The sequence below is a fragment of the Barbus barbus genome, assembly GCF_936440315.1.
Source record: "Barbus barbus genome assembly, chromosome: 44".
In the NCBI taxonomy this organism is placed as follows: domain Eukaryota; kingdom Metazoa; phylum Chordata; class Actinopteri; order Cypriniformes; family Cyprinidae; genus Barbus; species Barbus barbus.
The window spans coordinates 20544436-20688614 of NC_136722.1; the positions used below are offsets into that span (position 1 = coordinate 20544436).

The following is a 144179-nucleotide window of genomic DNA, read 5'->3' on the forward strand; positions in this document are numbered from 1 at the left end:
CTGTGTAATCTTATTCACTGCATCCTACAGGAATATCAAAAAAGGTAGCACTTTATTTTAAGGACCAATTCTCACTATTCTTGTTAGCATGCATACTACTAGCATATTGGCTGTTTATTAGTATGTATAAAGCAGATATCAATGCATTATTCTGCATGACCATATGTTAGATCCCTTAATCATATGATCATATGATATACCTAAACTTAATAATTACTTAACTAATAAGCAGCAAATTAGGAGTTTATTGAGGGAAAACTCCTAATTTATAGTAAATATGTGTTCCCTATTCTAAAGTGTTATCCAAAACAGTAATATATACAGTACACACACACAAACATTTGTTTCCTGGAGATAATGCATATACATATGTGTAATAATGCATATGTTTATGTATGTGTAATTTTTATTTATGTATAATACTGTACAAATATAAATTTTATTTATACACAAATTTACATGTGTCTTTCATTCCCACAGAAAGCAGCTGATCGAGCAGCCCGCCACACCAGCACAGGACACGGAGCACCCTGCACTCAGCCGGCCGGCAACCTTGATCACCGAGCACTGGGGATGAGCACTTCCACCCATTACTTTTGCCTCAATAAATACATCCTCCGGGGTCTTTATTGCACTGCAACCTGTCGTGTGATTCTTCAGCCCGTTACTATATATATATATATATATATATATATATATATACACACTCACCTAAAGGATTATTAGGAACACCTGTTCAATTTCTCATTAATGCAATTATCTAATCAACCAATCACATGGCAGTTGCTTCAATGCATTTAGGGGTGTGGTCCTGGTCAAGACAATCTCCTGAACTCCAAACTGAATGTCAGAATGGGAAAGAAAGGTGATTTAAGCAATTTTGAGCGTGGCATGGTTGTTGGTGCCAGACGGGCCGGTCTGAGTATTTCACAATCTGCTCAGTTACTGGGATTTTCACGCACAACCATTTCTAGGGTTTACAAAGAATGGTGTGAAAAGGGAAAAACATCCAGTATGCGGCAGTCCTGTGGGCGAAAATGCCTTGTTGATGCTAGAAGTCAGAGGAGAATGGGCCGACTGATTCAAGCTGATAGAAGAGCAACTTTGACTGAAATAACCACTCGTTACAACCGAGGTATGCAGCAAAGCATTTGTGAAGCCACAACACGCACAACCTTGAGGCGGATGGGCTACAACAGCAGAAGACCCCACCGGGTACCACTCATCTCCACTACAAATAGGAAAACGAGACTACAATTTGCACGAGCTCACCAAAATTGGACGCTTGAAGACTGGAAAAATGTTGCCTGGTCTGATGAGTCTCGATTTCTGTTGAGACATTCAGATGGTAGAGTCAGAATTTGGCATAAACAGAATGAGAATATGGATCCATCATGCCTTGTTACCACTGTGCAGGCTGGTGGTGGTGGTGTAATGGTGTGGGGATGTTTTCTTGGCACACTTTAGGCCCCTTAGAGCCAATTGGGCATCGTTTAAATGCCACGGCCTACCTGAGCATTGTTTCTGACCATGTCCATCCCTTTATGACCACCATGTACCCATCCTCTGATGGCTACTTCCAGCAGGATAATGCACCATGTCACAAAGCTCGAATCATTTCAAATTGGTTTCTTGAACATGACAATGAGTTCACTGTACTAAAATGGCCCCCACAGTCACCAGATCTCAACCCAATAGAGCATCTTTGGGATGTGGTGTAACGGGAGCTTCGTGCCCTGGATGTGCATCCCACAAATCTCCATCAACTGCAAGATGCTATCCTATCAATATGGGCCAACATTTCGAAAGAATGCTTTCAGCACCTTGTTGAATAAATGCCACGTAGAATTAAGGCAGTTCTGAAGGCGAAAGGGGGTCAAACACAGTATTAGTATGGTGTTCCTAATAATCCTTTAGGTGAGTGTATATATATATATATATATATATATATATATATACAAATTACATTGATTTATATAAATTACATTACTATCTTATTATACAAATTATATTTACTAATATATCTTCATCTAGCCAGAGAATGTAAGTATGTGAAAATCTGGTAACTTTAAGATGGCCATTTTGTAGGGCACTACTGAGTGATAGGAATGTAGCCTACCCTTGAATAGCATTTGGAATACCTTCATCTAGTGCAAAAGAATGTAAATCTACTGTTGACTTCTTATCTAACATCTGTTCACAGCCTCAAGATAAGAACACAAATCCAGAGCTGCTGTCCGCTGTTTGACTCTACGCCTGCAGCTCTGAAACGGTTGAGTAATGTCTGTCCACATGTGCACCGATCCCAATAATGAACATAATTGTAAGAAAATGCAACTCTTGTTTTGTGTCACCAGAGCTCCAGCCTCTATTTGAACTAACAGCATAAAGAGTTGACAGATGAGACCCAGAGTTTAACAGGAAGTTGCTTCCAGACCTGCTATAATGGTGTGAGTAATTATACAGGACATGCCATGTGAACCTTCAGCCGATGAGGAATTTCACAGTTTCTGGAAGTGCATACACTGTCAATATGGAATTATTGAGTTTTGGGTTATCGGGGGTTTTTGCTACTTGTTACAGTAATAACAGTCGATAATAAAGTTTCAGGAGGTGTGATTCAGGATGACACACTTAAATGAGGTGTAACAATGTCTTAGTGCAACTACTGTTTCTGTCAAAACAGAAGGGTTAAACTCACAGCAAAATGTGTTTGTTTTTACTTTTTCTGTCAAGAGAACATGAAACAGATTCCATGAAATGACCTCATCAGGCCACAGGAGTCGGTTTACCTGGATTACGAGCAAATAAATTAATCTAAGATGTGAAATAACTGATCTTTTCAGTGTGTTCTGAAGGAATCTGTTTGGTTTGGCTCCTAAAATGTGTAAAGCACTATATGTATATATTTAAGTTTGAATATGAACCTGGGAAAAGGTTGAAGAAACAAGCCAAGACAAAAGAAACGTTGTCCTCGAGTTCTGAAAGTAATAACATATCTTTCATCTGCCCAGGGGACTTTCCATTGAGGCACATTTTATTGATCCTTTAATTAGGATGTTGTTTCCAATTTGGAGAGCAAAGCATGCCATGGAAATACAGGAACGTTCTGAAACATGAACAATTTGGGTGTGCGGTAAAATAACCTGATTTCCTTTTATCGTGACTTTTGTAAAATAAATGATTTAGTCAAAAAATTAAAATATACAGTCATCATTTACTCATGTTGTTCTCTCATATGATGACGGTACATTGTGACCAAATCATTTCAAACAAAAACATCATAAATGTACGATATATTGGTATCATAACTATCAACTAATATTAAAAACATTATAATTTATTGATATCAATCGATATTGAATATTCAATTACAGTCATGGCCAGAATTATTGTAAACCTTGGTAATAAGAAGAAAATCTGCATTGTTAATCCTTTTGATCTTTCACAAAAACCTAAGCTTTCATTAAAATAAAACAAATGAAAATGGGTGGAAAGTCTCACAATGAAATAAATGTTTTGCTCAATTACACTTATTGACACTCCTAGAAATTATTATGAGTAAAATGGCTTCCTGTTATGAGGAATATTTCATGGTTTTTGTGAATGTTTTGAATAAAAGGCATATTATATTTATATTATTATATTATTAGATTTTTTTATATATTTTATTAATAAGGTTATTAATAGTTTAAATGCACATTAAATCATAAATAAATAATTGCTCTGTTTTATGTAGCAAAAAAAAGGAAACACGCTGTAATCTCTGGAAAGATCAAACAAAAGCAGTTATTCGGTGTTTTTATCTTTATGAATGTTTTCCTAAACCTATCATTTTTATCACAGTGCGTAATGTGTGGTTGTTTTTTTAAGCAGCATGTGGGTTTCACAGAGTGAGTTCAGCCAAACCTCAGACTCTGACCATTGTTTCTGACCTCACATCCTCTCACAGGTTTCTACAGAAGCACTTGAGATGATCTGGGTATTAAGAGAGGTCGGAAAAACCCCAGAGGCACATGATGGGGAGGAGACACCGCAGTTGATCAGTTCTATTGTAGAAAAATGGATTATGACTTCATACGCATTTGAGGAATGCAATACTCATATACTCTATATATTTACTCATGTACTATATTTAAAAAAAACACGGGGTGTCGTTTAATTTTTATGCCGATGACACCAATCTATTTACCTTTTAAGAAGAATGATCCATTGGCCATGACCAGGGGCATCGCTGGGAATTCTGGGCCCTGTGAGTTTGCTATGGGGCCCCCCGCGATAGCAAAATCACATTCTGTAGGGGGGGTTGCGATCACGATGGGCCCCCCCCCCCTCGCCAAGGGCCCCTGTTACTCTGTTCCACTATTAGCCCCTGTCTGAAGCCCCAGCCATGACTTCTCTCTCATCTTTCTTATCCATAAATGAAGAGAAAACTGAGGTGATCGGTATCGGCCAATCAGAAAATATGACGGCCTTTCATTTTGACCTAGGACCTTTATCGGCTTTTACACAGGTACGGAATCTGGGTGTTCTTTTAGATGGCTCGCTAAATTTCGATAAACAAATTTCCACTGTGATTGGATCTAGTTTTCATCAACTCCGTACACTTGCAAAAACACTTTCTCTCTGACAAGACTTTGGAGATAGCCGTTCTTGCTTTGATTACATTGCGTCTCGATTATTATAACTCTTTATATTTGTGGCATCTCCAAAGCTCAAATTGCCCGTCTTCAATTGGTCCAGAACGCCGCCTCTAGATTCCTTCTAAAAAAGAAAAAAAGGGATCGCTCTTGAAGGCCCTTCATTTGCTGCCTGTTCAATTTAGAATACATTTTAAAAGCTTATTATTTGTATTTAAATCTCTGCACAATCAAGCACCCATCTATTTATCTGAATTGCTGCATCAGTATATCCCCCCGAGAAGCCTAAGATCTTACAACCAGAACCTTCTTTTAATTCCGCATTCCAGACTCAAGCATAGAGGTGACCGTGCCTTCTCAGTAATTGGGCCTCGCCTTTGGAATGACTTGCCAGTTGAGATCTCTTTTAAAATATAATATAAACTATATTCCATTTTCCTTTAAATAAATAATCTAATGACCATAAAAATGTATTACTATTAATGACGTATGCTTTGAATAAACCCATAACCCTAAATATCAGCACTATTTGTGTTCTCAGCATGAATGGTATAATTCAAACTGTGTGTGTTTTTTCTAATCCATCAGATTTATCGTTTTAATCTTGCAGTCAATAAAAATGGTTGATAAAATCTCATATAATCATAGCAAAATTATGTTCTAAGAACATGTTTTTTTAACATTTCCATGAAAATGTTATTTCCAAATGTTCTCTGAAAGTTCATTTCTAGATCGAATGAACATTCAATTTTAGCATTTAGCAAACATTACGGGAATATTATTTTTGAATGTTCTCTAAAATGTTCCATAAATGACATCTAAATGTTTTGTGCTAACGTTTGAGAACATTATTAAAAGGATAGTTCAACCAAAAATTATTATATCATATGATTTTTTTATCAGCTGTTTGGACATTCTGACGGCACCCATTCACTGCAGAGGACCACTGGTGAGCAAGTGAAGTAATGCAACATTTCTCTAAATCTGTTTTGAAGAACTCATCTACATGTTGGATGACCTGAGATTGAGTGCATTTTGAGTTTTTTTGGTGAACTATTCCTTTAAAGACCAGATAACATTGAATGTATATTCTATAACGTTACCTGAAGAACGTTTGTTTATACAGTAACTTAACCTTCCCAGAACGTTAGATGAAGTTCAGAGAATGTTTGCTGTTAGCTGGGCTTATACTGAAGGAGAGGTTTTATTTGGGCCTGTAAGAAACCCTGTAACAAAAGGATATTTGATAAAGCATCTTTCAAACAGCTAAATTATGACAAAGCCTAAGTTTAGGCATTAAATATCCACATTTGGCACAGCCTAAAAGTTGCACAGCCAAATGCATAAAGAGATTCTCAAACACAATGATGAGACTCACAGGAAAACCGGCTTTTTCCAGTCTGATCTTGTCTCTTAGTGGTTTTGGTGAGTTTCACTGGAAGCGCTGAGTGCTGTAAGCATTTTAACATGCAAAGCCACAGGCGAGAGTGAGGTACCAGCGTCTCATTTGCATAAGGATCTGAATGGGCAAAGGACCCCTGCTGGCATTCAGCTCTCTAGAGGTGCCAGCGTTACATACCCCCTGAAACTGGGACAGAACTGGAGTCATACTTCCCGAAATACTAATCATGAGCATGTCATGAGTAATTTATTGTTGTCATGGTGGTCATCAGGAGTTTATTCCCATAAGCAGCCTTTTTATGTGACAATGCATGATTCGATCATACACCAGCATTGAGTTTGTGTCTCATCCCTTCAAATAATGCTTAAATCACATTTTTAATTCAAATGCAACCATCTCAAAGCTGTTTATTTGCTGAACTACTGTCATTTATTCCTGATTTCAGAGTTGTTTTTAATGAGATATTAAGCTTTCTGAATCTATTGTTGTCTTTCGTAACCTGGACATAATCAAAAGCTCATGCTGCAATCGAGATGCTGCTTTTATCTGCTAGGGAGATATAAGGAAGCTACATAAGTCGACTTTTTGCACATTTTGGATCTTTGAAACATTTACTTTCATAATAACATAATAAATGCGCAAGTGTTGGCGTAAAGAGTGACTAAAGACAGAGTGTACAGGTCAAGGTTTAATGAAACGTGGAAATATTCAATAGTATTTTATTTTATTATTTTATTTTATACAATAATTTAAAATATGTGTTTATATAGAAATGGACATTTTCCAATCCTGAAAAATAAAATAAAATAAAACAGCTTTAAAATATGACTATTAAAAATATGAATTAGGTATACTTTACTTACTTTACTTTTAGTCATTTAGCAGACGCTTTTATCCAAAGCGACTTACAAATAAGAAAAAGTAACTAAAATTAAAAGTTAACACTTTGTAAATACTCTATACACACCCATTTAAGAAAATACAGAAATTAAATAAAATTGACAAATGTATCCAACAACATTTCAATAGTAAACATATAAATGAAAAAAAAAAAAAAGAAAAGCTATACTTATATCTTATTATACTTATAATTATAGTTTAAATCAACAACATTTTAAATTATTTATTATATTTAATTAATTAATTTCATTTGCATTTTAAATATCAGCAAAATCAGAGAATAATTATTAAATGATTTTATTATTATTATTATTTATTATATATATATATTTATTTAAAAAAAATGTTAGGTCAGTTAGGAATATATATATATATATACACATTCATATACAAATACATTTATTCATTTAGCTGACGCTTTTAAATAATAATTAAAATAAATAAATACATATTATTTAATAATTATATAATAAAATATTCCTTGCATTCTTTAAACACTAAAGCTCTTTAGTCGTTTGTGTAATCAACTTTATGAGTGCGGAAATCCATAAATGGTAATATGCATAAGTAGACGGGTCTGTCTGCTTATGCATATTACCATTTATGGATTTCCGCTTGTCCTAGAGGGCGGGGCTTCATTAGTGTCGCTGGAATCTGGTTGGTTTTTCTGCGCTCACACACACAACAAGGAGGACTTCATAAACCACTTGGGACGAGGTTTCACATTTATTTTTATCCTACCTGATAAAAGGAGTTTTACTTGGTCTTCGTACTGTAATTGGATTAGTATTTTCGCCTTGGGACAATATGGAAAGTAACATGAAATTTCGCATGCTTGAATTGGCCCTGGTTTTATTTTTCATGAGGTCTTGCGCCGCAGGTGAGTCGCGTACCTGTGCCCTAATGATTGAATGCGTGTTATTCAGTTTGTTAAGCAGTTATTTGAAACCATTTCTATCGTTCTAATAATCTATTGATTCATTTGCTTTTCTATTTCATAGAAATCTTTCCAAAAGCACAGAACGTAGCCTGGTCCTCTATCAATTTTAAATCCATATTAACATGGAGCCCAAAACCAAGGAATTATTCCTACACTGTTGAATTTTCAGAGTAAGTCTTCATTTTTTGTTATTATAATACAGTTAGTAGTCAGGTTGTATATCATTACCTTCATTGTCTTGAAAGCAGTATCAGAGTTATGAAAAATGTGCTAGAATTAGTAAATACACTCATTCAGGTTCAATTTAAAAATCTAATTTATTACAACACTTTAAAAGATATTGTTTCAATAATAGTGAAAAGGGTCTAAATGTGTTGCAGTTTCTTCCTGCAGGTTTATATAAAGTATATGTACAGATGAGCTTCATATGTTGCATAGGATATGTTTTATTGTAATACAACAGTGAAAAGACTCAGTTTGACTTGGCCGTTATCTAATATTACTTTGATCATATTGATTCTGAACAATCAAGTCATAATTCACTGTTTATATCAAAAGGTTTCTCACTGTGTAATCTGAAAAGGGCCATAAACTGATATGGGCAATAAAAGTGTATTACGGATATTTTTTCTATTGTTTTTAACTTTTTTATTTTACTAATTCTACTCAGTTTTCTATCAAATTCCATCAGTAATTGAATTAAAAGTGCATTGCATTTACCTCTGCATGTTGTAACAGTCGATTGATCTTGATTTAAATTTTAGTGGGTTTAGATACTCTTTTATAAATATTTAAACCTTAAAAAACTTTTATGAACTAAAAGCTCTGTATTAATCTCTCGCATGAGGCAGATTTGGCAACCCTTGCATAGTTCCACACCCATGACTTGTTACAGCAGGCACCAACCTGTCACTTTTTTCTCATGCAATATCATTTATTATTTCCAAATGTTTTCTTTACAATCTAAATGTCTGTGTAAATGACTGTAGACTGGGCCAGGACAGAGAACGGACGCCGCACTGTATCAAGATGATGGAAACTGAATGTGACCTGACTGCAGAGCTAAAAAACCTGAAGGCCTATTACAGCGCTGACATCCTATCTGAACCCATGCGGGGCATCTCCTCTGATTTGATTGAGTTCCCTCATGTCAGATCGGAGAAATTCTCCCCTTACTATGACAGTCAGTATCTTTCACAACCAACTTTACACCTTAATTTAATGACAAAAAGATATTGATCCATTATAAACATCTTCTGTTTTGATTCTCTTTCAGCTGCCATTGGCAGGCCAGAGTTTAAAATAGAAGTAAGCAGTGACAAAAGGAAGATGACTCTGCATGTAACGGACATCCCCACAACTCTCTTTAATAATGATGCCAAGAGACTGAATATTCGGGATGTTTTCGGAGACAACCTGCAGTATAAGGTTACCTACAGGAAAGCCAAGAGCACAGGAAAGGTTAGTGTTGTCTGTAAAGTGTACTATCTTTCTTTTGTCATATCTTATTTAATAAACAGACTTTTCTGACCTTTTTAAAGTCTAAAGTACTATCCTAACTTACTGTAGCCTATAAAAAAACTTTTCAAAGTTGTAAATAGAACAAAGATTACTGGGGTATGCTATTTCAGTCTTTCTACTCCAAAATTATACATTTAATTCAGTTTGTTACTGTTTGTTTGTGAAATTTACTTGCAATTTCTGAGTGAAAATTGTTCCAAGTACTTCCTTCACCTTTTTTTTTCAACTAAATAATAAACGTGTAGTCAGTTTTTGTCATTTTTGCAGGTAGAAACACTTTTTCTTTCACAGATATTTTTGTTTAACTTAGAGGGTAATTATAGTTCTAATTAAAAATTTGGCAATTTAAAAAATATTAATTTTACTCACTATGATTTATTATGTAGGGCACAATAGATACGACCAAAAATGCCAAAAAGTCTATACAACCATTCAGAAGATTTTTAAAAGAAATTGATCATTTTATTCAGCAAGGATGCAATAAATTGATCAAAACTGACTGTAAAGACAGTTATAATGTTACAAAATATTTATATTTACATTATTAAAATGCTGGCTTAAATGCTGTTATTTTGAATTTCTGTTCATCAAAGAATTCTGAAAACAAAAGCACAGTTTCCACAAAAAGGCAGCACAACTTTCATCATTGATTTAAATACATAGGATATGATGGTTTGATAGTCTGGCGAAGGGTTTGGCCAAGAATTCACAGTTCCTTAAGCAACTTGACGGTGGATGTTGCTACAAAGCCCCTGCAGCCAATCTCCACAGGGCATACGGACACTTTCCAGCCACGCTGTTTAGCATCATCTGCCATTTCCGCATATCGTAGTCGCTTCCTCTCATTTGCCTCCACCGTAGCGTCTTCCCAGGGTACTGTCTGTTCAATGAAATAGACAGACTTCAGGGCATCAGACCAAAGTACTAGATCTGGTCTTGAGTGGTGGTCACAATCTCGGCTGGGACTGTGAGTCACTGGCCTACATCAGTCAGCATCTTCCAGTCCCTGGCTCCCTCCAACCGACCAATCTTCACCAGCGAAGTGGCCCTTCTCTGCCCCGTTCCCCTGCTTGGATGAACAACATATCTTTAGTTGACGTAATGTGAGGTGTGGAGTTGGTAGATATTCTTTTGAGCTCAATTGCTGTAGCCAGACATTTCAGCACTTGGTTGTGCCTCCATGTATATCTGCCTTGAGAAAGGCTCACTTTGCAGCCGGTGAGGATGCTATTTAGACATCATGGTACCCCTAGCCATTTCCTCACATAGGAGCAGATCTTCCTTTCTATCTTCTCAACTTTTGTGAGAGGCGTATCAGCCACAGTAAGAGGCCACATCAATCGGGGCAGCAGGCCAAACTGTAGGCAGATATTTTCTTGAAGTTTGTTAAGTAGGCATCTGGTACAAGGTGCCGTGGTGGTCAGTACTGTTAAGTCATCCATATAGGCCCTGACTGTTGTTAACTGGGTGCCAGATTTTAGCCGCTCACCCCCCACTACCCATTTTGAGGCTCTGATAATCACCTCCATTGTCATGATAAATGCAAGTGGAGAGATTGTGCAACCAGCCATAATACCTGTTTCCAGCCGCTGCCATGTGGTGGTGACGTCTGCTGTACTGAGGCAGAATTGTAGATCTGTGAAATAGGCTTTGACCAAGTTTATAATGGACTCTGGTATTCTGAAGAACTCAAAGGCAGCCCAAAGGACATTGTGAGGTACTTAAGCAAACACATTAGCCAAATCGAGGAAGATGACATGAACTGAACCTGATGCCAACATGCTGGTATGCTCGAGACATCCCGAGATCCCTGAAATCCCTGCTTTCTGGGTTGCTGTATCCACGAGCTTGTTTTTATTGAGATAGATGTTCAATCTCTGAGCTATCACACTGAAGAAATATTTCCCTTCAACGTTAAGGAGGCTAATAGGCCGGAACTAGCTGATGGTTGAAGATTCCTGCTCCTTTGGTATCAATACTCCCCCAGCTCTACACCAGACCTTGGGTATCACTTGTTTTTCCCAAACCACTCTCATTAATTTCCACAGAAAGCGGAGGACATTAGGGGCATTCTTATACACCTTGTATGGGACGCCATTAGGGCCTGGGGCTGATGAAGATCTTGCTTTCTTGACTATATTCTCCACTTCCTTCCATTTTGGAGGGTTTACATCCATCTGGTGCTCTGGCTGTTCGATGGCATCTCAGCTGGGAACAATATCTGTTCATGCCTCCTTGGGTCAGAGTATGTTTTTTCCAGATGTTCCTCTAGGGCTGGCTGTGACGTCTTCAGTGTCCCTCCCTTTTTCTCCACAAATAGGGATTTTATAAACTTAAATGCATCTTTAAAGAACCGAGTTCTTGTTTGTTCTTTCCTTTTCCTTACCATCCTTAAGTGCTCTGCATGCCTTAAGGAAGTCAGTCGAGTTTTGATGTTCTCCTGCAATATGTTAATTCCCTCCTTCTCCATCTCTGAGGATTTTCTCCATTACTTTTTTTAGCTGCCTCCTCTGCTTTATTAAGCGCTCTATCTCCAGTTGCCTTCTGGACTTGTCCTCTGTAGTTGGTACGTTCTGTTTTTTCTCTCTAACACCATATCTTTCAGTTCCATACCCATATATGATGTCACCCATCCTCCCAAGTTTCTGCTCAACAGTGCCCTTCAGACTTTCCAAGATACAGCTCACATCAGCACATGGGCACACCTGAAGCTTTTTCCCGGGTTCCTTTAACGTGGTGACTTCTTGTGCGGTTCTTGCCTTCTCCATATTCATTTAATTTCCAATGTCATTAACCGTGTGATCCGTCAGTGTGTCGTCTTCCGCCCCCACTCTCATCGACACCAGGGATATTCTTCCTTTAATTCTTTGCGTAGCTAATAGTGGGTGACTCCATATACTACTTTTGTACTGGAGCCTGCTGACAAGGGTAGCTAGCCCCTGCCAGCTCCACGTGGGGTCTATTCCCTCCGGTCAGCTGTCTTTCCCTTGTTGTCAGCTATCCTTTTCCAAGCAGTCATTGGATGCATCCAGATACATTAATTTAAATACATAGGACATGATGGTAAAAAGTCCCCCAAATTGTAGGCCTCTCGCACTAGTTGGATATATATAGTTGTCACCACCAGCAGATGTTCAGGGCCACCTATGCATAAGATAGGAACCCATCTTCAGTTGTGTACCTTTGCCTCCTCAGGTGTATCGGCCTTTTAAACACAATACACCCTCCGCTAAGGCAGGCCCACCACATATATAATAATATAATAATAACATAATAATAATAAATATTTCTTGAGCAGCAAATCAGCATATTAGAATGATTTCTGAAGTATCATGTGACACTGAAAACTGGAGTAATGATGCTGAAAATTCAGCTTTGCATCACAGGAATAAATTACATCTTAAAGGATATTAAAATAGAAAACATTTATTTTAAATTGTCATACTATTTCACAATATTACTCTTAATAAATGCATAAATAAATGCAGCCATGGTGAGAATAAGCGACATTAAAACATAAAAAAAAAAAAATCGTAATTATTGCAAACTTTATATATTAAACAAATTGTATGTGTTTGCCTCTTCAGAAAGAGAAGATCAGTAAAAGCAGCATCATTGAGCTGACGGATTTGGATCAAGGAGTGAGTTACTGTTTTTACGTTCAGGCCTTCCTACCCTTCCGCGCTCAAGACAAACAACACGGCGAGATCAGCAGCTACCACTGCTCACCTGAAGACAACACATCTATCTTTGAAGGTAACACTTTCACTTTTTACACTAAAACATGGTCTTTCAGGGATTTTCAGCACAACAATCCCAGGAAATAAAAACGTTGGGAATTTTGTCTGATAGAGAGTGAATCATTTTCCCAAAATAGACACTCTCCCCTGATCTGGACTCTGGCTGTAACGCATCCCAGTATGAAGTGTCGGATGGCTGATATAGTATCATATCAGAGATTTATAAGGACTCTATGAATGTGTGATTCACAGAGACATTTAATGCAACCGATAGCACTCATAATTGATAAGAAATGTGTCCGTTGGGTGGATTGAAAATGAATCATCTCAGTGTCTAGGGACCAATAGAGCTGCAGAATTCCTGCGGTGTCCATCAAACTCCTTGAATTAAGTGTTGTGACCTTAATGATGATGATGTAATGTTTTTGCAGAGTACGGCATGGGTGTCATCGCTGGAGCCATTCTTATTATCATTTTGGCAATAACAACAATCATTATTGTCATCGTGACTTGCTGCAGACGAAGAAAGAGAGCAAAAAACGCAGGAAAAGAGGGATTACCATTGAACGGTGTGTGAGGAGTGTGGATGATCTGGTAGATCTAAATTGGACTCTCCCTTAGGGAGGATGGCATCCCGTTCTACCAGAAAACAGTGGGAAAATTGTGTTTCTGTGAAACCTCAAAATGTAGATATGTTAGACATATTATTTAGCAAGACAAGACCTTTATATTGTCAGGTGGTGGGTTTTTTAGTCTGGCACTGAACTGTACTGTATAAATACTGCCTAATTTAATCTACTTTCTAACAAATGGAAATACTCTATGGTTTATGATGGGTTTTTATTGTACGCACTTGGGAGAATCAAAATCAGAGCACATTTGATGAAAGAATACTAATTTATTTTTTTAGCTATGGTAAACTGTATTTGTATTTGTGACAGCAAAATGTTTTGTTAAGTTTTAGCACATTGCAACTGTACATGGCTAACCAGCAACCATAAAATAATGTTAAATCTGGTTTATTGTTGCCATTTTGATCAACTTTATCATTATTCTACAAACCTGTGAATCCAGTAGGAGTGGTACTGATGTGGATTTATTTTTTGTTTTAATAAAACTGTTATATATACAAAACTGCACATGTGGACCAATTAGCATTTTTCTAACTTAAAAGGACATGTTTCATATTGAAACTTATTTTTCAAGTCAAACTCATTTAGATGTCTAACAATTAAGAAGCTCAATGTCGCCCCCAATTGTAAATGAGTAGAATTCCATTAAATGTGACTCGTCTATTGAATATTTTTAAGTGCAAGTCTCATTTTAAGTCTAATTTCGTGAAAGAATATATATTAGCTCATTGGTCTTTTGAATTACATCCCATCTGACTTCAAACTCACATTTGCAACTTTAATCTTTTATAAATAATTTGTTGTCTATACAAAGTCCAAGACCAGTGTACTGTATTATTCCAATAATCTCAGCAATAAAAACATTATATTTTGTACATAGCAAGCTGAACAGAAATTTTAAACTAAAAACTAAATTAAAATGTACATACAAATATACAATAAAGAATTGCTGGTGCAATTAGAAAGAACTTTTGGCACAGTGACTGTTATGTTCATTGAGAGCAGACTGGGGCAAATGTAATAATGATGTCAAAAGTTAGATGTTGCGTTTTGGGACGGATGTCTGGTACACACACTTCCCCTCTTCCTGGATGTCATTTATCAACATCTCACTTGTGTTGACTTCAAAGTACACAAACGCTCCTGTCGTCTGATTGACTGCATTGGAGAACAGCTGCCAAGATGACGGGAAGCTGTTTTTGTTGTCAGTGTAAATATCCGCATTAATTCCAGTTCCGCTGACAACGTATGAACTTCCATCGTCTTCTCTGATAAACTGATGAAAGAGAGAACATTTTTAAAAACTAAGGTTTATATTTCAATTGCATGATGCTGATGTTTTAGTACCCATAAAATACACTATTAAGGCTTTAATAAATTTGTAAAAAAATAATAAAATAAAATAAAAGTAATAACCCCCCCACAGAAAAAAACCACTACACTGTAAAAAAAAAAAAAAAATGTTGAGCCAACTTAAAATTTTAAGGCAACCAGCTTCAGCAGATTTTTGAGTTTTCAAAAAGTTGAGAATCTCCTACAAAAATAAATTGAGAGAACTCAAAAATCTACTGAAGCTGGTTGCCTTAAAATTTTAAGTTGGCTCAACATTTTTTTTTTTTTTTACAGTGTAATAGCTGAAAATGTATGCACCCTCAGGCCTTCCTATGTATAGATGATTATTTTTTTTTCATCAGAACAGATTTGGAGAAATTTTGCATTACTTGCTCACAAATGGATCAAAGCATCACAATAATCCACAAGTAATCCACACGCCTCCAGTACATCGATTAATGTCTTGTGAAATGAAAAGCTGCATGTTTGTAAGAAACAAATCCATAATTTATGCATTTTAACTTTAAACCATTGCTTCTGGCGAAATGATCTGTCCATAATCCATAATGACGCTTCCTCCAGTGAAAACGTCCATCCCCTGTTGTCCTCTCACATAAATCCAACAACATATTTGTTTAGAACTGTTTTGGTTTTGTCTTTTGTAAATGGTGCCTGATCTGTGCATATTTCTCTCCTGATTCAGATGAGTTGACTTTTTCACTGGAGAAAGCAATATTATGGTTAGAGAACTCGTATTTTAGCAGGAAGCAACAGTTTTGACAGAATCAGTTCTTACAAAAATGCAACTTTTCACTTCACAAGACCTAAAGGGATAGTTCACCCCAAAATGAAAATTCTGTCATCATTTACTCACTCTCAAGTAGTTCTAAACCTGTATGGAAGTCAATGGTGCCCCAGAACTGCTCTGTTTCCCACATTCTTCCGAATATCTTCCTTTGCGTTCAGCAGAACAAAGACATTCGTACAGGTTTGGAACTACTTGAAAGAAAGTTATTCTTACATTTACTTTCTAAGATGTTGCATCAAAAAGAAACCTGAACGTGGACACTTTTACAATTATTCTAAAAGGCCTTTTACTTGCTAAAAAAGTATAAGATATCAAACAGACGACATAAGGCAAGCTTTTTTAGCAAAGTTTTGAACATTTAGAGGCCTTAGAAATTCATGTATCAATCCATTTTAAACATTTCTTCTTCATGCTGCTCAGAAAACAGCAGCATTTACGACTGCAGTGACATAAGGGCAAGTAAAGAATGACAGATTTCATTTTTGAGTGAACTATCTCTTTAAGAGCTAGGCAGTTGCTGGAGTGTTTTCAAGCTCATATCTGGGATTTAGGAGGATGTGATTGTGGATCTGAGGCGGTGAAGAAGTGAGAGAGAATAAATGAAAGAATGTGACAGTGGAGGAGTGGAAGCAGTGTGGCAGGTCAGGGCCTTTAAAAACATGCCCTAAAATTCCTGATACAGGACTAATGTTTGCCCAGTAAAAGCATTCAAATATTATATATTATAAATAGTAATTATTTAAAAAAAGTCATATTTTTATTGACATACATTATGCAATCAAGTTATTTTACATACAACTGGCCATGGTTTTACTATGGTAACTGTGGCACAAATGTTACAGTTTCATACAAAAGAATTCAAAGAAAAGTACTATGGCATTTTTTGCATTAATTTGGAAATACCATGTAATATCTTGTAAATACCATTGTACTTGAATTTGAGTGCCATGGTATATACATATGAAAGTACTACGGTATTGTCAAATGATACCATCACAGTACTTTTTGTAAGGGATGTAAAGGCAAGATATTATCATGGTATAAAATATATCAAAGCACTCTGGACCCTCAATGTAGCATGGTACTTTTTGTTATTTTATTTTATTTTATATTTATTAATGTGTTTAGATTTAAAATTTCAGTTATCATAGTTAAAATATAACAATTTTCAAATATGGTGATGAGGATCCATCCTTGGTTTTACTTGTGTTTACTACAAATGCAGCAGGTAAACCATATAAAAAATACCATAAAAAACATTGTACCCTGGTCCCTTTTATTATTTTATTTTATATTTTTATTTCATTTATTTTTTTATATTTTATTTCATTTATTTTTTATTTATTTTTAAATTTTATTTTATGTTTGAATTGAATTTATAATTTAATTAAATTTTTTTATTTTATTTGTGATGACTGAAGAGGAGTAATTCACTTTTACTTATGAATAGGCCAAAAGCTGTACTGTACTCTGTTCTTCTGCCACTAGAGGGACCAATTCATCTGTCACACTGACTACATCAGGTGAGCAGAGAGTGTGAAGACAGTTCACTGAGCTGAGGTACCCTGCACACTATCACCGTCTGCTCTTTAACCTGTCTGATCCTGGTTACACCATCAAACTTTGAAGCTGTACTGCCAGTTATACACATTCACCTGAGAAAACCCTACATTTTGCATGACAGATCCCTCAAAACAGTGCAAATTTCACAAGCAGAAATTTAGGAGGAGATGAATCCCACAACTGAGTTAACCTTAAAGCGGGTGTCATCTACGTCTCTGACCCCGCCGAAGTAGAAATTATCTCCAAGACTGAGGACAAAGTCCAGCCCTGAGCTCTCAGCGATTCTGCCCAGTTCATTGGCCGTGTCAAACTCATGCGGTGTGTAGTAGGGGTATATAGGAAGTCCACCCCAGTCTCCAATCCCAACAAACTTCAGAGAAGCTGAAGAGAAACAAAACATGTAGATATAGAGTTTATATCAATGCATATTCAACAGACTCAAAGTGAACTCATTTCACACTCGATCACATGAAAAATCCTTACTGCTCTAGAAATCAAGTGGTATGTTTACACAAGATTATAATAAAGAAAATACATCAGAAATACTCAACCTCGTTCATTCGCCTGACATGTAGTGTAGAATGTCTGAAGGCAGGAGATAAGAAGGAAGGCCAACCACACCATATCATGCTTTCAGAGGGCTGATCTGATCCTGCAATAATAATAATTTTGATTTTTTTAAAATAACATGATCAGCTACCAAACAACATGTTCATAAAAATAATTATTGTAATTATTAAATAATAAAAAATATTTATTACACACATCTCTCGCTCGCTCGCTCTCTCTCTCTATACATAGGCTATTTTATTTTTTTAAATGGCATCAGCTGCTAGCAAAGTAAAAAAATGCAAGACAACAACAGCAAAAATAAAGTAGTTCTTGTTTAATAGTATAATGTTTTAAACAGTTTAATTATATTATAATTTTAACAATCCTACCAGTTACAAACCAAACATAAGACTGATTACTAATAATTGTTTTTTGTTCTGTATTATTTCAATAAGAATTTAAACTAAACTAGTAATAATATGCAATATTTTACACATACAATTTTTTTTTTTTAAATATTTCTCAAATATAATTCTCAATACAGTGTTTTTCAGTGTGTTACTACGACAGCCACTGCAAATCTTTAGTAACAGAATTATTTGCAAACCCACTGGTAATGTACCGATGCTTATCAAGCAGATATGTGCTTTATACGGAGAGTTTACAGTGGAAGCTCTCCAGCAGACCTCATAAATCATTAACTCACACTGAATAGCAAGTCATGCACTGCCTACAGTACAAAAAAAATGCAGTCTTCCATGTGGTGCCAGTGTGCAGTGATGGTATCAGATATTAATACTACGCTGATATATAGGCTGCCATTGTACTAAAGAATGCACTACCAGTTAAAAGAATGATTTCTGAAGGATCACGTGACACTGAAGACTGGAGTAATGATGCTGAAAATATAGCTTTGCCACAACATTAAAATATATTTAAATAGAAAACAGTCATTGTACTAAGATTTTACAATATTGCTGTTTTTACTGTATTTTTGTTCAAATAAACGTAGCCTTGGTGAGCATAAGAGACTATGAATTATTCCCCGCCTTTGACTGGTAGTCTACATGTGCAATGATGTTTGCATGGTAATGTCACAGAAGACTTTTAAACCAATAAAATGTGATTGAGGTTTGAAACACAGTACAATGAATCAGGTAAATCCAAAATATCAAATGGAATTTCTCAATCACTTTTGGCCAATAGGACATTTAAGTTTGTGTTTTACCACCTTTAGCCAAGACTAGAAAAGGGTGAAAGGTCAAAGGAGTGTCTAATCCTAACGACCTTTCACTTACATTTGAAGTGTGTTAAAAAAGTTCAATATTCATCTTTTCAAAGACTTCCTAAAGTAACTATAATGTGCAATAAACCAGTCCAACTGAACTCACACTCTCCTGAAATCATCAACACAATCTATAACCATCTCTTCAAGATAAAAAAAGACCACTAACAGACTTCATAGTATCAATATCTCCTTTTTTAATGAAAACATACAGCAAAGTGGTTCACTTGCTTAATGTGTGAAGTGCGACGACAATGTTTCTGACAGTTCTTACACACAACAACCGTTCCGGATTCCTTCCACATCAAGAAATGCCAACAGTGCTGGAGTAAACAAGTGCATAGGCAACTTCTCATCGATTACAGACATCTAACAGTTGAACAAGGCTTCCTGGTTTTCCAAATTACCATACCAGGTAAAGTGCACCAAAAAACAACTCGCACACATCCAAGACCACCCAACCATGCTGCAGTGAGCACGAAAGGCCACTTAGTAGCTTAAAGAAAGGCTTAGCTGATGAGAAAAAGGCAATATTTGATCATTATGTATCTAACGCTCGGTTCAGTCCGGTGGCATTGATTTGTGTGAGCCTATACAGACAAATTTCATTTATTAAAAACAAAATTAGTGCACAGACACAAGATGCATTTCCTTGGCATACGCTCTCATGCGTACTTAACGGATGTCCTATAAATTGGACTGCTTAAATTACAAAATTATATACAATCACTGAGGACAAAAGTAGTGCTAATAAATCTCTAAACACAATTTCATCCCAAAAAAGTTATGATGATTAAAAACAAACTCCTAGATTAGGTTGGCAGGTGACTCCTTAAAGAGACAGTTCACCCAAAAATTTTACTAATTTACTGGCCTTTTTTTCCAAACTTGTATGTGCTTCTTTCTTCTGTTGAACACAAAAGGAGATATTTTAAAGAATGTTGGCTATTGACTTCCATAGTATGAAAAAATACTATGGAAGCCAATGGCTGCCGTCAGCAGCTATCTTATTTTGGTTTCAAAAGAAGAAAGAGTAAATTTTGACAGAATTTTAATTTTTGGGTGAACTGTCCCTTTAAGAAGTGAACAGTTAGGGACCCTCACTAGGGCTGCTGATAGTATAGTGCTGTTGTTTTTCCTCTAAGAGCCGAACTCCACAGTTTCAGGGGTGATGGGTTTGAATTCATAGCTTCCTCTGCCATCCATATGGAGGTAGAACTGGAAAGAAAAAGGACATTTTGTGATTAAGTATATACGGTCAATGTTGGTAAAAATTGATGATGGGAAACCAGCGCTGATCTCACCTCATGATGCTTCCACAAGGACTTTCTGTGAGAGACTGTGAACAGGGTGATGCCAACCTGAGGATCAAGAAGAATAAAGCACACATGTAGGGATATTTCAGCAAAATACACTGAAATATGATGAGAAAGTCTCTTTGGGATAGAGAAATGCGCACCTTTCTGCAGTGAGTGTAGATGTAATCCTCCACATCTACGCTCACGGCACTGGTGCACTCATCCAGGATGGCAAACTGGGGCTTGTGGTAGAAAAGCCTGGCCATCTATGAAAAAAAAAACTCATTTATAAGTATACAAATGTCATTTGCATAATATTGACAATAAAATGCAGCAAAGTTTAGTGGAAATCCATGTGGAGTTTGAGGGATTTGTCCTATCTGAACTGGTCTGTGTTTGATGTTTATTATATACTACAGTTCAGGATGATATCAGGGTTTTATGAAACAATACCTGTATTTTTTATCAGGTTAGAAAGAGTTAACGTAATTTCAGCATTACTGGAACTATTTATTGTAGATCCAAAGAACTCTTTATACATATTAATTAGAAAAACTCTGACCTCTCCCGCTTGACTGCTGTAATGTAATTTAAAAACCACAAAACTATTGAAAACAAATGACTAATGAAAAAAATATTTTTTTTGAGCCCATGGATGGCAAATCTCTAATTTGTTTTCTTATAACTACAGTAATTCTGATGATTCCAACATGATGCGACTCAGTCTAAGTGCGGATGTGCAATGGCATTGTAAAAGATCTGGGTTTTAACATAAATTGTTGTGAAGTGGTTCAAAAACAGGATGTTAACGAGACATCAGTGCCATTGACTTCTGTTTGTCCCATGAGAACTGCCCTTGCAGTTACTGGAAGTCATTTTGCATTACTGTACATGTATGGGACTTTCTTTGCGGTTGTTAAAAATGTCTGTTTACCGCCATTCTCTGCTTCTCTCCTCCACTGAGCACATCCATCCAGTCCTGGACCATGTCCCACGACCTCTCTCTCTCCAAAATGTGTCCTAACTGGACATTGTCCAGGTATTCCTTCAGCACCTGCCGAAAAAAAACAAAAAACAGGAATGAAAATGGATTATTATGAAATATATATAAGTGGATCAGCACATGTTAAAGGGTTTCGGATAAAAAAAATAAAATAAAAAAAAACTAGTTTATAGTACCTGGTCAGAGATGCCTTTCTTCCTTTGGTCCTCATGGGTGTCTGGGTAGATCACCTGATCCCTCAATGAGCCGAGGGTCATGTAAGGCCTCTGAAAACAGACAAAAAAGCCAAGTTATTCAGATGTTCTGCCATGGGTAAAGTGGTTTATGTGCTGTAAAAATCTGGCTAAAGTTTCACCTGAGGGACGTAGAAGAGCTTCCCCCTCTCTGGTTTTGTCAAACTCCCACCAAACAGCGGCCATAACTAGAGAGAGCCCGAAAACCCATTATTTAGCAGATAATATGGAAGAATTTTCACAAAAGCGAGGGCAGAATTTCAGTCCGAGTATCCAAGAAGTTCTCACCTCTCCAAGAACCCGGAAAAGTGAACTCTTTCCGCACCCGTTGGGACCACACACCAAAACATTGGCTCCGGATTTCACCTTTAAAGAGCAATACACAATAGGATGAGCACACACACATTAACTGTACAAACATTACTCTAACAGGAACGGAAGCCTGTTTCCATCCCTGTCTAAAAAGTAAGGTTAAGGTTCTTGTGAAATAAAGTTTAAAAATAAAACGCTATAATTTGCAATTGCAAGATTTAAAGTCAATCATGAAATACACAGTACTATGCAAGCCCGTTTCCACCCCTGAATAAAAAAAAAGGTAATTGTGACTTTTCTCTCACAATTTCTTTTTTTTTTCATGCAATTGTGAGTTTACAACACACAATTTTGACTTGTTTTCTCAAGTTATAAAGTCAGGATTGCGAGATATGAAGTCGCAATTGTATGTTATAATTAGAATTGTGAAATAGAAACTCAAATTCAAAAACAAACAAACAAACAAAACAAAAAAGAAGCCAGAATTGCAAGATATTAACTTTTTTCCTCAGAATTGTGGGATATACATACTCGCAATTATGAGAAATACAGTCAGACAAAAAGTGAGATAAAAAGTCACAATAACCTTTTTTAATGTTTTATTCAGCGACAGAAATTGGACTCCATATTATACATTTGCAATTATGAGAAAGTTGCAATTGCGAAAGCAGTTGTAAATCTTATAAGCAAGTCCACAATTGTGAGAAACAAATATTAGTCGCAAATTTTAGATATAGAGATGCAATTACGAGAAAAAGTTGCAAATGAGAGATATTTAAAAAAATATCACAATATAAGAATTAGTTGCAATAATAAAAACTACGTCACAATTGTTAGATATAAAGTTGCAATTTTGAAAATGTTGAAAACATAAAAGTTGCAAATCAGAAAACTTTGAGATGCAAAGATGTGAAAGGTGCAAATACGTAAGGGTCAATATTGTTTTGTTTCATTAATTGCCACTATACTTGCATCTGATTTGTAGAAATAATGTGAAACACACCTCAAAACTCAGATCTCTGATCAGAATGTCTCCATTAGGTGTAGCCAGGGGCGTGTGATCGAACCTGATGAGAAATTACATATTAAAATTAGCATAGTCGTTTCTCCTAACAGTGAAGCTCTCAATCTGAGATAAAGAACTGAAGGAAGCTGCTCTTACTTGATGATGTTGTCTACATTGATGATTCTTCCACTTCCAGGAATCAGTGTGAGCTTTTCTGAAGCATCTGTTTATAAAAAAACATGAAAAAAAAAAATCTATTTAAATCAATTACATAGCTCTTTGAAGTTTGTTTTGGACTTCAAGAGTCTCTGAAGCTCACCCTTCTCTGACTGAGACACCATGGTGCGTTCGTATTTCCCAGAATTCAGCTCTTTCAGGACCCTCATGAGCTCAGTGATGCGAGCGGTGAAGCTGAAGGGAAAACAAAGTCATTTTATAGCATCAAATGTACCAAGTTTGAATTAAATGGCAAGTAACCATGGTGCAAGGCGATGAGGATGTGAACTTTTACCCTGACAGTCGCGTCATTTCTCTGCCTGCAAGAACGATTCTGCCCAACGCCTGTGACATACGCAGCAGCATACGGCCGCTCTGGTAGTAGTCCTGCAGGAGAACATGTCAAGATTTAAATGCAATGTGAAAACAAGTGATAGCCACTAACTAGGAATAATCGTAATATCAGGAGTCAAGTTTTACCTCCAGCAGTTCAGCATGTGAGCTCGTCAGATGTCGAGGATGAGATAAATCAAGGAAAGGACGACTGACGACTAAATACCCAACAACGGTAGCGAAATCTGGAACAAGACAGCACAATTTAGTCATCTTTTACTGCCCATGATCATGTATATTTTTTTTAGAGAAGACAATGAAACATCCTCTTACACTTGGCAATAATGCTATCCACCATTCCCATGGAGAAACGGAAGAAGATGAAATTGTGCAGATGATCGACCTGCAAACAAACTCAGATGAGCTAACAAACTCGGATGCAAGATGCAAACCTATATGTTATAGATTACTAGCCAATATTAGAGTATTGGATATTTAATTGTGTATGCGCAGGTATTTTTATTACCTTTAATACTTTAATTACTTTTAATTTAATCTACTATTATTAAGTTTTTAGATTACCTTTGCCACAAAATTAATTAAAAAAGACATACTAATAATTGAATAACACTGTTAAATGTAATCAAAATAAATATTAATTTGTCAATGTACATTATAATGTTGTAATGCCTAAATTCACTTGCAATTTAAAATGAATCATTTTAGTCCAGACAAGTCAAAATGTACAAAATGTTTATAATAAGCAAGTACACCATGAACCCATTTTCCAAACTGTGTTTTTGGCTTGTCCTGAATCACTACGGTGCACCTATTATAAGTGTTTATATTCAGACTATTTTAGACTGGTTCGGGTAGGTACGGCTGCGGAGTAGCCCAGTAACTGCATGATTCGTCAGACATAAACAGAGAGAAGTAGTTCCAGCTACAATGTTCTTCTGCAAAACGTACGCAGTTCTATTTATTAACCACTAGACTGGCAAAAGTTACAGACTGCAGCTTTAAAATCAGTCAAATAATTATTGGCTTATCGGTAATTTATCGGTAAATACTGATGCAACCCTTTTGATAATAAACACTCACTGATTTGTACAGTCATATACTCACCAGTTTCTTGAAGGTTGAATGAATTGTCTGTTTCTCCCTTACATTTCCATTGTAGAAGGCAATCTCTTCACTGGGAAGGAAATAAAAACATTTGAGTATACATCAAAATTTGAGAAAAAAAAATTATAGCACAAAAATAAATCACCTGTTTGTGATGAGACGAGAGTTGACGTATCGGTATTCTCCTTCGTACTTCTGTTCTGTCACTGTCATCTTCCCGATCGGCCTGCGCAGACGGGTCAGGAAGAGGCCAGAGATCAGCAGGTAGGCCATCATAGTTGCAGGACCCTGTGCAAAGACACCAAAAGGTCCTCAAAACGTCTAATGGCATTGATCTAGAATAGATTTTCCCAATGTCTTGCACTCTCACCTGAGCACCGATTGCTGTTGTCAATTTGAAAATGTATAAACCGATATCCAACAGGGGCTGGAGGGGGAAAAGCAAGAAGAACTTAGCAAATGCCGGGAAATATACTGGGAAAGTAAAATGGATATTTTGGACAAAGGGGTGTCGTACCTTGCTGAGATTGGAGTAAAGATCCACCACACTGTTACAGAACCTTTCCACATCCTGTGTCAGCAGCTGATCTGCATTAGCAATGCGGTTATCCAGGTTTCCCATTTTGTAGTATGTATATCCCCTGTGAACCCAAAGATAATGACATTAGTAACTAGACTTTTACATTTTCTCTTTAGAAAGAATCACATTTCACAACAAATTAACTTTTTTCTCACTTTGAAAGAAAACAAATGTCACCTCTGTTGAACAATCTGGTTCATACCATATCGGTTATTGGCCGATAGTATTTTTTTTTTTTTTACATTTTAATAATATTTTTTATATATGGCCTTTGTACAAAGTGCTTAGCTATTATTTTTTAAGATTAAAAATTTTAACGTAATCTTCATCAGATCTTAAAATTGAAGTATTTTACATACTTGCCATTCTAATTGTAGCGATGCCCAAATCTAAAATAATAAATTAACATTAATACGTTTTTTACACAAAATTATTTTGAATTTTAATATCAGCCATTAATCAGAATTTCAATGTCAATGCATCCATTTTAATAATTTGTATTTAAGATAATCCAGCTAATCCAGTATGAGCAAATATAATAGTAATGTTTGTTTTGCGAAAACAGCATTTCCGTGAAGAATATTTCAGTTGGAATAATGTAATGGCAGTGATGGGCCTTACTTCAGGTACTCATCGTAGAGATGTTTGGTAAGTCTCACACGAAAGCACAGCTTCAGTTCATTCAGGCCCAACTTCAGGAAGTTGTTCACCAGGGCGATCTGAAAGATTGAAATGCAACCATTTACCAATCTGAATGTTTTCATAGCAACAACTTCAAACAATTCTTGCATGCTGCTCTCTTACTGATATTAAACAAATGTATTCTAGCCTCAGAGATGTTTCTATGTAAACAGGAAGCATATATTAGTTTGGTTGTTTGCTTAAGGTGGTTATTTGGAAGCAGTTTTAATTTTATAGTTTAGACAGTTAACATTCTCAGAACTCCTCTGACTATTAACAATTACTACCAACTTTGATAAAAGCAGAGACTTACAACTGGCATGGCCGTGATAAAGTTGAATAAGTACTTCTTGAAACCTTTAGTGGACCGACCAATGATCGCACTGCAAACCACAACATGCACGCAAACACATACAAACATGGTCGGAGTTAATACAGAAGCGAATAAAACACTCATCCCGCTGGCCTGTCCTTCATGTGCATGAACAAAATTAATGCAAATGATTTTTGAGGAAGCACACATTAACAAAACACAAATGTGCATTTAAACTGCAGACCAGAGGAGATCTGAGAGGTGAGCATGTGAGGAAACACAATGGACTGGTTCAGTGATGTAAATCACATGACACATCTGTAACAATACATTAGTTTTCACAGCACATGAAGATACAGTAAATTACCCCAGGAATGACAGTCAGGTAGGAATAAAAGTGCCTCTTGAATAGTTTGATATCTCTGCTAATGATTCCACTGTTAAAATGTCAAAAATACAATCAAATCACATTAAATCAATATTTAGCTGGGTGCTTGACGTCTTTGCAAAATGTAATAGTTTGAGATCTTGATCCATACGGTACCTTTCAATCATAGTGCCGTTCTGAATCATCCAGACGTCGCAATAGGTTCGAGTCACAAGCATTAGTGCAATCAGGAGCAGGTACCATGTCTGTGCCATACAAACAAATAAATTAATAAATAAATAATGTGAAAAATAATAATTAGCTGAAATGCTTCACTTTTTTTAGCAGATAGATATGCACATTATCCTATAAGTTTGGAGTCAATACGTTTTTATGTTTTAGAAGGAGGTTTCTTATGCTCACCGTGTAATTATTTTATAAAACATATAGTATGAACATTAATATTGTGAAATATTATTACTATTTAAAACAGCTGTTTTCATTTTGAATATGTTCTCATTTAATTTAATTCTCTGATGGCATTTTCAGCATCATTACTCCAGTCTTCACTGTCACATGAAAATGTCACAGAAATCATTCCAATATGCTGATTTGCTGAACAAATATTATCATCAACGTTCAAAACGGTTGTGCTGCTTAATATTTTTGTGGAGATTTCTTTGATGAATAGAAATTTTAAAAGAATAGCATTTACTTGAAGTGCATTTTTTCAACAATGTAAAAGTCTTACTGTAACTTTTGATCAATTGCTGAATTATAATATATATATATATTTATATTTATATATATATTGTTTTTTTTTAAAGCAGTGACCCCAGGAATGTGAATGGTAGTGTATAAAATGCATAGTTTCTGAGTTCAGAAAAAAAATGCACAAGAAAATGTGCTCTAGCAACACCAAGTACAAAATCATGTTCTTGGCTATGACAAAGTAAAGGAAACCTTGAATTTCATGAAACCTTTCATGAAGCCAATTCTCACCTCTTTGCTGAGGAATCTCGGCACCATAATCCTGACGATCCGTGAGATGCGGATAAAAAAGAGCTTGTCCACAGCAGCTCTCTCTTTCTTGCCATCTTTCTGCTGGTTTTAAAGCACAAGAAGTGTTGAAAGTCAAAGGAAACTCATGAAATATAGTCCCAGTCAGATCTTTAACTAAATAGCGGGAAGTCGTGGCCTAATGGTTAGAGAGTCGGACTTGTAATCGAAAGGTTGCGGGCTCGAGTCCCCGGCCGGCAGGGATTGTAGGTGGGGGGAGTGAATGTACAGCGCTCTCTCCACCCTCAATACCACGACTGAGGTGCCCAAACCGAACCCCCAATTGCTCCCTGGGCGCCGCAGCATGGCTGCCCACTGCTCCGGGTGTGTGTGTGTGTGTGTGTGTGTGTGTGTGTGTGTGTGCATTTGTTCACTACTCACTGCTGTGTGTGTGCACTTGGATGGGTTAAACGCAGAGCACCAATTTCGAGTATGGGTCACCATACTTGACAATACGTCACGACTTTACTTTATAGTCAAGATTGCAGCTTGCATATTACATTATTCATCTGACATTACATTAAAGCAACTTACACTACATTCTGTGTATACAGTTTTTATCAGTTCATTCATGCAGAGATCAATCGATACAGTTTTCTTACCTCTCTGTTCAGATCATTTGAAGAACCCTTCTTCCTGTTGAGGATGATGAAAAAATCTATATTAATAATAAATATGAAGCAATACATAAATATTGCCGTTTTTCTGTCATAGGTATGCTTGATGCTGAATCACAAACCTAGAGTTCAAGGTGCAAGTATAAATCATTCTTGAGTATAAAAAGTTTGAATGCAAACTGTGGCAACATTTATCCAACAACACTGTCCTTTTATGAATGAGTCCATTGTTGGACAGTGAGACTGCAACAAGCATAATCATGTTCAATAAACTTCATATGGATGATACAGACTGTATTTCATGATATAGGATGTGTCTCAAAACCTACCTACTGTACACTAGATAGCTCATTAGGTTTTGACACATGGCCATAATGTTGGTCAGGACTCTTTTTGCTGTAGTTGAACCGGGGTCACTCTGACACTGACTGAATCTGATTTCATGATCTGATTTCATGCATTAGGTACTTTATGTGTGTTTTCACATACCTGTTCAGTCCAGCGGATCTTCGTCTCTGCTTTAGGAAGTATAAAACGAGTAGGATACCGCCAGCTACAGCAGAGTTCTTCGCTGTCAAGTACTTACTGACGGCCGCCATGTTTCCTACAGAGACAGCCGGAGAACAGCGACGCACTCAAACCCGGATGAGAGAGAGAGTGATAGAGACAGAGTGAGAGAGCGATAGAGAGAGTGTGAGAGAGAGAGAGAGAGAGAGAGAGAGCCAACCCTAACTGAATCAGAAATCAAATGTCTCCTCTTTGCAGATGATTTAGTCATTCTGTCAAAAACAAAAGAGGGACTACAACAGCTCCTCGACATCATAGAGACATTCAGTCAAACATGGGCTCTTAGAATAAATCTAACAAAAACAAAAATCATGATTTTTCAAAAGAGAACCAGGTGTAAGGAAAATAAATACACTTTCAGAGCAGGAAACCGGGTCCTCCAACACACCCATGAATACACCTATCTGGGACTAAAAATCAGCTCAACAGGAAACTTCAATCTGGCTGTGAATGCACTTAAAGCAAAGGTACTGAGAGTAAATCTATATATATATGAATGCACTGAAAGCAAGGGCACTGAGAGTAAATCTATATATATATGAATGCACTGAAAGCAAAGGCACTGAGAGTAAATCTATATATATATGAATGCACTGAAAGCAAAGGCACTGAGAGTAAATCTATATATATATGAATGCACTGAAAGCAAAGGCACTGACAGTAAATCTAAATATATAGGTTGTTTGCCTATATATATATATATGATCAAAAATACAATTCAGTATGAAATTCCAATTCAAACCTGGCTAAAAATCCTAAAAGCAATAATTGAACCAATTGCACTATATGGCAGTGAGATATGGGGACCTCTAAAAACCCAAGATTTCTCTAAATGGGATAAAGAAGAAATTGAAATGATGCACACCCAAATTTACTGGAAAGATTCTGTGTTCTCCTTTGTAATTTTAGAATCATTTTGCAGAATTCTGTGTGTAGGGCTTCTGTTGGATGCCTGTCCCATCTAGTGTAGCTCTGATCACTGAGTGGACCCCAAACCTCAATACAGCGCTATGGGCTGAATTACACTATCAAAGATTTTACACCAAATTGGAAGCGGTATTTCAATATTTTGGAATTTTTTCTTGATTGCGTATAGAGCTCTTCGAGCTTTATCTTTGAGAGCATTCACTGCCGTACTGAAACTCCCCGATGCAGTGATGATCAGGCCGAGGTAAGTGTACTGCATCATGTGTTCTAGAGCGGTGCTGCCTAGACTAAACTGGTATCTGTGTTCCTGACATCTGGGCTTTTTCTGAAAGACCATAATGTTGGTCTTTTTGAGGTTTCCTGCCAGGGCCCAGTTCTGGCAGTAGTTCTCCAGCAGGTCTAGGTGCTTCTGTAGTCCCTGTGGGGTGGATGACAGCAGCACTAGATCATCTGCGTACAGCAGAGTGAGTCCAGGGGCTGTAGACTGTTCCAGCTGCACCGCTAATTCATTAATGTGGATGTTGAACAGTGTTGGACTCAGGCTACAGCCCTGCCATACTCCTCTCTTCTGGGAGAAGAATTCTGTATGTTTGTTGCCAATTCGTATTGCACATTTGTTGTTTGAATACACTGATTTAATAATGTCATAAACTTTACCCCCTACACCACTTTGTAAAAGTTTGTAATATAATCAGTCGTGCCAAATAGAATCAAATGCTTTTTTTAAATCGACAAAGCATGCAAATATTTTTCCGTGTTTAGTCTGTTTTACGTGTTTATTGATTAGGGTGTAAATGTGGTCAGTAGTTCTATAATTAGGAAGAAAGCCAATCTGACTAGGACTCAGGACACTGTGTTCGTTAAGGAAGTTTACTATTCTATTGTTTAAAATACTGCTAAATAACTTTACTGCTCACACAAATACCTCTGAAATTATTAGGTTCTAATTTGTCTCCACTCTTGTGAATAGGGGTAATAAGTCCCTGGCTCGATGTCAGGAAAACAGCCTGAACTAAGTACAAGGTTGAATAATTTGAGCACAGCTGTCTGAAGCTCAGGTGTGCTGACTTTCAGCATTTCACCCAGAATGTTGTCAGGGCCACAAGATTTTTTACATTTTTGGCTTTTGAGTTTTTTCATCAATTCTTCATGTGTAATTGGGAAGTTGAGAGGGTTTTGATTATTTTTAATTATGTTTTCATAAGTTTGTAGACTTTGTTTGATCTGATCAGAATTGTTAATGAGTTGTTTTGGATGGATTTCTTTATATAAATTTTCAAAATGTTTTGTCCAAATGTTTCCATCTTGTATTGGCAAGTCTTGAGGTTTTGTTGTGCTCAGATTATTCCACATATCCCAGAACTGATTATGATTTATTGAATGTTCTATTTCTTGTAAACTTTTGGTCAGATGGTGTTTCTTTTTTGCTCCGATAGTGTCTTTGTCACAGGACGCCGTGAAAAGCACCGTGGAAAGATAAGGTCAGGGTCCAAGTGCAGGTAAGGTGCTTCTTTTAATGAAACAAAAAGCCCAACACGGCACAAAAAACAAAACAACTACCTTTCCCAAACATACACATGCAGTAACAATTAATGAACCCAGGCAGAGTGGTGAGAGAGGGGAGACGATATAGTCCGTGGCAATGGGGAACAGCTGCGGGTGTGATGAGTGTGACAGGTGTGTGTAATGGTGTGTGTGATGTGGCAGGTGTAAGTGACTACATGAGATGAGTCCGGGAGGAAGGGAGATGAGGACCTCTGGTGGCGACAGGGAGAAGCACAGGGCCCGGACTCATGACCTTTGTATTGTTTTAATATTGAACAGTATTCAGTTCTTATGTCAGCGTTGTTTGGTTCTTTATGTTTCATATTTGATCATTTTCTAAGTTGTTTTCTTAATGTTTTGCAGTCTGAGTCAAACCATTTTTCATCTTTTGATGTATTTTTACTACATTGTTTTCTTTTCTTTTTCAACTCAGTTTTGCAAGCTGCTTTTTTATATATGTAATTTATTTCATTATAGCCAAATTAACACCATCTTTAGTTGTTTCAAATTTTTTTTTAATAAATGTAGTGATTAGATTTTTCATTTCTTCAGAATTGAGGGCTTGAATAAATTTGTCTGTGCTGTCTGAAGCCCATCTGTATCCTGGTTGGATTTGATACATTTTACAGGTTTTGGGTATGTTTTGTGTTAGTGAGTGATGTGTTTTAATATAAATGTTAATTTGGTTATGGTCAGAAAGTGGAGTTTGTTATTTGACAGTGAATGCACTGAAGGAGGAGGGGTCCATGTCAGTGATGGTATAGTCAACTACACTAGCTCCAAGACCTGAACACCACGAGAACCTCCCTAAAGAGTCCCCTCTGATCCTGCCATTAAGTATGTACAGGTCTGAGGATAGAGAGTGATAGAGAGAGAGAGTGATAGAGAGTGATAGAGAGAGAGAGTGATAGAGAGAGAGAGAGAGAGAGAGAGATAGAGAGTGATTATTATTATATAATAATACCTTTATTTAGTTTCATTATTACTATTATTTTCTCTAAGCTTTAATAAATGTTCAGAAATTCTAAAACACTTTCTATGTTGTTATAATGCTTTGGCAATACAAAATGTATAGTTTTTGTCATGCCAATAAAGCTTTCTGATTTGAATTGAATTGAGCGAGAGAGAGAGAGAGAGAGACTGAGTGATAGAGAGTGATAGAGAGAGAGAGAGAGAGATAGAGAGTGATAGAGAGATAGAGAGAGAGAGTGATAGAGAGAGAGAGTGTGATAGAGAGTGATGGAGTGATTTAGAGAGTGATAGAGAGAGAGAGTGTGATAGAGAGTGATGGAGTGATGTAGAGAGAGAGTGATAGAGTGATATACAGAGAGGGTGATAGAGAGAGAGAGAGAGAGAGAAGATTCCGTCCCTCTACCGGCTGCCGCACTCGTGACTTCATCATCACACCATCATCATTAACCCTTTAGGAAACAACCACACAAATACACACTAAATAAATACACGTGAGGAAAAGCCTGTCATATCAACCATGTTGAAGTAAAACAATGAACACTTTTATTATTCATAAATGAAAGATTCTTATGTACTTTATCAGACTGCCTTACTAACATATTGTCCCTTTTACAACTTTCCTAGTTCAACCCAGTCTTTCCCCCTAGAGTTTAAAATACTACTACTAAAAATACAACAGCAATGCTATATATATATATGTGTGTGTGTGTGTGTGTGTGTGTGTAAATGAATTAATGAATAAATGAATGAAAAGAGAGCATAAACTAACAGTCTTCAGCTTTAGTATTAAACTGAATAATACATATAGCTTTCTATTTCTTTGAAAATTGGTATTTTGTTGGAAAATTTACATTGTGTGTAAAATTTAAGCAATATAATTAATAAGATTAAAATGCACCTCGTTTTTAATATTGTTACCATACTTTTACAAGATAACATTTTCAAAAACACTACTATAACAGTTGCCGTTCTTGCAAGGTCTTTTTGCCTTATATATAAAAGGTAAAAAAACAAAATTTAATTTTATATAAAAAAAATAAAATAAAATCTTAATTTTGGCATTGTCTTATTTTATTATCTGCCTGTTTAGCTTGAAGAAAAAATTGGAATTAAAAAAAAAAAAATCATCAAAATTTCTGTTTCAAATGAGTTTTTTTAAATGACAGTTGATTTGAAGTTGTTTTTAAGCGGAAATAATAAACAACTGCAAACGTAACAACCGTACAGCGTGGTACAAACTAATTTTACAATGTAGAATATCTTAAAAACGTAAAACCGGGTAAAACTGAAGTAAATAACGTTAATAGACATTTTTACATCATTTAATGTGGCTGATTTTATTGCGTGTAACTTTATTTATCAATAACAACTATTCAGAACAAATCCAAAAATAAAAAAATTACATTTTTTAATCAAAAGTCCTCGGCAGTCACTTCCGCCCGATTTAAATACGTTCTTCCGCTTCTTGCAAAGGAGGAAGTGACGCACGGTGCTGCCAGGGCTCGCTGTGCTGATCGTTTCGTTTGCAGCCGACGCAAGAGCGCGAGACAGACAACATAATCAGATACGAGCGAAATACTGGATTATTCGCCCGCTACAAAAACCCCAGCGACCGTATGTACCTACAGTCACTGTCCGGTTGAGATACATCGCTTTAGCTGCCCATCTGAGGGGGGTTTTGTCTGGGGGGTGGATGGAGGAGTGGGACATGTAGTGAATTGGGATAAAGTGGGATGCGAGATGCTGCTGTTGGCCTGTAACCCCGAGCCGCTGTGCTGCATCCCGCGTGCACAATGTCACGTTTATTATTATTATTATTATGATGTGTTTGAGCATCAAAGCACGATCGTCTTATGCAGTGGTGCAAAAAGCTCTTGTTTTATGCATGCATGTAAAATATTAATTGGCCGACCGGTAGAGTCAGTTTACACTCGGGACCTCTGGCTCATTGAAAGCCATACTTGTGTTTCAGAGGAGCCCGATGTATTGAATGCAGTGCGTTTATGCGCATTATTTGCTTTGTATCGGATTGTTTTTTTCCCCCAATTGCATTGGATTATATTTTGATGCATAAACTGCATGTTTTAAATCTCATAAATCGGATGCACTCAACCAGTACGAGCAGAAACACGTTGCATCTGACATCAGCATGCGCCTTAAAGGATTCTTATTGATAAACTCGACATTTTTCTTGATGAAATCATTGATTAACACAGGATTTGCCATTTTGCATGTTACTGAACTCATGCAATTTGAACTGAACTCGGCTTTGTGTTCCCGCACATCGATTTTGATTGACAGGTGATGTAGAGTGTGACTTGAGGTCATAGAGGGACTCGTTATAAAACACCTGTTACACATGACTGATAAAACTGCATAGCACCCCCCCCAATGCACTGTTCTTTATCCTGACCGATACTGATTATTTAAAATGTGCAATAGTAATTATTATATACTGCAATAATCATTAATTTATCATTAGGCTACTCTGATAAAAAAAAAAACAGCAACAAAAAATTATCAATCAAAAAGTCAATTGTTTAAGTGACATTTTAAATAAATTTTATCAGGTGCACTGTTTTTCCTTGAGAATCTTTAGCATATGGCATTTGTAAACTTTTTAAAAATATTTGAATAATAGAAATGTAAAAATATCAGTCAAACCAATTATTGGTCTGTTTGCACATTTAAAAAAAAAAATCCCTCTACATTTTTACTGAAGTAGAAACTTGCTGTGTTTGTTAATCTATTATTAGTATATATATATATTAAAAAAATATATATATTTCCATATTTTATAGCTAGTTTTTTTTTTTTTGCACCAAGTAGAAACTTACTCTGTTTGTTAAGGATCTATTATAAATTAATATACATATATACCTGTATTTTTCCCAAAGAAAAGTAATGCAAAATACAACTGTCTAGTAGGTCATTGTTTAGTTGAATGTAACGTCGTCTTCTGTTCTATTCTTCAAAGGTGCTGAAAGATAAACATCATGAATCCTGTTTATAGCCCTGCATCACCAGGGGTTCCTTATGCCAACCCTAAAGGAATAGGATACCCAGGTAACCAGAGATGATCTCTGACTCACTTGCATGCAATCGATAGGACGTGTCTGGAGTTTTCACACCATATGCAATTAAGTTCCAGCACAATGTCTTCTCTGTTATTGTTAATTGCTGTGATTTATTTTTTCCTCCTGCACAGCGGGATTTCCTGTGGGTTATGCAGCGGCAGCTCCAGCATACTCCCCCGGCATGTACCCTGGCGCTAATCCAGCCTTTCCCACAGGTAAGGGAAGCCCAAACTCTCTCTTTTTCCTGTGCTTTTCAGTTTCCAAGAAGCCAAAACAGAGATTTTGTTACATGGATCTTCTTCAGTCAGCCAAAAAATATATTTTAGCCCGGTCTGGATCAGCCTTCTCTTTTAGATAGAATAAATCCTTTTGTGAGAGACTTTGAGCTTTGTATCTCTGCAGATCTTATACACAGCTACAAACTAAAGAAAAGGAAAACAAGAAATCGCATCATAAGACCCCTTTAACATGTTTTAAGAAGCTAGAAAGTGCAGTTCTTAGGTTACAGCTCACATTGTTTTTAATTTTCAGTGTTATCCTTCAACATTTTTGTGCCTGAACTCATCAGTATGTCTTAAAGGCATAGTCCACCCAAAAATGACAATTCTGTCATCATTTACTCACCCTCCTCAAGTAGTACCAAAACTGTATGACGTTTTTTTTCTTCTGCAGAACATAATAGAAGATATTTTGAAGAATGTTGGTATCCAAACATTTACTTCCATTGTTTTATTCCATATTCTGGAAGTTAATTTGATTACCAACATTCTTCAAAATATCTTCTTTTGTGTTCCACAGAAGAAAGTATGTCATACAGAGGTTTTGAAGGACATGAAAGTGAGTAAATGATGATGGGATTTTCATTTTTGGGTGGACTATTCCTATAAAGCCAACTTGACATGACATTATCCATTTTGCCTTTGGAATCTTGCATATTTCCAGATAAAACTAGATGTCCTTGAAAATATAGGGTTGTACCTGATTTTATCCAGTCACTTTTTTTCCACAAGATCAATTTTGATGTGATGCTCACTTTTTAGGAGCATTGCTGTTGCTAGAAAATTCGATTATTGCTTGGTTTTCTTAATGTCATCTCTACAGGTTATGCTCCCGGGACCCCTTTCAAAATGGCCTGCTCCCCAACAACAGGTGCTGTACCCCCCTATTCCTCATCACCTAATCCTTACCCTGCTGCAGTCTACCCCATGAGAAGTCCCTACTCCCAACAGAACCCCTACGCACAGGTAAAGCAACATAAATCTGGAGGTTATGAAATGTATATAATGTCAAACCTGCATTTTGTTAAAATATTGACTTTTTTCCATTGCAGCAAGGCACTTACTACACACAGCCCCTTTACGCAGCGCCGCCGCATGTCATTCATCATACAACGGTGGTCCAGCCCAATGGCATGCCAGCGGCCATGTATGCCCCTCCCATTCCCCCGCCCCGCCCTAATGGAGTCGCCATGGGCATGGTAGGAGGCACCACCATGGCAATGTCAGCTGGTGAGTCTCGTCCAAATAATCCACTGAAATTCATACAGTTCAAGACGAAATAGTAAAAATGCATTTTTTATTTTTTCTCCTCAGGGACATTATTAACTACTCACTCTCCAACCCCAGTTGCGCCCCACCCTTCAATGGCCACGTATCGTCCGTCTGCCACTCCCACCTACAGTTACGTGCCCCCGCAGTGGTGAACATGACACTGTAAGTGCAAATTCCACATTTGCCAGCTCTTAAGGTGCAGTCACATTTACTGTTGTAAATTTTCCCAGGCGAAATCCAGTCAATAGGAGTCTACGAGATATTCCCATTGGAGAATTTGGGGAATTTCATGTGAGGATGAAAGATTTCCTCACGCAGATTTCGCATTAGGTTTAATTGGTCATGAAAATTTGCTGACAGAAAGATCCTTGGTTTGAAAGTGACTACAGGTACATCTAAAAAAAAATTCTTGTAATTTATTTCAAAAAATGAAACTTTCATATATTTTAGATTCATTACATGTAAAGTAAAACATTTCAAAAGTTTTTTTGCTTTAATTTTGATGATTAGAGCTTACAGCTCATGAAAGTCAAAAATCAGTATCTCAAAATATTAGAATATTTACATTTGAGTTTCAATAAATGACCATCTCTACAGTATAAATTCTGGGCTACCAAGCCACTTCTGAAACAGAAACAACGTCAGAAGCGTCTTACCTGGGCTGTGGAGAAAAAGAACTGGACTGTTGCTCAGTGGTCCAAAGTCCTCTTTTCAGATGAAAGTAAATTTTGCATTTCATTTGGAAATCAAGGTCCCAGAGTCTGTAGGAAGAGTGGAGAGGCACAGAATCCATGTTGATTGAAGTCCAGTGTGAAGTTTCCACAGTCAGTGATGATTTGGGCTGCCATGTCATCTGCTGTTGTTGGTCCACTGTGTTTTCTGAAGTCCACAGTCAACGCAGCCATCTACCAGGAAATTTTAGAGCACTTCATGCTTCCTTCTGCTGACAAGCTTTATGGAGATGCTGATTTCATTTTCCAGCAGAACTTGGCACCTGCCCACACTGCCAAAGGTACCAAAAGCTGGTTCAATGACCATGGTGTTACTGTGCTTGATTGACCAGCAAACTCACCTGACCTGAACCGCACAGAGAATCTATGGGGTATTGTCAAGAGGAAGATGAGAGACACCAGATCCAACAATGCAGATGACCTGAAGGCCGCTATCAGAGCAACTTGGGCTTCCAGTACACCTGAGCAGTGCCACAGGCTGATTGCCTACATGCCACGCCACATTGATGCAGTAATTCATGCAAAAGGAGGCCAAACCAAGTATTGAGTGCATAGAAATGAACATACTTTTCAGAAGCCTGACATTTCTGTTTAAAATATCCTTTTTTTTATTGATCTTATGTAATATTCAAATTTTCTGAGACTGAATTTTGGGTTTTCATTATCTGTAAGCCATAATCATCAATTTCAAGAAATAAAGGCTTGAAATATTTCACTCTGTGTAATGAATCTATATAATATGGGTTTCACTTTCTGAAACGAGTGACATAAAATATTGACCTTTTTCATGATATTCTAATTTTTTGAGATGTACCTGTATACATCCATATATATACACGTTATTACCCATGCAGATTTCGTATCAGATTTAGTTGGTCACGCAAATTTGCTGCATTGACTGACAGAAAGATGTTTGGTTCAAAAGTTACTTCATATGTCGTTAAACTTTTGACAATAGAAAATTTGCACAAAAGATTTCCCCTTGTAGATTTCGATTTGGGATAATTTTATGAATTTGAAAAAAAATTCATTTCAATTGGAGACTACACCTTTTTTAGACCTTTTAAACTTTCAGTTGGTCAAATGAATTTGCTGTGTTGTCTTACAGAAAATGCTTGGTATAAAAGTGTTTATACATTGCTACGCTTACGCTATTGACAGTAGAAAAATTTAGTTTGTGAAATTTGGGCACATTTTCATGGGCGAAATCATTTTAATAGGAATCTACGCAACTGATGAAAGATTTTCCCATGCTGATTTCACATCCGGTTCTGTTGGTCAAGCAAATATGCTGCATTGATCATCAGAAAGATGCTTGGTTTGAAAGTGACTTCATGCATCACTACACTATGTGACTGCATCTTTACTGTATTTATACTCCCAAAATAATCTGATTTTGTTGGTCCCTGTGTGAAATAATTGTCTTTTTGTTGTCTTCAGGTCAAAAGATGGTAGATGTGCATTCTCACTGTCCAGTATTTTTACAATTGGAGCTTGACACTACAAGTGTTATCAGCCAGTTGCTCATGTGAATCCGACTCCAGTTGGCAGACGAAAGGAAAGTGCATCTTCCCAGTCCGACTCCGTTACTACTTCCCATCCTTCACTCATTCTGCAACATATCTCACGGCCGAAGACCAGACAAGCTCTTCATGCTGAATTGTGTTGTGTGGACTGTCTTGCAGTTTTTAGCTAACTCTTTAATTGGTGAAACCGGAAGGGAGTTGGAATTAGTTTTATTGGAATACCTATTGAACCTATTGAATGCATGCATATATTTAAAAGAGGAAAAAAGAAACAAAAAAGCAACCGCGCTAGCTCATTCTACCAGCTATGACAGATGCTAAACCATCAGCAGTTATATCAAGCAAAAATCCAAAGGGATGGGGAAAAACAACTGTATATTATTTCATACAAAATAATAACGTTAGCATTTAAAAAGCAACATTTTTTGTTATTTTTCCTGGTTTTAATTTGGGTATTTGTAGCTCCAGGCATGGTTTGTCTTCTCTGGGTGACGGTGTGTTTGTTGCTGCCGTGCCCTGATGGGAAGACGGACCCTTAGGGTTTGTGCCTCCGCTTCATATGCCTGTTTTTAGTTGATAAGTTTTTATCACTCTACATGCTCTCGCTGCAGTTAATTGTTGCACTAATTGCCTGTGTGTGTACATAAATTGGTTGATTGAGCTGTATTGGTGCTGAGAGCATGCTAACTCATTTGTGTACCTCTGGTTTGGTTTTCTTAACTTTTAAAAGTCTGATTGAAAAATTAACATTGGAATCCAAATTACACCGTGACTGAATTTACTGTCTTTTTACTTTATACATTGCCTATGTCACTTCGGTTAAAGAATGTTTTGTAATGTTTCATGTGTTTTTGTTTTGTATTTTCAAGAAAGACCAAAAAATAAATACAATAATAAATAGGAGTTTTCTAGTTTCATTTTTGATGTACACCGATTAAGGACACTGTTCCAACAGTCATGGAAAACATGGCTTTTTTCTATGTTTACTAACAAATCAGTCTGAAATTATTTTTAAAATTCTTAATCTAGTAATTTGAATTTGAGATGTAAGTTATTAACAAATTAATAATTTACCATCAATGAAACCACAAGTAATTTTAAGTGTTATTGCCATTTAATATTATTTTCTGAAATATAAAGTACATATGTGACGAAGTTGTTTTTGCAACGTTTACACGGTCCGAATCCGTTCATTTCGTTCACTCCTGATCTAGTACACTCAACTGCCATACACTATATAGTGAACGAGTGAGCGATTTCGGATACTGCACGCGTGTCAGTTTGCATAAAGCCTCGCGCTCGTTAGTAAATTGACCGTTAACTTACTCGCCTCATCGTGTAGCCGACTCGACTACAGTACTCGGTCAAATTACCTATTAAACACCTCTCTCTTAAAAAAACAAGGTAAGACATGGTTAAAACGACAATATTAGTGTCTACGTTCAACGAATACGTTAACTGTTTTTTTAAGGCATTTAGATCACATTTCGTATTTGTTGTTGTGAGAGAGCTAATAATATCATTGAAAAACAATATTCCAGCACACAATTTGTTTTGAAACCTAGCCATTAATCATATACTCCTCACACCTTAAAATATACGAATTATTTAAACATTTACGTATATTTAGCTCAACTGATGGACAGTTTAATGTGGACTAAATCTTTGTTTTTATAAACGATAATAATACATTATATGCACAATAAGACACAATATACGTTATTATTATTATTAAAAAGAGTGTGTAGCAGGGATTTTTTAAAAGAAATCTGTTTAGTTTAAAGCAGTATGGATGCAGGTCAACCAATCACTCAGTCTGCAGAATAGGAACAGGTAAAATTGACTAGCTAACGTTACTGGCTTACATGTCACTGTCTTTACTACTAATGGGTCAGAAACACACTGCCTCTGGTCACAAGGGTTCCCATTAAAACTCAATTGATCATTTATAGTAGTGCACAGTCTCCTCTGAACAGCTTGGCAGTGATTTGTACAATTATGTAGTGCCTCAGGGTGACTAAGACGGTGTGGGTTCAGATGTGTGTGATCTGGTCGCACATGTGGGTGGCAGGTGGGAAACGGCGTAGGAATTACCTTGTGTGTGTGATCTAGACCTCACGGATTACTGTTTGAATTCATCACAAGGCCTATGTAGGCTAATCCTATATATCAGGGCCCAGCTCATAACTCGCCGATTTAGGAGAAAATCGTAAAAAACAATGGGCGTGTCAATCCTAAATTTAGGACTCCTCAATTTTTGCTCTAAGAGTATTTCACAAAGCGTTAAAACTAGCTCCTAAATCTGTGAAAGGTTAGGAGTAACGTTAGTGAAGAGGACTCCTAAGTCACAAACTATTCCTAAAATGGCTGTTGCCTTCAATCTGCCTCTGAACGTAAAAATTTTAGAAACATTTGATGATAATAACCTTTTAAAAAAGCATCACCTTTTGTTTTGGAGGTCCCCTTACCAAAAAGTAGTATACCTCAAATTTATGCTTTATGTAGTAAGTATACAAATATCTGTGTACTAGTAGTATACTTGTAAGTGTAATATTTCAATACTCATTGGGACTAAATTGTCCCACTTTCTGGTATAGAAAAGTGTACTTTTAAGTATAATAGAAGTAAACTGAGTACACAACTAGTTTACATCAATGTTTTTAGCTTGTTTTTAATATACATTTATAGGATAGTTTACTTATTAAATACTTGTAGTAGCATTTTTAGTACACTAGTATATAAGTATAGTCTCAGTAAACTACTAGTTTAGTAGTTTTATACTGCAAGTATACTCGTAAGTTTTCTTTAAGTGAACTTTACATCATACTTTAAGTATACTACTATGTCCCTAATTGGGTATTAATTTGTATTATATTTTGTTTATATGTTTTGTTTATAAAATCATCACAATAATCTACAACACAACTCAAGTCAGTGGATTTGTTTCTTACAAACACACAGCTTTAAATTCAAAAGATGTCAATTGATGGACTGGAGTCGTGTGGATTTCTTGTGGATTATTGTGATGTTTTTATCAGCTGTTTGAACGCTCATTCTGACAGCACCCATTCACTGCAGAGGATCCATTGGTGAGCAGGTAATGCAAAATTTCTCCAAACTCATCTACATCTTGGATGGCCTGAGGGTAAATTAATTTCCGGCAAAACTTCTTTTTTGGTGAGCTATTCTCGTAATAATCAAAACATGTCTTTTGATTTTTCCTCAGGCACCATTAGTAATTTGCAAAGAGAACACAAAAGGGGATCTACCTGACTCTTCAACCAGTACTCATCTTGGTGACTCTCCAAACGATGAAGATGCAAAACAGAAGTTGGATGTTGAGACATCCGCAAGAAATATTTTCAACAATAGCAATGCAGGCCCTTTCAGTAAGATGTTTCAAATACATATTTCACATGTACTGTGGCCTCAAAAACTATTTAGATGCTTTTGCATGCTCAAGGCATTCTTAAAAATGTATAAATGCCATTGCATTCTATAATAATATATCAAACCAAATGGCATCCCCACATAAATGATACTAAACTAACATTACTTTTCTGAGACATTTTTTACTTTTTAATCAGCTGGTTAGAGCCCTGCATTTTGGCCCGGGCCCGACAGGCCCCGACTTTTTTACGCCTCTAGGGTTGGGCTTCGGGCCAATTTTCACGTCACAGTTCAGACGCGGGCCGGCCCTCGGCCCTGTTTTGGGTTTCTCCTTAATTTTATATTGTAGACATCCATCGAATAGTGATGAAAAAAATTGCCATGCTGGTGGAGACAAGACGAGACCGTGCTCAGACAGCAAGCAGTGTCGGCCCAGATCCGGCCCACATCTGGCCCACATGGATTTCACACGGGCCAGATGTGGGCCGGATCTGGGCCAACACTATGTTGCTGTCTGGGTGCTGCCTCGACTGAGAGCAGCTCGATGGTGTTTAGTGTCCCGCAGCAGGTGCGCAAGTGACTTCAGCGCAGGTGCGCAAGTGACTTCAGCACAGCTGAAGAGTACGGTGGCCGAGAAGTGCAAAACAAATCACGATTCTGAAAACAAAATAACAAATTACAAACGCAAATGCAAATCTAAAAAACAAAATAACAATTCAGAAAACACAACAACAATTCCAAAAACATAACAATTAGAAAACACAATGACAAATCCGAAAACAAATTAACAAATCAGAAAACAAATGAACAAGTCAGAAAACACAACGACAAATCCGAAAACAAATAAACAAGTCAGAAAACACAACGACAAATCAGACAAACCGAAGAGGTAGGTATAGTTTGAGACAGCGCCATTGGTTTGGCAATAGATTACTCATCGCTGATTGGATGAGACATCTGTCAATCAAGGTGTACAGGAAGAACGAGAAGAAGAACAGCAGAGTCAACTATTGACTGTCAGCTCTAGTGGCGCAGATGGTAGAACATGAGTCATTGTGTTTTTGGACGCCATCGACCTGGGTTCGAGTCTGCCTTTTGCTGAACTTTTTTTCTTTCTTCCTTTTCAAATCTCGTATCACATCGGAAAGTATTAGAAACACCCTCGCATTAGCGTTTTTTTTTGTATTCTGATTCAATGGTAATATAATACAGAGTACAGTGTTGTAAATGTACATGCATGTGTGTTTTTATGCAGCAGCTATTTGCACTGTGTAAATAGCGATAGAGCCTATTTAACTAAGTGCAAATACGTATTTACACTGTTAAAATAGCAGGATTTTGTGCTATGTATACTACTTGTTTCAAATAGTGGCAATTATCTGCACCTCAGTATTGTAGTAAAAAAAACAGTATGCAATAATAACGTATTGAGTGTAAATTATAATTTTAATTCAAATGGATGCCACATTATTGGTGCAATAAAGCTGACGCTGTCAATAGTTGATTCTTCTGCTATTCTTCTCGTTCTTCCTGTACACCTTGATTGACAGATGTCTCGTCCAATCAGCGATGAGTAATCTTTTCCCAAACCAATGGCGCTATTAGGTTTAGGGGGCAAGCACTTTTTCACACATGGCTGTGTGGGTTTGGATTTTGTTTTCCCTTAATAAAAAAAAACATCATTTAAAAACTGCATGTTCTGTTTACTTGTGTTAACTTTGATTTAATATTTACATTTGTTTGATGATCTGAAACATTAAAGTGTGACAAACATGCAAAAAATTAAAATAAATCAGGAATGGGGCCAACAATTTTTCACACCACTGTATATGTATACAGTGCCCTCCAAAAGAATGAGCTTTAGTATCGAGTACAGTATTGGAAGTATTGGCCAATTCCTTTATTTTTGCTGTAGACTGAAAACATTTGGGTTTGACATCAAAAGATGAATACGAGATGAGAGATTAACATTTCAGCTTTTATTTACAGGTATTTTCCTCTGGATCTGATACACAACTTAGAAGATAGCACCTTTTGTTTGAACCCACCCTTTCTTCATGTTACCAAAAGTACTGGAACAGATAGAATTAACATAGATTAAAGTGAAAAAGACTTAATATTTAGTTGCAAATCCTTTGCTTTAACTGCATCAAGCCTGTGACCCATTGACATCACCAAATTTTTGCATTCTTCTTTTGTGATGCTTTTCCAGGCTTTCACCGCCGCCTCTTTCAGTTTTGGGGGGTTACTCCCTTCAGTCTCTTCTTTAGCAGGTAAAATGCATACCCTACAGGGTTTAAGTGTGGAGATTGACTTGGCCAGTCTAAAACCTTCCACTTCTTGCCCCTGATGAACTCCTTTGTTGTTTTGGCACTATGTTTTGGGTCATTATCTTGCTGCATGATGAAGGATCTCCCAATCAGTTTGGTTGCATCTTTCTGTAAATTGTCAGACAAAATATTTCTGTAGACTTCTGAGTTAATTTTGCTGCTGCCATCATGTTACATCATTAATGAAGATTAATGAGCCTGTCCCAGAAGAAGCGATGAAAGCCCAAGCCATTACATTACTTGTGTAATATGTACTATAATGTACACCTGTGTACACTGTGTTTCAGATGAGCTTGTATGTTTGGGATCACGAGCAGATCCTTTCTTTCTCCAAACTTTAGCCTTTCCATCACTTTGGTCCATAAAACCTTGTCCCAGAATTTTTGAGGCTCGTCTCCTATTCTTCTTGCTAATGAGTGGTTTGCATCTTCTGGTGTAGCCTCTGTACTTTTGTTCATGAAGTCTTCTGCGAACAGTAGATTGTGATACCTTCACTCCTGCCCTCTGGAGGTTGTTGCTGATGTCACACAGTTGTTTTAGGGTCTTTCTTTACAGCTGTCACAATGTTTCTGTCATCAACTGCAGATGTTTTCCTTGATCTACCCGTTTGAGGTGTGTTACTTAGTACACCAGTGGTTTCTTTCTTCCTCAGGAGATTCCAAATGGTTGTACTTGCTATTGCCAATGTTTGTGCAATGGTTTGATTGATTTTTCATCTTCTCTCAGCTTCACAATTGTTTTTCACCCATAGACACCTCTATGGTTTTCATGTTGGTTACACGTCTAACTAACTATAAATGCAGTCTGCACGGATCTGAAACTGAGCGCAGACATTCAGTGCTATTTATTGTTTGAATAATCAATTAATAGGACACACCAGGGCAACAAAACACACCTGTCAGTCACATGTTCCAATACTTTTGGTAACATGAAAAATGGGTGGGCAAATAAAAGCTGAAATGTTAATCTCTCATCTCATATTCATCTTTTGATGTCAAACCCAAATGGCCTTATACTGTTTTATATATATATATATATATATATATACACTTCCGTTCAAACATTTAGAGTCAAAAATGTTTTGAATGTTTCAGAAAGAAGTTTATGCACACCAAGGCTGCATTTATTTAATGTAAAATACCATAAAAACAGTAATTGTTTAATATTAATAATTAGATTTAAATAATTAATAATTAATTTTTTTTTAAAAACTGTTTTCTATATGAATATATTCTAAAATGTAATTTATTTCTGTAATGCAAAACTCAATTTTCAGCATCATTACTCCAGTCTTCAGTGTCACATGATCCTTCAGAAGTCATTCTATTATGATGATTTGCTGCTCAAGAAACATTTCTTCTTATTATGAATGTTGGAAACAGTTGTGCCAATTAATATTTTTGTGAAAACTGATACGTTTTTTTCAGGATTTTTTGATGAAAATATTAATTGGTGTATATATATATATATATATATATATATAGATATATATATAAACATTTTGAATGTATAGTGTAATTTGTTTCTTTTTATTTTAGAGTTAAAAGTGATCCATATATGTTCCTGACAGTTTTCATGCAATTCACAGCCTACCAGGAAGCTCATTTGTTTTTCAATTTAAAGACTCCAAAAACAATATCACATGACATTATACATAATGCATCTTCTTTTTGTTGAAATCAAAATTGAAAAGAAAATCTAAGGACAGTCCTACACATAGGCAGCTTTTAAGCATAAAAAACTGCCTTCTGTAGCTTGCTTCGGTCCGGCACTCTGTCGGATGTGTGAATGACGGCAGAGGGGGGTGGGGAGAGGGAGGGTTGGCTCCGCTAGCCACTGCGTTACTGACATCAGGAGGCTAATGATGTCATAGTGATGTCAATGGTTGTGGTTTGGGCAGCATTGCATTCTGACAGCAGAGAGAGAAAGACAAGTTTTCAGCTTACAGTACATGGCTGTGACTGGAGATGAGACAGAATCAGGTACGTCTGCTGTTTTCTGACATTCTTATGCGGTTTTTAAAATCTCAGTTTAGTTTGGCTGTTTTTGAAATTGATTGGGTCATTTTAAATTTCAACCGACTGTTCAGAGAAACAGCATTTCAAATGCTCAAACAAAACTTTGAAGTTTTGGTAGAGACACAAAGAGATTGTACTGAGAAAACGATATATGATTTGTATCGAATCTGTTCTCTCCTTATATTCTTGCGATGAATCATCTCTGCAGCATGCAACAGGCTGAAAGAATGAAATGTTCAAATTTTTGGCTTCCTGTTGAGTTCCTCTGTAGCTCTCACTCGTTTCTTTCAGCACCTCTCTCTCTCTCTCTCTCTCTCTCTCTCTCTCTCTCTCTGAACCGTGTGAATGCGCTGCCCACTCACAGTGCAGCTGACGTCATGTTGTTTCCTGGAATTGGACACCAGCAGGGAAATGTAATGCTGAATGGCAAATAAGATGTACATTGACGTCAGTTCAGAGTCATGCTGTAATTACAGGCAGCTCCTTTTGCGAGAGCAAGACTACCAGATTAATCATCTCTTATAATACGCTGCAGTCTCCAGGGAGACAAAGAGAAAGAGAATCAGGCACATTTAAAGAAATGTTGCTGTGCTTTTTTTTTTCCATTGTTCATGGAGCTTTGTGAAATGTTTTAACTTGTTTCAATGAAGAGAGATAAAAAAGTAATAACTTTAGTAACACAGTTTTGTAACTGTGACCACATAGTTTGTTGCTACTTAGGGAAATTGAATCACTTTGTTTTCATAAGAGCATTTCACCCTGCACAAATACTGTATGTTGGAGCTCTTATTGGTGTGAAATCAAGTTAACAACCACACCACGAGTAGATCTGTGTATAGTCTACCACTGTGACATACTCAGAGGTCACACAATGTGTTTGCTGATCTCCAGTGGGTATTAATTCACCGCCTTTGGTCCTTGCAGACGTTTGATTTAGTTGATTTTTAGGCCTGTTTAGTAACATGGTGATATTCATGGGCTCATGACATCAGAATGAACTCTGTGACAGTATAATCTTTTGCAATATGTTTCACTTTATTTCTATTATATTTAAGCATATGCATTTGGATACATTCTTATTTGAGACAAATATCAATGTCATTTTAGATTAACCTCTCTGATTATATGTTTTCTGACTCTCAACCACAATGACGTCTAAATGTCACCACTAAAGGGTCACCACTACTTTGCTTGTGAAGTGTGTAATTGTGTTATGTGGTGGATTTGAACAAATTGGCCAACTCATTTCAAGAGTATAATTTTCCATAAATTTTGTTTACTAGCAGTGTTGGTATGTTTCAGAAAGCAGTAAACATAAAATTACTTTTATATTATGTTGATATTGGGGCTCAGTCCAAAACACCTGGGCCTGGAAATTAATCAAAAAATTCCAGGCTGATCCCTCAATATAGAGAAAGAAAACATTGTAAGATAAATACTAGTTTCAGGAACAGTTAGATGTCAAAGGTATTAAGTCATTCATCTCTGCCTCATGACATGTTTATTGGAAACTGCCAGGGTTTTCACTTATTCTCGAAAATCTGGAGTTTTGTAGTGCATGTTATGGGAAATGGGAGAAATGCTTTCAGTAAATGTCCTGAAATTAGTTGTTCTTCTTAAAGTATAATGTTAACTCTACTCTTTCTTCATTTTCTTCCTTTTTTTTCTTTCTGTCTTTCTTTCTTTCCTTACTTGCTTACATACTTACTCAATCTGTTGGCACCAAAGAGCTTTTAGACACTTCACAATACACATGTATTGTTTGAAAACTGTTGTTCTATCATAGCATGGCTAGAACACCCAAAACAGTTATAACAATAACCACAATATCACACTTCCTTTCACTGATTAAATATTGCAGGTGTGGGGCTTACAAAAATGATATGGAATCATTGTGAGAGAGTTTTGTGCTAGTTGGTTAAACAGTTTTATTATTTTGTAAAGAACAGTTACAATTTATTGAAAATTTATAAATATTATTAAAATATTTTTGTGGAAAGGCCAGTGAAAATATTCTGAACATTAACAAATCTGAACTACTGGCCTGACTGGGCCAGCTGAAAAATGTTACCGGAGATGGAAACTGGTTAACTAATGTGTTGGTGTGTTTTTGCAGCCACCACTGGAGGTATGTCTGCATATCAGATTTCCTCTCCTGCATCTGGCCTTTCCCAAGCAATGGACGACTCACCCGGCTCTCTGCCAAGCCCTCAGCAGCTGACTGAGGAAGCATCACGTAAGAGGGAACTCCGACTGATGAAAAACAGGTAATGCCCAGCCGCCCTTCCCCATTCCAGAATTACCACTACATTCTGTAGCCTAAGAGCATGAAATCATTATAGCAGCTCATTGCAGTCCAAAATGGTGTGTTGCTTGGTCTATCCCTCAGTTCTTTCTGCACCTGAGGCCTTACATGTTCTTCAGTTGCATCCATTTGTCTGCTTTCAACTTCTGATTAGGTCAAAAGCTGGCATTCTTTGCTTGTAGCCTATCACTGCATCATGCTTGAGTATGAAAATGGTGTCTCAGTGTGTGGAGCATGTGCTAAAAGCTTTCTTTGTTTCATGACGATGCTTAGAATGGAAAAACCAAGCTTGTGGAATCATTTGCGTTATACATGCAACTAAAAAAACACTCATCCACAACTCAAGTTTTCCCGGTTTGGACTTGCTTTTACAAGCTTGCCACGATGATGCTCTGCAGTTCTGACTTGCATGAAGTGGAACCTGTAAACACAATGTAAGATTTACAGTATTCACGCTCACAGAGCTTCTCTGTTGTTGCTTCCAGGGAAGCTGCCCGGGAATGTCGGCGGAAGAAGAAAGAATATGTCAGATGTCTCGAGAACCGAGTCGCCGTGCTTGAAAAACAAAACAAGATGCTTATTGAAGAACTCAAGGCTCTTAAAGATCTATACTGTCACAAAACCGAGTAACAACAGTCCATTGCAAACCAAAACACGAAAGACTATACCGTTTACAGAGCACACGCGCTTTTCACATAATAGCCAACGCTCGTAATAAGGTTAAGGTGACAGCTGCATGGTTGTGTCGTCTCGTGTGCGAAAGATGGTGACGTGTGCATGTGTGTACGCTGGAGGCCCGAGTGCTCCAGAGCCAGTCAATGTGGTGTGTTGCCCGTGTTGCTTGTGCTTTTGCAGGACGGCGGCCAAAGAGTACAGATGCAGGAAGAAGGACTATGTGCGGAGCTTAGAGATGCGCATTGCCGTCATTGAAAACCAGAAGCAGAAAATGACAGAAGAGCTGGACGGTCTAAGGCAAATGTGCCCTGGAAAGTCCAGTTCAGTTTAGTGGCACACTAGACTGCTGCTATCAGTTTTGATTCTGTTTTACTGTAAAATATTGTTGTCATATGTGTGTTTTATATCTTCTGAGAAAATTGAACCGTAGACCAGCACTGCCTGTTCTCATTAGGCTTTTTTGAAGATTTTATATTGACAATTGGATTATATATTTCAAATATCTACTTTAAGAGAAATATTTAATTTAATATCAAAGGACTGCTTATACGAGTCATTCACAAACACACCAGCTCCAAAACTGATATGAATATAGCTACTGTATATACTTAGTGTAATAAATATAGGATAAACAGATATGTGTTGTATAGATGAAGTGTTTTTGTGATTATGGCATATTAATTCAAAGTTCAGTTCAAAAATGTAACTAAATACACCAAATATTATAACAAATATATATTCTTGAATCCTTCCTGGTGGGTTTTCAAGTGGCACAGTCCTTCAGAGTTTACATTGAGACTATCAGCACAGTTTTATGTTTATCTTTAGCTTTTGTTGAAATAAATTTATCTAGATCTCCATTTAATGGCGTTTTGTTGTTGCTTTTTATGTTGCGAGATCTGTGTTTGGAAATGTTTCACAGTGCAGTTATTAATCACTGTAACTTAATTATTATTATTATTTTTGTAATATAATTACTTTTAAATGTTCTCTGTGTATTTAATGCTAATTTGTAAGACATATGGACTAATATAATAATAACGTCTTAGCATTTTAGCACATGAAGTAGTGTATTTTGATTTCTTACGATTACTCAAGGCATAAAGCAAGTCCGGTTATTAAAACTTTACAAATAATTTCGAAATGTTCAAGATATATTTTACAGATCCAGTTTAACAGCCAAAAACAAATCTTTTGTATCTGTGTGTAGAGACACTCCCAATAACGTAGCTGTGGCAGTTGTAGGTTTCTAATCGACTGCGCATGCGCAGTATACTGTCCGAGGGGCGACGCAACGGCCTGACACTCTCAAAAACGGATCAAAACAGACGCTTTACCTTAGATTTTAGGGACTCGGTTGTTGTTTCTAACAGCAAGCTTCACAACATCGAGGAGACTGAAACACCAGGAAAAATAAACCAGACTAAGTTAAACCGAAACTAGTTACGCAGTCAGACACCAACTACTAACGACTCAAGGTAAGATATTCATACTTTTAATGGCATAAAATCGAAATCCTTACCTTACAGTGTTGCTGTAGTTGATGCAATTATTTCCATAGCTATGGAAGTAAAGCGTAACGTTAACGTCATTGCAGATGATGACGTCGCGGTAAATAAAGATGCATTCCACATGTGACCCTGGACCAGCAGTCATAAGGGTCATTTTTTTTTATTGAGACGTATGCATCATCTGAAAGCTGAATAAATAAGCTTTAGGATAGGACAATATTTTTGTTTTGTTTTGTTATGATAGGACAATAATTGGCTGAGATACAACTATTTGAAAATCTGGAATCTGAGGGTGCAGAAAAATCTAAATATTGAGAAAATCGCCTGTAAAGTTGCCCAAACGAAGTTCTTAGCAATGCATATTACTAATCAAAAATGAAGTTTTTATATATTTATGGTTGGAAATTGACAAAATATCTTCATGGAACATGATCTTTATTTAATATCCCAATGATTTTTGGCATAAAAGAAAAATCGGTCATTTTGACCCATACAATGTAATGTTGGCTTTTGCTACAAATATACCTGTGCTACTTTTTTTTACTGGTTTTGTGGTCCAGGGTCACGTGTTTCATAAATGCTAAAGAAAACAGGTTTTTATAGGATGTAGGCTAGATTTATTATTGAAGACAATGTTGATAAATGAGAGAAGCAGAACCTTTTACTATTTTTGTTTGATTATACATATTTTCTGATTTATTTATTTTTTATTTGCGTAATTCAAGTGAATATGTTTCTGCATAGCTTAATGCTAATAATAATACCATGTTTCTTTTGGATATGTACCAGTTATTCTAGGAAGTACCTTGGTGTTTAGGTACATACCATAGTACACAAATATGCTGATCATGTAGTAGGCCCTACTTAGTTTATAGGAAAACATTGATACTACCCTACTTTCAATATGGGTAAATAACTTCAATAAATGCCATTTCACTTAATAACCACCTATTAAACGTCTTAGAAATCTATGATCAGTGGTGAGTTGTGACATGTAATGACAGCACTGATATTAAGTCAAGTTTTCCATGCAAGAGCCTCCATTGTTCCTCCCACACAGAATCGCACAGTGGCTCCTCATTCACCTTCTCTCATGCTCAAAGTTTGTTTAAATTACTGTGCCCTACAGCTCATTCTGCTCATTCTGCTCAAGCACGCACACCCTTCTGCACGAAAACACCACCTATCAATCACACCACTATATAATTCACTCTTAAAGTAAGATTATACACTAAAATATTACTTTATTATGATTATATGCATAGTACAAATGGTACTGGTTAACCATTTAAACAAACTAAATGGTTAAGGGTCCATTTGTTCACAGTAGTTACTAACAATCAAAAATACTTCTGAAAAATGTATCAAGCTCAGTTAATTTCAACATTTACTAATACATTATTCAAATCAAAAGTTGTATCTGCTAAAATAATTTAAAGAACCTGCGATAAAATTAATGAGATTAATAAGTACTGTATCAAATGTATTGCTCATTTTAGTTAATGCATTAACTAATTACCAGTTACCATTATTATTACAAAGTTGCAGCAAGAAATATCGTTAAAATTGTATTGTATAAAAATATATAATGTAGAAAAAATACAAAAACAGACTACATATTGTCTAAATAAAACAACTGCTATTAAATAAATCTTACAGTGCAACCTTAATATGTTGAATATATTTTTCATGTATGTTTCCTACTCAGTATACTTTCATACACAACATAATTTAAATACATGATTTGCCTTAGAGAGACTTGAGTAATCTGTGTGAACAGTTATGTTGTAACTAGTTGCAAGTTGACTTAAGATTTGCAAAATAGTGTTGTTTCCAATTGTTAATTTAAATAAAATGGGCTTTGAAAAAAACAAACAAGCAACATTATAGAGTACAAATGAGATATTACCTAAATTAGAGTCTGCTATGAATTTATTTGAGCAGTGTGAATGCTAGTCAGCATTATTAGATCTTAATAAACAACCATTTAAAATGAAACCACATCAGATTCAGCGACACTAAATAAATCCATTATTGATTCTAAACTAAACACATTGTCATTCTTTAGATACAGAACCGGTCTGATTCAATCAGAATGTGTTCTGACAAGTTAGGCTAATTAAACAAATAAGTAGCGTGGGAAACTAAAACTTACTCTGGCACAGTGTTTTCAACCAGTACATGTCTAGGTGCTAACAACTAACCCTTAGAAATTGTCAATTATATATACATTGCAGTTTGGCCCACTGAAATAGTGGTTGCAGAGGCCACATCATGCAATGTTATCAAGCACAAAGGGAAATACTGAAACCATTGGTCTCTCTACCAGTTTGTGGCATAGAAAATGCTGTTATTTCAAAAGCTTTCAGTTCTCATGGCACATTCACCAAGTTTCCATATAATGTTTCCATGTAAACAGATCAGTCCAATGGCAACGCCGTGTGTAACCAAGGTGGAGCTGACAGTCTCCTGTGAAAACCTGCTGGACATGGATGTGGGGTCCAAATCTGACCCGCTGTGTGTCCTGCTCATGAACACATCAGGAAACCAGTGGTTTGAGGTCAGGTCACTTGTTGTTTGTTGTGCAAGTAGTTCAAATATTTATGTGAATGCCTATGCATATTTGGGAATCTGAATGTTTTGGTTCATAGGTCGATCGCACTGAGAGGGTTAAGAACTGCTTAAGCCCAAAATTTGCCAAGAAGTTTGTTGTCGATTACTACTTTGAGGTTGTTCAGAAACTCAGATTCAGCCTTTACGATATTGACAATAAAACCGTTGATTTGAGCGATGACGACTTCCTGGGCGACTTCGAGTGCTCGCTGGGTCAGGTAAGACAACCAAAGATCCTAAACATCCATGTTTTGGAGTTAATTTTCCTCCGTGACATTGTCTGATGTGTTTTTTTTTTCTACAAAGATTGTTTCCAGTAGTAAGCTGACGAGACCTTTGGTGCTGAAGAACAAGAAACCTGCAGGAAAGGGAACGATTACGGTGAATGTCCATGATATTTCATTATATTTACTCTAGATGTGGTTGCTAGAGAATAACATTTTTCCATAAAGTTGTTGTGACATAAAGAACATCATCTTATTGTGGATATAATTGATGGTGGACTGTTTTAATATATAACACAGATTTTGACATTTATTTAAAGTCTCTTTTTCTCACCAAGGCTGCATTTATTTGGTCAAAAATACAGTAAAATCAGTAATATTGTGAAATATTATTACAATTTAAAATAACTGCTGTATTTATTTTAAAATGTAATTTATTCCTGTAATGCAAAGCTGAATTTGCAGCATCATTACTCCAGTCCTTAGTGACACATGATCTTTCAGAAATCATTCTAATATGCTGATTTGCTGCTCAAGAAACATTTGTTGTTATTATCAAAGTTCAACATTTTTTGTGCTAGTTAATATTATTGTTGAAACAGTGATGCATTTTTTTCAGGATTCTTTGATGATTAGATTAAAAAACAACATTTATTTGAAATATAAATATTTAAAAACCCCTACTGTCCCTTTTGGTCAATTTAATACAGTGCCCTCCATAAGTATTGGAACAGTAAAGACAAAGTTGCTCTGTTGGCTGTGGAGTCAAGACATTTGCAAATATGATTAAAAGATGAATATGAGACAAAACTACAGAATGTCACATTTTATTATTAGCTGTTTCAACACATACATGTTTTACCAAATAAAAAGAACAGTACCTTTAGAGTTCATCCCCCTATCTGATGTGAGTATAAGTATTGGGACAGTTGAACATAAGGCAGATATAAAAGATTAAAAGCTATTATTTAGTTGCAGATCCCTTGCGCACAATCACAGCAGTGAGTCTGTGACCCATAGACATCACCAGACTCTTGGTCTCATCCTTTCAAATACTTTCCCAGCCTTTAAATGCAGCCAATCCCAACTGTTGCTTGTTTTGGGGAGTTTCTGCCTTTACTCTCCTCTTCAGCTGCTGAAATTCATGTTCAATCAGATTTAAATCTGGAGATTGACTTGGGAAATCTAAGACTTTTCATTTCTTTGCCCTTATAAATTTCTTAACTGAACTGCCAGGGGGTTTTGGGTCATTGTCCTGATGCAATATGAAGCACTTCCCAATGAATCCGGTGGCATTTTCTTGAATATTGGTAGGCAATATGGTTTTGTACCCTTCCAAATTCATTTTGCTACTGTCATCATACATTAAGTCATCAGTAAAGTTGAGAGAGCCTGTTCCAGAGGCAGCCATGCATGCCCATGCCATGACACCACCTCCACCATGCTTTACAGATGAGGATGTATGCTTGGGATCATTTGCAGTTCCCTTTTTTTCTCCACATGTTTGCTTCCCCATCACTTAGATAAAGGTTCATCTTTGTCTCATCGGTCCATAAATACAGTTTCAAAACTCTTCTGGCTCACCTTTGTGCTTTTTTGCAAACTCTAATCTTACCTTTCTATTTTTGGTGCTGGTCAGAGGTTTGCATCTTGCTGTGTGTAGCATCTGTAATTCTGTGTCAAAGTCTCCTGAGGACAGTAGATTGTCAGAGCATCACCCCAGCTTTCTGGAAGTTGTTGCTGATTTTACAGACATGTCTTTTAGGATTCATTTTCACAGCTTTTATGATTTGTCTGTCATCAACTACTGTTGTTTTCTCAGCCGATCAGGTGGTTGTTGGTTGCTGGTGTCGCTGGTGGTTTCCAAACTCTTGATTTCTCCATACCCTTTGTTTTGCTAGAGCTCTAACTGACTTCCTCTTTTCTTTTAGCATCCACATTGCTTGCTTTTCTCTCAAAGTCAGCTCCCTCGTCTTCATCCTGGTTTGTGTGTGTCATCATCGAATGCAAGATTCAGAATACAGAAGTAATGGATATAACTGATACGACACATTCCCTGCTTTTAATATCTGAAGAATTAATGCAACAGGACACAGCTGATCACTTAGAAAGACCTGTGAGGCAACTGTCCCAATACTTATGCTCACATCAGATAGAGGGATGAAACTCTAAAAGTGCTGAACTTCTTAGCTGGTAAAACATCTATGTGTTGGATCACCCAATAATAAAATGTGACATTCTGTAGTTTTGTCTCATATTCACATTTTAATCATATTTGTAAATGTCTTGACTCCACAGCCAACAGAGCAATTTTGTCTTTACTGTTCCAATACTTTTAGAGGGCACTGTACATCCTTACTCAATAAAACAGTTACAACATATACAAACAGCAAATATTTGTATATTTATATTCACTTCAGATCAGTGCAGAGGAAATCAAGGACAACAGAGTTGTGAATTTTGAGATGGAGGCCAGAAAACTGGACAATAAGGTAAGACATGAGATGTAAGTTTTTGAATTTGCTTTAATTTTAAACTGTAAAATGCATTCAGTATCTAAATGTGGGTTTACTTGCAGGATTTCTTTGGAAAATCAGACCCCTACCTGGAATTTTACAGGCAGACGGAAGCAGGCTGGCAGCTTGCTCACAGGACTGAGGTGCGTTGTTGTGTTGTGTGTTTGTATGTAGATGTGGAGTATTAACTCTCTGAGTGGTTGTTGTTAATGTTTATTGTGAATGTTAATGGTTATCTTTCATACCAGGTGGTGAAGAATAACTTGAATCCTTGCTGGAGGCCTTTTAAAGTCCCTCTACGTTCTCTCTGTGCAGGAGACATGGAGAAACCAATCAAGGTAGAGTCTCTGTTCACTGGTTGTTATAAAAGTTATTTTATAACATTAAAAAGCACTCTGTTGCTAACACAAGTGTCATGTAAAAGGCTGGCCTCCTGGATTAACAATCCTGTATTACTGTAAAGCCTGTAAAACTCTGGCTTTACTTTGGCTTGTCAGTCAGAGGCTGTTTGGTGGCTTACAATCAGTGTTCATGACTTTGTGATTTTTCTTGCTAAAGCATCTTAAAGGGAAACTGACTGTCGGGAAAAGAGCAGGTATTTTTCATCAGAACGGCTGTTTCATTTATAAATGTGTGTGTCACTGAATAGCTGCTGGTTTGCCCTTCATAGATCAGTATAGAGCTATTCTGTCCAACAGTTGTTTCCTGAATGAGGTCATTTCAACCCTTTTCATGTGTTGATGTCTTTAGCTAGTTGGGTCGTTCTCAGGAAACAGTGGCGTTTGTATCTGTGAATTTTAAAACCTTACAATTTCATTTGAAAGGTTAAATCTGAACTTTAAAGGAACCATTACCAAATAGTTTCAAATTGTTATGAAAACAAAGAATGAAAGGTGAATTAATAAGGCTAAAGGGGAAATAATGGTGTTGAACACAAATTGGGGGGACTTTCTGTCCAACCCCATTATTTAGCATAAAGCATTGTGGGAAAAAAAGCATGTATAAGCAATAAAAGCATGATGTAGGTAGAATTCAAATATTCTCAAATAAACTCATTGAAATGTAATAATGATGAAAGTGGCATGCAAATTTGCCAGTTAATTTAATAGAATATATAATAAATATATAACATAAACATATATATTATGCTATTAAAATAGTAATTAAAAATAAATACATTTAAATTTTTGAATTGAATATAATTCATTGTAATTAAATATTTTTTTACCTATTAAATTATATATTTTAATTTATTTTGTGTTTACATATTAATTAATTAATTATTATTAATTAATTAATTATTACTGTAAATCATATAAATAACTTAAGTTCAGAATACTGCTAATTACTGTATTTCAGTAATATGTCATGGAGCACAAATGTATTTTTCCATAGATTTATATGTAATTATTTAGAGTTTTGAATACTGTTAGTTACTGTATTTCAAATAATGCTGTTTTCTCAGAAAGACTCGCTGTCCTAGTGAAGGATTCAGAGAACACACTGCTGCTACAATATTCTTTGACAGGATTCTTCATACATCTAATCTTATGAAATGTGGGCAGGGTGGCAGGGTGTCCAACATTTCATCTATTCATTCATTTAGAGAGATCCTGTTTGGTGTGCTGTTCTGGTGGTGTCTTAACTAATTTTTGAATGAAGAGACCAGTAGACCTGTGCTATGGTTCTTCATTTGATGGACTTTTTGCATGACCTCTCTAAATTCCCCTCTGTTTCACCCTCCAATCTCATTCACTCCAGATCAGATCAGATCAGATCATTTCATGCTGTATTTTCAATCCTCTTTAGGTTGAATGTTACGATTATGACAACGATGGATCTCATGATTTGATAGGAATTTTTGAGACCAATATGAAGCGTCTACAAGAGGCGTCCCGCAGCGCTCCGGTGAGATGACCCTCAAAGCACTTTTGATTTCATTACCTGATGAATGTGTGAATGTTTCTGAACTAAAGAAGCTGATTTGTGTCCTGCAGGCTGAGTTTGAGTGCATAAACAGTAAAAAGAAACAGAAGAAGAAACATTATAAGAACTCTGGAGTCGTGAGTGTGAAAGTTTGTCAGGTACTGTCACAGAAACACACTTTATTCTCGACATTCAGTATTAAAACCAATGCAAACATTTCTAGACATGATTGTGTTTGCTGTCTCAGATTACCAGGGAATACACCTTTCTGGACTACATCATGGGAGGCTGCCAGATAAATTTCACTGTAAGTCATTAACTATTTTTATTTATTTTTTCACACACACACACAAAAAAAATAAAAAAATAAATAAAAAATAAAATATATATATATATATATATATATATATACACACATACATACAGTGCCTTGCAAAAGTATTCATACCCCTTCATTTTTGTTTTCCACATTTTGTTATGTTGCTGCTACCTAGGGCTGTGACGGTCGCTGTGACAACCGCATCACTGCGGTGGTCGGTTGTCAGTGCATGTGACGTCACACACTCTATAACAAGCATAATACAAAGTTTTGTATAAAAGTGTAATAATAGTAACAGTTGCAAATTTTTTTATTTAGACTATAAGTCTATGCTAATTCACAAATTACCTTTAGATTGGCAGGTTTGAGCGCAGGAAAATACAGTTTATTCTGCATTCAGCAAATTTATTTAGTGTTGAGGGATGGACCTTGTTGGGAAACCAAATACTACATACTACTGTCTGATTTGAAAATATGAATTTGGGGCATCATAATGGGCGTTCTGTGAGATGCTATCATGAAGGATGGAACTTTCTTCCACATAAACCCACACACAGTGTGCTGAATTTAGCGTTATTCGCTATCCTTACCAAAGACATCCATCTCCAGAGATATCCCCATCTTTTTGTCTGATGGTTTAGTTCACATTTAAAAGATTTATAACATAAAAACCACACATAACACAGTTGACAGGTATGAACTTATCCATAAAGCATTTTAAACACACACACATTATAATAATAACATACATTATAACGTTAATGACTATATTATATTATTATAAAGTTAAATTAAGTTTTATAATGCATCATGACACTTCAAGTTGTAAGGACTTGTTAAATAACATCATACCACTTTATCAGACATGACTAAGCGGAAATTAGGGTGACCATACATGCCATTCTTCCCGGACATGTCCTGGCCAGGATTTCTATATTGCTTTGATTCAAAGTACCTCGAGAGCATTTCGAAAACTTAAGGAACCGATGATATACCACACGCAAACAAAGCCGAAACCTAGATATTTTAGGCAATGTAGAAATCCTGGCCAGTACGTGTCCGGGAAAAATGGCACGTATGGTCACCCTACAGAAACAGATATATGCCAAATCTATAACATTATTTAGGTTTAAGTCAATCATGAGGAATTCTGAATTCATGCTTTATAACCCTTGACAAATGTGAATATAATGTGTATATAATATTATGGATAGGCGTACTGATATATAGAAAGTGTGGCCGTGGTTAGATCAGTTAAGTTTATCTATTGTAATGCAAATCATGGTATTTAAACATTTCCTATGTAATTTCCGTCTAAGTTCCGACAATAGTTTGTGAATATTTATTTATTTTTTAATCAACAGCACTCAGTGGGGGCATAAATTGACCCACAAAAGTTGTTTGCTCCAAGCTCTTTCGTCGCTTGATCTTTCATTTAGGTGCTTGAACTTTTCTTTTCGTTTTATTTATTTTTTTGTATTATGTATCTGTAAAATAAATAAATTCCTTCATGTTGGAGCAATATTTTAAATTAAATATAAAAAAACTATTCAAAATTTTATAATATAAATAAAAAACTACTCTTTTTTTATAAAAATAAATCATTCTAAATAATAAATACAATATATAAGTAATAATTGTTTTATTTATTTATTATCTTTTTATTATTTATTATTTGTTTAATTTAGTATAGATAAAAATACATACATATTTGTGTAGAATTATATTTCCTGATAAAGAATATTATGTCTACATCAATTCCATATATTGTAGTAATATATTATATTATATATTTCAAAAGCTATATCAGTGTATTATTATAAAAACAACAATAATAGCCAATAATAAATACATTTTAATATTTTAATATAAATAATTTTTATATTATTATTTAGGATTATGTTTGCATATATTATGTCTCTATGAATTAAATTAATTTATGTTGGAACAATATTTTATAATATATATTTTAAAAATAATATGAATGTATTATTTATAAAAACAACAATAATAATGCTAAATACATGTTTAGATTTTAATGTAAATGATATATTGATTATTTTAGTTATGATATATAAAAAGACAGACATACTTGCATAGAATTATACTGCTTACATTATGTCTCTATGAATTATATTTGTTCATGTTGAAGCATGGTTACTCATGTACTTCACATCTTTCTTCTCTTCCAGGTGGGCATAGACTTTACAGGGTCAAATGGTGACCCCAGATCACCTGATTCTTTACATTACATCAGTCCTCAAGGTGTGAATGAATATCTCTCAGCAATTTGGTCAGTTGGCCTCGTGGTCCAGGACTATGACAGGTACAAGGACACCAGCAATATATATTTATTCATCATAATATCAAATAATAATAAAAAACCCATAGATCTAATTTTTTCTTTAATATCCTCCAGTGACAAAATGTTTCCTGCGTTTGGATTTGGTGCCCAGATTCCACCTTCATGGCAGGTAAATGAAATGACATCTGCTGTTGTTACTGTGACAAACTCCCAAAAGCCTCAGTTTACTATTGTTGTATTTTCCAGGTGTCTCATGAGTTTCCTCTCAACTTCAATCCTGCAAATCCATTCTGTGCAGGTATATTACAATATCAGTCTTTCAACCCCTGCACGGAAATTATGTGTATAAACAGGAAGTTGTATTTCTCTTCGCATAGGTGTGGAGGGTGTGGTGGAGGCCTACAGGATGTGCCTTCCTCAGGTCAAACTTTACGGGCCTACGAACTTCGCTCCCATTATTAACCACATGGCTCGTTTCGCACAGCAGGCTTTACAGCAGAACACAGCGTCGGTGAGATTCAACCCAAACCTAAATATTTTTTGACGCTGTATGTCTTTCTGACTCCGCCCCCTATCTGTTTCAGCAATACTTTGTCCTGCTGATCATCACAGACGGAGTGATCACGGACATGGACCAGACACGTGGAGCAATAGTCGCCGCCTCCCGCTTGCCCATGTCAATCATCATTGTGGGCGTAGGCAAAGCCGACTTCACAGATATGGAGATTCTGGACGGAGATGACGGACGCCTGAAGTCTATCACGGGAGAACCGGCCATACGTGACATTGTGCAGTTTGTGCCCTTCAGAAAGTTCCAGAACGTGAGTGAAAAACCAGTCCGAGGAGTTTGGTACACAGCTAATTTGGGCTTGCTCATGCTTTGGCTTTTTCTTTTTGGGGCCTATCTCTCGCAGCTCTAGGTGCTTTCTAAAATCTTAATTTGGTGCATATTATTTTGTTTTTCTGCATACTGTAGTAGTTTTATAGCCATTTTGAAGAAAAAAAAGCCTAAGAACTAATTGGAGTATCATGGAGTATCATTCATGTTTGTTTATGTGTTTATTTTCATTGATATAAACATATATGAGGGCTATATGTTTATTTCAAACATTTTATTTGCATGTTCATGGAGGTCAAAAAAATTGGGCATGGGGATTGCAATTATCGATTTAGTTTAGTTCAAATCCTCTTAACAATTAGGTTCCTTAACAGTTAATTTAACGATTCCTTTAGTTCTTTTGAGGAAGGAATGTTTATATTTGTCTTTATGTATATATAATAACTATAACTTTAGGAAAGTTTCTGGGAGTTTACCAGAAATCTTCCACCCCATAGCAACCATTCTTGCAGAAAGTATCACGGCCTGAATGAATGAAGTTGTGTTTTAAGGGTAGCATAGATATAATTGTGTGTTACATAACAAACACATTCAAACAAAAGATGAGGGAACAAATTTCATTAAGATGTGAAAAATTTCATTCATTCATTAGATGTGAATAAGCAATCAGTAACCACTAATTTCCGTCACGCTGTATGTTTTTGATTCACCAAAAATGACCAGTTTCTAAGAGTCATTTTGTTTGGGAAACGGAGTCCACCTGTTGCTCTGATGATTGGTGCTATTGGTTGCGGCGTTAACGGTGTTCAACATGCATCTGCAAGTAAAGGGCGTACGTTTATGTGAACTCTAACATAGTTATCGCACTCGGTGTGAATGAGCCTTAATGAACATGCAAAAACTCTTAACAAACCAAGTCATTTTATTCTGTTATTTTTATGGGACAAGTTCCCAACCCTTTTCAGAATTGTTTATGCCTGTAGACACTGAGCAGAGCCTAAAACAACTCAAACTTTTATTTATAATGTTTTAGTCCCATATATCTACCACGTTATGGCTTGCAGCGTCTCACCTGTGCCATTGTGTCCATTTCATTTCAGACGCCCAGGGAAATGCTTGCCCAATGTGTACTGGCAGAATTACCACAACAAGTCACATCCTACTTCAGATATATAAACCTGGCACCTCCGCACGAGCCAAAACAATCATAGACATGAACATGTAGGGCTCTCTTCTTTATCTGCACCTGACCCTCTGTCATGCGCCTGTCTGAATGATTACCGCTTCACAAAGCATTCAGCTGTCACAGCAGTCATATTCATCTGTTTTATTAGAGGTAGCCATCATTTTTGCAGGAGTCATGGACGCCATATTTGCCATAAAATAGCATCACAAACTGAGGGAAAGGAAGATGTTGAATGGTGTTGAAACTCAAAACAGGAGGTTTTCCTAAAGCATGATGAATTTATGCTGCATTCATGTCATATCTGAATTATGAAACTGAAGTCCTTGAACTCTAAAAGTATTTGTTTCTGTGGCAACGCTCATAATAGGAAAAATGAATCCATTTCTGTTTAGTCAGTGTCTAGCTAGCTTTTATTTATACAATATTAAACCATATTTTGGTTTATTGGTTTAAGTAAAACTATTAAAAATATTAATTGAAATACGAAATATAAATTTTAGATAAAAAAAAACATTTTGCAATGGCAACTAACTAAAATAAATGCTAGTTACTAAAACATTTAAATATTTTTTTTTTTAAATACATTTTTTATTTACTTTTTTTTAAATAAAAAATACTAAAAACGAGTGCATAAAGAAATACTAAAATTAAAAATAAAAGCTAATTCAAAATATTAATATGTAAATATAAATATAATAAACACAGTATGATATAAATATAATACTATATAGATAATAAAAATACTACTGTCCCAAACCATAACTTTGTCTAAACTTATTATGCATAATTTTTGCTATGGTACATTTTATTATTAAATGAGTATAATGTATAGTTATATAATGTATATGATTTAAATGATATGATCTATATTATTATTATTATACATTTTATATTATCTAAAAATTATAGTTAGGCTAACATAACTGCTAAAAACGGTCATTTGTCACAATGATCAAGTGGAAGACGTCCAAATGTTCAAAACATTATATTATATTACATTATATTGCGTATATTACATTGTCAAAACTGGTCAAAATTTACAGCAGGGCATAAAAATGATAAAAAGTGCATAACAGAAATAATAAAACTAAAATTAACCTGAAAACTCAAAATATTAATAAATATGATATAAATATAATACTATATAAATAATAAAATTGCTAATGTCCCAAACCATAACAGTCTAAAAACGTATTATACGTATATATATAAATGATAGGTAATATAACTGCTAAAACTGTCATTTTTCACAGTGATCAAGTGTTCTAGTCCCAAATGTTCATAATATTCTAATAGTATAATATTAACTAATCGATAGCTGACATGATAGGACATGATCGCAGCATACGGTTTATGTTGTCTGCACTGTCTTGTAACTAACACTATGATGCTTAACTCATCTCCAACCTTCTGCTCAAAGTCAGAAATATGTTGACTAACCTTTTCTCTCTCTCTGTAGTCTCATAAAGACGAGCTGGCTAAGTGTGTTCTGGCGGAGGTTCCTGGTCAGGTCGGCACCTTCTTTAACATGATGAAGCTCCCGCCTCTGAAATCAGACACTCCAGTGGACGTTCCAAATGGACCGACGCAGAACTGAAGGACCTGTTAACTTCACACCCCATACAACATCAACCTACTTATCTAAGTTTAGTCCTTCTTAAAGCAATATACCACTAGATACATGTGGTTTGTGCTGGTTTAAATTTAAGTTATTCATTTGTTTACTTTTTAAAAATCATTTTATGTTTTTTTCTGCCAAATTATCTTGCAATGGTCTATTATAGAGCTTGTTTGGACTCAAGTATCCTACTCTAAATGATCAATTATTGAAAAAAAATTTAAGTTTAAGCTTTAAATCAACCTTGTTTGTGTTGTAGGTGAGATGAACGAATGGTATGAAGGCATTTTTTTTTTTATCTCCTGTGTCATTCCCACTAACTACTTCGAAAATTGTTTACAGTCAGCGTTATCTCATTAACTTTTCATGTCATTATCATTTTTTATATCTATCTATATATATATATATATATATATATATATATATGTTTTTTTAATCAGTGCCTCACAAAGCCATTTCTTCATATATCTAATGCATTATTTCTAATTGATCACATTGATGTGTCTGGTCGTTAGCATTTCCTAAAAATAACTGGACACGGATGGCACCGGAAGCCAGTCCCATAAAAATGACAAATTGCGCTCGCTTTTACAACAAGAATTGTAAAATTCCAAAATTGTGCATTTATTTAATTCTATGGAAATCATGTGGCAGCTTTTTACATTGCCAAGTTTTATTTTTGATCATAATGCACATAAAGCTGAAGGCACTGAGGAATAGTGCTCAGATCTCAGTCTGTACAGTTGAAAGCCATTGATACTGACGTCTGGATGGGTCAGTCATCCTGTTATGTGCCTGAATGCACTATGCATATTATTATTACTACTGTATTTATGCAAAGGTAATCAGCTTTTTGGATCAGTATTAACTGTTTAAGATGCAAATTAAGCTTAGTTTGTTTTACATTTAATCAAAATGTCTAACAGCTTGTTGAGAGGCATATATTGAATCATCTTAAATGTATATTAAATAAAACAATTTTTGTTTCATCAGATACAGTATCATAATAATGTAATGTGCAGTTGCTGATATGTCTTGCATCTGAGAGCCTGTAGCATGCCTTGTTTCACATCTAATAAATAAAACACCAAAAAGTGGATTGTTTTTTGTTTTTTTGTTTTTTCCAATGTTAAGATGCAATAAATGAAGCTGACAATGAAACTACTTATTAAATATTTTATTTTTATTTTATGAAAAACATTGACCTATTTACGATATGCAAAGGCCAGGAAACCCATCCACCATGACACTGCCTAAAGTGCTGAACAGATTGGGTAATAAGTTCAAAATTATAGTCAACATACAGTCAGTATTTACAGTTTTAATCATATTTCTGTAGCTCTGAATGAATGGATGGATGGTAAAATAGATGGAATGAGGATGTTAAAGATGGATGATGCAATGGATGCATGGATGATGAAATGTGATCTATCTATCTATCCACCCATTTTATCATTCATAGATGGATGATGTTATGGATGGATGGATGGATGTAACTGATAAATGGATATAACCAACAAATAAATGGTTAGATGATGAAATGGGTGGATGGATTAATAGATGTTTTAGATAGTCGTAAATGGTGGATGGATGGATGGAATTTTCAATCCTTTTTTTCTGCTGCTTGAGCTTGCAGGAAAGAGAAATGTTATTGTTATTTCAGCTCTCTCAACTATTTGTATGCTAATGTTTAATCTATGTGTGTTTGCCCCATTATTCCACTCATCAGATCATCACACACACCTTGAGTTTTTCCAGTAATCCTCCTTTCCCAAAGCCTCCAAAAACACGTAACATTTTCGGAGTGGGTGGTTTTTGTCCGAACATTGCCAATCCCTTCTTCTTTTCTCCTTCATCTTTGACAGGAGCAGCTTTGCCTTTGGCCTTCATCAGTTTCCTGTGCAGAGAATGAATCATCCTTTATTGTAGCTACTGCATTTATCTATTAAATTTGTTCTTGAAGAAACAGTGCATGTTGCATGACCGTGACCCTTTGACTCACCGTCCCTTCCTGGCCAGCACTTTCTGAGACTCGGGGTAATGGACCAGGATGTCATTGAGATCTTTCTTATCCAGTACAAAAAGGTTGGCGAATCCGTGAGCAGCAACGTTTGCTGTTCTTCTGTTGCCTCCATCTTTTGCTGACTGTAATAGACTGAAAATAAATGCATTTTTTGTTTTGCATTTTTACTTTTTTTTTTAGACATTCTTGTTTTATCATTGTACTAAAATTTAGTCAGTATTTTTTTTTTTTAAGTAATACTTTTATTCAGTAAGGATGCATTAAATCGATCAGAAGTGACAGTAAAGACATCTATACAAAATATTCAGCTTTGTCATCACAGGAGTAAATAAATTAAATTTAAAAATATAAATTAAATTGTAATAATATTTGACAATATTACTGTTTTTACTGTATTTTTGATCAAATAAATGCAGCCTCTGTTAGATTCTTCTTTTAAAAACAATGTTGGGAAGTTTTTTTCTATTTGAATAAAATGAAAACTAAAAGAATTTCAAATCACATGAGCCAGTATTTTATTCACAATAGAACATAGATAACATAACAAATGTTTAAACTGAGAAATTTTAAAATTTTATGCACAAAATGAGCTCATTTCAAATTTGATGCCTGCTACAGGTCTCAAAATAGTTGGGACGGGTCACGGGGGCATGTTTACCATGGTTCTTCTCAAAACAGTTTGAAGATGTCTGGGCATCGAGGTTATGAGTTTCTGGAGTTTCTGGAGTGTTGGTGTTGGAATTTGGTCCCATTCTTGCCTGATATAGGTTTGCAGCTGCTGAAGAGTGGTCGTCTTTGACGTATTTTTAATTTAATGATTCGCCAAATGTTCTCTGATCTGGACGGCAGGCAGGCCAATTCAGCATCCAGACTCTTCTACTACGAAGCCATGCTTTTGTAATAGCTGCAGTATGTGGTTTTGCATTGTCCTGCTGAAATACACAAGGCCTTCCCTGAAATAGACATTGTCTGGAGGGGAGCATATGTTGCTTTAAAACCTTTAAATACCTTTCAGCATTCATAGTGCCTTCCAAAACATGCAAACTACCCATACTGTATGCACTTATGCACCCCCCATATCATCAGAGATGCTGGCTTTTGAACTGAACGCTGATGACACACTGGAAGGTCTCCCTCCTCTTTAGCCCACAGGACACAATGGCACTTCTGGACCATGTTCACATATGGCTTCCTTTTTGCATGATAGAGCTTTAGTTAGCATCTGCAGATGGCACGGCGGATTGTGTTTACCGACAGTGGTTTCTGGAAGTATTCCTGGGCCCATTTAGTAATGTCAGTGACAGAATCATGCCGATGAGTGATGCAGTGTCGCCTGAGAGCCCGAAGACCATGGGCATCCAACAAAGGTCTTCGGCCTTGTCCCTCACGCACAGAGATTTCTGCAGTTTCTCTGAATCTTTCGATTATGTTATGCACTGTAGATGATGAGATTTGCAAAGCCTTTGCAATTTGACGTTGAGGAATGTTGTTTTTAAAGTATTCCACAATCTTTTAACGCACTCTTTCACAGATTGGAGAGTCTCTGCCCATCTTTACTTCTGAGGGACTCTGTCTCTATAAGACATCCCTTTTATAGCTAATCATGTTACAGACCAGATGTCAATTAACTTAATTAGTTGCTAGATGTTCTCCCAGCTGAATCTTTTCAAAATGCCTTGCTTTTTCAGCCCTTTGTTGCCCCTGTGCCAACTTTTTTGAGACCTGTAGCAGGCATCAAATTTGAGGAATAGAAAGTTCAAAATAGCAGCATTTTAGTTTCAAATAAAAATGTTTTGTAAAATTATAAATTAATTTACTGTAACTTTTGATCAATTTAATACATCCTTACTGAATAAAATAAATGTCTTAAAAAAAATAAATTACTGAGCCCAAACATTAGAACAGTTGTGTATATTAAAATCATATGTGAAGGTGCTTTCAGTAGGCCTCTGCCTCAAAATTCATTTGTAATATTACTGTTATTTTTTACCTCTCGGGAAACAAACAAAAAACTGTATTGTACTGTTACTTTGATAATAAGAGTGTGCTGGAGCAGTTTTAGCCTTTATGTCAAACCTGCGTCAATATTCTAAAAATAACCTTTGTGCCTTTTTGGAATGTTGCATCTTGTCGAGCGAAAGTCACAAACAGGAAGTGTTTTATAAAAGACATGTGGGCTGCGCCCCTGCAGAGGCATGATGCAGAAACTGAGGACCTGTCAGTCATTTCAATCCCACTGTAGTCTCACTTAGAAATGTTCTGAGTAATGTTTACAGTCCTCTCAACAGCCTGCTGGAGCAGCAAAAATGAATGTTCTTGTGGGTAGTGACATATGAGTCATGGCTCTAATTGGCTGGAATATAGATCTGCTCCCAGTAGGAATCGGGCGTCTTGAATAGCGCTCACAAAGAAGGGTTATTTAAGGATTGTTTAAAATGAAGAATGGTGAGTGATTATCTTGTAAATCAACTTTAGGACTGTGGTTAAGGTAATTCTGATTGAATGCACTGCTTAATGTGGCTGTGCTTTTCAGTTACACTATCAATCAAAAGTTCGGACACACCTACTCATTCTTTATTGTTACTTTTCCCACATTTTATAATAATAAGGCCATTAAAACTATGAATTCACACTAGTTGAAGTATGGAAATTGTCTTATATTTGAGAATACAGTATATACCTATAGTGCATTTATTGGGACACTTTATATTCGTCTACAAAACACATTTTAAACATTTAGGCAGAAGATTTTATATAAAGTTTTTATTATCACAAGATGTTTAAATAAATTTGTTTCTTAATGGAATAGTTCACCCAAAAATGAAATTTGTTGAAATTTACACACCCTCAGGCCATCCAAGATGTAAATAAGTTTTTCTTCTTAGGAACCGATTTAGATAAATTTAGCATTACATCACTTGCTCACCAATGGATCTTCTGCAGTGAATGGGTGCCGTCAGACTCAGAATGAGAGGTTAAACGGCTGATAAAAACATCACAATAATCCACAAGTTATCAACTTGTGAAAAAAACCTGTGTGTTTGTAAGAAACAAATCCATCAAGTCGTTTTTTACTTCAAACTGTAAAATATGAGTCCTCTAACTATAATATTGCTTTCTCCAGTGAAAAAGTTAATCTGAATAAGGAAAGAAATATGCATAGATCAAGCATTTTTACAAACAAAAACAATTCAAATCAGTTCTTATCAAATATGTTAATGAAGATGTGAGAGCACAACAGGGGATCGACTTTTTCCACATGACAAAGTGTTATTATGAATTATGGACTGGTGTTTTGATTTGAGCCTAAAAACATCTTAATGATAAATGTGTTTATTACAAACACAGCTTTTCACTTCACAAGACATGTTAATTGATGTACTGGAGTTGTGTGTATTACTTGCCGATTATTGTGATGTGTTTATCAGCTGTTTGGATTCTGACGGCACCCATTCACTGCAGAGGATCCATTGGTAAGCAAGTGATCTAATGCTAAATTTCCCTAAATCCGTTTTGGTGAAGAAACAAACTCATCTATATAGTGAATGGCCAGAGGACAAGTAAATTTCAGCAAATGTTCATTTTTGAGTGAACTATTCCTTTAAGATATTTTCTTCTGGTCATGCAATCACTTACAGTATGATGCAACATCTTTTTTTATTTCTTGCGGTCCAAAAGTGATAAACTACATTTCATTATGAATATTCTCATTTATTACATTCTGATTCAGCAACACAAACTTTGGAATTGTCAAATGATGGATATAAACTTTATGAGAATCATCTGATCTTTTCTATTCCTCTTGGCAGCCAACCTCCAGTGAAGCTGAGAGTATATGAGTCCGTCCAAGAGGCCAGCAGACATCAGCCACATGGAAAACTGGCTCAGGAATCACTCATGAATCATGTGATCAAAGCCCTTAAGAAATTGATAGTATGACTAAGTGTTCTATGTGGGTAGTTTAAAGGCCCTCTGGACATATTGATGATACAAAATGACTGATATAAACCACACATATATACGGTTTGTCAGGTCTGATTTGAATCTGTTGGGTGAATCTCATTAAATCTGTCTCCCCAAAATCAAAAGTTCATTTAAATGAGCACATTTCCTCCTGCACTTCTCATTACTTTCACACAAAAAAAATCTCACTTTTATAATGTGAAACAAAATATGAATTTTAAATGGTACCGTTAATGATATGTTTAATGCTTTTAATTTATGCTGATTTTAATAGAAAAATGTGTCCAGACAGAACAGTTCTCATTACTGTTTTACAGATGAGAATTTAAAACATCCATATGCATTATGACGCTAATGAAAATTGTGGAATGTGTCAAGTCTGTTGACTAGTTTATTATTATCAGACCGACACTGTTTTATCAATTTCTAATTTATAACATCATAAAATTGGCATCTGACTGTTCAACATCTAGTGTTTCCTTCTACCAACAGAGGGCAGTGTAGCACCTTTTCAGCATGTCAAACGATCATGACTTATTTCTGCTCAGGGCTACATGCATCTCAGAATTTCTTTGGTTAATATTTAAAGTGACACAGTTTTAATTAGTTTTAGCCGTATGAAAACTGTGGCAAATTAAAATCATAGCTTTCATAAAAATGAGGAGGACGTTCTGAGAATTCACTGTTGAATGACATCTGGTTACACTTCATTAAGAGCATAATAGAGAATGGGACTAATCTCCTGCCCTGTCAGTCGCTATCTCAGTGTTATCTTAATTCATATCGATAGGCCCTGTTTTACTTTCCTGCTGTCACAGTTCATTAATGTGAGAATCGTTGAGTGGGAGAGAGAGAGAGAGAGAGAGAGAGAGAGAGAACAATATAGCTTTCTTTAGCTCCCGTGTTGAGCGGCACGGGACTGTGGGATTGAAATCTCCAAATATTATTTCCTCCTTTTATATGTTGCTTGTAGGTGTTTGGATATCGTTCCTTGTGATATAATCTCCCTCGTTCATCCACTGAACTTCCCAGGGATAATGCATCTGTTTTTAATTGGTTGTTCTTGAGCTTTGTAGGACAGATAGACACCAGAGACGCAATTCTCACCAAGGCTGCATTTAAAAAATTAAAAAATAAAATAAAAAACAGTAATATTGTGAAATATTATTATGAATTAAAATAACTGTTTTCCATTTTATTACATTTTTTTAATTTAATTTATTCCTGTGATGCAAAGCTGAATTTTCTGCATCATATCACACAACCCTTCAGAAATCATTCTAATGTGCTGATTTGCGGCTCAAGAAAATGTCTCATAATTGTTGAAAACACTTCTGCTGCTTAATATTTTTGTGGAAAACGTAATGCGTTTTTGTTTTCAGGATTTTTTGATTAATAGAATGTTGAAAATACAGCATTTGTTAGAAATGCAAATATTTAGCAACAACGTAAAAGTATTTTCTGTCACTTTATCATCAGTGTAATGCGCCAAAGTACATACGATTTTTGAAATCTTTAAGAATTAGCAAGCACCACCATCCCGTAGGAGAAGCTTGCACCAGTGCACCATGGTAGAACATAATCAGAGTGAATACCGAGCACTCATTGTGTGTGATAGATGGACTGTGCCTTAGGCGGAGTTAATTTCTCCTGGATTGCTTCACTACTTTGATGTGCTTTGCATGCTTAGTTATAACAAGGGAACATTTGTGCTTTAATGTGCCATATTACAGCTGAGTAACATGGATCACGTACAGAAAGCTTCATGCATGGGCAGCTCGAAGGAGAACTTCCTGTGATACCCATTCTGCATTTGTAGTGACATTACCTACGGGGCTTTGCGATGCCCTTGTTGATGGTTCTTAATGCTTTTTCATGTCTTCACGTGTTTTTTCCCTCCCAGCTCAGTCTCTAGATATCTGGGTCGTGGATGCCAATTGCCACCGGGGGAATTTGTTTGAAAGATGTGAGCTGGATAAGAGAAATAGGTCACGATTTTATTCGATTTGGGAGACGGAATCGTCTCGTCCCTGCGAGGTTCCGCCTTGTGACATTCAGCGAACTGTATTGTGAAAGAATCTCAGCCATGTGGAAATGAGATTAGAAAGGGTAAAAAATTGCAAGCCCACAGCGATAGACACTCTGCAGTTTCACAGGAATCACCATCAAATGATGAATGAGGGCCCAAGGGTTTGTTTTAAAGGTAAACAAAACGCTGATATGGTTTAAAGTCAACATGAAATCAAAATTTGCCCTGTTACTTTTTTTCTTTTAAAGCGCATCGCTGGTCACATTGTATGTTATGGCTCTTTAGTGCATGTCATTCTAAAAAGAAAAAAAAACTCGTCTTTCAATGAAAAGGCAATAACATGCTTTGATTTTGAATGATATGCCCTTACATTTTTCAACACTCTCATTTCATGGCCACAATCTAATTCATCCCAGATGGATAAAATGAAAGGCCAGGCTGTGGCATTCTCATCCTGTTTCAAAGTCAGCCCCTGCTGGTAGATATCATAACTACATCATTTGGACCCAGTAGCCTTATTTTTTCAAGCAAGCAAACTAGCAAGCACTTTGTTAATAGTAAGTTGTACCGATGGCTGCATTTTATTTTTTGAGGAAAAAAAGGAGTGCTGTAATTTTTTTTTATTTCAACAGTTGTGCTGCTTTTTTTTAATATTTTTTTTTATTTTTTGTGGAAACCATGATACACTACTTTCTAAAAGTTAGGAATAAGATAAGATACTTTTATTCAAAAATGGAAATATTAAATTGATCAAAAGTGACAGTAAAGACATTTATAATCTCCTTTTTATTTCTTGTTTTTTTTTTAAATAGTAATTATTTCTATTTCACATAAATGCTGAACTTTCTATTAATCAAAGATTCTTGAAAAAACAATTAATTCATTTATAACTACTGAACTGGATGCTTCAACTTTTTTCAGAATTGATAATAATAAATGCTTCTTGAACAGCATATTAGAATGATTTCTGAAGGATCGTGTGACATTAAAGACTGGAGTAATGATGCTGAAAATTCAAATATATAAAATTATTTGTCAAATTTCAAATTAAGTGCCATGTTTGTGATTTTTTTTTTGTAAGTTATAGCTTCTGACCTTTAAATCAAAACATACTCATTATTTTATGACATCAATTACTGCTTTATTTAATCAGAAACACAGTCTAAATGTTATTTGTGTTGGCTATTTTACTTTTCATTTAGTTAGAAGTCCTTCAGGCAAAACATTGCTTCAAGAATGAGCTACACTGCTGACATGATCTAATTGTACTGATCTAATTACTAGCACACCCTGAGCACATGTGAGTTAAAGTATTCCTCTTATCGGCAAGACATATCGGCATATTTTTTCATATAGGGCCGATGCCGATATTTACATTTAAAGCCATTATCGTCCAATTCCGATTGTGCATACCTAATATACAGTATATATATATATGTATGTGTGGCTGTACAGTATGTATGTGTGTATATATATATATATATATATATTAAAACATTTAATAGCTTGACTACTTTGTATTTTTTTTATCTGCCTCTTTTGACATCACAGCTAGGGATAGTCACTAGTGAAGGGTTTGGAAATGTATTAATTCGTTATGGTGCCATCAACCATTAAAGTGTTGTCATGATGTAATCTTCTGGTGGTTCCAAAGTGATTAGTCACTTGACAATTGCTCTTCAGTTGATTAGTCTCATAACTTAGATGTGGAACTGAGTGCCCGTGAGCAAAAATGGCAGATTTCAAATTGCTTAATTTCAGGGTGTGAATGTGAGTAGCTTTCTTAATTATACATCTCCTTGAATGTTGAATATCCTCTTTGATATGTCAGATTTCAGACTGTGTTTTGTGTTGACTGTAATGCAGACTTTAATTTATAGTTATCATTTGAACCTCAGTGTCATTGCTCACCTCTTCTAAGTACATTTTAAACCCATCTGAAGGTCATCCGGTGACCTGGTGTGTGTACATACTCTAATCTATATGGGTTTGTTGTCTTGTGTGTCTTTACATCTGCTCTTGTCATAAAGCCAGTTTTCCCCATCCAGGTCTCATGGGGAGCTGGACCAACTGTGCTGGCAATACACACACACACACACACACACACACACACACACACACACACACACACACAAACACACATTTCCTGCTCTTGCACACTTTTCCCGTGAGAGCTTGTCTCTCTGCCAGCTCTGGAGTCAGGAAGTGCTTGGCTTCCTCCCGCGCTGGCTTAGCCCATGTAGCTCCACGTCCAGGAGGCCATTGTAACAGTCAGAGCAGGGCAGTGATGGGGGGAGAACCAGCGGAAGACGTTCAGCTTATTTAATGAAGGAAGCCGGCCAGCACAACCTGCTTTGTGTGCACTTTCTGACTGTATTTTTTTTATAGTTCATGTATTTATTTTGCTCTGTGTTTCAGGGCTCTGACCCCTCCTCAAGACTTCACCCTTTCCCACAATCCTCCTGTGTTTCCTGGGGATGTGTGCTGGACAGAGAAACACATTTTGACCCAGAAAAGTTTTATATACTATAATCAGGGCAAATATGAGGCACACACATACATATATACAGTATGTATACAGACTTGCGCATATATATATATATATATATATATATATATAGCCTATTTATATATATATACACTAATATACTACTATAACAGTAATGTATTACGAATTAAAATTAAGAATTAAAAAACAATTAAATTAAAGGACACCTATTTTGCCCCTTTTTACAAGATGTAATATTGGTCTTGGGTGTCCCCAGAATGTATCTGTGAAGTTTCAGCCCAAAATACCCAACAGATGATTTATTATAACAGCTGGAAAATGTCATTTTTGGGGTGTGTCTAAGCTGTTTTGAAGTTTGTATCCCTTTAAATGCAAATGAGCTGCATATTCCTGTCTCCAGAAGAGGGCATCGCGTATAATTCTATGCATTGCATATCTACAGCAATAAACAGCCAGTAGAAACAACATAACTGAGAGCGAGAGAACCGGTGTTTAGCCGTACATATGGGAAGCCAAATGCACTGAAAGTGGGACAAAACAGCGCAATGTTACAGAACTCGCGCGGCGCAGATCAATTGCCCGAGCCGCGCTACCGAATGAATCTCGCTCTACGAATGGCGTGAACTAATCTCACAAGGGAATACACTCTCAAGGCTCAGAAAAGTATGAAATACATCTTCAAAATAGTCCGCTCACTGATGCTCCAGAAGGAAAAACCATGCATTAAGAGAACTTTTGATAATATCATATAAAAATATAATATTTTTTCTTTTAGTACTGCCCTTCAGAAGGTACAGAAGATACTTACATGTTTTCCAGAAGACAAATTAAGTTATATTGACCTTGATCTTCAAATTCAAAAAGTTTTCACGCCCTGTCTCTTAATGCATGGTTTTTCCTTCTGGAGCATCAGTGAGCGTTTGAACTTTCTGTAATAGTTGCAAATGAGTCCCTCAGTTGTCCTCAGTGTGGAAATATGAATCTCAAAACTATACAGTCAATGTTGGGAAGGGTTCAAATACACAAAAATGCTGTAAAACCAAAGAATTTGTGGCACCTGAAGGATTTTTCTGAAGAACAGCAGGCAGTTTAACTGTCAACATCTTTTATGTGAAATATCTTATTCAGGTCAGTACTAAATAAACAATAAAATCATTTCAAAACCATAATTTAACATCTGTCACCATCTATATATTCAGCCAATGGGTGTGATTATCATCCAGTACAGTTCAGATGTGTATATCACGTGAAATGTTTAGTTTTATGGTGTTTTCTTAAAGTTTAGATCATTTGGAAAGCTCTGGGGCTTATGATTGGCCGGGTTCCCTATCAGCCTATAGCTCTAAACCACTGATGTATTTGCTGTTTAAGATGTTGTCATGGTAACAGCTGATGAGGGCTGTTGAGAGTGCGAGGAGGCCAAATGAAGATGGAAAAAAATCCTAAATTTTGTACCTTTTGTATATTTACTACTTCTCACTCAGTGGTGATACTTGAATTCACTTTTTTCTTAATAAATTCTTTTAAAATAAGGATTACTTTCTCATTTGTGGTGTATATAATACATGTCCATTTAAAGGTCAGTGCCTTAGTGCTCAGTGGACTTTCACAGATATTTTGTTGTATTAAATCAACAGGCATTATTTCAGTCCAATGGTTTCTGGTGTGTCGTCTTGGAAAAAGCATGTTTTTTGAGCATAGAGGTGCTATATGAATTCTTTTTGGACTGTACTAAAACATAAAAATGCCATATGTTTGCAAAAATTTAGGAAACACGCTAAGTTCACATATTTGTCACATACTCCGAAAAACAATGCCAGTTATTCCAGTGTGTTCCATGTCGGAATGTCTGTTTTTGTTTTCGTCTGTGTGATTCCTCCCACTGTCAGTCTTCCCAATAGTTTTTCGACACTCTGGGTTGCCGGATGGTGGAAAACGCAGCGTATTGCAACCATCGACGCAAGCAAATGAAATGGGTGAGAGATCGCAGATTTTACCTGACCTAAAAAGTCTCGGCATCCATCTAAAAAGCTCTGTGACTCATAGGCATATTAAAACGTGGATAAATCAGCTCATTAACTTACAGTGTGTAAGGCTCGTGACCGCTCGTTCCAGTTACATTTCCTCAATCTGGCAACCCACGTGAGCATCGAGTCTGAAAAAAGGAGCCAGGAGAAACAACTCTCTCCAATATTTTGAATTTAGACCACAGTAACCACTTCACCTGCTACCCGTCAATATTACATACTGCACCTTTAAACTGATTTTTGCAACATGGTAGATGCTTTGTTAAAAGTCCAGACCCTGTAGTCTGTTAGTGAATTGTTTTTCTACCTGTGCCAGAAAATAATTTCTTCTCACTTTGGGAGTTTGAAGATCACGATCCATTGCTGTGGATCAGTTAGTTCTTTCAGAAGACATTTATGATCAGATATTTAATATTTTGGGACATTAACCCCCGGTTTCACAGACAAGGCTTAAACCTAATCCCAGACAAACATCTAAGTCTGAGCTGTTTCAACTGAAAGAAATTTGCTCTGACTGATCTTAAAATATATCAATGCCTTTACCTTTGCCACATTTATACAAATTACGTAAATGTCCTAATTGAACTATGGCCTAATCCTGGTCATTTAGTCTAAGCCCTGTCTGTGAAACCAGGCCTAAGAAACTAGAAACACCCAGGATTTCATTACTCTTCACTGTGGGAAAGGAGAGCCAGAGAGAAATGAACCAGACTGGATTTTTTTCCTGGAAATATGACAAAAATCAGGTGCTGTTCACAAATGGTATCGCTGACGGTTCTGAGTGATGGAGTCAGGGGATAAGTGCACTGGTAAATCTCTTTACTGGAGGAGTGAGGTTTCTTACCAGAGCAACTCTGAATATAACAACAGCTGCAGTGGAAACTTCATCATCATCATTGGAGAGGTTGAATGGGATTGGGAAGAAGGGAAAGTCCACTTCTGGGCAGGTCAATCAAGGCTTGGTGTTTTGGACCAGACTCTCTTGTTGTCAGGCTTGAGAACAGAAAACACAAACACCTAAATGATTTATTTGTCCCAAAGCTGAATAAATGAGCTCATTGACTTAACTAGGTTTAATCTAAACCAGGTATTCTGAGTGTTTGTTTCTTGGTTATTACTGGCTTGACTGTTGTTTTCATGTCAACAGTGCAGCTTGTTGAAAAGAAAAAATACAAAAAAAGCTCTATTTAATCTATTGTTTCTTTGAAACATCAGTCAGATTAAATGGAGAGCAAATGGAGACTTTTACTCAAGTCTTTTGTTTCTAAGATTTTTCTACTGAGAAATCGCTCTTGTTTTCTCAATGGTTTCATAAAAGATGTCAACGACATATTCCAACTGTTTTCATATTTGAGCCTGATACACCAAAGTCTGCAATTAAAGGTCAGATGTTTTATATTTGATCTAAAATATGTTATCAGATTTACTAAAATGACTAAAACGGTATTAAATATGAATGTTGTATAGAAATAAAAGAAAATAAAACTAATAAAAACAACAATAAGCACCTAACGAAATGATTAAAACTTAGTCTAAAATGAAAAAATGAATAAACTGAAAATAGAAAATTCAAAGACTTCAAAATATTAATAAATGCAATAATAGTGTGTGTATATATATATATATATATATATAAACACTAAAATTATGCAGGACTTGAATCAAACCAATTAATATAGATGCTACCCGTGACTAATGTTTTTGTTTACCTGACAAACAATTATTGCTATTCTTATTTATATATTTTATTCAATTTTTTTAGCAGCAAGTGAAAGTTTACGAGCTATGAAAGAGCAACCTTTAAATAATAAAATTTTACTTGTGAAATTTTTGGTGAGCGATTGGCCTAAACAAAAGCAAAGCAGAAATCTACACACTTATATCAGTGTCTTTGCTTTATAATACGGTTTTATAGCAGAAATTTAGAAGAATGATTGATCCCTACAGGGTTGAGTTGCTGTATCAAGTCAGAAAATGTTTTGTTTTGTTTTTCTTACACAAAGATTTAAGTTTTTCCATTTAGCAGAATCTCCCGCTAGGCGTGTGAAAGGGTTTTGTTTTCACAGAGTGGTGTTTTGGTCCAAAAAAACGTTCCCAGTTTTGATGACATACACACGTGTTGGCTGAGGAGTCTTATTTAACAGTTCTGACAGTTATAATTTGTGCTTGAGCTCTGTTTTGTCAGGAATCGGGACTCTTTGGCTGTTAGCAGGAGAACCTCAGACCCAGCTGCAAAACTGAGACTTCTGACAGCTGCTACACGTGAGGAAACAGATCTCTTCTTTCTCTCTCACACATCCATGGCAGCCAAGCTATGGTTGGTGGATTTCAATTAAGCAAAATCGCAGCGATCCAGCTAAATTGTATAAACAACTGTGCTTGTTTAATTCTCTCAAACTTAATGGTCCTCCTATTTTGTTCACTAGCAGTATCCCCAACAGGCTATTTAAAGGGATAGTTCACTCAAAAATAAAAATTCTGTCATTAATTACTCACCTTCATGTCGTTCCAAACCCGTAAGACCTTCGTTCATCTTCGGAACACAATTTAAGATATTTTTGATGTAATCCACAAGCTTTCTGACCCTGCATAGACAGCAACACAACTACCACATTCAAGTCCCAGAGAGATAGTAAGGACATTGTTAAAATAGTCCATGTGACATTTCATCAAAAATATCTTTATTTGTGTTCTGAAGATGAACGAAGGTCTTACGGGTTTGGAACGACATGAGGGTGAGTAATTGATGACAGAATTTTTATTTTTGGTTGAACTACAATATGACAACCAGTAAGGGTATATCTGCTAGTGAATCAGTTCTAGGTTAAAGTGATAGTTCGACCAAACAAATAATTATTTAATTATTTACAGTGTCTTTTTTGTTGTTGTTGTTGATGTTGATATTTTGAAAAAAAATCTATAATCTATAAAAAATATCTTCTCTCTTCAAGGAATAGTTCATCCAAAAAAGAATGTTTGCTGCAAATTTACTCACCCTGAGATCTTCCAAGATGTAGATGAGTTCTTCATCAAAGCAGATTTTTGTAGAAATGTAGCATTACATCACTTGCTCACCAATGGATCCTCTGCAGTGAATGGGTGCCGTCAGAATGAGCGTTCAAACAGTTGATAAAAACATCACAATAATCCACAAGTAACCTACATGACTCCATTCCATCAATTAATGTCTTGTGAAGCAAAAATATGCGCATTTAAAAGAAGCAAATCCCTCATTTTTATTGAAAACTTCTGCTTTGCTTCTGGTCAAAATACCTGTCCATAATCTATAATAACGCTTCGTCCAGTGAAAAAGTATATCCCCTGTTGTCCTCTGACATCAAAATCTGCTGATATTTGTTTAGAACTGCTTTTGCTTTTAAACAGTGTTTGATCTGGGCATATTTCTCTCCTGATTCAGATGAGATTAGCTTGTTTGAAGTTAAAACGTCTTTATGGATTTACAGTATTACAAATGCAGCTTTCATTTCAAAAGACAGTAATTGATGGACTGGAGTCATCTGGATTACTTCTGGATTATTATGATGTTTTTATCAGCCGTTTGGACTCTCATTCTGACGGCACCCATTCACTGCAGAGGATCCAGTGGTGAGCAAGTGATGCAAAATTCTCCAAGTCTGCTTTGATGAAGAAACAAACTCATCTACATCTGGGATGGCCTGAGGTTGGGTGGAAATCTTTCTGGTCTTTATCAGTGGAGAAGATATTAGACTGTAAGACTGCAGTGCATGATGGATGCGGCATTGGACGTTTCTGATAAAGCAGCTATGGTAACGGTCGTATCATTGTTGGATTTTACAGACCTTGTCTATTCCGACTTTCTTGGTGGGATAAAAGGGATGAAAAGAACAGCGAAATCATTTTGTTTCTAAATGCTAACTTGACTTTTTCCCCTCCTATTTTGCCTGAGCTCAAGAAAAGTGCTGCAGATAATTTAAGGAAAGACAGTGGAGGTTATCAGCAATGAGATTTGTGCGTTCAGATTGAATTGATTACCCGGAGAAGGTTTCCCTTTTATCTTCAAAGGAAAGTGGCACTTAGAATTTGAATTAAGTTTGCTGGCCATTCTGACCCCAAAACAGCTTTGTAGCTTTAACTTTGAGATAGCCCTTATCGATGTACCTCTTTCTCTGTGATTTATGTCAGTGGCTTCTCTCGGTTTAGTGGCAATTTTCCTGGCGCATTCTCTGGAGATAGTTCACAGGAAAGTATTTGGTGGCTGATAAGATAGTGTTGTAAAGGCGGCCTGCTCCGCAGATATGGACCATTACAGTTATTTGTTGAAAGACACAGCCTCTCGCTGTCCGACAGGCCTGTGAAAGCTGCTCAGAGAAAGCGGCTGGCCGCTGAAACCTCTCTGACTCTCTGTAATTGTCTCACAAACTGAGCAGCACAAACATGGAGAACGGTCCTTAACCCTCCTCATGGGAGGTGAACTGAGAGCGTCTTTGCTCTGGGATTGTTACTTGTGACACTGGTTTTCTCTTTGTTTTGTTGAGGTTGTTGTTGCAGAGGGCAAAAATGCATTAGCATTATTAAAGAAAATTACTGTAATTGTGATGTAATTGACTTTATTAATGTTGTAAAAGCATCAACTATTGGTTGTTTAGATCTCCTTTTTTACGCGTGCAAATGGCACTTATTTTGTAGAATGGGACTTTTTTCTAGAAATTCAATAGTTTTCTTCACTTTCTTAACTCTTTCCTGCTTTTTTCTGTCCCTCTCTCTCCTCCACTTCTTCTGTTTTTATTCTGCACCACAGGCTCTGTGTGTACCGCAATCAGCAGATATTTTCACAAAAAAAGTTATAATTCAGTTTTGTTTCCCCCATTCAGCTGGCGATAAGTTCCTTCCAGTTAATTAGAATCTTATGGGGGGATGAAAGCTTGCAATTATTATTATCTACAGAGAATTCATAATTTATGGAAGTATATGGAAATGTCAGCGAGAATCCTAGAATTAAGCCAGAGATCATTTCCTAGTCATCTTCTGTTTCGAAGTCACCAAAAGTTCGACACAAAAATGGTTTTCGGGTTCAGTTTGGCCTTTAATTTGAAATGGTGTTGTTTAGTAATAATGCACTTTTGTTGAACTAATATAAAGAAGATATGAAAGAAAAACTGGCAAGGTTCATATCTGATTGGTTGGGCTTCAGTTTTCTCAGACTCACAATCAAAGAGAGATCTGATTTGACTTACAAGGCTTATGGCTTTGGTTTGATGCCTAAAGTGAATTATTCTGTATATTTGAACTGGAAAAATAAAAATGGCATAAAAAAATCTCAGTTGCTAGTGGTCAAAAAAAAATTCCCACCCCTGTCACATGGCTTTTAATTATATGATATGTCATTTTATTATCAGCTGTATTTTAATGGATTATTATGGATGCTGTATGTAAATCCGAAAAATGTCAGATTTTTTAGCTTATTTTTATTTCTAATTTAAGATAAGGAAACTATCTTACAATTTCGGACTTTTTTTTCAGAATTCTGAGTTTATATCTCACAATTCCGTTTCTTGTTTCCGCCACAGAATGAAAAATAAAGTTAATTGCGACTTTTCTTCTCAGAATTACGAGTTTATATCTCTAATTCTGAGTTCTCTTTTGACTTAAAAAGACAAATTTATAAAAAAATTGATATCAAACCAGTTTTGTCAGTTTTTTGAAGCTCTAATTGGTGCTCTCTAATTTGGCTTGTTTTCTTTTAAAAAAGAATACTTTTCTAAGTAAAGTACTATTGAACATTAAAGCAGTCTGCTCATTTTTTGGAGGAGTTCATAGACATGTCTTTGTAATTCTTGTTAAATAAAAACTAATTAGGTGACATCTTTTGAATATGAATATTCTGTAGAAACCATGAGAATCTGAAGTTCCCATCATGACTCATAATGACCTTAAATGTTCAACCTTGCCTCATTCCCATCCATAGATAGATGATGTTACTGCTAATTGTATCTTTTAAAAGGCAGTTGCTCTCACCCCAGAAATGACCCACCGTGTAAAAGATGGTGTCCCATTATCTTAACGGCATAATGTGTTTCTTTTTATCCACGTAGCGCTTTGGCAGGAGGACGGGGAATTACAAACTTGGTGCACAGAGGATGTTTTGTGAACCCTGAAATTAAGACTGCCAAACTGTGTGCGAGACGTTCCTGTAAATTGTAAACTCATGCTTGTACATCTCTGCTAACGCTATTAGGACTAAGCTCTGCCATCTGTGTAGTGTTTTGAATGCATTTGAGTTTATTGATTTGTAGTCTGGAGTGTATCAAAGATGGAAAATGTAGGTGTATAAAGCATCTGAAATGTTTGGAGACTCTTTGGTGAGTCATTTCTGTTGTTCAGCACCGTTTGAACTCTAATGAATATGTTTGTATAGTAATTTCAGCAAGTATTTCTATATAAAGGTAAACAGACTTTCAGAAATATGACAATATAACTTTAGTAATTCTAATAGGATGGATATAAGAGCTACACTTAGCCATTGCTTATTTACCGCTGGCCACAAAAGTGAGTACACCCCTAAGTGAGAATGTTCAAATTGGGCTCAAAGTGTCAATATTTTGTGTGGCCACCATTATATTCCAGCACTGCCTTAACCCTCTTGGGCATGGAGTTCACCAGAGCTTCACAGGTTGCCACTGGAGTCCTCTTCCACTCCTCCATGACAACATCACGGAGCTGGTGGATGTTAGAGACCTTGCGCTCCTCCACCTTCCGTTTGAAGATGCCCCACAGATGCTCAATAGGGTTTAGGTCTGGAGACATGCTTGGCCAGTCCATCACCTTTACCTCAGCTTCTTTAGCAAGGCAGTGGTCGTCTTGGAGGTGTGTTTGGGGTCGTTATCATGTTGGAATACGGCCCTGCGTATCATGCTCTGCTTCAGTATATCACAGTACATGTTGGCATTCATGGTTCCCTCAATGAACTGTAGCTTCCCAGTGCCGCCAGCACTCATGCAGCCCCAGACCATGACACTCCCACCACCATGCTTGACTGTAGGCAAGACACAATCCTCACCTGGTTGCCGCCACACACGATTGATACCATCTGAACCAAATAAGTTTATCTTGGTCTCATCAGACCACAGGACATGGTTCTAGTAATCCATGTCCTTAGTCTGCTTGTCTTCAGCAAACTGTTTGCGGGCTTTCTTGTGCATAATCTTTAGAAGAGGCTTAGGGGAAGTCGTGGCCTAATGTCGAGAATTAGGGGAGAATTAGGGGAAGTCGTGGCCTAATGGTTAGAGAGTCGGACTTGTAATCCGAAGGTTGTGGGTTCGAGTCTCCGGCCGGCAGGAATTGTAGGTGGGGGGAGTGAATGTCCTGCGCTCTCTCAACCCTCAATACCACGACTGAGGTGCCCTTGAGCAAGGCACCGAACCCCCAACTGCTCCCCGGGCGCTGCAGCATAAAATGGCTGCCCACTGCTCCGGGTGTATGTTCACGGTGTGTGTGTGTTCACTGCTGTGTGTGTGCACGTTGGATGGGTTAAATGCAGAGCACGAATTCCGAGTATGAGTCACCATACTTGGCTGAATGTCACTTCACTTCTGGGACGACAGCCATGCAGACCAATTTAATGCAGTGTGCGGCGTATGGTCTGAGCACTGACAGGCTGAACCCCCCACCCCTTCAACCTATGTAGCAATGCAGGAAGCACTCATACGTCTATTTCCCAAACACAACCTCTGGATATGACGCTGAGCACGTGCACTCAACTTCTTTGGTCAACCATGGCAAGGCCTGTTCTGAGTGGAACCTGTCCTGTTAAACTGCTGTATGGTCTTGGCCACCGTGCTGCAGTTCAGTTTCAGGGTCTTGGCAATCTTCTTATAGCCTACGCCATCTTTATGTAGAGCAACAATTATTTTTTTCAGATCTTCAGAGAGTTCTTTGCCATGAGGTGCCATGTTGAACTTCCAGTGACCAGTATGAGAGAGAGAGAGCAATAACACCAAATTTAACACACCTGCTCCCCATTCACACCTGAGACCTTGTAACACTAACGAGTCACATGACACCGGGGAGAGAAAATGGCTAATTGGGCCCAATTTGGACATTTTCACTTAGGGGTGTACTCACTTTTGTGGCCAGCCGTTTAGACATTAATGGCTGTGTGTTGAGTTATTTTGAGGGGACAGCAAATGTACACTGTTATACAAGCTGTACACTCACTACTTTACATTGTAGCAAAGTGTGATTTCTTCAGTGTTGTCACATGAAAAGATATAATAAAATATTTACAAAAATGTGAGGGGTGTACTCACTGTGAGATACTGTACATGCATGTGTGTGTGCATAATAAATATACACAGTACACACACATATATTATGTAAACAAAAACCTTTATTTTGGATGCGATTAATCGCGATTGATCATTTGGCAGCACTAAAATTTTGATAATATTAACATGATAGCATATTACAGAATTACTCAAATCCATTACTAATATTCACTGATGTTATTGCTGTCATTGGCCCAACAAAAATGTTTCCACCTTCTGGATAATGTTATTTTTGTTAGCTAAAAGAATTTTACAAAAGTGATACTGCAAACAGAAAAAAACACCTAAATTTTTACAAAACAAAATTATATTCCCAACAAAACTTTTGTTTGAAAAAATTCACTAGAAAAAATATGAAATACCTGGAATTAGGGCTGGGTACAAATATCGATTTCCCAATTTTAATTGATTCTCATTTTTACAGAATTATATCAATTCATAAATTGCTATTTTCAGTTAATGCATGGAACACTGTTGCGCATCTCCCATCCAATAAATTGCAATAAGCTTTGTGCTTTGTAACTTTTTTACTTTTTGTTATTTTATATATGTTACTGGTGGTGGTTGAGGAGAGACCCCCCCCCACATGATTGTAAAGCGCTTTGGGTGTACAGCAATACACAATAAAGCGCTATATAAAATGCATCATTCATTCATTCATTATATGAAACAAAGTCTCAGATTTCCAACTGTGTCCATTTTATTACAGTATTCAAACAATAAATACTGTTTTGCCGCTGTGAACTGGTTGTCTTCTCTGCTTTAATACCATTTTCAGCATGAAAAAACATGAATAAACATCCGAAGGTAACTTAAAAGGAAGAGTACAACTTGTTAGTCAGCTAAGAGAAATTAACTCTAGAGATTAAAATCGTTATTATAATAAAATCTTCATTGAGTGTAATTTAAGCGTTTGTATACAAATCAGTCCATTTTAACCTTCAAAATTATAGTAACGTAGTACCAGCCGACTCTTTTGTTGGCTATATTTTACAGCATTAGTTGAGAGATTTCTTTTACCTTGAGAAAATTTGACATGTATTGCAATTGATGTGAAATTTTTTATTTTTGGATGTGCTGTTATGAACAAAATCACATAAATGTTATATTAGGATAAGAAATCTAACAAAAACAAGAATTGTTCAAGAGCTTTTATTCTTTTTTGCCTGCATAAAGCTGGCTGTGTTGAGACTGACACTGATTTACCGAACCCACAAGCACAAGCAAACACCCACAAAGGATTGATTGATGGATATGACCTTCATCCAGCATAAGCAAACTCATGTGCACACAGTCTATCGGCATTGTGATTACTCACTCACGCTGGCAGCAGTGTGCTCTTGATGGCTAAACTCCTCCCCGGCTTTTGCTCTTGAGATTTTATCTCTAAGATGCCCATGGAACTCGACACCACACTAATACCATCATCATCACATTTTAAGACACTCGTTTTCCCTTAAGAATTAGCTTTAAACATAACACGCTGCAGAGGGGTTTCTTAATAGCAAGTGTTCAGGTTTCATTATCTGAGATGGTGCCTGTAGGACAGTGAGGGTGCAAAAACATTAAGAGTTTTTTGTTTGGGTTGCAGGGGGTTTGTCTAGGACACACACTTACTTTAATGCAGATGAGACTAGATTTCGAGCCAGTTTATCCTAGAGTCTTTTAAAGAATGTCTTTAATGGACTCTGAAGTTGTGATTAAATAGCTGCAGGTCGCCAGATTCCTGTATGGTCACTAGTAGCTGCTGCTAGTTAACTACTCCCCAACCCTATCAGGAGACAAATCAAGCATCAGTGTCATTATGGTCTACTAACTAGTGAACTAATTAATCTGGACTATTGTATTTATATATAAGTTTATTTTTTTTTAATTGTAATTTAATTTTCTATTTTTCTATTTTACTTTTAGACCATTTATCTCAATAGTTCTAATACATTGAACAACGTTGTGTATAGATGTATATTTAAATGTTTTATTTATTTATTTGTTAAATTTTTTACTTTTTTACGTATGTTAAAGAATGTATTCTATTTTAATTTATTATTTTATATAAAATAAAAGTACATTATTTCTGGACACATAAGTACTGCTCTAGTTGCCAAAATAAGTTTAAAATGCATTATATAGGTATACAGTTCAACAAAAAATGAAAATGCTCTCATAATTTTTTAAAGATATTTTAAAGAATGTGGCTAACCAAACAGTTGATGGTAGCCATTGACTTCCATAGTATTTTTTTCAATACTATTGAAGTCAATGGCTACCGTCAACTGTTTGGTTACCAACATTCTTCAGAATATCTTCTTTTGTGCTCAACATGTTTGAAACGACACAAGGGTGAGTAAATGATGACAGACTTTTCACTTTTGGCTGAACTATTCCTGTAGCTTGAAAGCAGTTAGATACTTTATCAAAGGGTAGTTAATGCTATAAATAACGAGTAGCTTCCCCAACATAGGTGTGGGCACCCACTGAATAGAGTTTGCTGTTTAGACTCTGTTTGCTGTTTTGCTCCTGAAAAATGAATTTGTGATTCTTTGTGTATTTTGCAGCCCTATAGAGAGATCCCAGTCAGAGCACCAGGTCATTTATAAACTATTGAAGGGAGTCCACAGTCTGACCTCGCAGCTGGGCTTGCAGGAGCTGAAACAGATTAGTACCGTCACCACCGTTGAGACCTGGGAACGAGGACAGATCAGTGAGATATATAGGCGCACACACACACACACACAGTCACACTCATAGGCCCGGTTTCACAGACAGGTTTTAGACTAAACCAGGATTAGCCATAGTTCAATTACGACATTAAAGTAATTATTATAAAAATTACTTACTGGGGTGCATCTTGAGACAAAACAAAGGCACTGATATATTTTAAGATCAGTTAGTGCAAGTTTATTTCAGTTGAAACAGCTCAGACTTACATTTTAGTCTAGGACTAGGCTTAAACCGGGGTTTAAAGGAATAGAGCATATACGCTCTTAAATGAATAGTTCACCCAAAAATGCACATTTGCTGAAAATTTATGCCATCAAAGATGTAGATGAATTTGTTTCTTCATCAGAACAGATTTGGAGAAATCTAGCATTATACCACTTGCTCACCAATGGATTCTGCAGTGAATGGGTGCCTCTATTCATAATATTGCAGAAACTATAACATTTTAATTAATTTTGACGTATTGTCAAGTATGGTGACCCATACTCGAAATTGGTGCTCTGCGTTTAACCCATCCAAGTGCACACACACAGCAGTGAGTAGTGAACAAATGCGCACGCACACACACACACACACACACACACACACACACACACACACACACACACACACACACACACACACACACACACACCCGGAGCAGTGGGCAGCCATGCTGCGGCGCCCGGGGAGCAATTGGGGGTTCGGTGCCTTGCTCAAGGGCACCTCAGTCGTGGTATTGAGGGTGGAGAGAGCGCTGGACATTCACTCACCCCACCTACAATCCCTGCCGGCCGGGGACTCGAACCCGCAACCTTTCGATTACGAGTCCGACTCTCTAACCATTAGGCCACGACTTCCCCCAAATGCATTTTAAAGTTAAAATGCCTTTATGATGGATTTATTTTTTTTACAAACTCGGAAGACAGTAATTGATGGACTACTTGTGGATTTGGACTCTGACGGCACCCATTCACTGCAGAGGATCCATTGGTGAGCAAATGCTACATTTCTTCAAATCTGTTTGATGAAGCAACACATCTCGGATAATCAGAGGTGAGTACATTTTCTAAAAGTTTTCATTTTGGGTTTTTTTTATTTTTTCAAAATGATAGTTCACTTTAAAATGAAAATTCAAAACCCATATGACTGCATTTGTTATGTACTGTAGAAGTGCATGAAGTATTTTTTTAAAATAACATTCTAGCCATTATTTTCAGTTTGATGGAGTTGAAGGACAAAGCAGCATCATTAATTTATAATAAAAGTAGTTCATATGACTCATGCACTATATTCAGAGTTTTCACAAGCAATACAAGAGCTTTGTGTAGTAGTTATTGCTTATGATATATTGTAAAGTGTTCCCCATAAGTATTGGTATATAACATAAGAGTAGCTGAACTAATGCTTTAAGAGTGTGTTCTGTAATGTTATGTGTCAGGGATTTGAAAGATAATTTCATCTATCATTTTTCATCCACCATTTGTGTTTTCGCACGATGGAAGATGGAAATCATCCATAAAAACACTCCACAACTGAATCATGCTTCTTTAAAAGCTTACTATTTCTAGTTCAGCAGGTTTATCAGCTTCAGAACAGTTCATCCACAAATGAGAACATAATAGTGCTTATATACAGTGTAGTCTTCATAAACAGTATTACTTCATTGTCTTTTTCTGATCCAGAGCCTTGCAAACATTTGGCTCAATGCAACGCAATCTATCAAGACAAATCGAACACGTCTTTCATTGGCATCATCTTTCAGTCTCGCCTGTGAATATTGTCAAGTGTTTGGATGCATTTCTAAAAGGTTGAGAGCCCAACCTGGCATGCGTGATTTTCTATCGACGTGTTCATTCGTCTGCTAATCTGTGCTCAATAACAGCCACGTATTCTTTCAGGGCCACTAAGCAAAAACATAAAGGAAAGACAATTTGATGAAAGTATGAATCCGTGTCTCCACACCAATGGTTACTGTTTTGCAAACGTCTGGTGTGTTGGAGATGAAGATTTCTTTATTGATTCATCTAGAAGGGCAGTAATGGCTGTGGTGTGTTGTATGTCACAGATGGATGGGGAAGGGCTTTGTTATTGACGCAAGTTTTAGCTGCAGATGATTACAGAGCATAAACACTGTGATTTGCTGTTGATAGGCATCTGCGCCAGACTCAAAGAGAGTTTGCATGTGAGGAGTGAGAGATGTTGTGGAGTGTTTTTACTAGTGTAAAGAGGGTTTGCTTTCAGAGAGCATTTTTCATCTCATTCAGATGTTTGTGTCAAGGTGCTTTATTTGTCTGAAGATATAGATATCGTGACACGGCCACAAAACAGAGAAACTGTGTTTATTTCAAACATTGCTAATAATGCGGTGATAATTGTTTGTTTATATTTTTGTTATGGTAATTGTAAATGTTATGTTTTGAGTTGGAATATGAGGACTCATTGAAAAAGGCCACTATTTAAGGAAGTAGGAGCTGGTGGACATTTTGTTTTAGGTAATGGCACATGGTTGGACTAGGGCATGCTTTGAGAGGCTGGCAAATAAAGGTGCTGGGAAATGCCTTGCTCTCATTAGTGCCAGTGCCATGGATTTATCATATATCGGGCCATTGACCAGAGGAGTACTTGAATTGGGGGGTTGAGGCCTATTTTTCAGTGAATAAGAACGCTTTCTCGGTCTTGGATCGTTCATGGATTTTTCCCTTTTTCCTGGAGCATCGCAGGTGGGATCCAGTAATCCCTGAGAAGATAACGTGGGTGAGACTGATCAAGTTTTTTTTTTGTCCCTTTTACCACTTCTTTTTTGCTGGGCTTATTGCTTTTTTTTGGACTGCTTCTTTGTTGTGGACTCTGATGGATGGTATTTGGATATCCGTGCCTTTATAGGACTCATGGATTCATAACAGAGTTTGCCTTTTGGACTCAATTTACTTATTTACCTTCCAATATGCTGTTCTTTGTGCTGTAGGATTGAACAATGTTTGTTTGAAGATTATATGTTTATTAATACATGCATTGAATCCCTGAGAGACTTATGTTTGGCACATGCTTTATTGAATTAATGGTTTGTAAACTGTTTAAAACAAGATTACCCCCCAAAAAAGAATCCTTTGGTAACAATAGGACTTAAAGTAAGATAAGTTTAAATTGTTACAATATGACTGAAAGATATACAGCTCATTTCATAATGTGTGTGAAAATTCCTTAAAAGAATTATGTATATAAATTTGTCATTATTAACTTTTCACTTTTTTCCTTCTTAAAATCTGTATTTTTGCTGACTGTCTTGATCTCACTTTTGAATACTGCCAAGCTCCAAAAAGTTATATATACAGTATAAAGTCACAAGTACATAAAAAAAGCATAAAATTGGTCCCGTATTTCAGTTTTTTCAGCATTATTTACAGTATATACTATTAAAGTGTCTATAGTAATATTTAAAATTACTTTTTCAAAAATTATATTTTCAGTTTTTTTTTTTTTTTAAAGTTTCAGTAATTTAGGTGGTTTTGTCGTTTTTATTAGTTTTGAGTTTTGCTCAATATTTCTATTTATTTTTATTTCAGTTTTATTTAAAGTAATAGTACTTTATATTAAACATAATTTTTCTGTTGCCTGCCAATGCAGCCTTTCTAATTTTTTTTATATATGTGTTTTTTTTTTATTATTATCTAGCAATTTTTATTATTATCACTGCTAGCAACTCTAGGCAATTTAATTATCTCAGTCTTTTAGAACCCATCAGCATGCATTCATTTATACATATGCTCTTACTTACGATGTGATGGGTTCCAGTGAGTTTATCCCTAGTATTGCTTTACTTTTTAAATCTTTGTAATGTGTAGAATCTTATTCTGCATGTGCATTTTTTCTCTACATAACAGAAACAGCTATAAGATTTAAAAGTCAGTCTCTTGCCCACCTGCATAATGGGGTCAAGCATTTTGACCTGAAACAGCTGAACCGTAACTGTTGAGTGGAGGGTTTTCTAAAGTCACGTTGGTGACCGACGAATTGGGATCCCTACCAAAGGGCCATGGATACAGCCCCTTCCAGTGTCCTGTGGAAGCCTCATGTGCCCCTATTTTTTGGCGCAGGTCAGGGCTTACCACAGAAGACCAGTTAGTGTTGCTATGGCAATACCCACCGAGTAAGACTGGATAACACTGGTAAACGTACCCGTTCCACTTGAAGCCCACCCTTCCCGAAAGAGGTTTAGAAGCACTTACGCATATGAACAACCGTTTAGGTGCATATGGAAGATTAGAGGTGATTGTAGCCTCTTGGACAATGACAGAACATCTTCCGGGGAAACACGGGCTCTAAGGCTATACTGTGGACTTCACACATATGGGATCCAATTAGGTCTCACATATGGAACCCAGCTCTCTACCGGTTCTCACGGATTCATCGAGTGAGGGCCTGGCATCAAACGCTCCGCCACGTCTGACAGCTTGTGAAGGGCCCGGTTCAAGACGCGCAGATCCAAGATTGGTCTCAACCCACCGTCTTTCTTGGGTACAATGAAGCAGGGGCTGTAGAACCCCGTCCTCATATCGGCTGGAGGGACCGGCTCTATCACATCCTTCGCCAGGAGGACTGCGATTTCTTCACGCAAGACAGGAGCATCTACCGCCTTCACTGGAGTGAAGTGGACACCCCTGAGCTTGGGAGGACGCGGGGCAAACTGAATCGCATAGCCGAGTCTGATGGTCTGACGCAGCCAACGAGACGGACTGGGAAGCTCTAGCCAGGCTCCCAGAAACCGTACAAGTGGCACCAGCGGAACCACCGACGTACCCGCGGTGGGGCAGTGAGGGGTAATGCAGGGACCCTGCTCGGGCGTCTCCTTGCTGGTCCGAAGCAGGGTCAGCGTGTGTGCAACACCAACCTGCGTTCTGGCAAAGGGTGCGTGAGTAGTACGATTGACCGCACTCTTGAACCGCCCACAGCTGCTCACTGGCGAGAGAGGAGGGTGAGTGTGAATCAAGACTGGCTCGTCCACAACTCCCCATTCCCTCCGGGGACTCAGAGATAGAGGAAACTGCTCTTTTGTCGAGATTTTGGGTACTGACCGTGAGGCCAGTGGCGGGGAAAAAAGAAACAAAAGATTCTCCACATGGCCCTCCTCCGGGGGAGGGAGTGGTTCGTTCACCATCTCCCAAAGAGCATCCTCCTCCATCTCCGGGTCGCCCGTCTCAGGGCCTCTTGCTCTTTCGCTTGCCACCAGGTTTGGCGGGGGCCTGGATGGGCGGGACGGCTGCCTTTGCTGGAGGCTGCTGCGTTTGCTGCACGGGAGCGGGGGCGGCGGCGGCGGCAGGGGGCCACCCTCTGAGGCGCTGCTGTCGGCGGCTGGGTGGAAGCAGCAGCTGCGTCGCCGAAAAGGCCGGTCTGGGACACAGGGGCATTCAAGAACCGCATCTTGTCAGACTCCCTCATGTCGGCCGGACACAGCCAGAGATAGCGTTCCTGGACCACAATAGTGGACATCGGACGGCCCAGAGACCGCACAGTGACCTTCGTCGCTCATAACGCGAGGTCAGTAGTGGTACAAATCTCTTCTGGGTTGTGCCCACCCTCGTGCAGGTCCTTCAATGCCTTGGCCTGATGAACCTGCAACAACGCCATAGCGTGCAGGGCGGAAGCAGCTTAACCACAGGCCACAAAAGCACTGCCGGTCAGGGCCGACGAGTACCTACAGGCCCGGGAGGGGAGCGACGGATTTCCACGCCAGGTGGCAGCGGTATTTGGACACAATTGCATTGCAACCGACCGCTCCACCGGCGGGATCTCCGTATACCCCAGCGCTGCCCCACCGTCGAGGGTGGTGAGGGAGGATGAGCCACCGGATGGGTTTCGGGCAGTGAAAGGTGCCGTTCATGATCCCATGAGCTCATCATGCACCTCCGGGAAGAAAGGGGACCACTTTTTTAGCTACGAGAAGCTAAAAAAGGTGCAACAACGCGATGCTTCATGTAACACAAAAGTGAAATTTACTCTGCAGACTAGAGACACACTGATATTTTATATTCTGGCCTGTAATTATTTTCATGTTATAGCTGATAAATGATAAATGACCAGTAATAAAATTCTGTAATATTTTGTCCAAATAAATGGAAAATAAAACACTAAAATTAGTTATTTTAAGTGCTACAAGTGAATTGAGGCATCACAACATTACACTGCACAGTATAAAAAATATTACATTTTACAGGGATGATTTGTTTAATGTTAATATATCATATTACTATAATAATCTAATCTTAATATTAGTAATTTACTAATGATCAATATTAAGATTAACTTTGAGCATTGGATGACAATGTAAATTAATAATATTAATATGTACCATTTATTAACAATATAGTTTATTAGTATTTAATATGATAATAATTTAATCTTAATATTAATAATTAGTTATCAGTACATTATTGTTGTTATTAGGACTATTTAATATACTATTTAATATTTATATATATATTATTTTATTAACATATTCAATATTATAATTATCTAATCATAATATTAATAAATTATTAACACACTATTTATATTAGGATTAAATCTGAGAATTAGATGACAACATAATAATAATAATATTTAATATTAATATATATTAATATATTTATTGAGAATATAATGTATTAATATTTAACATTATATATCTTAATATTAATACTTTATTATCAATAAATTATTATTGGGTTTAACTATGAGCATTAGATGATAACAAAGATAATCTAAATTATTAATATTGAATATAAATGTTTTTTTTTATTAACAATACCCCCCCCCCCCCGCACATGATTGTAAAGCGCTTTGGGTGTACAGCAATGTACAGCAATACACAAAGCGTTATATAAATGCATCATTCATTCATTCATTCATTCATTCATTCAAAGTTGTTAATATTAGGATTCACTCTGAGTATTAGTTGCTACAACGATCATCTAAAAAATCATCTAAAAAAAGCAGAGGAAACGAGTATGCACAATTCAATTCTGAATTACTGGTTATTATCCCAAACTAAAAAAATTAATTAAAAAAAACTTTGCTACCGGCCAAAACCAATATGGTTCAGATATATTGTGCATCCTTTCCTTGGTGTCCTAAAATGGTTCCATCTATAAGACAATATCCTCTATTGTTATTTGTAGGACATCCTGGCACAGGACCATGAAGTTAAAGTGTCTTTGATCCAGGGTTGCCAGCTGTACCTTCACTGGCCAAAGCTTTCCATCAACCAACTGGTCGACGGCATGCAGCTAAAAACATTCCCTGCTAATCAAGGTAAGTGGATGTCTTGATTGAATATGTGTTGTCATAATGAATCACGGTGGCGGCTCACATACTTTAGTTTAGTTTTGTTCCGTTGACTGATGCTTAGCACCTGGACAGCATAATGGTTTTCCTCACTTAGTGTGACACTCAACACGTTTGCCCCTAAATAAATGTGTTTATGGGTGGAGAGCACTCGAATATGATTAGAGAAAAATACAAGCTGCTCCATTACCCACACAGCTGACATTAATTACCAGGACGGCTGCTTTTACACCTCATTTGGGAAATATTGAAGCCTAGATATTCATTTAGGTGCATATGTTTATGTGTGTGTCATTGCAGGAGTGTCCAACAACTATTGCTCAAATTGAGTTTGCAGCTCTGATTTCACTAATGTTGAGCTTTAGTGTGCAGGGAAAGACAGGTGTTCTCTTTTTTTTTTTATGTACATGAATGGAACTGAATTGAACACAAAGTCTGGTGCGACTACACTTTTAGCCTGTTCAATCTCACTTCCTGTCCTGGAGCTGACAGGCGGGCATATGGTGTGCTGTGGTTGCGCTGAGATATTGGGCGGAGATCAGCAATCATGGCTGAAATCTTTATTTAGTTGCTGGAATCTCTGCTCTTCCGTGGCTGTATCCCATTATCTCCATCCTCCCTCCAATTATACGTCTTCATTCGTATCTTTCTCTTTAATGAAAGGCTTCGGCTTTTAAGTCAATCTGTTTTCTTTAAAGACACTTTTAAGTGAGATCAATCCATGCTAGACCAGATTTTCGAACATGCGCGAATAATTAAATACAAAAATGGTTCATAGATTAGTTCACAAAAATGTCAATCTGAAACCACACATTTGAAATTCTGACTCTTTAAATTATTTATTGCCTGACTCATATATTTCAAATGAACATATAATATACTGTATATATATAATTTTTTATATTTTAATTTAAGAAATACTGTTGTGTATTTACATTTGTCTGGTAAATATTCCTTGTAAAATAATGTTTTACTTATAATTTTATTAATAGTAGTATCATTACATTAAGTTATATATTTCTGTCACAGTTTCTTCAAGTTAAGCCAACATTTTATTTTGACAGGTTGCTGTGAAAATCTTTAAGTTTCTGTTTGAATATGATATGACGATAGGTTTTCTCAAAAGAAGCGGTAAATGCTCATGAAGTAACTCTCTGAGCAGTTCTAGAGATTATGTTTGGGTGTTAATGAGACCACAGAGGATGAAAACTCAGTGAATGTCACGTGCGCTTCAGTATGTGTGTAGTAAACAAAACTGCCATTCATGCACACAGAGACACACAGAACATGCAGGATTTATATTTAAATGGTATTTTTGTAGCTTAATTTTCACAGATACTAGTCTATATTGCATTTTGATTACTTGCACAGCTATTAGTAAACGAGACCCAATGTGACGGCGCTGGGGTTTTGTTCTTTGCAGAATGAAACCTGGGTGTATGTATGAGTGCTGACAGTTTATCCGGCTCGGCTGAGGGTTAGGCTCTCATATCATAGCTGCTCTTTATCAGAGAGACGGAGAGAGAGACCTATGGAACGAGATGTGATTAGAGAGACAGACAGGTGTGTGGGAGAGGAGATTGATTGGCTCTTATCTGAGTGTTCAGCCGACAGGTGATGGATGGGGCGAGAGCCCTGATCATTTCAGATGGCAGAGGGGTGGCTATTCTTGAACCAACTTCATCAGGAAACGCTATATTTCTTCCAACAGCCATCATCATAGACAGTTGGCATAAAACATGTCTTTTGGGAAAAAATACACTAGGGCTGTCAATTGATTACAGATTAATCTTAAATAAATACATGCTTATTTATTAAATAAAATAACTGAGTGTAATGGCATAGCATATCAATATTCGCTGAGAAAAGCCTAAAATTAATATAATTCAAAGACATTGTTGTAGCAGATAAGTAATTAATTGACAGACTTTAAAAAGTGGTTCTAGAATTCAATAAATTGACATTTTTGGGTGTTGCCTTATGCCTCATTATTCTTCATTGTCTTGTCTTAATTAAGTTTTAAAACTTTTTTAAAGTTAAAAATTTTAAACAGAAAACTTTAATTTTGTTGCAATCTGTTACATTTTTATATTAATATTAATAATTTTGTATTTGTTTTACATTTTGTAGAATAGTATTTTTAATGTAATTTTTGATATTACATTATTTTTCTATATTTATTTGTAATCAAACATACTAAATTCTATTAAACTGATAGCCCTAAAATTTATAATATTTGTCATCATACTACAATGCACTTGAGTGGTATGAGCCCTTCTTTAGTAATATTTTATATTTTATTTTTTTGTTAACAACTGTTTATTGAGTTTTATTTTGTGGTGGAACAGTAGCACAAAAAAAGCAGCTGTACAAATTTAAAACCTACCCCACCCCTTGGTAGACTTAAAAAATAACTAAATAAATAAAATAAATAATAATAATAACCACATTCATTAATAATAATAATTTTTACAAAGATTTTAGAAAAGAAGACATAACATTAAAAGCTGAATGCCATGAATGAACAGTTTTCCCGTTAGATCCATGTATACGAGAAGTAGAGAGTGGACACTGAGATAATGTCCAACAAATACACAGTCCAGGTTCATCTGTCCATTGTGTGAGGAGGATTCCAACGGCTGACCAGCAATTTCTTTGCTGCTGTGAGAGAAGCTAACAGTAAAGATCTTTGTTGGATGGACAAGGTGAAATCCCAAAAGTCATTCAACTGTTTTATCAATTCATGAAAAAATGGCGCGGAGTCAAACATATCTCAGTACCCAACAAATATGATAGGTCCTGTGAGAGCGGAGTCCAAAAAGGTGAGAGAGAGGGGCACTCCCAAAAAAAAAAAAAGCAAAAACGTGCCTAAAACTCCTTGGGAACAGAGATTACACTTAGGAGAAGACAACAGATTCATATTAAAATGTTTCATTGGAGTCAAGTAAACCCTAGTAATATTTTATATTTTAGTCGTTTTTAGTTTATCTCACAAATCAAGGTATATTTAAAGCTTAATGGAGGCACAGTTTGTAGAGTCTTGTGTGATTTTGTGTGTGTGGTCCTGGTATTTCCTACATTATGGGGACCAAATGTCCTCACAATATCGTAATACCAGTAAAATGTTGACCTTGTGAGGACATTTTTGGTCTCCATGAGGAAACAAGCTTATAAATCACACAGAATAATCTTTTTTGAAAATCTAAAATAACAATGTTTTGTGTGATGGGTAGGTTTAGGGTTAGTGTAAGTGGATAGAAAATACAGTGTTTGTACAGTATAAAAACCTTTACACTCATGGAATTTCCCCATAATACATGGAAACCCAGCATGTGTGTGTGTGTGTGTTTGGAGGTGATGGCGTATTGTGTAGTCATGCCTACTATGCTTACATTGCACACTGTTCAGCACCTTGGATAGCAGCACAATATGTGAACACGACTAACAGGTGTGAGAATGACGATAACTCATGTGAATATGATTGCGTTCCTTAAGTGCTAGCCCCAGTCCCAGTTCGGAGATTAGTAAGAGGAGGAAAACCCTGATGGCTTTTCCCTTTGTATGACTCCTTACAGACTAAACTTGACCACCTAACAACCAGTGACCGCCCTGCCTCACCAAAGCCACTGTCCTCATTTGAACTTCCTCCTGACCGTGATGCATAACCCAGCAGCCTTGATCCAGAGACCACTGTACTTCCCTTCAGCTGTCCTTAGCTGTAAACTTCAAACCATTAACACTCTCCTTTCCACTAAACACCAAGGCATTTTTTATTAATATTATAAAATATTATTACAACTTAAAATAGCTGCTTATATTTGAATATATTATAAAATGTAATTTATTCCTGTGATGCAAAGCTGAATTTTCAGCATCATTACTCCATTCTTCAGTGTCACATGATCCTTTTGCTGCTTAATATATTTCTGGAAACCACAATACATTTTTCAGGATTCTTTGAGGAAAAATAGAAACAGCATTTATTTGAAAGAGGAATCTTTTGTAACATTATAATTGCCTTTATTGTCACTTTTGACCAATTTAATGCATCTTTGCTGAATAAAAGTATTACATTTTTTTATGATAAAATTAATACATATACATGCATTGCTGCGTAATACTTTTATGTAAAAACAATATAAAATGTTATTATATTGTTCAGAATAATTTGTCGTTGTACATCTTTTTTTTTTTGTATAGGAAATATATCTCGTTTTAAAGATATTTTTGTTTTCATTTCGAGTCATATTAGGGCCACTACAGTATGTATTTTTGGTTGTAGAGAGGTCATTACAGAAGATCCAGAGAGGAACATTTACTGGGCATGATGGGCACAGTGTGAACAGAGGTTTATTGATGCATCTCTACACTAATTACAGTTGCATCATCTGATTTTGGCTCACTGTAAGAAAGGTCTCAGTTGTCATTCTCCCTCCTTCTCCAGTCTTTTTCTGTTTCTCCAAACATGTCACTGAAGATCAGAAGTGAAGTCCCTGCTCCATTAGTTCACCAGTCTGTGGGCTACTCAAGACGTCTCAGTTTGCCCCTCCAGAGACACGAGCTGTAAACTCAAATATCTTCTGTTCTCCAGCAGGATTATGCCAAACAAAAGCCTGTTGTCTCCAGCGCTGGCCTGCGTCACCCCGCGTCCACAGCTGTCCTGTTCTCATTTACTCTGGCCACCCCTAGGCTATGAATCCAGTCTGGTCCAGGTTTTTCTAGCCATCTTAATTTTTATCATGTTCCATGGCTGGACTTAGAGTCCAAATATCCAGTCCAGCATGACTGTTTTTGATTATCTGAGCAGAAGTTTACTGATCTGTTACTGTTTGGCCCACCCAGCCAGACAGAATATGGCGTCAATGTTTATGGTAACATTTACCCACCCAGAACACAAATTAATTTCTTTCTTTAATTGAGATATTTTGCCATTGGCTTCTGCTTTAATCATAGGGTGTAAAAACACAATAAAAACTATTTAAAATATATGTTTTCTATTTGAATATATTTTAAAATGTAGTTTATCCGTGTGATGCAAAACTGAATTTTCAGCAGTCATTACTCAAGTCTTCAGTGCCTTAATGAATTTTGAATGGTAGTTTGCATATATGTTTTCCATATACTTTAAGGGCTAGTTCACACACAATTTTTTTTTTTTCATTCCACTTTGCTACTTTTCCATTTTTCTTTTCTATGTAAATTTGCTAGGTGGACATCTTTAACCATTGCGCTTCCCTCTCCAGTCCTTTGCAGCATCTCAAACAATGACTTCTAAGTTAAAAGAAGTTAATCTTTTAAAGAACATATCTCAAGACCTTGCACTCGTTCATGTGCATTACCATTCTGATACACGGATTAGTACTCAACCCTGTATTATTCGTTCTTCCTCTTCTTCTTTAGATTCTAAAGTTCTTCTAGTTCTAACATATGGCTGAAGTAATCCGATATTGGCACTTGCCATTGTGAAGTGTTTCCTACTTCAGTTAAGCGTGTGAAAGTGGAGCAGGTCCAAACTGGTGTGATTGATGGTAGGCGGGACTAGATTGCATATTAATGGTTCCGCATATACTAAATGAGATGAGGTAAGAAGAAATTTTCACAGGAAATAAACATTTAAATACATCATTCTGATTATCCAGGGGTCCTGTAGGTCTTAAAAAGCGTAAATCGTCCTTCCACAAATTAAGGCCTAAAAAGGTCTTATAAGAACGGAAAGTCTTAAATTCATAAGGTCATGGCATTAAATGATGACTGCACTGCGAAAATATGTATCTTCCTCTGTATTTTTGTGTTTTCCAATACAAATATGTAAACATCCTTAAATCAAGATACAGTTACTTGAGATGCAAACTGAACATATGAAATTGTACAAAATTAAGTGAGTTTGTTTAAAACAAGAACAAATAATGGGGGAATGAAAACTTGTTTTCTCTTTGGATTCAGTTGATTTTCTTAGCTCATTGGTAGATTTTTTCTTGTTTTAATCATAAACTCACATCAGTTTCTTATAAAACAACACTTATTTTATGTCACCTTTTCATCTTGTAATTGCATCTTTATTTAAGAGTCTTTAAACATGTTGCACTGGAAAACAGGATAAATTACTGAACAAGAACAGCAGTTTTTTGCTATTTCCATTTGTGTTTGGGAACAGAACAATTTAAGCCGTATTCTTCATTAAATTAATTTTTTTGTAAAATAAATGAAAAATTAATGAATATCTTTTGGAAGTTGTAATTTCAAACTTTGAAGCTTTTGCTTATACAAGACATTTACATTTAGAGATCATATTGATGTATTGTGTTCCATTCTATTTTTTTTTAAAGAAATTAATATATTAAATACATTTAGAATGTTATTTTTATTATAAATAATGCTTTTCTTTTGAACTTTCTATGTAACGAAGAATCCTGAAATTTATTTTTTATTTTTTTGTGCAAACAAACTGCTGAAAATTTAATGTTGATATCACAGGAATAGGTCACACTTCATATATTAGGTGGCCTTAACTATTTACTTGCATCAAAAAATAAGTACAATGTACTTATTGTGGTCATATTGTATTGCAAAACACTATTGCTGTTTTTGAGGTGGGATACGGGTAAGGTTAGGAGCAGGTTTGGTGGTATGGGTCCGTTTAAGGGTGGGTTAAGGTGTAAGGATCAACAATGTAATTATAGAAATTAATTACATATAGGTATTTTTTTAATTATTAGTACAATGTAAAAACATGTATGTAACCAAATAAGTGCATTGTACAAAATGATTAATTTAAATGCAAGTACACAGTAGTTAAGGCCACCTAATATAAAGTGGGACCCAGGAATAAATTATATTTAGAATTACATTTTAAAATTGAAAATTATTTTCTTCTTTTCATCCAGTAAGACATTTAAAAAATCTTAAACCCAAACTTTTCAACGGCAGTTTACTGTATATAATATACTCATTTATTCTTTCCATTTTCTTTACTTCTACTGTATGTAATCTACTTTACTTAAAAAGTCTTTACTAAAAATGTACCGTCATAAAACCTGTAGAAACCCTGCCAAAGATCTGTCAAAGATGAGTTTTAAGGGATAAAATTACTTACTGAAAGGGGACTTGCATAGAAAATGCATTGTAGATCTGATACAGCAAACGGTCAGTGAATTCAAAGGCTATATGGGCCATTGATAGTGAACTAAGAAAAAACAAACACTATGAATAGTTCTCACAGGCCATTAAACTGCAATTTGCATTATTTTTTATTAAAATTCTGTATTTTGATTCTAATCACTATGGGATTTTTAAAGTAATATTGCTATAGAAGATTGAAAACTACCGTTGGAAGAGTATCGTTGCATAAGAGTAACATTTTAATGCTGTTCCACGACTCTAATTGTGTTGTGCAGTACAGAAATGCAGAACTCTGGATGTTAATGCCCTGCGGGAGGAGGCGTGACTGCGGCGTGTTCATCTAAGAAGACAAACGACATGTACCAGAGCCTGCTGTGATTTCCCAAGTGATCCAGACATTTGCTTTTTAATGGCTTGCGAAGACATGCGGAGCAGGCGAATAATATAGTAACGACATTTTTGCTCCAAAAAGAGGGAGAGTGTGACAGATGAGATTAAAACAGGCTTTTGAAACACTGCTTCCTCCTGCTTCTGAAGCGGAGGCCTGGCTTCTGTCACCAGCCAGACAAATGGACTCTGCTTGTCCCGCTCGCTGCTTCACAGAGATGGGATTTACCTGTCAAGGCTGATATACAGTGTTTCCCCCTGATGTTAAAGGCTCACTGTAAATTAATTTAATCCTCAACTCCACAAACCAACCTCAGGTTTGTCACAATAAGAAATAATCCACCGCTTTTGGGGCTGCTGCCAAAACATAGATTACTTTTGTCATAAACAGTCCACATCTTTTTTTCTCATTCTTTCCAACCTGGGTCACTTCTGGTCTACATTCAGATGCATTTATTATGGCAGGGAATACCTTGCTTTTGTGTGGCACCTGATGCAATGAGCAACAAACAATTGAAACATTGATTTATATTAACAGAGTTCAGAATGAAATACTAGTGTACTGATTGCTATACACAAAAGAAATTGCATGTAAAACAGTTAATTGTTATTATTATTAATCTCATTACATTGTATGTTTATTTCACCAAATAGCATCCAGTTATCACCATTATTTCACCAAATAGAATCCAGTTATCACCATTATTTCACCAAATAGCATCCAGTTATCACCAGTTATCACCATTTTATTTTAGCGTCACGTCCGGTGTGGGAACGCTCCACGCTGAGTTGTTTGTTTGTTTTGGTCAATGTTTTCCTTGTTGGATTACAAAGGATTATTTTGGTTCTATTGGACAATAAATCCTCTGCAAACTGGACTTTTTGCTTGGATTATTGCATTCTTTATCGCCGGGAACTGGTCTGCCTGCTACGAGCCCTCTAACCCCTCTATCCTCCATCTGTTGAATAGACTGTGAGGTGAGTTAGCACTCCACTTACCAGTCATCCTATTGCTTACTGTCTGGTTGGGCAGCTTACTTTTCCGTAAGCTTTAGGTGCTGTGATGGTTGTGGTTTTGGCTAACGTAGTTTTGCTGATAACTAGATTTCTCATGGCTATTGTTAAAAATACGTCAAAGCTTTTTTCAATCATTCCACTTTTGGTTCTCCTTATTATTGGGGTAACTTCCAACATGGAAACTGCGTATCTGCCATGTGAACTCAAGGCGCTTAACGGACACCCGCGCCTTGATTTTGCGACGTATGAGCACTGTTGTTCACTTGGCATCATCCGACGCCCGCACTATGTCCATCGCTCAACCCGCAGGATTTTCAGTGTGTACCGGTCAACATCTACTGGTATTCCGTGCATCTGGTCAAAAAACAGAACTATGAATAAACCGACTCATCTACAGAGCGACCGTCGTTTACCGCGATCGCTTGTTTCCATAAATAGGACAAACTTCAATTATAACACAACTGGAAATAAAAGTGTATTGCGAAATCACTTTGCTCTCCTCAACTGCCGCTCCATCTCGGATAAGGGTCCTTATCTAAATTAACTTACTAGTACAACAACCTGGATATGTTATTTCCTACTGAAACCTGGCAAACACCGAATGATTTCGTACATCTTAACCTGCTTACACCGAATGGATATCAATACTGTTTACATGGTAAAGGGGGTGGTCTTGCGGTCATCTACCGGAACTCTTTATCTATCACTCAGCTGGATTTTCACATTCCCAAGTCTTTTGAGTACATGGTTCTGAAAATTGGCTCCAGCAGTCCTCTTAAAATGATCCTTATTTATAGGCCACCCAAGCAGCAAACTGATTTTTTTTCGGAACTTTGTTAACTATTAACTTTAGCTTGTGCTGGAACGTCCCAAGTCATCTTAACCCTCAATCTGTCCTTGGGGTCAATATGACACCAACGACAATATAATATAAATATGTCCCTTATCTCTGCCACTGTTCCAATTTCACTGAAAACTGCTGCCGTTACTCCTATTCTTAAAAAACCAAACCTGGACCCAGCAGATTTCACCAATTTTGTTTCAATCCAGTAATTAAGTAAGAAAAATATTTTCAAATTTTATGTTGATATTGGTTTTGGTTAATTTATCTGTGGAAATGGAAGCTCAAATTTGCTCTAAACATACTTTATAATACAATCCTACTTTTTCACATCTACAATGCTGTTTTAAAGTTTGAAGTCAGTAAGATTTTTTTTAAGAAATTATATACTTTCTAATATTATTTTATTTGACAGAATGCTGTTAATCAGAGAATCCTAACATAATGTATTACAATTTTCACAAACTACTGACTATTTTGCTTTTCAATTGTGGGAATAAATTACATTTTAAAATATATAAAATTCTAAATAGTTTTTAAAAGTGTAATAATATTTCAAATTATTAATGTTTTTACACCTTTTTGTTCCCTTCACTTCTTTCAAAAACTTTTTACAAATTTTAACAACCCTAAACATTTGAATGGCAGTGTACTGTACATACAGTATGTGAAAGTAATGTTGGTTGCAGTTTTAATGGGAATTTCAGTTCCAATTCTTAAACCTGTATTTACAGTGTTGGTGAAGGAGGGAAAGATCTGTCCATTTGTGGCCTTCATTGGACATGGAGAATGTAACATCCTTCAGGATGTGGGATCATTGATAAAACCTCTTGACAAGAAGGTATCAGGACAAGCAATCATACTTTGAAAAGAAATGTCAGAGCATGCATATTCTTATTTTACTGCTTTTTTTGTGTGTGTGTCAGAAATGGTAGTGTAGATAGTGTTTAGTGTTTGTGAATTGCAGGGCTGCAGGATCAGATTTGTGATGGTTGGTAAGCTGGGTCCAAAGCAGTCGTTTGGAGAGGTCAGCATCCCACTGAACCAGCCGTCCCCTTGTACTGTTATCACTGCCACTGAAGTTCATGGTGGAATCATTCAACCAGAATGCCTTAAAGGTCAGTCGCTACACTTTACTGCGTACTACCTGCACAGAGCAGGATCACCATGACATTACACCTCAAGAGGTAATAGCTTTAAACTGACCTTACATGAACTCACATACTCACATATAACACACACAGAGTGTCCAGCTCATTTAAAGCATGTTTTGTATTCTGCTGTGTATCTTTATGAGATTTTATTTAAACCCATGCACAGGACTGGACTCAGTGACCACTTCTCTTATACTGCAAACTGCAAACAACCAATGTGTGGAAATCTCAGTGAGGTAAGATAAAAGGAAAACTTCAATGTTTGAAAGACCTTTATGAGCAGCGTTGAGCAAAGAATTTAATAATAATAATAATGATGATAATAATAACAACAACTATTATTATTATTTTAATAATAATAATAATAATAATAATAATAATAATAATAATAATAATAATAATAATAATAATAATAATAATAATAATAATAATAATAATAATAATAACAACAACAACAACAACAACAATTATTTTAATAATAATAATAATAATAATAATAATAGCAATAGCAATAATAATAATAATTATTATTATTATCATTATTATCATCAACTAAAAAAATTGATAATTTAGGGATGCACTATATCAGTACCATATCAGTTAACAGCTGATATTACAGTTTTTTTTTGTCGATATTGGAATATTAATAGTGATAATTATTTTCATTATTATTATTGTTATTTGTTTTATTGTTATAGATAATAAAACAATGTTAATTAAATAATTTTAAAATGATGAAAATATATATTTAATTATGAATAATATTTCATGTATAATATATTTCATTTTATTGAATTCATTTTTTAGCAAAAATAACTGTATATAGATATATTGTTTTCTGGCTAGCCAGAATTTGAATATTGGTTCTTTTAAAATCCTTAAAAGGAATTGAACAACAGAGTAATTTTATTAGTCCAACACAACAACACAATGGGCTCATTAAAAATGAACTGCAGTGTTAGAGCTTTCTGGGAAATGAAATGTTCTTCCAGCTTGGTCCATAAAATGCAAGTTGCAGACACAAGGTTGTTTCACCTTGAGGACTGTTTGCTGCTTTTGTTTCACATGTCTGTTTTTCTTTGTGCAGGAGGAAGTCTCGAAGGAGATCCTGACACAGGAGAGGATGAAGAAATGAGAACATGAGAAGGTTGTTCTCTCATTCTTCTTTCTTTCTGACCCTTTAACCCATAATACGATGTGTGTCCTCCTTCTGGGTGTGTATTGTCCGTGGAGAATGACCAGCAGAGTGAATTAGAATGCCAAACCCTTCTGGAACACACAAATAAATAAATAAAAAACCAAACCAAGCAGTGAGTTCATGAGATGCATAAGCTGTTCTTACTCCCAGACACACGTTCAACTTTGACTTTGTTCTCAGAGACTCCAGACTCTGTGTTCGCATGCCAGTTTGCCAAGCATGATAGTACCCACATGCTCTGATATGTTACAGAATAGTCCAGTTCGCTTTGGTAAAAACGCTTTCCAGACCGGCTCTATCCTCTGGACATTTTGACAGTATATACAGTAGAGATTTTGCTATATCTTTAAAACTTGGTAGGCATTTTCACACCGCAAAATGAGCAAGACTTCTTTATTTACACATGACAGCATAAAAAAAAAAAAAAAAAAACATGTACAAGAACAAAAATTAAGACACAAGTCGAGAAGTAAAACTTGTTGTTAAGGTGTATAACATGATGCTGAGATGTATTAATACATTTCAAATCAAAACTATCCATGTGGCAGTTTTCATAGTAGTTGCAAGTATAACATAATTTGAATCTGTTTTTGCACTAATGCCAGACCTGTCACTCATTTGTTATTAATAATTGTAATTTTTGGTTTGCATCCATCCAGTTACAATTAAAAAAAAAAAAAAAGTAATTAAATGAGATGAAGTACCTGTCAGCTGTAAAGTATTTAATTCATCAGATTATCCCAAAATAGGCTTTACAAAGTGGTTATTTATTGTATAAACAGTAATTTCCGCTGCAAAATAAATGAAAAACTGTTCTATATCGTTAATCGTGACACTCAAAAATTCCTCTCTGGCAAGATCTAGTGCAGATCTTAAGAGTGTGTGGTCCTGTATGGAGCTCCCAGCGCTTATAAAAAGAAGAGACTGGCGCATGTGTGTAAACATTTCCCTGTGATCCTCAGAAGAGCTCTCTAGAAATGTTTTTCAGATGTCTGTATCGCTCACAGTATGTGCCATCAGGAGCTCTTGTTCAGGTGTAGCTTTATAGTTATGGTTATGTGCTTGACAGGCTGCAGTGTCACATAATAATGTGTCTTCGTGTCGCTGTATAATGTCACTACCTTTATATCCCATATGGAAAATGCTCCTTGACTGGTTCTGCATGAGAGCCAGACTGCATCCTAATTCACATACCGTGTACCTGAAGTACTATTAGAGTTTGGATGGTTGGCGCAGGCCAGTTAGTCTGGTTCATAACTTTTTTTTAAATTTCAAGTCATTCTGTGATTTTAAAAATGCATATTATATTATATTGTTTTGTATTATGTATTGTATTGTATTGTATTATATAATATAATATAATATAATATTATTATATTATATTATATCAATACTTCAAATTTTTTTTTCAAGTAACTTTGTTTATTATAATTATTATATACATGGTAATTTTCATTTATATATATATATATATATATTTATATATATGTGTGTGTGTGTGTGTATAGTATATATACAGTATATATATATATATAATGTGTTTATTTAAAGGTGTCACACAGACTCTGGTGCAGGGGAAGACAAGAATGTCTCCAATTAAGCGATTGAAGTGTTTAGTTGTTGGATGTAGTAATGAATAAAGCAGTCGTCATTTACTCCCGATTTCTGAGCTGCTGAAGACGCAGAGGATTAACGCTACTTTCGTTTTGAAGGGAATGCGCCGATCCCGGATCTACATAAATGCGTGTATGTTCGTGCGAATCATTCGTGATCCAGCTTTATCTACAGAAGAAATTAGTATAAGGGTTTTTATGAATCTTTGCAAATCGTCTTTCCTAATAATGTGCTAGTTAGCCAGTTTCGCGGCTGAAGTTTACAGTCTGCTCGTCAACCCACTGAAGAGGGGCGGGGTCAGCAGAGCTCATTAGCATTAAATTGCATTAAAGCAGCATGGACTAAAAAACAGCTCGCTGAAAACCGAGCTGATTTTGACAGGGTAAAGAAGGTGTTTTTTACACTACTGTTGAGAAATTTTAACCAAAGTATGTTATATACATTTCATTAAGACCCTAAAGAATCATATCAACTTGTGTAAAATGGGCGTCCTATGACCCCTTTTAACATTTTTGTAATAGAATAAAATCTAAATGAAACAAGGAGAAGTGCTCACTAACACAGATTTAGACAGATTTGTGAACAATATTTGATAGAAATAGGCCTTTTGTGTACATAGAAAAAGTCTTTGAGTTCAGCTCATGAAAAATGGGGGCAAAAACAAAAGTGTTGCGTTTATAATTTTGTTCAGTGTATGTATGTATATATATATATATATATATATATATATATATATATACACACACACACACAGTCATGGTGTGTGTGTGTATATATATATATATATATATATATATATATATATATATATATATATATATATATATATATATATATATTTACCAAGGCACCCTTGGTAAATATGATCAAAAAAGGTTTGTGGGCAATATTAGCCCAAAAAGGATTCACACCACAATGATATGTCATCCAGGTAACATACCATTTTCATATTTCTCCATGATTTGGCACATACTAATACTAATCTCATGTTTTTGGACAGATGGGATGTGATTTTAGGATGCAGCCATTCTTTGTATCTTCCATATGGTACTGTACATACTCCACTGATTTAGTATGAGGTCCAGGCTTTCTAAACTCTCTGGAGTCATGTGACCTCACCCCACTCTTGGCCCCTTGCGCATTCACACCTGTTTCTCATTCTCTCATCATTACACACAACGAACAGAATATACTAGGCCAACAGAAACACACCCTTTATTAAAACACACATACGCATTTTTCAAACTGTTTTTGCGATGTGATTTGGAGCTTGTATTATCTGTTCCCAGTGTAGTTTGCTTCCATCAAGGGTACCAGGTTGGAAGAATAGGTTAATGTCAATAGTGGCCGGTCTTCGGCTGCCAGCGATTATTCAGTTTAATGGTTAATCAGATAAGCTATTAAGAGGGAGATTTACCATTACTTTTCTTGGTTTAAAATTTTTTTTGGGATTTAAATACGGTTGATTATAGAACTATTCAGATCGTATTTGAATTAATTAAAGTGTATGTGGCACAAAAGCAGCCAAAACATTCTGATTAAAGTGAAGTGTGAGTGAAGTGACATTCAGCCAAGTATGGTGACCCATACTCGGAATTCGTGCTCTGCATTTAACCCATCCAACGTGCACACACACAGCAGTGAACACACACACACAGTGAACACACACCCGGAGCAGTGGGCAGCCATTTATGCTGCGGCGCCCGGGGAGCAGTTGGGGGTTCGGTGCCTTGCTCAAGGGCACCTCAGTCGTGGTATTGAGGGTGGAGAGAGCGCTGGACATTCACTCCCCCCACCTACAATCCCTGCCGGCCAGAGACTCGAACCCGCAACCTTTGGATTACAAGTCCAGCTCTCTAACCATTAGGCCACGACTTCCCACTTGTAGTCCCATTACAGTGTAAAGGGGCTACAAGTGTTCAGTAATGTGAATAAATTTAGTTTGATTATACTTATTCCACATATTACTGGACTGATAACCAAGAAATGAATTTGAAAGTTCACACAAAAATTCACATTTCTGTCATTACTTACTCTCTTTGTTATTCTAAACATAACATTGTCGAAAAAGCACCATTAATTTAGTTTTTAGTGCACTTTGTGTGAGGAGAAATTTAAGTCATTTTTTCAGTTATCTTACAGCGTTTTGACGTATCTCTCAAATATCATTCTCACTCACAATACCGTTAAAAAGTTTGAGGTCTGTAAGATTTTTTTTCAGTGATTTTGAAAGTGTCTTATACCTACCAAGTCTGCTTTTATTTGAATAAAAATACAGTAAAAATATATTGTGAAATAATTTTACAATATTTCTGTTGTTAATATATTTTCTATTTTCTGGCCATTCCAGTCCTCTGACCTGAACCCTGTAGAAAATGAGTGAGGTGAACTGAAGAGAAGAAGCACCAACATGGAGCTATTGCTTGAGCAAGACCTTAGTTTACTCTAGGTGGATTTTTAAAAGGTGTACTATACTGTACTAGTTTTCAAATGTTCTCCTTTCTTGGATTATGCTCACAAAGTACCTCTGGAGTCTCTGTTTGTAAATATGAATGAGTGTTCTGAATGAACTCAAACATGAGGTGTAGGAAAACAAAAGACATATTAATGAATAGAGAACATAAATCATGCAGACTCCTTAGGGCAAGGCGAGTGTGTGTTTACCATCTGTGTAATATGTGCATGTTTTTGTTTAACCTTTTTTGGCCATGTAGCATAAAGCAAACAATGCTATTATAGTCAGATAATGTAAAAAATATGTATAAACACTGGCGGCTTGTAAACAGTCTCTCTCTGGATGGACTCATTTGTCTTCAAGCAGACACTGTAAATCTCTGTAATCTGTGTCATGAATTTAGGGGTGTCAGAGGAGAGGTTTTTAAAATGACTTATGGGCTTGATACTAAACACATGGCACTGTGCAGATTGTACTGATGGAAAATAGAAACGCTCCTGTTGTTGGACTTCATTCAGACTTCATTGCTGAAATAACAATAAGGAAAAGAGAATAATGGGGGGAAATGGCACCATAAAATTATAAGAAAAGCAATAATGGCTTAAAACACACCTTAGGGTCAGTGTGACCTTAGTTTAAGACCATCTAATGCATATTGGACATAAAAAAATTGTGAGTGCTCATTGAGATCAGTTGCATTCTAATTGACTGGCTTTATCAGTATTATTAAGATAACATAATTTTGCTTTTCCAAATCATCCAACAAAGTGACATTCACAATGCACAAGATTGATATAATGAGTACTTCTGAGGATGAAATAGTCACTTGATTATGAATATTAAATTATTGCATTTGATTGTGAAATAATCACAGATTAGCGGCATCACATTTTTAAAAGATGCTAGAGTTTTTGTTTGAGCACTTAGTAGCATGTCAACTCGATATTCACAAGTAGAAATGTGTATTTTACATGTTTATCGGTTGGGCTCTGAGAAAATTAGCATGTATTCATTTTTCATGGGCATACATTTTATAAACATGTTGTTTAATAGTGTTTTATATACCGTAACCTTTCATGGAGGCTGTCATTTGCTATTATGCTGGTGTTCACAATTGATTTCTTTACTAGACACTAGCTTGTTGACAAGCCTCATTGCACAAACTATACTGTATCTCTTATCAAAGGGATTAAAACGGACAACCTTTTGTGAAAGTATAATACATAAGCTATAGAATCACGATGCTGATTTAAAAAAAAAATCAATTTTTTTTCTCTTCCTCAGAGAAAGATCATTTCTGATGCTTTGTTTTATAATGGTGTTCACCCAGGAAGAGGCAAACAGGCTTTTAACAGAGGACCAAGAGGAGTAACTGGAAAATCCAAGATGTCCATATGAACTTTTGACAGATAACATACACACAAATACAAATGCATTCATATTAGGGGTTGTTACTCAACTAGTTCTGCAACCTCATAAAAGCAGGATGAGAATTTATCTTTCCAAAAATGTATAAATATTAGTGAATACAAAACATTTTTATATAATTTTCACTTTTGCATAGTTCCAAATATGTTTGCAAATGTATTAGAATCAAGATCACTAGAAATGAAAAGAAAAATATTTTAGCAAATATAGTTTGAATAAATTTAGTGAGATATTTCATATACCTTCAGGTCAAATGTATTTGAAAATATGTCTGAAATACATTTCATAAGACATTAAAAATAAGAATAGAAAATATGTGTTTGCAAATGCATTTAGAATAAATTTTGAAACAAATATATATTTGCCTACATATTTATAGCTTTTAAAAATATATTTTAGAGAAATTTCCTAAAAATATGTATTTGGAAATATATTTTGAATTGTACAAAGTGAAAATAAAGTTTAATATTAACTGCAGTGTTATGTCTTGTGTGACTCTTTTTTTGTGACGTTTATGACCGTGAAAGCAGCATGCAAACTCTCATTTCTCTCAAGCTCTCCACTATTGCAACATGTCAACTAGTAAACATGAGCACTCATGCAAACCCTAAATTATGTATTTCTGAACATATCTGCTGCCTTCATGAAGAAAGCCAGGCTTCTGAATCCCAGGGAAGACATGCAGACATGTCCAAACTGTTGTCTTGTGTTTTTGCTGGAAGTGGTGTTCTGGATCCCACTACTGACACCCACTCCAGAGACACAGATACAGAGAAACAGAGCTCAAGGGTTTTATTTCCTTCACCACAGCATTATAATCCTTCACCTTCTGCCTTTTTTCAAAAGCATTTAGGTTTTGACAGTGTGCAGGGTTTTTCTGTGTGCAGCTATCTAGAGGGAATGAAAATACAGAAACAGAAGGATGCAATTAAACCCACTTGGATCGACAAAACAGGATGATCCCCAGGTGCGTTTGCTTAGCCCAGCCAAGGGTGAATCAAACCTGTGGGTGGCCACCAATCCACAAAGATCCAGCCACATCACTGACTCCCTGTAGCCTTTCATTTGAAGCGTTGTGCTCTTCTTGTCACTGCTTCTCATGTCAGAGTCGCATCAGTTACAAAGGTGCAAATAAGCTTGTCAGTTGCCATTCTTTAAGCAAGAGTGTTTCATATTGTGCTGCCAGGCTTGGGTGAATATTTGCAAACGCGCTCTAAGTAAGGGAAACTGTATTTTTAACATCAACATATATAATACAGACAACAAAATGCTCTTAAATTATTGTCGTATCAACCAGACTGCCATGTCTCGCATGCATGCTATAAACTTTGGTGATTTAGCTCTTAAGCTAAATACTGTTGCAACTGCCTTGTGTCAACTCATATCTGACAGTCCTTAAATTAATAAATCTGTATGGAAACTCCAAGCCTAGAATATTTTAAGTCTGTTTAGGTTCAAGGAAATTTAGCTGCCCCCATTGGGGACGGCTAATGTCTGTTTCCTGAAGGAAAATAGCTCAAATTCTTTTTATAACCTTAAATTCTTATTTAGTCTACGTCTGTCCTTAGATGATTGTGTCCGACCTTTGATGACTGACCTTGCGGGCCGAGGTTTCTATGATCTGGTGACTGAGCGTAGACTAATGTTTGTGGTTGGTTGATTGATTAGTTTTGATCATCCTTATTTGAATTTCTGACTGCTTAATTTTATGAAGTGCCTCCAGACAAAATAAACACTAAAACTGGTTGTATTAGATGTCTTAGCAAAATGCTAGATTATTTTTATTTTTTTTATGTTTCATTTCAGACTCTTTAGTCATGGTTTTTCCTTTCTAATGTAATAATACTCTTGCAGGTGAACGTTCATGGCAATATTTTGGCAGGTGGCTCATGCATATTTTTCCATTTAGTGCATTTGTTTGGAAAAGGTCACGTGACTTCCACAGAGAACAGATGTCGGAGATGATGAGAAGGAAGACAAGTTGTTGCAGACACACTTCAGATGACCTCTGACCTTTTCTTTGGACCTGGAACTCCAAGGTACTTCCAAGTACTAATGGTAAACATGTATACATGATACATAGTACTTTATTTAAACTTGGAGTAAGGAATACCAGGGTAAATCTCCAAATTGTTGTATTGATGTAATATATGTTCAAAATTCTTGGTACTAACATGGTAGAGCTTTTAAATATGGTATTGCCATAGTATATATCCAAAACATTGTATTGTCATAACCCAGTATATATTCAAAAAGCATTGGTACTATGATGATAAATCTCATAAAGCATGGTACTAACAAATTGTATATCCAAAGACATGATACAGTATTTCCATAATATACTGTATATCTAGAAAGCCATTGCAATACCATGGTGAATCTTCAAAAAACATGGTATTGCCATTGTATATATCCAAAACGCCATGGTAGTACCATCATAAATCTCCAAAAACATGGCATTTCCATAATATATATGAAGAGTTCAAATGCAAAAGCCTCTAAGTGACATCTGAAATTTTCTTCTAAAATGAGCATTTTTATAAGGCTCCTATATTTATGTTCAGTTATTTCATTTTAATTGCATAGAAAAGGACCTATACATTGCCATTAGAGTAAAATTACTAAAGTAAACATAGGGGTCTGATAAAAATGCTAATTTTAGATTAAAATTTCAGATGGCACTTTTGCATCTGAACTGTTCATATATCCAGAAAGCCATTGCAATACCATGATGAATCTTCAAAAGCATGGTATTCCCATAGTATATATTCAGAAAGCCATGGTGCTACCATTGTAAATCTCCAAAAACGTGGTATTTCCATAGTATGGGCCTATATATGTATATATATATATATATATATATATATGTATATATATATATATATATATATATATATATATATATATATATATATATATATATATATATATATATGTATATATATATATGTATATATGTATATATATATATGTATATATATATATATATATATATATATATATATATATATATATATATATATATATATATATATATATATATATATATATATATATATAAAATCTCCAGGAAAACTTGGCATGGTGAATCTTAAAAAAACATGGTATTTCCACAGTATGTATCCAAAAAAGCCATTGTAAAACCCTAAAAAATGGCGTTGCCATATACAAAACACCATGGAACTATCATGGTAAATCTTCAGAAACATGGTATTGCCATAGTACTGTAATCTCCAAAATACTGTATTTCTAAAACACGTTATTACCATAGTATATATCCAAAAAGCCATGGTACTTCATTTTGAATCTCCAAAACATAGTATTTCCATAGTATACAGTATATTCACAAATCCATGGTAGTACCATGGCAAATCTCCAAAAACATTGTATTGTCATATTATTTATCCAAAAAGCAAGTACCATGCCAGTGCAGAGGCGATCCAGCCTCTCTCAGTCTATAAACAGCTGCGTATGCTAAACAACATTACAAAGTTGAAGAAATCCTCCCTACAGGAACTGGTAAATGTGCTGTAGGTGTTTTACAATGTTTGATTTCATTTACCCCAGGTCTCATGACCTCATAATTAATGTTTGCCAAACAACAGGAAGCTGATATTTCACAGACACACACAAACACACATGAACGCACCCGGTGACATCCACCATTGTTTTGCCTCTGCCTGACATGAACGGAAATAGTAATGGATAAACAATGCAATTATCCTGGCGCTGTGCCCGTCTCTCTCCAGACCAAAACCTCTGCAGCCTGCAGAACATCCATCATGCTGCCTCCACCATCACCACAAATACCTCACATTCGAATACAGCAAAGACACAGCGAATCCATCTGCCCTCCCAGTCCTCCTCAGACCATTAGATGCTTATCATCTATGTCTAGAAGTCTCACGCCATTTATTATATTTGAATACATGACATCGTCAGGAATCGTTTAGCATCTCGTTTCTCTTCAAATGCAAATCAGTGGTATTTTCTCTTTTTTTATATACTAGTTCAGATTTAAGACAATACAAGGCTTTCTTTTATGTCCCTTTGGAAAGAAGATGAATGAACGCAAATGAATAATTTTGGTCACTTTGTGATGCTGATTACTGTTCTTCATATGACTCAGTCCCATCTGTTCCGGTCATATCATGTCCCGATACGCGTCATATCGGGGAAGGTTGAGACTTCCTGTAATTTTAGATTCTGTCACAGTTTATGGTCTTCTGATGTGCCGTCATGTCTCTACCTCGCACATCTGGAAGTGTAGCCTATGCATTAATGATAATAATAATAATAATAATAATAATAATAAGAGTCAGCATTGATTTTACTTTATAGCACTGTAGCTCAGTGCTAGCTAACATTTAAATCAAAGTTTGAAAAGGCATGAAGTCTTTGTAGGAAAGTCTTGAATGATGTCATAATACAGCCCACTTTTATTCAAAATGAAATAGAAATGAACTATACTCATTATCAATAACAGTCTAAACATTTTTAATAATATTGATATGATTTTTTTTTTGTTGATATAACACTTTATTGTCAGATGGGTCTGAAATTTTTCTTGCATGACAGTATCTATGTTTGAAACAATCAACATCCTTTAAACAACATACACTTCATCCATACAGGAACAAAACACATTATACATTACCCCCCCCCCCCCCCCCCCCCCCCCCCCCCAAACATTACACCATACCTTAGCCCTTTACTACACTTATACAACTACACCATGTTCACAATACTCTTGATTTTTGATTAAGTTTCTTATTCAACTCCAGGATTGCCTGATGCACTTTGTTAAATCTTGGAACTCTGTGCCTCCGATTTGATGGTAATAATTCAAACTCATTATGCAGGACATGATTAGGGTCAGAAATTATATTATTAGCCAGTCTTAACAAAATATTATAATAAGCTGAGTCATATAGCTTCTCAAGGGGCTGACCTACAATCCTTGAGCAAATTTTTAATTGACTGAACAACTTTGTTTTTAGCATAACAGACAGACTCATATACCAAATGGAGTTGCAATATTGCAGTACACTCATTATCACAGACATAAAGAACAACAAAAGAATCTGCTTTCTTACTCCGAATGACCTAAGACGAAGAAGAAAGTATATTCTCTGCTTTGTTCTGTTACAGAGAGCATGAATATAATCTTTCCATGATAACATATTGTCAATCATTACTCCTACATATTTGTATGTTTTGACCTGTCTGATTTTTCTATTATGAATAAAAACAGACGTTATATTAGTGTCAGATATAGACCCAAATATAATCTCTTCTGTTTTACTTGTGTTAATGACAATGTTAATCATTGTTCTCGCACCATTCTACCAATTTAGTCACACCCTGTTGGTGAAACCCCGGACTGTCCCCGTCATTCAACACAGATATTAAAACAGTGTCATCAGAATACTTTAACATGTACTGATTTAGCATGTCAGTTCGACAGTCATCTGTATACAAGGTGAAAAGTATGAAGAACTGACACAACCTTGGGGTACTCCGACATTTGTTATGATAGCGGATGACAACGTTTTATTCACTTTGACTCTCTGAACTCTATTAGTAAGGAATGAGATATACCAACAAATCAAATAGGGATTTACACCCAGCTGTACAAGTTTTGACACCAATATGTCAACCTTTATGGTATTGAACGCGGACGAAAAGTCTAAAAATACAGTTCAGTTGTATTGGATTTGTCTAACTGTTTAGAGATAATATGCACCAAAGCAGCAACTGCATCTTCAGTACTACAACCTTTCTTATGAGCAAACTGCCAAGGATCAAGTCTATTTTCAACCATCCTAACCAAGTGCTGAAGTAACTTACTGAGGTAAGGGCTATTGGTCTAAAATCTTTATATTCTCTTGGACATGAAATTTTAGGTAATGGTTTTATATATGCTGTCTTCCACAACACAGGGACAGTATGTGTGTCAACTGAGGCTTGAAATACTGATTGCCACACTGGAGCCAATATATGTGCAAAATACTTTAAAAGACCTGGACTACATCCATCTGGACCAACCGTTTTTTTTCTTATTTATAGACTGAAAGTTTTTCTAATATCCTCAACTTCGATTACAATTCTGTCTGATGATGATAGAGCCACAGTATCTATTATTTCATTGCATTTGACGTGTACCTATTGATTCAAATCTGGTAAAAAAGGTATTTAATTCATTTCCAAAACAAACTGTATTATCAGTTAAAATAGATTTGTTGGAAGATGACAATCCAGTCATTGTTTTCATGATGTTCCAAACATTTTTTGTGTTATAGTCTTAAAGGCTTCCTCCAAATGCCTCTTATGAGCTTCTTTTGTTTCCTTTAGTTACATTTTTAACTCGCGCTCTGTTTGTTTAAGTACCCTAATATCCTTATTCCTAAATGCCACCTTCCTCAAATTTATAACTTCTTTAATATCCTTAGTCACATATGGTTTGTTATTTGGATAAACTCTAATCTCTTTTGTAGGTATGACCAGCTCCACACAAAAGTTAATATAGTCATTTAACGCTGTAGTTCTTTCATCGAGTGAGCCTTCCTCAAAAATGTCCCAATTCGTCCAATCGAAACAGGCTTTCAATTGTTGTATACTTTCATTCGCCCACAATCTAACTGTATTGGTATATTTTAGTGCTGTACACTACCATTCAAAGATTTAGGGTCAGTAACATTTTTTATACTTTCATTAAATTGGTCAAAAGTGCCATTTAAAAATCTATTGTAATGGCTGCTAAAAAATTCAGCTTTGCCATCACAGGAATACGTTAAAATATGAAAGTTTTTTTTTGTAATAATATTATTTCACAATATGACCGTAATTCTGATTAAAATAAATGCAGCATTGAGTATAAGAGACTTAAATCAAAAACTTTTTTTTTTTCCAAAAACATTTCTGATTGTATTTAGCACATTAAAACAATACAAAGTTTATCTCTTCATGATGTTTAAAATGCCCTAAAATAGAGATAAGTTGCTTTGCAGTCAATGTATGTTAAGTCATTTTGCTAGTAATCTACCAACGCTATCTCACGGCAATTCGTACGTATTTTACGAGGTGGCTAATTCGTACGAATTCATACGACCTCACTCGTACGATTCAGTACGATTTGTCTAAACCCCAGTGACGGGTAGGTTTAGGGGCGGGGTTAGGTATAGGTCATTCGTACAAATTCATACGAATTGGCAACTCGTAAAATACGTACGATTAAGCAAAAATCGTATGAATTTGTACGAGTGAGGTCGTACGAATTCGTACGAATTAGCCACCTCGTAAAATATGTACGAATTGCCGTGAGATCGGGCTGAATCTACATATTGACATCATTATTTTATTTGCAAATATATGCTTTACAATTTCCTGTCTTTCTCTTCCAGGAAAATACTGATGACTCATCCTGCACCACACCGGTTTCTGTCCAATCAGATGCTTTCTATGAATGCTTTCTGTGAATGTCCCTCCCCCTCATACAACATGCAAGATAGCAGCACATCATGGGCTATGGCTGATACTAAACCATGAATCAACTTAATCTGATTAATTGTGTAAAAAAGGCACACGCCATTACAAATGTCCTATATTAACACAGGAAAGTAAACAGATGTTTTGCCCACTGATGAACACAAAAAATGCAATATTCAAAGAGAATATGTTTCTTGGAATGATCATTAAGCTCTTTGTTTATTCAAAATGTCTATTTCTGTACTTTGAAGGAGAAATCTGCCACATTTTATGAGCAGAAAGACAGCATTATGAGCATTATGGATTGGGGTTGGTGTAGAATTGCCATTGTGTCGCAGACAAAAGTTCCCAATTCAATATTTTCTTTGTTCATTAAGTCTGGAAATGCAAAGTCAGGCAGTCATTTATAGGAGCTTGTATGAGGAGCAGTGGTTAATGCACCAGGGCTTTACAAATTAGAAAAGAGGGACAGAGAAAGAGATTGATTTACCAGCAGCCCCACTGATCAAATCCATTGAAGGATTCAAAAATAATTAAAAACTCAGAGAAACAAAGGAAGACAAATCTTAAGAACCTGCCTTTGTGTTAATTTTCTCCATACACATTTGTTGTTGTCCCTTGGAGTCAATAAATAGCAAGAGGAGGGGTAAAGTAATGTTGAATTAGCTAAAGATAAAGGAGTATTTGCTTTCACTCTTGGCTCTTTTCCTACATTTATATACTCAATGGTGATTCTTCATGGGAAATATACTTTAATCTCAAACTTAATTCTGTTCCTAGGAAACATCCCTCAGGTTGTGCGTACTGGTGCAGTCATATTAAAATGCCTAGCTGGAAGCAAACAAAACTATCAGATTTGATTATTTATTTCCTCTTTATTTTGTTTAGCTTCATTAGTTATACTTGTTAAGAGAGCTAACACTATTGTTATTGCTCATACTTTGAAGGTTAAGGATTTAAACAAGCCTATTCTCAAATATTAAACTTCAGTGTGTAATTTATCCCACGCCATGAGACCTCTAATCATGTGGCTTATTAATGGGAGTTATGATATTACTTTTTCTATTATTACTTGTTATATTATTTTAAAGCAGTTAGATTTATGAATTTCGTTTTGTGGTGGAAAAAAAGATATCTTTAGGCTTATACTGTGACCTCAAATATCGCAGAGAATTGACTGCAGTGTTGTTATTGTTTACAAAAACTCAAATATTCAACTTTGTGCCAATATGACAGAAAAATTAGATGAAAAACTTGAAAAATGAAAATTAAATGAAATTTTTTGGCAACTAACTGAAGTACTCAGGCGGGAAAAAAGTGCACTTCCATAATGTACTTAAAGTGCTCTATTTTCATGCACTATTTTTGTATTTAATATGCTAAAAATAATTTTTTAGTACTTCTAAAGATAATCTTATGAACATATAAGTGTACTCAAATGTGCTATTTTGAGACACCATGAATATGAACTAAAAGGTGCCTTTAACATACTATCTCAGTATTTAAAAAAAATATATTTAGTTAAGACTTGTAATACACTTGAACCCATTAGTCTATGAAAGATGAGTTATTAAGATTATCTTAAGAAGTACTAAAGAATAATTTTTAGTATATTAAGTATAAAAATAAGTGTGTGAAAATAGAGCACTTTAAAGTACATAATGAAAGTGCACTTTTTTTGCCTGTGTCACGAATAAAGTCCATAGCCTTCCGTCTGCTCACCAACAGATGTTGTCTTCTCTTACATTGACTCTCACACCACACAGACTTTTACATGTCACTCCAGACTTCAGTTCCCATGATCCATTTCACTGATTACACATACACAACTGAATCCATTCAGACACACTTTATAAGCCTTGGACTTCCTCTTTCAGATGGCCGAGTATTGTTCTAGCGTTTAGCACTCTCCTAGTGTTAGCTGCCTTACTGAGCCATTCTGTGTTTCTGTTTAGTCTCTAGTATTGTTCTGTGTTTATCATTCACCTAGTGATAGCTGCTTTACTGAGTCTAGTTTCCAGTTCTAGTTAGTCTTGTCATTTCGTGTTTCCTGATTCCTGCCAGTGTATCTTGGATTAACCCTTGTCTCGCCATTCGGATTCTGTTTGTACCTTTTTTGGATTATTGCTCATGTTATTGAGTGAAGTGAGTGAAGTGACATACTGCCAAGTATGGTGACCCTTACTCGGAATTCGTGCTCAGCATTTAACCCATCCAACGTGCACACACACAGCAGTGAACACACACACACACCGTGAACACACACCCGGAGCAGCGGGCAGCCATTTATGCTGCGGCGCCCGGGGAGCAGTTGGGGGTTCGGTGCCTTGCTCAAGGGCACCTCAGTCGTGGTATTGAGGGTGGAGAGAGCGCTGGACATTCACTCCCCCCACCTACAATCACTGCCGGCCCTAGACTCGAACCCGCAACCTTTGGATTACGAGTCCGTCTCTCTAACCATTAGGCTACGACTACCCCTCTTCTCAAGCCCTTAAGAAGATATTATTCGCCAATCACAGACCCACGCTTGCTCTAGGATTACTCTTTGTCTTACCTGTGTTATACTTGTTTGCTGATGTTTTGACCCTGCCTGTATTTTTGACCACGTTTTGGAATAAAGCTTACAAAGGGATCTGCACGTCTCACGTCTCGTTCGCCCCGTTACAGACTGGATAAACAACTTAAAATGCTAAAATTACTAAAAATGAAATGGAAACACCGTTATATAGAAATATAAAAATAACAAAAACGTAAACTCTGCAAGTTTTTCACAGGTAAGCTTTTTTTTTAGAGAAACTTTTATTACATTGTCCTGATTATGGTTTATGTAAGTTGTGCTTGTAACATGGAATATTTTATCATAAGAAAAGTAGTACTGTGGGAACAGTTACTGTGTTTTTGTCTGAGCTCTGATATGGAGCTGTTCTGTGTTTGTAACAGCATCCCTCTCCAGTCTGACAGACGCAGGACTTGTTGTCGGCTGGACAGTTTGTCACTCTGTACTTCTTCATGGATCAGGTGCTCTTTCCTGAAGGAAGATGTCTGGTCCTCATTACTACCTCATGCTGCTTCTATTAAAGGCATGTGTCCAGCAATGATTCAGGTAAGAGTGTCAGTAAAGCCTGAAAGGCCTGCGTGATCTACACAGCAGATATTTTCTTAATGTACATTTCAATTGAGCAGATCCCACAGGAACAAGCATAGAAACAAAAGCTTGTATCCATAAAGATTAAGCGAGGGAATGAAAATGCAATGAAATTTCGGCTGCATTTCAATTGTGTGATAAATCATTTTTAATAGTTTTAGTTAGCAACAGTGGTTATAGCACCTAAAGACATTTTAAAATGTCAAATTAATGTTAACAAGCACATGTGAGTGTGGTGCACAGGTGTTTGCATGCATTTACTATGAAGTGTATGAACAGTATGCAATATAAATGTTATTATAAAATAGATGATTATTTTGCATTATTTTTATTTAGTTTTCCCAAGTCTCAGACCATCTAATCAAATGAGTTAAAAAACTAAAATAAATATATAAACACTAAAAAATAATAATAGATAACAAAAAGCTTGACTGTCTAATCAAATACATCAGGTTAAGGCTGAAATAATGTATGTAACTTTTTTTGGTCTTCAACACTTTCTCCTATTGCAGCTTAATATGCAAAGACAGCTGCAAGTAAGCCATTCATTTCTGCAGTTCTGATAGGTGGCGCTAGTGGTGCAGAAATTACATACTTGAGCTTAATTCATCAAATTAAAACTGCAATGTAAAATTCAACCAATTGCATTGCAGGATTGTGTTGTACTATTCTTTACAGTAATCTATACAGATTGAAAACTATACTGCTTTGGATGCATACTACAAATGCAAATAGTTTTCTACACTAAAATGTGTGTAATGCATGCTGAAATAATAGCATGAGTAGAATGTTAGTTCTAAATGTTTACTGACTTTAGCAACTCTGGTGATGATGATGATGATGATGATGATGATGAACCTCAAGTACCTTCAAAACCTCAAGTACACCTCATGCATTGCACTCACAGACGTAGTTTCACTGGATGTATGGCAACGATGATGAGGCTCAATAGGCACCAGGTGCGGCTCATCACAAGTTGCCAGCAATGTTCCATTTACGCTCGTCTACTCTTAGCCACTGTTGCGAGTCTGGACACTGGCCAGCTTCAGGAGGGCTGGGGGATGATTATTGCATGGAGACATGGAGATTCCACCGTAGCAGGTGTTAGAAGCAGGAGGAGTGGTGTGATAAAGAATTGTTTTCCAAGAATGAAAATGATAGATGAGGCATACGTGCTCTCCTCCCTTCAAAATCTGTGTCTTACCACTGAGAATGTTTCTAGAATTCAATTTTGCTCTCATGCAGTTTGTTTTTTTGTGGACTGATGAGGTTTAGATTCATAGAAAGAACAAAGATAAAGACCTTGAAGTGCTTTGAAGCCAATCAGAGGCATAACATCTCAACATTGGAAGGCTCATTTGCCTAAATGTGTTTTATATGCTAGCGTTCAACAGTTTAGCGTCAGTATCATATATATATATATATATATATATATATATATATATATATATAAATGGTATTATTTCAATAATAAATTTGATTATTTTGCAATTTTCCCAAATATTTGACTGTCTAATCAAACAAGTTAAAATACTAAAATGACTAAATATACAACTGAAATAAATGAAAGCTATATAGAAATATATAAAAACTAATAAAATGTAAAAAAAAAAAAAAAGCATAATAAAATAGTTTTTTGATTAACTGGAGTGTGTCAGCCAATCGGACGCTTAACCTATAGTTTTCTGTGATAGTAGACAAACTTTTGCTGCCTTCAGTCTTTCAGAATTATTGCAAATACGAGTTTCCTAGTCAGAAATTGGACATGAACAGCTTCTCAAGTCTTATTTCCAACTGGGAAACTCAATTAAAGCAATTATTTTGATACCCGAGTTTTCTAGTTTTCTCTTGCATTTGTCACGTTCCGTCAGGAAGGGGAAACAAGGAGTTCTCCACAAAAGTAATCTTTTAATGATAAACATCTGAGACGTAGAATACAAGCAACAAACGTAGAATGACAATGCAAGGCAGGGAAACACAGGGCTTAAAAACACTGGGAAATCAACGAGGAGAACAGAAACAGGTGAGGAGCAATTAAACGCAAGGCTGGGGACAAATGAACTAATGAAGACAAGAACAGGAAGTCCAAATATGGGCACGAGAGGAGGGGGAAACAAGACACAGGACTGACAGCATTACAGGCATGTATATTTACTAGGGGTGTAACGGTACACAAACATGATTGTTCGGTACGTACCTCGGTTTTGACGTCACCGTTTGGTATGGTTTTGGTACAGCAGAGGGAAAAAACTAAACACAAATTGCTTTTCTTTTTTTTTTTTAATATTAAACAGTGGTTTACTAAACTAATTGTTCGTTCTTCAAATAAATTAAATTAATTCATTTTCTTAGGGATAAAAATCTACCTCAGCGTGGACATTTTGTTTACAAGCTGACGTCTTTCCGCGGTTGAAGCATTGATTAAACGATTATGTGAGGCATGAGATGTTCGTTCATGTTTATTTTGCGTTAAAACTAGTATTAAAGAGAAAGGGATGATCCCCTTCACTCGCGCTCCGTGCTGCTGTTTGAACTGAGGCAATCATTCAGCGATCTGTCGCGCCACATCAAAAAGTATTAAAACGATATTTATTGCTTGAATTTCCTAAAAAAATTAACATAATTTGAAAGATGAGGCTTTGTTTCTTATTAAAAGTAACAATATGTAAAACTGGAAGTTTCCAGTGGAGTTCAACTCGTGAAGTGGTTAAAACAATGCTCTATTTGTTCGGTACAAATGCGCACTGAACCTTACCGATAATTGTCAGTATGAATACGTGTACCGTTATATCCTTAATATTTACATAATATTTATGTATTGATTGTGAGCAAGCTGACTATCTAGGTACTGTGGTGAATGTTTGTATGGTTACCTATGAATGTATTCTTTATCTTTTGGCTTTAATAAGATTTCCACAAGAAATAGGCAAAAATGAGCTCACGAATGGGCCATCCTCCATAATTCCTGTTATTTCTGACAAAACTTTTGAACGCTTGAACGTTGTAATTACAACTTCAGCAGGAAAATTTCCCATAGCATGTGAAGGCAGCATTAAACCAGGTTGATACACAGGCAGGAATCAAGAAACACAAAATTTTATCTTCCACATCTCTACTCTGGAAAGCCCATTTTGCCTCAAAAATGTTTTATACGCTAACGTTTTATTGCATTTTTCTATTGGGCAGTTTGTTTTTTTATGGACTGATGAGGTTTAGATTAAGTAGAACTAGCAAAGATGAACTATTGCCAGTGAAATCAGATCATTTTAATGCGATTGCATGGCTTTTATATAATGAAATGTTGCAGCATTTAGCAGGAGGACTGACTGAGTTTGACAAACTAACTCTGAACTTGTCTCCAAATCAGTCATATCATCACAGCAGCCCCTATTTTAGCCTTTAGTGGGTTTTTTTTCCTCCTCTCTGGGCTTTTTTCTTATGTAGACCTTCATAAATGATAACTAGAATGGTGTTCTTTTCCAGTAATTATTTATAATTAGCTTGAAGGATGCTGTACTGAAGCTCTTGTCGGAGTCCCAGGCCAACTTTAAGGGCTCTGTCAGGAGACCAGAGCATGTGCTAATAATTCTGACCTAATTCTGCCGTTCGCTGCATCGCATGAGGTCATCCATGAGACTCAGGGATCTGCTGTCCCCATGGCAACCAAGGACAAATGACTCCGTAATGCAAACATACAGTATTTGTTTGTAATTGGCCCCCGAAAGAGAGACAGAAATTAAGACCTTGAAGCACTTTGAATGCTTTCTGTGATTGGCTGGAGGCTGGCAGCCATTTAGGTACACAAGTTCTGTAGTTTGTCCATAATAGTGGTAGTAATTTACATCAGGTTCAAATATGAGACACACCGTTACATCCCAACCCTGAAAAGCTCATTTTACCTCATAATTGTTTTAGATGGTATCGTTCAATTTAAAAAAAAAAAATGTTTTTGAAAGAATCTTATGCTCACCAAGGCTGCATTTATTTGATAAAAATATAAAAACAGTAATATTGTGGAAAATTATTACAATTTATAACAGCTGTTTTCTATTTAAATATATTTTAAAATGTAATTTATTCCTGTGATGCAAAGGTGAATTTACAACGTTATTATTCCAGTCTGCAGTGTCACGTGATCTTTCAGAAATCATTGTAATATGTTGATTTGCTGCTCATTTCAATGTTAAATCTGTAAAATCAATGTTAAAAACGGTTTTGCTGCTTAATATTGTAAAAAAAAAATATTTAGAAATAGAAACCTTTTGTAAAATATAAATATCTTTGCTATCACTTCAATTATAACACATCCTTATTATTTTAAATTATAACTTATTATATTTATTATAAATTATATTTAATTATAATGCATCTGTTATTTTAAATTACATATAATTTTTGGTGTGTGTGTGTATATACAGTGTGTGCGTATATACATATATACATATACACACACACACACACACACACACACAAACATGATGTTTGCTATGATTATTGCAGTTAGTTACGGCAAAATGACACGGTTAAACCGTGTGAACATGACTTGCAGGAAAAAATAAAATTACATTATTATATTTAAAAATTAGATGAAAAACCTGAAATTAAAATTGTTGGCAACTAACTGAAGTAAACAAGTTAAAATACTAAAATTACTAAAACTGAAATTAACAAATTAAAGCTATATAGAAATATAAAAACCTTATAAAAACAACACAATTGCAAAAACGTAAACTGTGAATTAAATTTGAAACCTAAAAACTAAAATGGAAACTGAAAATATAACTATTCAGTTAATTCAAAATATGAATACATTCTAATAAAATCACTAAATTTAAGTAAAACGGTTATTAGTAAAGTTATTAACCACAATTATGACAAAATGACATGGTTTAAAAAACAAGATGTCTGAACGTGGCTTGCAGGAAAAATAAAATGATTAATGAATAATTTGTGTTTTGTAGTTAGGGTTGTACGAGGTGAAATGTTTGGGAAACGCTGTGATGTTTTTTACTCTCTCGAAGCACAGTTGAAGATTAGCCACCTGTTACAGATCCAGCTCTGTCTCTCTCCCAACGGGCTGAACCGGGCCAGAGCTCTACCCTGCCTCTCTTTAACATCCAGATCTGTCAGTGAGCTCATCATTGGCTTTCATCTGTGTGCTCAGCACCACTCGCTTCTAAAACAACCACGCACATCTGGCGAGATATAAAATCCCATCTATAAATCTCACAGGAAAAATTTATAACTTTATAAGATACTGTACCAGTTTATATGAGACGCTGTAAAGCTTATACTCCTCACGCTTTTGCCAGAACCTTTAAACCTCCTGTTATGAAGCCATCTGCACTCCACACACTGTACTAACCATTAGCTTCACACACTGTGCTCTACTATCATGTGCAACAGACTATCCTCAAATAATACACATCACCCTTAAACCCTGCAATCAGAAATAGCATGCTGTAATACTGTTTTAGCAGTATGCAGTATTGTTTTGTGCACCATGTATAACATTTTCTGTATGCATAGAATAAATATTATTATATATTACACTTGCTAAAATGTGCAGTGTGGAGCCAGATACTGCATGGAGTGTTTGTCAGTTGTGGTAAATGAACTGGAAGCAATAACAACCGTTAGTGTTTGGTGTTGACTTTCGAAAAATGTTTTGTAGCATTTAGCAAAAAATGTCACAATAAATGGATGGATGGATAGTATTCACTATACTGCTTCTGCAGTAAAAAGTAGGGATGTGCAACAAAGACATTATCTTCTAAAATAGTGTTTTTCTATGTAGTTTTGACATCCAAATTCATACAGAAGTAAAATTTATCATTTTTCATATAGGAACTGCCCCCTGTTTGATTCATACACAATGTATTATTAAATAAAATAAAGCTAGAATATTCAATACATTTAAAAAAAAAAAAAAAAAGATAAGATAATTTTTTTTTATCATTCTTTTTCTCAGAATTCTGCAGCTGACCTCATACGAACACATTCATAGGCAGCAGTGCGGATCTGTACAGCTCCGTGGTTGATTTTGAGCTTCAAACATGAGGGCTGAAATCTGACAGAGGGCATCAAGTTGATTTAAAGCGTCTGGTTTCTGTGAGAAGCTGGCCAGTTGTATTCAGACGATCAATCCATCTGCCACCCAACCCCGGCAGATCTACCAGAGAGAGTAGACTGGGCATTTTGTGCCGCCTGTAAAGGTTTATTCCACAACATTACACCCTCTTTAAGAGATGAATGTATGCGAGAGACATTTATCAAGAAGGGAAGACGTGAAATGAAATGCACAATATTGTGTACTTTGCACCATGCTGAGTTTCATCCATATCTGTCTTTACTTTGCCACTTTTCCTTCCTTTGCTCACTCTCTCTCTCACTTGCTGAACAAACAAAGGAAAGTTAATGAAGTGCATCTACAGGCTGAAACTTTTTCACATGTGCTCGATGTAGTCATGTATTTCCAGCCTGTCATGATGTGACTATGAATTCCACATAAACACAGCACCTGTTGGAAATCGTCTCATTTAGACTCAAAATGACTCTTTATGACTCGCATCAGGCTGTTGGAGATGCTGAATCAAAACAGCTTACAGTCACATTAGAGGAATAGTTACCCAAAAATTAAATTTAGCAAAAAAATCACCCTCAGAATAAGAATCCAAACAGCAGATAAAAACATCACAATAATCCATCATTGCTAAGTAAAATTTAGAAGTGAAAATTGTCATCCTCATAAGAACTGTGTCCTGTTTAATGCATACAAAATGTTTTTTTTTATTTTTTTATTACAACCTTGTAAACTATGTAAAACAAAGCTAGAATAGTATTTTTTTTTCTTTCTAAAGTGACTCAAAGCTAGAATAGTCTTTTTTTTTTTTCAAAAGTGACAGTAAATAAATGTAATGTTACAAATGATTTCTACACTGTAAAAAGAAAAAGTTGAGCCAACTTAAAATTTTAAGGCAACCAGCTTCAGCAGATTTTTGAGTTCTCTCAACTTATTTTTGTAGGAGATTCTCAACTTTTTGTTGTATAAACTTAAAACCGCAAGTTGAGAAAACTAAAAAATCTGCTGAAGCTGGTTGCCTTAATTTTAAGTTGGCTCTTTTTTTTTTTAACAGTGTATTTCAAATAAATACTTTAGAACTTTGTTAATCAAAGGATCTTAAAATAAGTATAATTAAAATTATAAAAATAATAATAAAAAAATATTAAGCAACAAAAACACTGAAGAAAATGAAGATGGAAGTAATGCTGACAATTTAGCTTTGCCATCACAGGAAAAAAGTACATATATTAAAATAGAAAACAGTTATTTTAAATTAATAATATTTCAAAATATTACAGTTTTTACTGTATTATATAATTTATTTTACAAATAAATACAGCATTGGTGAGCATAAGAGACCGACCCCAAACTTTTAAACTACAGTACATTGCTCATTATTTTTAAAACCTTACAACCATACTGCTGCTGTTTGAACTCTTATTCTGACGGCACCCATTCACTGCAGAGGATCCATTGGTGAGCAAGTGATGCAAAATTTTCAATGAAGAAATTAATTTATCTACATCTTGTATGATTAACTTGTTTGGTAAAATACAAGTCCATAATCCATAATAATGCTTTCTCCAGGGAAAATGTTAAGTGACCCTGGGCCACAAAACCAATTTTTCATAACCAGAAAGCTGAATAAATAAGCTTTCCATTGATGTATGGTTTGTTAGGATCGGACAATATTTGGTCGAGATACAACTATTTGAAAATCTGGAATCTGAGGGTGCAAAAAATTTGAAATATTGAGAAAATCTCCTTTAAAGTTGTCCAAATTAAGTTCTTAGCAATGCATATTACTAATCAAAAATGAAGTTTTGATATATTTACAGTAGGAAATTTGCAAAAATCTTCATGGAACATAATCTTTACTTAATGTCCTAATGATTTTTGGTATAAAAGAAAAATCAATAATTTTGACCCATACAACGTATTTTTGACTGACTACAAATATACCCCAGCGACTTAAAGGGGTCATATAATGCTCAGCCAGCTTTCAGTGAAGCACAATGCAGCAGAATTTGAAAAATCCTTGTTTGTGCGATTGAGAAGTAGTTTATCCGTTTTGTTAGGAAGGGATCAAAGATTCGCTAGATGGATAATAGGGAGCGCTGTTCGGAAGCCTCGTTTGAGGAGCTTAACCAGTGCACCGGTACGCTTCCCTCTTTTCCATCTGAGCGTGCGTTTGACTAGGACCGCTGCTCTCCGACTAGAACATCCAATAAAGCGCCTGAATAATCAATAACCGGAAAAAAATGTCCGGTGTGTTGCCTTTAGTTCGTCTCTGGTAAAACTGATAGTAAGAGAATGACTAAACACAGAACAAACAAACAAAAACAGTAAAATAATGGCATTAACTGATGGACTGGAGTCATGTGGATTATTGTGATGTTTTTATCAGCTGTTTGGACTCTCATTCTGACGGCACCCATTCACTGCAGAAGATCCATTGGTAAGCAAGTGATGTAATGCTAAATTTCTCCAAGTTTGTTCTGTTGAAGAAACAAACTCCACTAAATACATTTTGGCTGACTTGATGGTGAGTAAATGATCAGCAAATGTTAATTTTTGGTTAAATTATTACTTTAAATAAAGCGCCAAATATCAGAGCGGCAGTAACCCAGAACTTTAATTTCCCCATATTAAGGTCAGCAGGTGTGCATGAATATTTTAGACTTGTTCAAAATTATCGATACCTCCATTGTTTTGAGTAAAGAGTTCAGCTGTCGACCTCACATATGGGCTGCGCCATCGAGGCATCCGCCGGCCTGAGAGACCGAAAAGCCCTCAGGGTTCACTGAGGTTTTAAATATGGATCAGTTAGCATGTGTGTCGCTGTATCACAAGGTGACACGTTCTGATGTTCATCAGAACATCGGTTATGTTGTCATCTTCTCTCACCAATCACGTTTCTGCTATGTAATTTTCATGTCAAGCACATTCTGAGAAACCTTTGAGACACTTGCAGGACACAAACGTGCACTAAATACGCTTTCCTTTTCAGAAATCTTGTAAAGTTGGAATATCATCAGACTTCATTGCTATGCACCAAAACCTAGTGGAACATGCATTCGATAAATGTATAAAAATACACCAATTGTGAGTCAAGTCTCCTGTGAGCATCACATGAGTGGTGCTTTTTGTTGTTGTTGTATCAATATAGATCATTCAAAATCAGTCACTAACTTCCTTTCATGTGAGGATGCTGTCTTAGAAGGCAGCTGCCTAACAGTGTGGCAGTTAACTAGGTTTTGTAGCAGAGCTTGTTTCATACAAGAAGAAAAGCACCAGGCCCAGACGGTGTGTCACCAGCCTGCCTAAAAACCTGTGCTGACCAGCTGACCCCCATCTTCACACAGATCTTCAACAGATCACTGGAGCTCCACCATCTTCCCCGTCCCAAAGAAACCCAAAATTACTGGACTTAATGACTACAGACCTGTGGCTCTAACGTCTGTGGCCATGAAATCATTTGAAAGACTGGTTTTGGCTTATCTGAAAGGACATCACTGGTCCCTTACTGGACCCCCTGCTGTTTGCCTACAGAGCAAACAGGTTTGTGGATGATGCAGTCAACATGGGACTGCACTTCATCCTGGAGCATCTGGACAGACCAGGGACTTATTTGAGGATCCTGTTTGTGGACTTCAGCTCCGCTTTTAACACCATCACGGAAACCCTTCAGAATAAACTAACCCAGCTCTCCATCCCAACCTCTGTCCGTCAGTGGATCAACAGCTTCCTGACAGACAGACAGCAGTTAGTAAAGCTTGGTAAATCCACATCCAGCACTCGTACCATCAGCACTGGAGCTCCTCAGGGCTGCATACTCTCCACCTTTCCTTCATCAGAGGCCCCTCCACCACATTCAATGTGTTTTCTGAGTAGGACATGAATCCCACCCTGGAGAGTAGGGTTGGTTATGTCTTTGAATTAATGATTTATTTGTTGCTAATGGCATTCAAAACCATCCTCTGGCAGGGTAACCATCGGTACAGTCAATAAACTGAGCTGTCTCTTATTACGCATTGACTGATCGTGCTTTGCCACTTATTTTGCTGTTGTTGTGGCGGTAGTGAAGAGTTGAAATACATCGCGTGAAAAGGTGTTTGTAGAGGATATGCGACAATGAGGTACTGATAAATTGCTTTTTCTTTAAGCATTTGGTATGAGCTAAACTCAGTTGGTCAGCATGTGGTTATACTATGAAGACTGATATCAATGTAATATTAAGGCACAAACTCATATATGAAGATATATACTTTATAGGGAGAAACTGATGATAAAATTTCACCCTGTAATAAATGTACCTCCTACAATAGGTTTACTTGTATGCAAGGTCAAAAAAACGTCTATTATTTATCATACTTACAGCCAGTTTGTGATTCAGTAGATCAAGCTGGTCCAAATAAACTGGTTACTGAGCCATCTTTCAAGAGATAGTGTTTTATGAATCTCACGTTGAACGTAGAAAAGTAGTCGTCAGTAAAATGACGGTAACAAACAATATCTGTATGTGTATGCGCACAGTCGAATGCATAGCCTTTCAGAGTATGCTCCATTTGATGTTGTGCGCGAACGCAGACGTTTGACACGTGTCTGCTCTATTTTCCCCAAAAGTTATGGCCGATAACAAATATTTTAAACCAAAGCTGGGTTATAGCCTCTTGCTAATGACCACTTGTCAATGTCAGCATCTGTTATTGCAGTCTCCACTATTTTGTTGTTGTTGTTCCTTCTCTTTAGTTTTCTACTGTAAAACAATGACCTAGGACAGTGTCGCCACCTTGTGGAACAACTGATTGCTGCAAAAATAATTAAATGCACGTGTGACCTGCTCGTACAAAAATAAAACAAATTTATTTTCACAACATTGGATACAGCGTCTTCTCGCTCGCAACCAGCCAATGTAGAAGATAGGCGGGCATTATGCAAATGTGTTAGCGATTTGAATTACTGGCGACTGAACTGACTGTTCAAAGTCGATTCATTCTTTTGGGAGACAATAACTTTATCGTGCACTTTTGGCACAGTAAATTATTTACATTCACATACAGCTACAGTCAATATTCGAAATGGGGCACTTTAATATATTATCGTTTTATCAACGCAGATCAATTATAACCTACATCTATGTGAGAGAAGTATCCAAGAACTATCCATGTGTTTCCTGTGCACTGTGTGAGGTTGTCTAAGTGAACGTCAGTCCGGAGTTCCCTTGTTTCATTTGCAGGAACATTTGACCCGTTTCCCAGCTTGACTCATCATTTCCAGTCTGACAACGCCACACCGCCTTTGTTTCTTTGTTCCTCTCTTTATTCATCTTTCTCTTCCTGCTCATTTCCACATCACACCTTCCAAACCGGGCCTAACCTTTAAAGCCAACGGCCAGCGTGTCCATCCTCCCATTCTGTTGACTCAGCAAAATGGTTCAGAGGCCACAAAATGAAAACAAAATCATCTTTGGAAAATATTGTTGGGCCTTGGCCGATGTGTTCGTTCTGTCTGCTTCTGTAGTGCACACAAACACAGATGATAGTTTGCGTCTCTTTGGCCCGCCAACAGCGCACGACTGGGAACGTCCTGCTTCCATGAGCTGAGTTATCTCTCCTTCTATAGCCGGAAAGGAAGTGGAGGGAGGCGAGGGGAGTGTCAGAGGGATTTTAGAGGAAATTTGGAAACACAAAAGGCTTGTAAGTGGGGGACGATAATGAATCCAGAGGTATGGAGAACAGGCGTACAGGAAAATGGGTCATGTGGGAGTTTCTTGTAAAGCTGATGAAGATTTGAGTTATTGAAGAATTATCCTTATGCTTCTCAAGGGGGCCATCAGTGCTGATGTGACCGCCTGCAGAGACCAAAACAAACGTAGTTACAGCGTGTAGTCTCTCTATTTATCAGTACGGTGTTTATTTTTGTTGGTGTCTTTTGTAAAGTTCTGGAATTTCTCCTGATTTTTCAGTAAATTTCTGTACTGTTGTTTAGATGCGTTCAAAGAGATAACATTACCATACAATACCAATGTATTCAGATGTATTAATGTATTCAGGTTTTTATTTGTTTTTTATCCACATGCTTCTTGTAATTTATATACTGTGTATATGTGCTTGACCCATAAAAAATTTAACTTAAAAAATAAAAAAATATATATAGATTGTTCTAAAAATAGGCTTGATTTTCTTTTTTAAATACCAAAAACACAACCTAAAACCTAAACACAACCTAAAAAAAAAATTCAGTTTGAAGAGTTTTAAGAGTATTCAAAGTTATTTGTTGTAGACATTTCACATAGAAAAATATAAAGAATACAATTTTCCATGAACTGAAGTGCCCCCCTTCTGGGTCAAGAGATCAGAAATCATTCCAGCAGTTTATTCTTCTGGAAATTTCAGCTCAATTATGCTCTGGGATTGTTAGAAATGTGGTTGTGCTTGTGTGTTACTGGGGTCATATCACACATTTATTTTTCACTTTTTCTTCCTGAGGTAAAGTTTCTTTGCATATTAGTGTATTGCATCACTTAGTTTTTCATGAATATTTTATATCCTTTCTCTGACCGTTAGACTTAAACATGCCCTTTTTTGCTGCTGCTTCTGAGTAAACACTTTCTTTGAGGTAAACACTATTTTGCTGTGGGTTTGCAGGTTTTGTGTCTGAAAGTTGCATCATGTTCTCATGCTATATCCGGTGCTTTTATTTCACAAGACCAAGGCCAATTTGATTTTTCATGATATAACACCTTTAATACTTATTTATGTGCATGTGTGCACGAGTATCTTTGTGTTGTAAAAATATATTGTTCATTGTTAGTTCATTTTAGTTAATGCATTAATATTAACAAATGAGACCTTATTGTAAAGTGTTACCTCATACTTTTAGTTTAGACACAGTAGTATGTAGTATGCAGTGGGTTAGTAAATGACAGCATATGACCTGTTTGTGGGCTCAGTCTATCTTATGATTGTTGTTCAGTCTTTTCTGACCTGCTGTCTTACAGTGGCTGATCTCTGAAGCTCTCATTGATGTGGCAAATTCACTGTGAAATGAGAAACGTTCTCCTGTGTGCTTGTGTCAGTGAGTGAGATGGTCTAGTATATGCATGCAGAAACGGACAGCTGTCCCATTTGCTGCTGATTCTTTAAAACTGATTTGCACTTTGTCTCAATGGGACTTGAAGCTAATTACCTACAAGCTGACTGATGGGGAAATCAGCGAATGAAATTAATAATTGTAAGAGTGATATCATCCATCATTGGCAGCATCTCAGGGGAAGCAATTTAGACCTTTTTATACATGCAACAAGTGTCAATTAAAATGACTGACTGTGAGGCCGTAGCTACAGATGCTGAGAGACCGTTTGAACATGAGCTCTGAAGCAGTGATTGTAGTGTTTTAGGGTGTATTGTTGACACCCACCCAATGCGGAATAGAGTATGTGTAGTGCAGAAAAGTATAAATTCCATTTATTTTCTCCTTTGAGCAATTCATTGAATATTCTCAAATATGTCTATGTATGTCAATATATATATATATATATATATATATATACACACACAAACACACACACACAATATATATATATATATATATATATATATATATATATATATGTATGTATATGTATATATGTGTTTTACAAATAGTATAATTTGTATGGATAGTATGCAGTGCTTGTGCTGTATTTGAATTTTTTTTTTTTTTTTTGGAATAAGTAAATTTTTTCATGAAACAAAGTACATTTCCCCCTCTTTTTTCTTTTCTTTTTTTCTTTACTTTTTTTTCGTTTTTATTTTATTTATTTTGTCCATGCAGATTTTTAAAATACATTTGCTTTAAGTCAAAAATTGTAATTAGTTTAGTTTAGTTTAGTTAATAGTTTAGTAGTATTTGGTTCATGACTTGGAAAATAATTTTTTCGAAAATGCCTAGGGTGAAAATAAATTTCCAACTTCACGGCTGAAAAATTGAGCAGTCACAGTTGTAAATACTGGGAAATATATTCTATTCCATTTTTATTTAATTTTATTTATTTTTATTTATTTTATTATCTTTTTTTAAGTCATTACATCTAATAGGGTCCCTTTAATGACTATGATATCAACATTTAAAGTATAAAGAACTAAAATAATAAAGTATTTAAAAAATTTAATTTAACCATTGATTATTTGAGTTTTTATGATCAAATAATAATTATATTTTTAATAATAAAAAAAAATCTGAAACAATACATATAAGCAAAACATGGCACATTAAATGATAAATATACATAAAACATTAATAATATAAAGTCCCACAGCTCCCTGCATTCATTTTCTTGTTAACTTGAGTTTTGCTTTCATGAGCACGTAAATCAATAATGATTGAATTTCAGAAACGTGAAAGCAGCAAATTGTCTGGGTGATAAACAGGCTCGTCACTCTATTAATATATTTAATCAATGACTAATGAGGCGTTGAGTCAATTCTAATTTATCGGACATGCTGCGTTCCCACAAACTGACAAATGTGTCAGGACACTCCCACACAGTTTACTAATATTTATCAGCACCGACATGAGCTGCAAAGGTTGAGGACAATGTGCTGACGTATCACATCTGCTGCTAAGCAAACAGTTATTTAATCAGTGGAAAAATGTGTTTCCTGTGATCATCGTTGCGTTTCTCATCCTGTCAGGTGTCTGATGTGTGTGAAACACATTCCTGATGTATCATCCTTCCTCTCAGAACTTGCAATTAGTGTATTTCCGATCAACAAGACAATCTGGAGTCAACTCGGCTGATGAAGAAGCCTTCAGAGACCTCAACCAATCAGAGCGCAGCTCCTCAGCGCCCCATACACATTACCTAGCGTGGTTCATTATCTGCTCTGATTTGCATGAGGTAATTGGCTATGTCTGTCATACGTAATGCAAAATTGCTCATGACTTTATTTAGAAAAATTAGAGATCATCTACAGAGTGGAAAAATAAGGAAAATGAGAATATATTCTAAAAATAACCAAGCTATATTTACAAATATATTGTCTCTGAACAACATTCAACAGGGTTGTGCACTGTTCAGAACTGAATTTAAATGTAAATTAAATTGCTGAATTTGGATTGCAGTAAGATGCCAAATTGTAATTTGAATTTAAAAGTAAGGAAGTACATTAAATGAATTGAAATTCAAAACCATATGACTCCACTTTTTACCAAAAAAAAGCAAAGATTGTCAAGATAAACTTTAAATGTTGCCTTGATAAAACCTAAAAAGCCATAAAGTTTGAAGGTTTATAAGCCAGATAGATATATGAATGTATATAGAGAGCGATGGATAAAAGAGATGGATAGATAGATGGATAGATGGATGGATGGATGAGAGATGGATGAATAGAAAGAAGGATGGATGGATAAATAGATGGAGAGATGGATGGATGGATAGAGAGAGAGAGAGATGGATTAAAGATAGATGGATGGATGAATGGATGATAGATAGATAGATAGATAGATAGATAGATAGATAGATAGATAGATAGATAGATAGATAGATAGAAAGAAGGTGGATGGATAAATAGATGGAGAGATGGATGGATGGATAGATAGAGAGAGAGAGATGGAGTAAAGATAGATGGATGGATGGATGGATGAAAGATGGATATAAAGAAGGATGGATGGATGGATAGAGAGATAGGGAGATGAGAGATGGATAGAAAGAAGGGTGGATGGATAAATAGATGGAGAGATGGACAGATGGATGGATGGATGGATGGATAGATAGATAGATAGATAGATAGATAGATAGATAGATAGATAGATAGATAGAGAGAGAGATGGATTAAAGATGGATAGATGGATAGAAAGATGGATGAAAGATGGATAGAGAGACAGATGGATAAATGGATGGATGATAGAGAGATGGACAGATGGATGGATGAGAGATGGATAGAGAGAAGGACATCAGCGGAGACCAGGACACCTTTCTCCCAAGGTTTGTTTTTTCTCCATTCTGTCACCGATGGAGTTTTGGTTCCTTGCCGCTGTCGCCTCTGGCTTGCTTAGTTGGGGACACTTCATTTCCAGCGATATCGTCGACCTGATTGCAAAGACACTATTTAAACTGAATTGAGCTGGACGATGACATCACTGAATTCAATAATGGAATGCCTTTAACTGAAAATTGAGTGTTTAATCTTGTCATTTTACATTATTGACACACTATTTATAGTTCGAGATGGCGCCACAGATGGCATCTACTGTGCATTGGTCTTCAGTGTTTGTACTGTTTTTGTTTGTTTTTCCTGTTTTTTGTTACTCAAATACAATCATTTTTACCAGGGATGACCTGCTGAACATTCGGTAGAACACAACACAAAATCTTTTACCGGATTTTGACTACTCTGACATTTTGCTGGACATTGTAGTTGGCGGAGCCGTAGCTCTGGTCAAACGCTTCAGGAGGACGTGCAGAGGGGGGAAGAGAGCTGGCACGCTTGTGTGGAAAGGTACGGAAAGGTACGGGCACGCTTCAGTGTGGAAAGGTACGGAAAGGTACGGGCACGCTTCAGTGTGGAAAGGAATGAAAGATATCACCAGTTACAAGACACCATCCCCCAGAACTTTGGAGAATCAACAACTCGCAGATTATTTGAATGACTTTTACTGTAGGTTTGAAAAAACAACCCACACCCGCCCTGAACACCTCTCCACACAACCATTAACACCTCCAGCAACCCCCCTCTCTCCCACACCTACAATTCAAATCAGTGAAGATGATGTGTGCCAGGTCTTCAGAAAGAACAAAAGAAGGAAAGTGCCAGGCCCAGACGGTGTGTCACCAGCCTGCCTAAAAACCTGTGCTGATCAGCTGGCCACCCTCGTCACACAGATCTTCAACAGATCACTGGAGCTGTGCGAAGTCCCCTCATGCTTCAAACGCTCCACCATCATCCCCGTCCCAAAGAAACCCAAAATTACTGGACTTAATGACTACAGACCTGTGGCTCTAATGTCTGTGGCCATGAAATCATTTGAAAGACTGGTTTTGGCTTATCTGAAGGACATCAATGGACCCTAGAGCAAACAGGTCTGTGGATGATGCTGTCAATATGGGACTGCACTTCATCCTGCAGCATTTGGACATACCAGGGACTTATATGAGGATCCTGTTTGTGGACTTCAGCTCCGCTTTTAACACCATCATCACGAACACCCTTCAGAATAAACTAACCCAGCTCTCCGTCCCAACCTCTGTCCGTCAGTGGATCACCAGCTTCCTGACAGACAGACAGCAGTAGTAAAGCTTGGTAAATTCACATCCAGCACTTGTACCATCAGCAATGGAGCTCCTCAGGGCTGTGTTCTCTCTCCACTGCTCTTCTCCCTCTACACCAACGACTGCACATCTAAAGACCCCTCTGTCAAGCTCCTGAAGTTTGCAGACGACACCACACTGATTGGCCTCATTCAGGATGGTGACAAGTCTGTTTACAGACAGGAGGTTAAGAAGCTGGCTGTTTGGTGCAGTCTTAACAACCTGGAGCTTAATACGCTCAAAACTGTGGAGATGATCATGGACTTCAGGAGAAACCCCCCTGCTCTCCCCCCACTCACCATCATGAACAGCACTGTGACTGCAGTGGAGTCTTTCAGATTCCTGGGCACCACCATCTCTCAGGACCTGAAGTGGGACAATCACATTGACTCTATTGTCAAAAAGGCCCAGCAGAGGTTGTACTTCCTTTGCCAGCTGAGGAAGTTCAACCTGCCACAGGAGCTGCTGAAACAGTTCTACTCTGCCATCATCGAATCCATCCTCTGCACTTCAATAACTGTCTGGTTCAGCTCAGCTACCAAATCTGACCTCAGAAGACTACGGAGAGTACTCCAGACTGTTGAGCGAATCATTGGTACAACCCTCCCCACTCTCCAAGAACTGTACTTATCGAGAGTGAGCAAAAGGGCTGGTAAAATCACTCTGGACCCCTCTCATCAGCACACTCCCTCTTTGAACTGTTACCGTCTGGTCGACGCTACAGAGCTCTGAGAAGCAGAACGACCAGACACAGGAACAGTTTCTTCCCTCAAGCAATCCATCTCATGAACACTTGACAATAAAACGCCAAACACACAACTCTATTATTTATTCACCACACTTGCTTACTTTTTTATCAAATTTTTTCATTTCAAATTTGCACATATCAGACCTGTACACACATAATTGTTTATATTATATATTGTGTTTTTGCTGTTTTGTACATTGCCTATTTGGATGTTTGTATTGTTCTTTATTATCTGTGTCCTGTCCTGTTGCTGTCTCTCTGTTGCAGTGTGGAGCTTCTGTCACAATAACAAATTCCTCGTATGTGTAAACATACTTGGCCAATAAAGCTCATTCTGATTCTGATTCTATTTTCTTATTTTGATATTATGCAGTTGCTTTGACATAATTTGCATTGTTAAAAGCGCTATATAAATAAAAGTGACTTGACTTGAGAAGGATCGATGGATAAATATGGAGAGATGGACAGATGAATGGATGGATGAGAGATGGATAGATAGATAGATAGATAGATAGATAGATAGATAGATAGATAGATAGATAGATAGATAGATAGATAGATAGATAGATAGATAGATAGATAGATAGATAGATAGATAGAGTCACATTTCTATGTGTTGTGGCCGATTCAACTTTGCAATCCTGATGAAAAACAGTTCAGTTCCGTCTTGTTTGAGAATCTGGTTCACCAAAGTGAACACTAGGAATCAGGTATACAACAAATTACACTTGACAGCAGTAATATTTCCATATTTCCACTAAACACAGAGATGTTTTTTTTCATTAGCCATGGGAATTATGTTAATGAAAAGTCCACAGTAGAATTTTGCAACCTTCACAGAATGAAAATCAAACACAGACTTAATTTCTCCCTCATTTTACCCTCTGACCAGCTCTCATTTATTCCCCATCAGCGGCCCCTGCGCTCCGATCAACATAATCTGTTTCAGTTTGACCCACATCTACAGCCAAACAATAAGACTTGACTGAGATTTTGTCTTTTTCTCCTGTTGTGAAACAAATTAGAAATAAATCAAGCCTCTCGTCTGAACGTCAGGCGGCCCGGGTAGATGTATTAACGTAATATACATGAGCACCACAGGAGATTGGCGATGACCGCTGGCCAGGTCTCATTAAATTAACATGATAATGTCCCATTCTAATTTACAATTACTCCCTACCATCAAAATGATGCTATTGAGCCCCGGATCCACCCTGCTGTCATTGAAAATCAATGATGTAACGTTTGCTTGAGCTCACAAGAGGTGCAATTAACTGATCACATTATCCTAAAGAAAACTCATTCCAGCTAATACAGTGTTTATCTTGGTCCTCTGAAGGATTCTCAGTGAACAGTACATGATCCGTGGACTATTGGGAAAATCACTATTACGGTTACTCATACTTGGGGTTAAGGATTTGATCAAACCCCTGGGATGATCTGGGATGTGTTCAGATAGTATTTGAATATATGCCAGATTGTGGGACTTGTTGCCAATATATCATCATGTTTCGGGTCATAAACAGTTTTTGAAAGAAAATTTAAATTAATTATTTATTAAGCAAGGATGCATTAAATGGATCAAAAATGACATTAAAGGCCTTTATATTGTTACAAAAAATTATAAATATATATATTTTTAAATAATTTTTATTTTATAATTTTTAATTAAGCAAGTATGCATTAAACTGATTAAAAGTGACAGTAAAGACTTTTACATTGTTACAAAAAAGATTTTTGGACTTTGTATTCATCAAATAGAGAAGTATCTGTTTTCAGCATTGATAATAATAAGAAATGTTTCTTAGATTTTGAATAATTTCTGAAGGATCATGTGACACTAAAGACTGGAATAATATGAAGCTGAAAATTCAGCTTTGCATCACAGGAATAAGTAACATTTTGAAATATATTCAAATAGAAAGCAGTTACTTTAATTTGTATTATCTCTGTTTGTCTATGTATGTATATATATATATATATATATGTGTGTGTGTGTGTGTGCATGTTTATGTGGTTTATGAGGACACAAATTTGTATAATGATATGGGTATGACAGAGGTATTACAATATAAAGGTGGTTTATGAGGACACTGCCTATGTCCCCGTAATTCAAAAGACTTAAAAAACATACTAAATGGTGTTTTTGTGAAAATCTAAAAATGCACAAAGTCTCCTGTGAGGGGTAAGTTTAGGTGTAGGGTTGGTGTAGGGCAATAGC

At 36.2% G+C, this 144179-nt stretch overlaps 6 protein-coding genes and 1 pseudogene across 13 annotated transcripts; 5 read left to right on the forward strand and 2 right to left on the reverse strand.

Moving 5' to 3' along the window:
- Positions 1 to 7592: 7592 nt before the first annotated feature.
- On the forward strand, positions 7593 to 14737 carry LOC306863522 (tissue factor-like). Its single transcript, XM_079406899.1, has 6 exons — positions 7593 to 7822; positions 7944 to 8052; positions 8872 to 9065; positions 9159 to 9343; positions 12991 to 13159; positions 13575 to 14737. The coding sequence occupies exons 1-6, from the start codon at positions 7750 to 7752 to the stop codon at positions 13718 to 13720; spliced, it is 876 nt and encodes a 291-aa protein (XP_079263025.1). The 5' UTR covers positions 7593 to 7749; the 3' UTR covers positions 13721 to 14737.
- A 74-nt stretch (positions 14738 to 14811) lies between these two features.
- LOC306863672 (tartrate-resistant acid phosphatase type 5-like) lies at positions 14812 to 18102 on the reverse strand (the record flags this gene model as incomplete). Its single annotated transcript, XM_079407177.1, has 3 exons — positions 14812 to 15051; positions 17669 to 17859; positions 18030 to 18102. The coding sequence occupies 3 exons, from the start codon at positions 18100 to 18102 to the stop codon at positions 14812 to 14814; spliced, it is 504 nt and encodes a 167-aa protein (XP_079263303.1).
- LOC306863523 (ATP-binding cassette sub-family D member 3-like) lies at positions 17283 to 29089 on the reverse strand. Of its 4 annotated transcripts, XR_013783692.1 has the most exons (25): positions 28948 to 29080; positions 28444 to 28477; positions 27785 to 27886; positions 26960 to 27048; positions 26416 to 26485; positions 26043 to 26140; positions 25359 to 25482; positions 25212 to 25268; positions 24987 to 25129; positions 24842 to 24911; positions 24050 to 24119; positions 23864 to 23961; positions 23679 to 23770; positions 23487 to 23578; positions 23324 to 23390; positions 23165 to 23228; positions 22138 to 22215; positions 21972 to 22037; positions 21793 to 21882; positions 21548 to 21667; positions 20775 to 20879; positions 20620 to 20676; positions 20420 to 20533; positions 18030 to 18130; positions 17283 to 17859 (listed from the first exon to the last, which is right to left on the reverse strand). XR_013783692.1 is itself a non-coding variant. In XM_079406900.1 (23 exons), exons 1-23 carry the CDS (start codon positions 29055 to 29057, stop codon positions 20456 to 20458), a joined length of 1974 nt encoding a protein of 657 aa, XP_079263026.1. In that variant the 5' UTR covers positions 29058 to 29089; the 3' UTR covers positions 19493 to 20455. The 4 variants fall into 4 exon arrangements, 3 of the variants coding, with proteins under 3 accessions (XP_079263026.1, XP_079263027.1, XP_079263028.1); XM_079406900.1 differs by lacking the exons at positions 17283 to 17859; positions 18030 to 18130 and having other exon boundaries at positions 19493 to 20533; positions 28948 to 29089; XM_079406901.1 differs by lacking the exons at positions 17283 to 17859; positions 18030 to 18130; positions 26416 to 26485 and adding an exon at positions 26783 to 26852 and having other exon boundaries at positions 19493 to 20533.
- Positions 29090 to 33929: 4840 nt separating this feature from the next.
- LOC306863524 (myelin-associated neurite-outgrowth inhibitor-like) lies at positions 33930 to 40269 on the forward strand. Of its 2 annotated transcripts, none has more exons than XM_079406903.1 (7): positions 33930 to 34083; positions 35447 to 35535; positions 35678 to 35761; positions 36648 to 36790; positions 36877 to 37054; positions 37139 to 37258; positions 39268 to 40269. In XM_079406903.1, the coding sequence occupies exons 2-6, from the start codon at positions 35466 to 35468 to the stop codon at positions 37246 to 37248; spliced, it is 585 nt and encodes a 194-aa protein (XP_079263029.1). In that variant the 5' UTR covers positions 33930 to 34083; positions 35447 to 35465; the 3' UTR covers positions 37249 to 37258; positions 39268 to 40269. The 2 variants fall into 2 exon arrangements, with proteins under 2 accessions (XP_079263029.1, XP_079263030.1); XM_079406904.1 differs by having other exon boundaries at positions 33937 to 34083; positions 39048 to 40229.
- Positions 40270 to 42284: 2015 nt separating this feature from the next.
- LOC306863506 (cAMP-responsive element modulator-like) lies at positions 42285 to 50934 on the forward strand. 2 transcript variants are annotated; one of them, XM_079406878.1, is made up of 4 exons: positions 42285 to 42498; positions 42580 to 42742; positions 49208 to 49358; positions 49882 to 50934. In XM_079406878.1, the coding sequence occupies exons 1-4, from the start codon at positions 42454 to 42456 to the stop codon at positions 50024 to 50026; spliced, it is 504 nt and encodes a 167-aa protein (XP_079263004.1). In that variant the 5' UTR covers positions 42285 to 42453; the 3' UTR covers positions 50027 to 50934. The 2 variants fall into 2 exon arrangements, with proteins under 2 accessions (XP_079263004.1, XP_079263005.1); XM_079406879.1 differs by lacking the exons at positions 42285 to 42498; positions 42580 to 42742 and adding an exon at positions 46943 to 47055.
- A 396-nt stretch (positions 50935 to 51330) lies between these two features.
- LOC306863507 (copine-3-like) lies at positions 51331 to 65338 on the forward strand. Of its 2 annotated transcripts, XM_079406881.1 has the most exons (17): positions 51331 to 51549; positions 54002 to 54142; positions 54234 to 54413; positions 54502 to 54576; positions 56840 to 56911; positions 56998 to 57078; positions 57184 to 57273; positions 58745 to 58843; positions 58933 to 59019; positions 59109 to 59168; positions 61373 to 61506; positions 61600 to 61654; positions 61732 to 61783; positions 61863 to 61996; positions 62070 to 62306; positions 63424 to 63544; positions 64969 to 65338. In XM_079406881.1, the coding sequence occupies exons 2-16, from the start codon at positions 54011 to 54013 to the stop codon at positions 63532 to 63534; spliced, it is 1599 nt and encodes a 532-aa protein (XP_079263007.1). In that variant the 5' UTR covers positions 51331 to 51549; positions 54002 to 54010; the 3' UTR covers positions 63535 to 63544; positions 64969 to 65338. The 2 variants fall into 2 exon arrangements, with proteins under 2 accessions (XP_079263007.1, XP_079263006.1); XM_079406880.1 differs by lacking the exon at positions 63424 to 63544 and having other exon boundaries at positions 64969 to 65248.
- Positions 65339 to 69320: 3982 nt separating this feature from the next.
- On the forward strand, positions 69321 to 113190 carry LOC306863673 (annotated as a pseudogene). The gene is made up of 12 exons: positions 69321 to 69367; positions 70960 to 71079; positions 88540 to 88685; positions 93214 to 93396; positions 93915 to 94108; positions 94344 to 94637; positions 95842 to 95974; positions 106106 to 106212; positions 106339 to 106489; positions 106692 to 106761; positions 107613 to 107672; positions 113077 to 113190. The product of its transcript is annotated as an uncharacterized misc_RNA (transcript).
- The last annotated feature ends 30989 nt before the right edge of the window (positions 113191 to 144179 follow it).

Coding starts and splice junctions, on each gene's coding strand:
- LOC306863522 (XM_079406899.1), top strand. CDS start 7,750: ATGGAAAGTAACATGAAATTTCGCATGCTTGAATTGGCCCTGGTTTTA. Junction 9,066..9,158: donor ATTCTCCCCTTACTATGACA/GTCAGTATCTTT, acceptor ATTCTCTTTCAG/CTGCCATTGGCAGGCCAGAG. Junction 9,344..12,990: donor AAGCCAAGAGCACAGGAAAG/GTTAGTGTTGTC, acceptor TTGCCTCTTCAG/AAAGAGAAGATCAGTAAAAG.
- LOC306863506 (XM_079406878.1), top strand. CDS start 42,454: ATGCAAAATTTCTCCAAACTCATCTACATCTTGGATGGCCTGAGG. Junction 42,743..49,207: donor TAGCAATGCAGGCCCTTTCA/GTAAGATGTTTC, acceptor GTGTTTTTGCAG/CCACCACTGGAGGTATGTCT. Junction 49,359..49,881: donor CTCCGACTGATGAAAAACAG/GTAATGCCCAGC, acceptor TGTTGCTTCCAG/GGAAGCTGCCCGGGAATGTC.
- LOC306863523 (XM_079406900.1), bottom strand. CDS start 29,057: ATGGCGGCCGTCAGTAAGTACTTGACAGCGAAGAACTCTGCTGTAGCT. Junction 23,771..23,863: donor CACATGCTGAACTGCTGGAG/GTAAAACTTGAC, acceptor GTTCTCCTGCAG/GACTACTACCAGAGCGGCCG. Junction 23,579..23,678: donor GAAATGACGCGACTGTCAGG/GTAAAAGTTCAC, acceptor TTTTCCCTTCAG/CTTCACCGCTCGCATCACTG.
- LOC306863524 (XM_079406903.1), top strand. CDS start 35,466: ATGAATCCTGTTTATAGCCCTGCATCACCAGGGGTTCCTTATGCCAAC. Junction 35,536..35,677: donor TAAAGGAATAGGATACCCAG/GTAACCAGAGAT, acceptor CCTCCTGCACAG/CGGGATTTCCTGTGGGTTAT. Junction 36,791..36,876: donor AACAGAACCCCTACGCACAG/GTAAAGCAACAT, acceptor TTTCCATTGCAG/CAAGGCACTTACTACACACA.
- LOC306863507 (XM_079406880.1), top strand. CDS start 54,011: ATGGCAACGCCGTGTGTAACCAAGGTGGAGCTGACAGTCTCCTGTGAA. Junction 61,507..61,599: donor GTGGTCCAGGACTATGACAG/GTACAAGGACAC, acceptor AATATCCTCCAG/TGACAAAATGTTTCCTGCGT. Junction 61,655..61,731: donor AGATTCCACCTTCATGGCAG/GTAAATGAAATG, acceptor TGTATTTTCCAG/GTGTCTCATGAGTTTCCTCT.